Source organism: Balaenoptera physalus (assembly GCF_965194825.1).
Source record: "Balaenoptera physalus genome assembly, chromosome: 1".
Lineage (NCBI taxonomy): Eukaryota > Metazoa > Chordata > Mammalia > Artiodactyla > Balaenopteridae > Balaenoptera > Balaenoptera physalus.
Genome location: NC_138882.1, coordinates 177,777,717 through 177,916,606, shown reverse-complemented (window position 1 = coordinate 177,916,606; position 138,890 = coordinate 177,777,717). Strand labels below are relative to the sequence as shown.

General features: G+C 47.5%; 8 protein-coding genes across 21 annotated transcripts; 6 read left to right on the top strand and 2 right to left on the bottom strand.

The window, feature by feature from the left end:
* Positions 1-11,367: 11,367 nt before the first annotated feature.
* On the top strand, positions 11,368-12,258 carry LOC309655839 (protein BEX1). The gene has a single exon (XM_082451624.1). It carries the CDS (start codon positions 11,876-11,878, stop codon positions 12,221-12,223), a length of 348 nt encoding a protein of 115 aa, XP_082307750.1. The 5' UTR covers positions 11,368-11,875; the 3' UTR covers positions 12,224-12,258.
* A 12,591-nt stretch (positions 12,259-24,849) lies between these two features.
* Positions 24,850-35,515, top strand: LOC309658516 (elongation factor 1-alpha 1-like; the record flags this gene model as incomplete). Its single annotated transcript, XM_082457318.1, has 7 exons — positions 24,850-24,910; positions 25,237-25,369; positions 28,502-28,698; positions 28,793-28,992; positions 33,594-33,744; positions 33,815-34,050; positions 35,402-35,515. 7 exons carry the CDS (start codon positions 24,850-24,852, stop codon positions 35,513-35,515), a joined length of 1,092 nt encoding a protein of 363 aa, XP_082313444.1.
* Positions 35,516-38,740: 3,225 nt separating this feature from the next.
* RPL11 (ribosomal protein L11) lies at positions 38,741-43,024 on the top strand. 4 transcript variants are annotated; one of them, XM_082433023.1, is made up of 7 exons: positions 39,207-39,301; positions 39,417-39,522; positions 39,651-39,801; positions 40,827-40,933; positions 41,239-41,370; positions 42,400-42,510; positions 42,943-43,024. In XM_082433023.1, exons 1-7 carry the CDS (start codon positions 39,222-39,224, stop codon positions 42,970-42,972), a joined length of 717 nt encoding a protein of 238 aa, XP_082289149.1. In that variant the 5' UTR covers positions 39,207-39,221; the 3' UTR covers positions 42,973-43,024. The 4 variants fall into 4 exon arrangements, with proteins under 4 accessions (XP_082289150.1, XP_082289151.1, XP_082289148.1 ...); XM_082433025.1 differs by lacking the exons at positions 39,207-39,301; positions 39,417-39,522 and adding an exon at positions 38,742-38,893; XM_082433022.1 differs by having other exon boundaries at positions 38,900-39,301; positions 42,400-43,024.
* Positions 43,025-75,766: 32,742 nt separating this feature from the next.
* ELOA (elongin A) lies at positions 75,767-89,515 on the top strand. 3 transcript variants are annotated; one of them, XM_082432929.1, is made up of 11 exons: positions 75,767-76,203; positions 81,091-81,147; positions 81,933-82,039; positions 82,885-84,073; positions 84,459-84,573; positions 85,623-85,778; positions 85,877-85,974; positions 86,807-86,987; positions 87,240-87,351; positions 87,959-88,134; positions 89,118-89,515. In XM_082432929.1, the coding sequence occupies exons 1-11, from the start codon at positions 76,129-76,131 to the stop codon at positions 89,177-89,179; spliced, it is 2,328 nt and encodes a 775-aa protein (XP_082289055.1). In that variant the 5' UTR covers positions 75,767-76,128; the 3' UTR covers positions 89,180-89,515. The 3 variants fall into 3 exon arrangements, with proteins under 3 accessions (XP_082289055.1, XP_082289053.1, XP_082289054.1); XM_082432927.1 differs by having other exon boundaries at positions 76,011-76,203; positions 87,959-88,138; XM_082432928.1 differs by lacking the exon at positions 87,959-88,134 and having other exon boundaries at positions 76,011-76,203.
* Positions 89,516-99,808: 10,293 nt separating this feature from the next.
* On the top strand, positions 99,809-106,333 carry PITHD1 (PITH domain containing 1). Its single transcript, XM_082433103.1, has 6 exons — positions 99,809-100,118; positions 100,756-100,799; positions 101,166-101,243; positions 103,971-104,075; positions 104,741-104,849; positions 105,389-106,333. The coding sequence occupies exons 1-6, from the start codon at positions 99,921-99,923 to the stop codon at positions 105,488-105,490; spliced, it is 636 nt and encodes a 211-aa protein (XP_082289229.1). The 5' UTR covers positions 99,809-99,920; the 3' UTR covers positions 105,491-106,333.
* Positions 106,334-107,942: 1,609 nt separating this feature from the next.
* On the top strand, positions 107,943-112,926 carry LYPLA2 (lysophospholipase 2). Of its 4 annotated transcripts, none has more exons than XM_082433068.1 (10): positions 107,949-108,567; positions 110,034-110,137; positions 110,397-110,428; positions 110,556-110,621; positions 111,097-111,144; positions 111,236-111,306; positions 111,449-111,522; positions 111,600-111,701; positions 111,804-111,977; positions 112,068-112,926. In XM_082433068.1, exons 2-10 carry the CDS (start codon positions 110,060-110,062, stop codon positions 112,116-112,118), a joined length of 696 nt encoding a protein of 231 aa, XP_082289194.1. In that variant the 5' UTR covers positions 107,949-108,567; positions 110,034-110,059; the 3' UTR covers positions 112,119-112,926. The 4 variants fall into 4 exon arrangements, with proteins under 4 accessions (XP_082289196.1, XP_082289194.1, XP_082289195.1 ...); XM_082433067.1 differs by having other exon boundaries at positions 107,953-108,567; positions 109,981-110,137; XM_082433070.1 differs by lacking the exon at positions 110,397-110,428 and having other exon boundaries at positions 107,943-108,567; positions 109,981-110,137.
* Positions 112,927-112,985: 59 nt separating this feature from the next.
* GALE (UDP-galactose-4-epimerase) lies at positions 112,986-117,918 on the bottom strand. Of its 3 annotated transcripts, none has more exons than XM_082432947.1 (11): positions 117,500-117,918; positions 115,686-115,904; positions 115,417-115,532; positions 115,219-115,332; positions 114,809-114,985; positions 114,419-114,532; positions 114,257-114,323; positions 114,067-114,152; positions 113,880-113,957; positions 113,547-113,661; positions 112,986-113,375 (listed from the first exon to the last, which is right to left on the bottom strand). In XM_082432947.1, exons 2-11 carry the CDS (start codon positions 115,804-115,806, stop codon positions 113,317-113,319), a joined length of 1,047 nt encoding a protein of 348 aa, XP_082289073.1. In that variant the 5' UTR covers positions 115,807-115,904; positions 117,500-117,918; the 3' UTR covers positions 112,986-113,316. The 3 variants fall into 3 exon arrangements, with proteins under 3 accessions (XP_082289073.1, XP_082289072.1, XP_082289074.1); XM_082432946.1 differs by having other exon boundaries at positions 117,511-117,585; XM_082432948.1 differs by lacking the exon at positions 114,419-114,532 and having other exon boundaries at positions 117,500-117,601.
* A 1,257-nt stretch (positions 117,919-119,175) lies between these two features.
* Positions 119,176-136,451, bottom strand: HMGCL (3-hydroxy-3-methylglutaryl-CoA lyase). Of its 4 annotated transcripts, none has more exons than XM_082432977.1 (9): positions 136,313-136,451; positions 131,862-131,945; positions 129,934-130,041; positions 129,134-129,229; positions 126,344-126,492; positions 123,967-124,030; positions 122,329-122,517; positions 120,773-120,978; positions 119,176-119,849 (listed from the first exon to the last, which is right to left on the bottom strand). In XM_082432977.1, exons 1-8 carry the CDS (start codon positions 136,370-136,372, stop codon positions 120,817-120,819), a joined length of 912 nt encoding a protein of 303 aa, XP_082289103.1. In that variant the 5' UTR covers positions 136,373-136,451; the 3' UTR covers positions 119,176-119,849; positions 120,773-120,816. The 4 variants fall into 4 exon arrangements, with proteins under 4 accessions (XP_082289103.1, XP_082289101.1, XP_082289102.1 ...); XM_082432975.1 differs by having other exon boundaries at positions 120,853-120,978; XM_082432976.1 differs by having other exon boundaries at positions 120,853-120,978; positions 136,266-136,381.
* Between the last annotated feature and the right edge of the window lie 2,439 nt (positions 136,452-138,890).

Sequence of the window (138,890 nt, the reverse complement as noted above, 5' to 3'; positions counted from 1 at the left end):
AGCGGGGAGCAAAGCTGCTGGGGGATCTTGCCGTTGTGCATATGAATGTATATGTGGCAGGGAGGGAGAGTGTCTGAGAGTCTGTTTTCACACCTTGGTGACAGCCCTGGGGCATGAGTTGTTGACTGTGGCTGAGCAAGCTGGGATTGGTGAGGGGCCAGAAAGGCTTCTTGTCCCCCACATCCCTGGGCCGACTCCTAGTCACACTTCCCAACTCAGCTTAAAAGTCACCTCCTCTGGGAAGCCCTCCCGCATTGCTAAAACAGGGTCAGATCCCCATGTTACACACATGCAATGCTTCTCCTGCCAAGCACTCATCCTGTGTGTTAGTGTTTAACTCTTTGTATTTACTCAGTAAATGCAAATTTGCCTCTGACCCAATGGGGATTGGTAGTGGGCAGGTACCAAAAAACTCTAGACAAAAAATAGACATGTGGGGCAGATTGCAGAGAGACCCACTAGCCTTGAATACTCAGTGCCTCCTGAGGTCCAGGCTCTGAGTTTTACTGAGAGAATGGAGAGCGACGGCTAATCTTCCCGTGGGTTAACTGGAGTTATATCAAACCAGCTTCCACTGGGCCTGCTTAATATCCATCTTTCCACCCTATTCGCCAGCCTGTGAAGGTCCAGATAACTGTCTTGATTCCTGCTGTATCCTCAGCACTTAACACAAAACCTCACATGTGGTCCTGGCATTAGGTAAACACTTGTTGAACAAATGAGTGAGTGAATGAATGAGGGCCATGAGTCTGGGCACCGGCTGGGGAGGCCAGGTTTGTTGTGAGGGTGTGAGGGGAAGGGACCCAGGAAGGACTCACACAGGGTGGTGGCAGGGGGCCACCAGGTCACTTGTAGTCCCCTCTGCGATGACGTCTCCTGGAGTTTCACAGTGGGGGCTACATCCGGGGGCTCTGAGACAGCACCTCTGTGCTGGGCTGGCTTCCCTGAAAGGCAACTGGGAGAGAAAGCCTGGAGAAGGCAAGCAGTGTGTCCCCCTTCCTCCCCAAACCCCAACCCAGATGGCTGGTCCCCTCTTTGCCCAACCCCTCCTGGGGAAACCGAGGAGGCTAAGCAGCCCATCCCGGGGCAGCGGGCCAGGCCACCCCACCAGCACCTGGCCAGGTACTGCCCTTGAGGCTGTTACCTGCAGCCTCCCTGGGAACAGTGGTAACGGAAATAGAAAACTGCCCCCCAGCCCCCATTCCCACACCTGATCTGGAAGTAGGACTTAGGGATAGTGACAGCGGGGAGAAAGCGGCGGAGTCAGACAGATGCCACTGGTCATCTGCAAGAGGCACGTGAGCCTCAGCCCCCTCATCTGGAAAGGGGCATAATAATAGCCACCATTTCAGAGTTTGCTGTGAGGATTACATATTTTCCGGGGCATAGCTCGGTAGGTGACACCACTACCAATATAAACAGTGAGGAGTCACCCTCTCACAGTCTGCCCCTCACTAACATTAATACCTCATCTTTATGGAGCACTTCCTATGTGCCAGCTACACTCTTAGCACTTTGCCTGCATTAATCATTTAATCCTCATACAAGGTTGTGCCTGTTTTGTAATAAAGACAAGGAGTCTTAGGCACAGCAGGGCACACAGCTAGTAAGGAGTGGAGCTGGGATTTGAACCCAGACAGTCTGGCTCCACAGCAGGTGTCCCTAACCACTTTGCCACATACTTGTATTGTCTGGTCAGGAGCATTTTTCACATTGCTGTGTCATTAGGGGTGATAATCTTCTTAGCCTCGCTGCAGTTGGTTCAGCTCAGCATTTTCTGATCACTTATTGGTGCCAGGCCCCGTGCTGGGATAGAAAAAGAGGCCACAGAGAGCTCTCAGTTGGGTTGGAGACAGACACTTACACAAATACCCACGCTAGCAAGTGGTGGGTTCAGTGATAGTGCTTCTACAAGGCACAGAGGAGGGAAGGATATACCTTAGGACAGATTTGACTGAAAGCTGTCCTAAAAGAGAATGAATGTTTGTAACCTGAGCAGGGTCTTGAAGGATGAATAAGAGTTTGCCAGGCAAAGAAGTGGAAAGAACACTTCAGATAGAGAGAAGAGCATGTGCAAAGGCGGCATGAAACACCGTGGTAGGTTCAGAGCAGCAATCATTTAGTAAAACTGGAGCATAAAGAGGAGGGGGATGGTGTGTGGATGTTTCCAGGAATCAGGGTTTTTCACTCTATAGCTAATGGCAGCATTATAGGGCAATGTTGTAAAAGCCAGCTGTGTGGACTTGGGCAAGTTCCTTTACTTCTCTGAGCCTCTACTTTCTTTTCTGTAAATTGGGATACAATAAAAACTTCCTCATAGGACTATAGTGAGAGTGAAATGAAATAATATCTGTTAGGTGTCTAAAACAAAGTGCTCAGTAAATGTGAGTTGTTGTTATTGTTACAATTATTATGAATATATGTAAAACATTTACTTTAAAAAAAAAAAAAAAGCAACAAGCAAATCTCCTTTTTTCAGATGGACTCCCAGAAGTGAGGGAGGAATTTAACAGATCAGATAGCACATGTTGAATAAATGAAGTTGAATTATTTTTTTTATATAAGTTTATTTTATTTATTTATTTTTGACTGCATTGGGTCTTCATTGCTGTGCGCAGGCTTTCTCTAGTCGCCGCAAGCAGGGGCTACTCTTCGTTGGGGTGCGCGGGCTTCTCATTGCGGTGGCTTCTCTTGTTGCAGAGCACGGGCTCTAGGTGCACAGGCTTCAGTAGTTGTGGCACGCGAGCTCAGTAGTTGTGGCTCGCGGGCTCTAGAGCGCAGGCTCAGTAGTTGTGGCGCACAGGCTTAGTTGCTCCGAGGCATGTGGGATCTTCCCGGACCAGGGCTCAAATCCGTGTTCCCTGCATTGGCAGGTGGATTCTTAACCACTGCGCCACCAGGGAAGCCCCGAAGTTGAATTATTTACACAGAATTTTCCTCCCCCAAACTTAAAGGCAAAGTTCACAGTTTTGTTTTAAACCCCCAGGAGCATGTAAAACCAGGGAACATGGGAAGAAACCCAGTGTCTGCAATAACCCTGGAGTTTTGTTTCAAAGCATTTACTATAATCCATAGTAATGTATCGATCTGTGCAATTTATCTTTTTAACCTTTTCTTGAAGTATAATAAACACACACAAAAGCACACAAATCCTAAGTGTACGGTTCAATGCATTGTCACAAAATGAACACACCAGCATAGGGAATTCCTTGGCGGTCCAGTGGTTAGGACTCGGCGCTTTCACTGCCTGGGCTTGGGTTCAATCCCTGGTCCGGGAACTAAGATCCCACAAGCTGTGCAGCGCGGCCAAAAAAAGAAATTTAAAAAAATTAAAAAATGAACACACCAGCATAACCTGAGCCCAGATCAAGAAACAAAAATGAGGGACTTCCCTGGCAATCTAGTGGTTAAGACTCCACGCCTCCACTGAAGGGGGCACAGGTTCAATCCCTGATCTGGTAACTAGGATCCTGCATGTCGCGCTGAAAGAAACAAATATGACCAGCTTCCCCAGAAGCCCCCTTCTCACACCTCCCAGTCACCCCCTCTCCCACAGGTAGCTACTAGTGGGTAATTCTTTATTTATCCACATAGAAAGCATCTGTATCCCCTATGTATTATTTTCTTAGGGCTGCTGTCATAACAAAGTACCACAAACTTGGTGCTTTAAAACACCAGAAATTTCTTCTCTTGTAGTTCTGGAGGCCAGAAGTCCAAATGCAAGGTGTTTGCAGAGTCGGTTCCTTCTGAAGATTCTGTGGGAGACCCCATTCCATGACTTTCTCCTGGTGTCTGGGGGCTGCCAGCAAAATCCTTGGTGTCCCTGGGAAGGGTGACTGCCCTCCAGTCTCTGCTGCCTCCACAAGGCCTTTTCCTCTGTGTCTTTCTCAGTCCTGTTTTGTCTTTTACAAGGACATTCTCATTGGGTTTAGGGCCCTCCCTAGTCCAGTCTGATCTCACTCCATCCTTATCTTAATTACATCTGCAAAGACCCAAATAAGGTCACATTCTGAGGTTCCAGGTGGACATGAATTTTGGGGGAGACACTATTCAACCCACTACACCTTACAAGACTGCAAGCCCCAGGAGGGCAAGGGGTGTCACTCATGTTTGGGTGCCCAGAACCCAGCCCAGGGCCTGGCATATATGAGCTGCTCACGAAATACTGGCTGAATAGATGAATAAGCAGTACATCTTCACATCAGGGGCACCAGCACTGCACGACTGACACGCGGTGGGTGGTCAGTAATTGACTGATGAGCAAATGAGATTTGAACATGAGTTGAGAATGAATGCAGAGGGTAGAAATGATAATAGGTGCTGTTCATTGCGCACTTACTTTGTGCTCCCTGGTTTCTGTGTCTGCTTCCACGAAATCTCATTTTACATATAAGTAGAGGGACCGTATTTCCCCTTTACATGGGACAGTGCCAGTTTACATGTATTGTCCCAGCATAGTGAGTATTTCATTCTCACTCTCCCTTTTCATTCTCAGAAGTCAATAAAGTATGTGATCACCCTACAGATAAGGCAAGTGAGGCTTTCCAAAGTGCTGAAGGGAATAAATTCAGCACCTGATTTGCACACTCAGAGGCTCTAAAGCCCTTGCCCTCAACTGCTAGTAGCGGTGGGGTGTGGATTAGGAGAGGTTGCTTGGCAGAGATAAGCTGGTGTCATCCAATCAACTCAAGAGAGAGGTCACAGCGTGGACGGGCGTCCTCCTGGGACTACAAGGCCAGCTCCCTCACTGCTCCCATCCAGTGATCCGTGGGGAGAAGAGGTGCCTCGTGAGAAGGAAGGGAGAGCCCAGAGGATCCCTTTGGAGGACACGGACAAGACCTCAGAGAAGGAGGTTGAAAAGAGGGGCTTCCCCCTGGCCAGGCAACCCCTCAGGAGAAAGGTCTCTACGGGAGAAAGCCCCCCAGAGGACACTGTCCCCCTATTCCTGCTGCCCAAGGAAAAGATTCCTGCAGAAAAGACTGGAAAGCTTCTGAACGTTGGTAGGAGAAAGGGCTCACTCTGAACTCTGCATCTTCTTCCCCAAACTCCTCCTTCTCCAGACTCCCCATCTTGGTCCACAAATCCCCACCCACACAGACTGGCTACCTAATTGGCAGGGCCCAGTGCAAAATAAAAATGCAAGGCCCCTTGTTTAAAAAGTATTAATAACTTCAGGACTACGGCAGCAGGGTATTAAACCAGCACTGGGCCCTTCTGAGTATGGGGCTGTGCAGGTCACATGCCCGTAAAGCTGGCCCTGCAGCCACCTATCACCCAGGCTGGAAACCTGACTGTCATCCTTGGCTTCTCCCCCTCCCTCACCCCCACTTCAAGTCCTGTGGATTCAAGTTCACCAAACAGCTGCCCCTTCTCCATCCTAAATGCCATTCCTCTGATCCAGGCAGCACTTCTCACCTCTGGACAAGAGCATCCGTTCAAATAGCTTCCAGTCTCACCTGCTCTGGCCCATCCTCCCGAAGGAAAGCCACAGAAAGCTCCCCGAAGGCTAGTCTCACCCTAGCACCTCCCTGCCTAAAACCTTCAATGGCATCTACTATGAACTGAACTGTGTCCCCCCAGCCGCAAACTCATATGTTAAAACTCTAACCCCCAATGTGACTTATTTGGAAATAGGACCTTTAGGAGGTAACTAAGATTAAATGAGATCATAAGGTTGGGTTCCCCGATCCAATAGGATTGGTGTCCTTATAAGAAGAGACACCAGAGAGCTTGCCTCCACCCCGTCCCCAGCACAAGCACAGAGAAAAGGCCACGTGAGGCCCCAGGGAGAAGGTGGCCATCTGCAAGCCAAGAAGAGAGTCTCACCAGAAATCGGATCTGCTGCCACCTTGATCTTGGACCTCTGGCCTCCAGAGCTGTAAGAAAATACATTTCTATTGTTTAAGTTACTGAGTCTGCGGTATTTTGTTATGGCAGTCCGAGCTTATACAGCTCTCCTCTGCCTAAGCTCTGGTCATGGTCTTTGTGGCCCTGTGTGGTCGGGACCCGCCTCTCCAGACCATCTTCTTTCCTGTCTCTGGGGGTCCACAAGCTCTCTCTCCTCTGGGTCTTCCAACATGCTCTTCCTCTGCTTGAAACAGTCTTCTCCACCTCTTCATCTGGCCAAACGCTGCTCTACTTTCAGTCCAGCTTAGAAATGAAGCATCCCTGACCTCCCCCACCCGTGAACCGCCAGGTTGGGACCCTTCCTCCCTGCCCCTACAGACTTTCCACGCTCCCTCTCTTGTCAGTAAGATTTGTCACTCATGTCACTACATATTTGGGGCCTCTCTCACTTGCTAGTTCAGGAGCTCCCTGAGTACTGGGACTTATTCTGTTCAACCTTCTGTCTGAAACATCTGCTGGTCCCAGGGCTTTTTAACCCTGGTGGCTACTGCAGGAAGTTTGAGGCCAAAGAACGGGGCCGGAGAAGCAGCGCTGAGGGTGTAGGGAGAGAGTTTGGTTAATCTTTCACTCCCAGGGAGAATTTCAATTAGATATGCTTGGAATGGGTCATTCATTTATTCAGTCAACAAACATTCATTTATCTCCCAATTAGTGCTGGGCCCTGGGCCAGAAGCTAGGATGCTGCGGGGAAGGCACCTGGGTCCCCACCAGGAAACACACAGACACGAGTCATTACATTGATCTGCCGGGTGAATAGCGGGAAAGAGAGGATTCAGAGGTCAGACGATCCTAGATGCGAATGCAGGCTTCGTTCCTCATTAGCTGGTGACACTGGGCAATCCGTGCACCCCACCTTTTATATCTTGAAAGTGGCCCTGACATCCATCTGTTTGGATTAGCGATTCTCAAACTCCTTGGTCTCAGGAGCATTGTTAAGGACCCTACAGACATTTTGTTTATGTGGGTTATTTCTTTTCAGTATTTGCCATATTGAAAATTAAAATTGAGAAATGCTTAAAACACAGGAATACACAAACACACATTCCTTTTCCCATCAGAGCAATGGCACAGTCATGCCCCAGGACCTGTGCTCAAGCAGAAGAGCAAGAACCAAAGCCCCAGCCCCCAGGTCCAACTTTACGAGAAGCAGAGGCAAACCTTAAAAAAAAAATTAGTTTTTAAAACTGGCATTACAGATGGGCAATATGGCAGAACCAGTTGGAGAACTATGGAGATATTTCTCCTCCGGTGGATAAATAGCAGCTACCCCAAACCCCATGGGTGCCCTGAGCACCCTGGCAGCCTCAGCCCACCCCAGAGACCCTCCCACTATTGTAAATAATCCTAGAAAGAATACCCCTGTGATTATATTTCCTTTCAATAAATACCTAGAATTGAATTACTGAGTCAAAAGGATACACATTTTAAGGCTTTAGAGTCATATTCCCAAAATGCCCTGCAGAAAGTTTCCGTCAACTGAAATTCCCACCAAGCAAGTATGAGAGAACCCATCTCCCCACGTCTTTCTCCAGCGATGGTCTTTATACTTTTCCTGATGCTTGAAAACCCAGAAGGTAAAAAGTAGTATGCTGCTTTAATCTGCATTTCTTTGATTCTTAGAAATGTTGACTATTCTTTCTTGGTTTATTGCCTATTGACAGGGCCTCTTTTTATGGATTTCAAAGAAATTTTTATATTAAGATGACGCAGGGAATTCCCTGGCGGTCCAGTGGTTAGGACTCGGCACTTTTAGTCACAGGCCCGGGTTCCATCCCTGGTCGGGGAACTAAGATCCTGCAATTTTGCGGTGCAGCCAAAACAAAGATGATGCAACTGCAAAGTAAACTCTTGTTTCCAACCTGATTTGGGTACTGCGTCTTCCTCTCCTACCCCCTCTAACCTCCTCCATGGATCTAGGAGAGGAATCATTTTTACTGAACCCAGTAAGGCTTTTTACAGGAGAAATCTTGAGAAGATGGAAAATGAGAGATACTGAGGGATTCCAAGTGTTTCGCATTTTGGAAGATTTTCCTCTCCAATCTATCCCTCCGTGCTTCAAACTGGAAAGATTGCTGTGTTCTTTTGTAGCCAGAATAACTGAGTCATGATGGGGTGTGATCTTTCAGGCTTGCTACACTCTCTGGGCCAAATGGGTCCCCACCCAGGAGATCTCTTCACTTTTGAGCTGTGCTGACACAGGTAAGACCCAGCTTCTTGTCATCTCACCAAGCCCTGACTCACGGTGTCTCTGCTGCTCACCAGCTGTGTGTCATTGCAGGAGTCCCTTAACCTCTCTGTGCCTCAATGCCCGCTGAAATGAGAAAAACATTACCCACACATTAAAGTAATGTGTGTGTATGAGGCACTGGACACAATGCTTGGCATAGTGCAGGTGCTCAAGAAACATCTGTCAAATTAATAACTGACGGTTGTTTTCCTTTCAGTTTGTTCTTGTTGTTGGGGGGGGGAGTGTGTCCGTCCTTGTTTAGCTTTCTCTTTTTTTCTACTAAAAACAAACTCAGCTTTTCAGAAATATAATAAACCAAACCTCTGTGTTTTAACCTATGTGGGTTAGAAACCTTTGGTGACAAGGAACAGAAATTAACTGGAGTTTAATAGAAAAGAAAAAAAAGTGGGGAGAATCCATTACAAAGACTCAGGGGTGTCTCAGATTTCAAGAGCTTGAAATGGGGATTCTTCTCTCTGCTCCTCCCTGTAGGTCTGCTGTGTTCCTCTTTCTGTTTCTGTCTCTCTCTCTCCCTCAAGACTGGCTTTCTCTGCCACCGTGGCCACCAACAACTGCTTCTCCCAGTTAAAGTCTCAACTGCATAGAGATTCACTAACTGACCCTAAATCCCCAAACCAGGTTCTGACTCAAATCCCAGATCCCAGTCAGATGTTGTCTCTGGAGAAATAACACAGTCATTCACTGCTGGAGGGCAAATGAGTTCATCAGAACTGCTTTTTATAGGCAGGGAAAGACTGGGCCACCTAGGAGCTTGAGTTCTCCCAGAGACTGGGTGGAAATGACTAGAAATTGAATTCAGAGCTCACAGAATTGACCTCAGAAGGTCAGAGCTTGAAAGAGATTCCTATATTACCTAGTCTAACTTCTGCCCACATTAAAAAAATTTTTTTTTAATAAAGAAGGAATGAAGCCCAGAGGTATGTGGTTTGTCCGAGGCCCCCCAGCCAGTCAGAGACAGAGCTGGAACCAGAACTCAGGTCTCCTGGTACCATGGCTCAGGGTCAAGTTCTCAGTGAGGGAGGGGCTGTGACACTCCCCACTCTCTCAGGGAGCAAGCTGAGGCACAGAGCGGTCAGGTGGCGTGCCCAAGGTCCCCCAGCTGTGGCACCATCTGAGCCTGGGTCCAGTTCTTCCCATGAACCCCTGCGGAAGAGGGAAGGTGGGAGGAAGAACTGGAAAGGAAGATGGAAAAGGGGGGAGGGCAGGGAGAAGGATGGGGGAGGGGAACTGAAAGGCAGGGGAGAGGAGAGCGCCTCACCCTGGACAGGATCACCCTGAATGGGTTTGTCCCCCAGGAATTCTAGGCCCCTCCGTGCTGGTCATGGCTGTGAGTCCGTCACCTCAGTACTGCATCTTGTTCTTTCTCTCCATGACCTTGACCTTGCTCTTTCCGTCTTCTTGGTGAACCTGATGGATATTACCCCCAGATGAGGCCTTTCCTTCCCTTCCCTTCCCCTCCCTGCCATGTCCATCTTTCCCACCTGGGTGAAGGCTGGGCTCTGATGGGAAATAAAAGGTCAGAAGTAGAAAACCCAAATAGAGAACAAAAACTGGGACCCATGGGCTAAATTCAACGCTCAGAAGGTCTGGGTTTGGCCCAGATTACAATCTTGAGAAATTTGAAACACCTTAAAGAACCAGGTGTGACACCTGGAATAGATCCTGTATGTGGTCTTGTGACTTTTTATCCTTTCACCCTGTTCTCGAGGTTGTCTTCACAGGAAAGTAAATATTTCTCTATGCCCCAATTTCTATCAAATGTAAGAAAACAAAAGCCAATGAGAGGGGCTTCCCTGGTGGCGCAGTGGTTGAGAATCCGCCTGCCAATGCAGGGGACACGGGTTCGAGCCCTGGTCCAGGAAGATCCCACATGCCACGGAGCAACTAAGCCCGTGCGCCACAACTACTGAGCCTGAGCTCTAGAGCCCGTGAGCCACAACTACTGAGCCCACGTGCCGCAACTACGGAAGCCCACGCGCCTACAGCCCGTGCTCCACAACGAGAGAAGCCACTGCAATAAGAAGCCCCCGCACTGCAACGAAGAGTAGCTCCTGCTCTCTGCAACTAGAGGAAGCCTGCGCGCTGCAACGAACACCCAACACAGCCAAATATAAAAAAAAAAAAAAAAAAAAAAAGCCAATGAGAGATGGATGTTTCAAGAAAAATGGAAGTATCTTTGTGAACAAGAGCTCATTTCTATATGTTTAATTTTAAACAAACTGTCTGTGTTGCAGGAAGACAAATGATGCATTTCACCTGCCTGGTCCCAGGAGGCACTGAGTCTGCAACCTCTGCCTTGAATGGTTCTAGCAAGTGTTTCTCAGAGATGGGGCATTTTATTGGGCAACGCTCTCTCTATTGGGCGGGAAAATCCATGCATTGAAGATGTTCAGCATCCCTGCCTACCTCCAATGCCTAGAGAATATCAGTAGTGCCTCCCAAACCTCTTAGAGGGTCCTTGGTGTAGGTTTCGACCCAGAAGCTTCCTGGGGGCTGGGCCAGCACTTGGGTAGCCATTGCACCACCGGCCTGGGCCTGGCACAGGGTTGGTGCTCAGCAAGCTCTTGTCCCGTTCTGGTCAGTCCTTCACTGAGGACCTACTGTGTGCCAGCACCATCTAGGCACTTCATATTCATACAACTAATCCTTACAACATCCAACTGAAATCAGTATCATGAAGCCCATTTTAGAGGTAAAAATGCTGAGGCTCCGAGAGGGTAGCAAACGTGCCCAGGATCTCACAGCTGTGGAAGACCAGGACCAATAGAACCCAGCCCTCCTGACTCCAAGACCAGTTGTTTTGTACTTGTGTGATCAGGCCACCCAAGATGGCTGTGCTCTTGCTCTCTGTACATCCCTTGCTCCACCAGTCTCTGCTTCACCTACACCCTGTTCACATGCCTGACCTGCCCTCTTAATCATAGAGCCTCATCAGTAATTTCCTATGTACTTGCCCCCCATCCCAGCTAGTGATTGTTCTAATATTTAGATCAGAACCATCTCCACTATGATGGTTTGCTAAAGGGGTGTGCCCCTCTGCTGGTTTCCCTGGTAACTGATGAGCCAACCTGATCTCAACTCCCTCTATAACTGGTAGCCTTCCCCCTCCCATACCAAAGCTTGCTGCCACGTCTGCCACACATGGTGGGGCAGCGCTCCAGAACCTTGCTTCAGACACGTAAGACCCCCATCCCCATCCATTAAACCATTGATATCTCTGTCACTGACTCCAGGCTCTTTCTTCTGTCGTGAGGCTGGGAAAGCACAGGGCTTGCATCCTGCGGGGGGCAGCCCAGCAGTACTGCAACACAGCTGCCTCTCAGACCATGGGGGAAGCAGAATGCCAGCCCCTGGGGGCAGAGGTTTTGTTGCTCTCGTTCCCCAGTATGTAGAACAGTGCCTGGCACATAGTAGGTGTTTAATAATACTTGCTTTAAAAAATGAGTGAGAGGAACACACAAAGAAAGGAGAGCGTCGGGGCCCAAGCCGGTGCTTGGACAAGTGACACGGGGGGCAGGGGGAGGTCCCTGCTCCCGGTGGCCCTGAGGGAGTGCGGGCCGAGGTCGACCCCCAAGAGTAAGAGGCGCGGGGGCAGCAGGTCTGCGAGTCGAAGTGTCGCGGCAGCACACTTGCAGCAAGAATCGGGAGGAGCAGGAGACAGCGAGGATAGGCCCAGGAGCAACGGCGTCCAAAGAGGAACAAGCAGTAAAAAATCTCTACATGGAAAATGCCAACCAGGAGAATGAAAACAAGGATGAAAAGGGGCAGGATGCTAATAAAGGAGAGCCTTTCGCCCTCCCTTTGGAAGCTGGTGAATATTGTGTACCTAGAGGAAATAGTAGGAGGTTCCGTGTTAGGCAGCCCATCCTGCAGTATAGATGGGACATGACTCAGAGGCTTGAAGAGCCACAGGCAAGGATGAGAGAAGAGAATATGGAAAGGGTTGGGGAGGAGGTGAGGCAGTTGATGGAAAAGCTGAGGGAAAAGCAGCTGAGTCATAGTCTGCGGGCAGTTAGCACTGACCCCCCTCACCATGACCATCATGATGAGTTCTGCCTTATGCCTTGAATCCTGATGTTTTCCCTGAAGTTAGTAGAGAGACACACCTGCTTCCTAAACTTAACATGTTTGTGACGTACCTTTGTTGTAAACCTTTTGGTGTTACTTGTTTCTTATGGGTCTCCTATTACCAGCTTCTAATTGAATGTTGTGTTTCTGACCCAATCTGTAAGTTTCTGTCAGCAGGAGAGTTTTACCTATTGCATGGAGAGATGTTCTTTATACATTGTGACATTAATAAAGCAGTTTAAAAAAGCAAAAAAAAAAAAAAAATGAGTGAATACACTGATGAATGTGACATAGGTTATTACCATATCACAACTGCTAGTTTAGAGAGTCTGAACAACAGCTTTTAGAGCAGGAGAGAGATGCTTTCTGCCCAGGGACTCAGGGCAGCCTTCAGAAAGACTGACCAGTGGGCTGGACCTCGGAGGATGAGAATGGTTTCCACGCACCAGGCAGGGAGTGGTAGGAGAGGGCATTCTTGGCAAAGGGAAACATATTAGCAAAAGCCTGGAGGCTTGGAGAGAAGAAGACTTTCCTGAGGCCTCCTTGCAGCTTAGTTAGGTGGAGGAGCCAAGATTCAAGTCCAGAAAACTCAACTTCAGAACCCGTGCTCTTAACCACTACCCAGACTGCTTCCCATGCAATAAATAGCAAGGTCAGTCCGGGGCATTCAGGGAAGAATTGACAGGAATGAGGGATTGAATGACGATGGAGAGGAAGAAATCGAGAATGACTTCAGGTCCTCAGTTAAGTCACTCACTGAACAAGTAGTGAGCGTACATTCTGTGCCAAACTCCAGCTAGGAGTTAGAGAGTCAGGCACAAGTTAAGTCCCAGCTCTGCCCCCCAGCTCACGGTGACCAGGCCCAAGGGCGAGAGGGCAGCCGCGGGAAGCTGACTCCTGGCACAAGTCATTAAAAGGTATTTCCTGTCTTGCCTCTTCCTCCAGGTACACAGGTTTATTTGGCATCACAAACACCATAGCAACCATATGGGGGATCTTGTCTCCCATGGCTGTGGGGTTCTTAACCCTCCAGGGGAAGGACCTAGTTCAGGGGGCCAGGGATACCAGTTTTTCCCCCTGTACCAGGGATTCTGTCCCCATTCCCTGGGACCACCAAAATCAGCTTGTCAGACAGAGAGCTAATGGTATTCTCTCTTTCTCCGTTTTGCAAACCTGGCCTGAGATGGACATGCATTCCCCCCACCCCACCCCCAGGCAGAACTTCCTGTTCCCCCCCAGATTATGCCAGCTTCTGGCATTTCTGCTGCTGTTGGACCTAGAGAATCCCAGAATATCAGACCAAAGGCATTGAAAGTGCTTCTAGGCCTGAGAGCCTCAAATCCCTACCCTGGCGAACATGGCCCTGGGTCATGTGTGGACATGGGGCTTCTTCAGAGCAGGGGTCACAAACTCTTTTTTTTTTTTTTCTTAAATATTTATTTATTTATTTATGGCTGCATCGGGTTTTAGTTGCAGCATGTGGGATCTTTCGTCGTGGCGCACGGGCTTCTCTCTAGTCGTGGCGCGAGGGCTCAGTAGTTGTGGCGCACAGGCTTAGTTGCCCTGCAGCAACTAAGTTCCCTGACCTTAGTTCCCTGACCATGGATCGAACCCGTGTCCCCGGTATTGGAAGGCGGACTCTCAACCACTGGACCACCAGGGAAATCCCCACAAACTCTTGTGAACTGTGAAGTGGGCTGAGTGCAAAGGGGAAAAAACTGAAATGGTGCATATATGTATGGTTCTTCCCCCCATTTTTACGTGGATTCTAATGGGTAAGATACACAGTTCCTGACCTTCCTTTTTTACTTAATTAATCTTGAAAAGCATTTCCTTCCTTCCTTCCTTTCTTTTTCTTTCTTTCTTTCTTTCTTCCTTTCTTTCTTTCTTTTTCTTTCTTTCTTTCTTTCTTCCTTTCTTTCTTTTTCTCTTCCTTCCTTCCTTTTTCTTTCTTTCTTTCTTTCTTTTCTTTCTTTCTTTCACACCTGTAATAGTATTCTACTGTACAGATGAACCAAACTTTTAAAACAATCTAGAGAGATGCCCATGGGTGTCCTTAAATAGAAGAGTTGAGAAGCCCTAAAATTTTATCCACCTCCCTCTTTTTTACAAATGAGGAAACAGAAGTTCAGAGGGAGAGGACTATCATTTATTGAACATCCAATACATGCCAGGCATGTTCACATACGTGATCTGGGTTTATCCTCATGAGATATATATTAGTATCTCCATTTTATGGAGGAGGAAACAGAGGCTCAAAGAGGTTAAGACACTTGTCAAAGACCGCACAGCTAGTGAATGACAAAGCTGGAATTTAAACTCAGGTCTGTGTAACTCTACGCCCTTAGCCAATTTGTAGAAAAGCCAACTTGTGCTAAGAAGGATGAGGCTAGGGATTTGGCCAGCATTTTAGAGGGGGAGGCAGGGTGTAGTGGTGGCCATGGAGATTACTGAGAGCCCAGGAGTAGCTGGGTAAAAATTCAGGAGCAGTTTGTGGATTCCTCAATTCCACCTGGAGTTCTTTCAGCTCAAACCCCCATCCTCACCCCACACCCTGATCCTAAACCCAGGCGGCTTACTGTGGTCATAAATAGAATCCATTACTCCACACCTATGCTGTCCCCCCTGCTTCCTTTGGGGATTCCATTTATACCTTATACTTAAAGTAGCTTGAAGTTGTTCCAAGCTCACTGATGCTTTGTAATTATTTTTAAGTCTTTTTCTCTTAAATCTGTCTCATTTTGGATACTTTCTATTGCTATGTCTTTAAATTCACTAACCTTTTTATTGGCTGTATCTAGTCTGTTGTTAGTCCTATCCAGGGTATTTTTCACTTTAGATGTTGTGGTATTAATCTCTACAATTTTGATTTGGGTCTTTTAAAATACCCAAAAAGGGACTTCCCTGATGGCACAGTGGTTGGGACTCCGCACTCCCAATGCGGGGGGCCCGGGTTCGATCCCTGCTCGGCGAGCTGAATCCTGCATGCATGCCACGGCTGGGAGTTTGCATGCCACAACTAAGGAGCCCACGTGCCGCAACTAAGGAGGCTGCGAGCTGCAACTGAGGAGCCTGTCTGCTGCAGCTGGGGAGCCTGCCAGCCACAACTAAGGAGCCTGCCTGCCACAACTAAGACCCGGTGCAAACAAATAAATAAATAAGTAAATAAAAACTATTAAAAATAAAATAAAATACCCAAAAGAATTGAAAGCAGGATCTGGAAGAGATACTTGTACACCCATGTTCAAAACAGCATTAGTCACAATTGCTAAAACATAGAAGCAGCTCAAATGTCCATCAGTGGATGGACGGATAAGTAAAATGTGGTGTATACATACAATGGAATATTATTCAGCCTTAAAAAGGAAGGAAATTCTGACATACGCTACAACACAGATGAACCTTAAGGACATTATAACTAAAATAAGCCAGTCACAAAAAGACATACACTGTTTGATTCCACTTATATGAAATACTTAGAGCAGCCAAAATCATAAAGACAGAAATTGTGTGGTTGCCAGGGGCTGGGGGGAGGGGTAAATGAAAAGTTATTTTTTAATGGATACAGAGTTTCCGTTCTGTAAGATGAAAAGACTTACGGGAATGGATGGTGGTGATGGTTGCACAACAATGTAAATGTATTTAATACCACTCAATTGTATGCTTAAAAATGGTTAAGATGTTAAATTTTATGTATTTTTTAACCAAAAATTTTAAAAGACGTTAAAAATCTTCCATGTCTCTACTTACCATGTTTAACCTTTCTTCTACCTGCCTGAACACCTAGAATGTAGTTACAGTAACTCTTAATTCCCTTTTCTACTAATTCTATCATCTGTGTCATTTTGGAGTCTGTTTCTATTGATTGGGGTTTTTTTCTGCTCATTTTGGGTCTTATTTACTTGCTTATTTGCATGTCTGACAACTTATTGGATGCCAGACATCATAAATTTTACCTTTTTTGGTGCTGGATATATATATATATTTTAAATTTATTTATTTATTTATTTTTGGCTGTGTTGGGTCTTCGTTTCTGTGCGAGGGCTTTCTCCAGTTGCGGCAAGCGGGGGCCACTCTTCATCGCGGTGCGCGGGCCTCTCACTGTTGCGGCCTCTCCCGTTGTGGATCACAGGCTCCAGACGCGCAGGCTCAGTAGCTGTGACGCACCGGCTTAGTTGCTCCGCGGCATGTGGGATCTTCCCAGACCAGGGCTCGAACCCGTGTCCCCTGCATTGGCAGGCAGACTCCCAGCCACTGCGCCACCAGGGAAGTCCTGGTGCTGGATATTTTTGTATTCCTATAAATTTTCTTGAAATTTGTTCTGGGCCACAAGTTACTCGGAAATAGATTTATTCTTTCAAGGCCTGTTTTGAGGCTTTCTAAGGTGGGATTAAAGCAGCCTTTATTCTAGGGCTCATTTTGTGCCACTACTGAGTCAGTACACTTCTGAGTACTTTACCCAATCCCTCTTGAATTGTGAGGTTTTCCACTGTGGCTGGTGGGAATATGAAGTATTCCCGACGCTAGTGAATTCTGGTGATGGTTCTTTCCCCAGCCTCAGGTAGTTAAGTTTCTTTACACATCAGCTAATTCAGTTCCTCAGCTGAAGAGGGAACCCTCTGCAGATCCTGTCTGCAGCTCTCTCCTCTCTGGTGCTTGGCCCTGCTAACTTCCTTCCTTGGTTCCATCTCTACCCCAGGAGTCTGCCAGGCCCTCCCTGGGCTCCCCTCCCTCTGCTGCAGCTCAGAAACTCTCTCCAGGCAATAAGCTGGAGCCATCGTAAACTCACCTTATTGGTTTCCCCTTCTCAGGAATCACTGTCCTCCACTGCTCGTGGGCCATGTTAGAAAACCATTGTTTCATATATTTTTTTGTCCAGTTTTTTTAGTTGTTTCAGGTGAGGGAGTTTATCTGGTACCTGTTACTCTATCTTGGCCCACAGCAGAAGTGTTAATAGATTTTTAATGGACTAGTTTATAGTTTATTTTTAGGATCTACTAAGGAGAAGGGTCCTTGGACAAAGCAGCCTTTAAAATAGTCTCTAAGGATAATCACAGAAAGGCTTGGAGAACTACACAATTCATGAAAAGTAGAGGTCTGTTTTGTTTGTTTGCTTTTTAATTGAAGTATAGTTGTTTTACAATGTTGTGTTAGTTTCAGGTATACAGCAAAGTGATTCAGTCATATATATATGTGACTATAGAACAGTCATATTCTATAGTCATATATAAGCATATATATATATACTTTTTCAGATTCTTTTCCATTATAAGTTATTACAAGGTATTGAATATACTTCCCTGTGCTGTACAGTAGGTTCTTACTGCTTATCTATTCTATATATAGTAGTGTGTATCTGTTAATCCCAAACTCCTGATTCATCCCTCCCCTCCCCCTTTCCCCTTTGGTACAGAGGTCACTTTTTCGTATTAGGAGTCAGAGGCCAGAGTCCCTCCTGTTCAAGACAGCCTGCAGGCTGGCTTTCAGGGGAATTCAAACTGGTCCTTGCTCTCATACCTGACCCATCTGTCTACAAATGGTGGCATCAGCCCTCTCCCTCCACCCTCCTTGGTAGGCACCTGTGCGGTTACACCTACATCAAACTCCTCCCCAGAGCCACAGGAAACAGGATAATGGAACCTTGGCATCCCACCCTGGGAAGGGTAAGAATCTTTGCACTAAATATTAAATACATTGGGAGATGGAGCGGCCTCTCATAGCCACTGCCCCCCACACCCCCTCAAAAGAAAACTTAAACTTTTATTTTGAAATAATTATAAACTCAAAGGAAAGTGTAAAAACAGTGCATGGAGACTTGTGTATCCTCACCCAGATTCCCCCTGTGGTGACGTCTTACATAGCTGTAGTACAGTATCTTAGTTCCCTGACCAGAGATTGAACCCATGACCCCTGCAGTGGAAGCATGGAGTCCTAACCACGGGACCGCCAGGGAATTCCCTGTAGTACAGTACCTAAACTGGGAAAGTCACATGACTCCTGCTGCATTACTACTAACTGGTCCACAGATCTTGTTCAGTTTTCACCATCTTCTAAAAATTGCACTCATTCGTGTGTATGTGTGTGTAGTTCTACGTTATGCCCTGTAGAGGTTCCAGTAAGCACCATTACAGTCAAGTTGCAGAATAGTCCTGTCATCACAGCTGCTTTGTCCCGTGTCTTGTATTCCTAAACACTCCCACCCTATCCCACCTCCTCACCCCTGTCCCTGTCCCCCTGGCAACCACTGATCTGGTCTTCATCTCCATCGTTGTGTCGTGTTAAGAATGTTCTACAAATGGAATCACACAGTACGTAATCTTTTGGAATTGACTTTTTTTCACCAAGCATAATGCCCTTGAGGTCCATCCAGGTTGTTGCATGTTTCAATAGTTCATTCCTTGGTGTCGCGGAGTCATATTCCATGTCATGAATGCTCCAGAGTTTTCAGCCATGATTGCATTAAATACATTTTCGACACCTTTCTCTCTTCTCCTTCTGGGACCTCTATAATGTGAAGGTTAGTACGCTTGATGTTGTCCCAGATGTCCCTTAAACCGTTCTCATTTTTTAAAATTTGTTTTTCTTTTTGCTGTTCTGATTGGGTGATTTCCATTATTCTATCTTCCAGATCACTTATGCCTTCTTCTGTATGACCTGTTAGTCTGCTGTTAATTCCTTCTAGTGCGTTTTTCACTTCAGTTTTTGTATTCTTCAGTTCTGACTGGTTCTTTTTTTTTTTTCAACATTTATTTATTTATTTGGCTGCTCTGGGTCTTAGTTACAGCACACGGGATCTTCATTGCAGCATGCTGGATCTTTTAGTTGCAGCATGCAAACTCTTAGCTACAGCATGTGGGATCTAGTTCCCTGACCAGGGATCGAACCCGGGCTCCCTGCATTGGGAGCATGGAGCCTTAGCCACTGGACCACCAGGGAAGTCCCTGACTGGTTCTTCTTTATATTTTCTAGTTTGTTGTTAAAATTCTCACTGTGTTCATCTATTCTTTTCCCTAGTTCAGTTAACGTTCTTATTACTAATGCTTTGAGCCCTTTATCTGGCAAATTATTTATCTCTGTTTCATTAGTTGTTTTTGCAGCGTTTTTTTCTTGTTCTTTCATTTGAAACAAATTCTTCTGTTTCTATGAAGTTAGGTGAAACAGTTGCCTATCCTGATCCTGAAGGGTTGTCCTTGTGTGGGAATGTCCCTCTACAGTCCAGTGGCTTTGGTAGAAGAGCAGGATCTGATGTGAGCATGAGTCACATCTCCCCCCAGAGTACCCTGGCAGCTATCACCTTGGTAGGAGGTGGGGCTGGAGGTGGAGAGGCGAGAGCCAGAGCCGGGTGTGAACAGGGGCTGCTCTGCTCAGTAGACACCACCACCATATCGGGGTGCGGTCAAATCCCAAATTGCTGGAGCAGAAGCCCTGAGGGTCAGGCTCTAGCAGGTTCTGTTCCCTCTCCGGCATCAGCACCTTCTCCCCAGAGGGGAGCAGCGCTGGAGCAAGAGGGGCCGGAGCAGGTGCCTGGTGAGGGCCGGGATGCAGGCTGTGATGTTCCCAGCACACCTGTCAGAGTTCCAGACCACTCCCAATCTGCCATAGGATTTTTTTTAAAGAAAGGAAAAACATGAAGGAAATATGACAATTTAATAATGATAGTGTCTGGGTGGTTGTAGGATTATGAATAATTTGGTTTTCTTTCTGTATTTCTATAACCGCTATATTGACTATATATTGCTTTTTTATTGAAGTGTAGTTGGTTTACAATATTGCGTTAGTTTCAGGTATACAGAAAAGTGATTCAGTTATATGTATTTTTTCAAATTATTTTCCATTACAGGTTATTAGAAGATATTGGATATTGTTTCCCTGTTATACAGCAAATCCTTATTGCTTATCTATTTTATGTATAGTAGTTTATATCTGTTGATCCCATACTCCTAATTATCCCTTCCTCCCTCCCTTAAGTTTTCTCTTTGGTAACCACAAGTTTGATTTCCATGTCTATGAGTCTGTTTCTGTTTTGTATACAGATTCATTTGTATTATTTTTTAAATTCCACATATAAGTGATATCATATACTATTTTTGTTTCTCTCACTTGTGTACTGCTTTAATAATTAACAATTAATTAATTTAGTAATTAATTTTTTCAAACCCAAACTTTAGTGTTGAGGGAAAAAAAGACAGACTGTGAAAATGTGTGAAAGACTGAGCTTGGCCTCCCTGTTTTAAATCCTTTTCTGTACCTTCCTTCCTAGCTGCAGGGATGATGGAAAAACACTTTAGTTTGATTCTGGATAAAACTTGCCAATTCCACGAGCATTCACTGCAGACCTACGGTGTGCCAGGCCCTTTGCTAGGTCCTGGGGGATACAGAGATGACTGAGCCATGGTCCTTGCCCTGGAAGACCTCATAATGGAGTCTCCAGTATTGGCTCTTCTTAGAACTAGAAGCAGTTTTATCTGGAGGCTGAAGCCTTAGGCCAAACCAAAGTGTCCAAAGGTGGCATTAAAAGAATCAGCAAGTCAGTGGGAAAAGCCCTTTGGGAGAAGGAAAGGGAGAAGAAAGGGGGAGTAGTTGGTGATGTTTTAAAAGAGGAACCCCAGACCTCCCTGGTGGCGCAGTGGTTAAGAATCCACATGCCAATGCAGGGGACACAGATTCGAGTCCTGGTCCGGGAAGATCCCACATGCCGCGGAGCAACTAAGCCCGTGTGCCACAACTACTGAGCCTGCGCTCTACAGCCCGCAAGCCACAACTACTGAGCCCATGCGCCACAACTACTGAAGCCCACGTGCCTAGAGCCTGTGCTCTGCAACAAGAGAAGCCACCTCAATGAGAAACCCGCGCACCGCAGCAAAGAGTAGCCCCCGCTCACCGCAATGAAGATCCAATGCAGCCAAAAATAAAATGTAAATAAATAAATAAATTTATTAAAAAAAAAAAAAAGAGGAACCCGAAGCAGCAAATTGCTTGCTCTGGTCTGAATGCTTCCGATGTTGAAATCTGAATGCGTGATGTGATGGTATTAGGAGATCTGGCCTTTGGGGACTGCGCCCTTATAAAAGAGGCCTGAGAGAGCTCCCTTGCCCCCTCCACCATGTGAGGACACAACAAAAAGTCAGCCCCCCAGAAGAGGGCTCTCCCCCAACCATGCTGGCATCCTAACCTCAGACTTCCAGCCTCCAGAACCGTGAGAAATAAATTTCTATTGTTTTTAAGCCATGCAGTCTGTAGTGTTTTGTTATAGCAGCCTGAACTAAAACACTGCCGATGGTGGAGTTTCTGGGGTGATGATAGGCTGGTGCAGAGAAGGACCCTCAGGGACAATAAGTCACTACCAACCTCCCCTTGGCAAAAAGCCCAGTCCAGTGCTTTTAAAAACCCAGATACTGGAAAGCCCCTTAAGAGGTAAAATGAAATTTCTGACCCATTTGGGGAGGTGGTCAGCCAATAATCAGCATGTTAAAACCATTGATTAGAAAAAAAAAAAAAAAAAAAAAACAAACCATTGATTAGGAACTTACTGACATATTTCTACAGGCTAATGCCATACAACAAACAGGCATTCCTGCAGCAAAATCATCTTACAGCTCACATGATGTTCACAATAATCCTGTGAGGACGGCTATCACCATCCTTCCCTTACCAATGAGATAATGAGGGTCAGAGAGGTCAAGTGACCTGCCCAAGTTCACACAGCCATGAGGTGGTAGAGCTGTGGCTTGGGGCCTGGTCTTTGGATCCTAAAGCCAGTTTCCTTCCCAGCACTCCACAGATAGTCTCAGAAACATGAGCTGAAAGGCCAGAGATGGGTGAGAAATATAACTGTCCCTAGGAGATAGGGTAGGAGGTCCCCGGAAGAAAAGAACCAGATATAGAGAAGCCACTTTAGGCCTAACCCTTTTTTTCTTTTGATATTTATTTATTTATTTATTATTTGGCTGCGCCGGGTCTTAGTTGAGGCAGACGGAATCTTCATTGCCACATGCGGGATCTTCATTGTGGCGTGCGGGGTCTTTTAGTTATGGCATGTGGGCTCTTAGTTGCGGCGTACGGGATCTAGTTCCCTGACCAGAGATCGAACCCAGGCCCCCCCCACGTTGGGAGCATGGAGTCTTAACCACTGGACCACCAGGAAAGTCCCAGGCCTAACCCATTTTGTGATCTAAGCTTGGCCACAATGCTTGCCCTTGAACAGGTCTCAGTAATAATGATCTTAAGGGAACAGACAAGAGAGGTTAACAAGAGCAAAGATAATAAATCAGTTGTAAAGACTCCCAGTTCTGTTCCAATGGTAAAGATTAGCCTGAAGCACTGTCTTGAGCTGTTTGGCAGAATTTAAACCCCCTCAACCATGAGATCAACTGGAACCTAAGGAATGATGATGCTGACCTTTGCTGACCCTCAGGACTTCAACCAACTAAAGCTTGGACTCCGTCAACCTTTCCCCCAATTCTATGCTGCGTTCTTCTCTGCTCAAGCCCCCTCATGAATATGCATGTACTCTCAGCTTAAAACTTCCCCAGTTTTGGGCTTCCCTGGTAGCGCAGTGATTGAGAATCTGCCTGCCAATGCTCGAACATGGGTTCGAGCCCTGGTCTGGGAAGATCCCGCATGCCACGGAGCAACTGGGCCCGTGAGCCACAGCTACTGAGCCTGTGCGTCTGGAGCCTGTGCTCCGCAACAAGAGAGGCCGTGATAGTGAGAGGCCCACGCACTGCGATGAAGAGTGGCCCCCGCTTGCCGCAACGAGAGAAAGCCCTCGCACAGAAACAAAGACCCAACACAGCCAAAAATAAATATAAAAATAAATTAATTAATTTAAAAAAAAATGGTCCACATCAAAAAAAAAAAAAAAACTTCCCCAGTTTTGCTGCTCCAGGAGACACTGCCGTGGGAAAGATCCCTGGTGTTCTCCTTACTTGCTGCAAGTGATAAATCCGTCTCCCGTTCCTTGGCTTTGTTGTGTCTTTTGGCTCAACATCCACCAAGAGGTGAACCCAGTTTTTGGGTAACACTAGGGCCTCACTTTACCTTTTATGAACTTATGGGAGTTAACAGCCAAAAATTTCTGTTCACATAAGAAGATGCAAAATAATTAGTAAACAGCAAAGCTTAGATGAAGTTGAAATTAACTACATCATCCAACCACCCACTCACACATCATTTCTCTATCACCACCTGTATCCAAGAGGAAAGACCAGAATTGGTCATGTCATGGGCAAAGGGTTTAGTAACAGCCCCGTCAGTGTCCCCAGCTCCCCATCGCCCTGGTTGTAAGAATATTTTTCTCTGTGGTTTGTGGTTAGAGCGCCCCCATGTGTTTCTACTTTGCCTTAAGTCTTTTAAAGCAGGGGTCCCCAACCCACCCCCCCGCCCCGGGCCACGGACCGGTACCAGTCCACGGCCCGTTAGGAACAGGGCTGCATAGCAGGAGGTGAGCGGCGGGCATCTGTGGTTCCCCATCGCTCGCATTACTGCCTGAACCCCCCACCCCCAGAGTCAGTGGAAAAATTGTCTTCCACGAAATCGGTCCCTGGTGCCAAAAAGGCTGGGGACCGCTGTTTTAAAGGACCTACTGTATTAGCATCCTCTGGATTTATAGTGGGGGGAGGGGTGCCGTATCTCCTAGAATCACCACAACACTGAGAGGTAGTTGGAAACCTGGGCTCAGAGGGGCTGGAGGACCGTAGGAGGAGAGTGGTAAAGCCAGGGTTCTAATCCAGTTAGGTCAGCCTGTTCTTTCTGCCACCTTTCCCTGCATCACACTGGTCTCCGGGCACAGAGCCTGGTCCTCAGGAACTGATGTGTGGATGGTTCCAAACGCTGGCATCGTGCTGGCCTCACACTCCAGTCCAGTAGCTCTGACCCTCAACCCTGGGGGCAGCCCTTCCCTCAGGGGAGACAGACCCCTCCAGCTCATCTTCCCCTCCAGGTCCCACCCTCGATATTCACTTAGTGAGCCACTCCCGGAGGCTGGGAGCCCAGAGATGAACAAGGCTGTGGCTGCAGTCACGTCCCTTCCTCCCTTCATTCCTTCAGACATTAATTCGCTGAGAGGCAGAGCTGGCCTCTGGCTAAGATGCTGGGGTCAGACAACTTGTGTTCCAACCCTAGTTCTGCTACCTTCTCACCGGTGGTCCTGCTCCTGAGCCGCAGCGTCCTCACTTTTCAGAGAGAGTTCGTAGCAGCATAAAGGGGATGGTGCGCACAGGGCTCCGGGGCAGGGCCTGGAAGGCGGTAGGCAGCGAATCTGCATTTATTCAACAAACGCAGGGTTTGCAATGGGTCGGGCTCTGCGCTGGCTGGAGACAGGAATGAATCCGTTCGCTTCTTGAGGCCCAGGACGACCCAGGAGGCAGATCTGTATAAGCTAGAGCTCCCACCCTTTCCCATACACACGCCTGAACGCCCAGGGACAGCAAGTACAGGACCTCCTCTGGACCCCAGGTTCCTGCCTTCACCTCCCATCCTCAGGCCTGCCTTTGACCCTTGGGCCATCTCTCAGTGCCCAGCCTGGCATTGGGAGTGGTGGGGAGAGGGTGTCGTTCATCATCTCAAAGCCCAGAGGTGCCTCCTTTTGGTGGGCAGCGGGCTCACGCCCCTCCCCACCTGAAAGCATGACAGCCCACCCCCCCGACAGCTGGGCCCTGGGTTTCTCCCACGTGGTCCAGAGGACCAGTGGGAGCCAATGGGGATGTGGGGATGCAAGGGGCAGGCCTGGGATGTGGGCTGTAAAAGGGGGTGGGGCCGGGCACCCGGTGGGTCGGCTCTAGATGCCAAGAAGCACCAGGGGCTCCTCCCGACTCAGGAGGTAGACACGACCCCCTTGGAGCCGGGGCAGAGACCACAGCAGCCTCCCCAGGTGCGAGGTGTTGGGGAGGCGCCCTTCCCTTTCCTTCCTGGCCAACTGTTTTCCTCTCCTGTCTCAACCTCTGCTGGCCCAGTCCCAGGGAAGGTGAGCTAGGGGCAGGGGCCCTGAGCACACCTGTCCTTCTCTCTCCCAGCAGCTCCCAGCAGCTCCCAGCATGGGCAAGAGATTAACATCGTGGTCATCGGCCACGTGGACTCGGGCAAGTCCACCACAAATGAGCGTCTTACCTACAAATACGGGGGTGTCAATAAGAGGACCATCGAAAGGTTTGAGAAGGAGGCCTCCGAGCTGAGGTTGCTCTGCCTGAGTGCCCCCCGCCCCCTTTCCAGCCTTGGTTTCCCTGGGAGGGAGCCCTTGTGCTGGGGGAGGGCACAGCCCGCTCCCGCTGAGCACCTGCTGGGCTGGTAGCTGCTTTTCTTCATCATTCCAGGCAGGTGGTGTGGCTGCCATTTTCCAGGTGAGGAAATGAGGCTCGGGAGGGTTAAACAGCCCGCCTGAAGGTGGCACCAAGGTTTAAATTCAAGTGTGCCCCACTGTATCTCAGGCGGTAAAGCTGCATCCCCATTTAAAAGGGGGGAAAGGATTCATTTGCCGTGCGCCTATTATGGACGTTGAGGCAGACCCTGGAGATACAACGGCGAACATAACAAGCCTTGTCCCCCGGAACTCTTGGTCACACACCATTGTGCCACACGACCAGCTCAGTAACCGCGTGGGTGCTGTAGGAGCCCAGGGCAGGGATAATGAACACGGCCTGGGAGGCCCTGAAGGCTTCCCAGAGGAAGGGACCCCCTCTGAGTCTTGAGGGAATGAGGAGGGTATCCATGGGCCACGAGGAGACCAGAACAGCAGGTCAGAGCACCTCAGGTGGAGTGCGGTTGATGAAAGGGGGACACGGGCCTCGACAGCCCTGCTAAGGAGTCTAGCCACTGTCCCTGCAGCCACTAAAGGACTGCAAGCACGGGAATGACGGGGTCAGACAAGTCTTTTAGGAAGAGCACACTGGGGGCAGCAAAGGGACAACAGACCAAAGGGCCCAACACTGGGGGCTGGGAAGCCAGTCAGCAGGTTGTTGCAGCTGAACAGGTGACCAAGAATGCTGGCCTGGCTCAGGCAGCAGCAGCGGCATGGAGAGTAATGGATGGAGTCCAGGGGCGTGGAGGTGGGGGATCCACAGAACTTAGGGGTTAGCTCTAGGTAAGGGGGTGAGGGAAGAAGAGGAATTCCTGGCTTGAGAAAGTGGATGGTTGGTGAATACCAGAGGCAGAGCTGGTCTGGGTCTGAAAGAGTCTGCCCGAGATGTGTGACACTTGAGGTGTCCACGGGGCAGCTGTATATTGACGTCTGGAGCTCGGGAGGGAAGCCCAGGTTGGAGACTAGACCACGGGAGTAAGCAGGGCACATGCTGTGGGAAAGGGTGAGGGACAGAGCCCTGGGATGGGTGGAGAAAGAGAAGCCCATGCAGGAGAATGAGAACGGAGGGCCAGGGAGGTGGGTGGAAAACCCTGGAGAAAGTTAAAGAAGCATGTCAGCAAGATGGGAGGGGTCTGAGAACCAGCTGCTGCACAGGTATAAATAAGGAGGATTGAAAAAAGACAGTAATTAACAGGGCATAAATTTGTGCCATCGGCTACATAGATCCCGTTTTCCTACTCTTGGCTTCCAGAGGTGTCGTCAGTTGCTGTGGAGCCACTTATGGGGCAGGGGCCAGTCAGGAAAGCTTTAGAACCCTGAGAAAAGACGGGCTGGCCCAGAGCCAGTATGGTGGAGCATAACCGAGAAGTTCCTGGAGAAACAAATGACCAGATGTGGTGGTTCTCGAATTTTCGGGTCTTAGAAACCCTTTATACTCTTACAGGGACCCCAAAGAGTTTTTATGTCAATTAGACATATCTACATTTACCATATTCAAAATTAAAACTGAGTTTTTAAAATATTTAATTCATTTAAAAATAACAGTATGGGGACTCTCCTGGTGGTGCAATGGTTAGGAATCCACCTGCCAGTGCAGGGGACACAGGTTTGAGCCCTGGTCCGGGAAGATCCCACATGCCACGGAGCAACGAAGCCCATGTGCCACAACTACTGAGCCTGTGCTCTGGAGCCTGCGAGCCACAACTACTGAGCCCGTGTGCCACAGCTACTGAAGCCCACGCACCTAGAGCCCATGCTCCGCAACAAGAGAAGCCATCGCAATGAGAAGCCTGCGCATCGCAACGAAGAGTAGCCCCCGCTCGCCGCAACTAGAGAAAGCCCGCACGCAGCAACGAAGACCCAGCGCAGCCAAAAATAATAAATAAATAAATCTATTTAAAAAATAAATAACAGTAATAAACCCCTTACATATTAAATAAATATCATAGTTTTGTGTTTGAAAAATAACTATTTTTCAAAACAAAAAAATCTTAAGAGTGGTTGCATTGTTTTACATTTTTTGCAGGTATCATTAATGTCTGGCTTAATGGCAGACAGCTGGATTCTCTTATCAGCTTCTGCATAAATCTGTTGCAATTTCATATCATGTAGTCTCTAAAAAACACAGCTAGAGGACCTGGAACCACTCTTCGAGAACTGCTTATCTAATATATATTCTAAACTGTGGGAGACTTTATACAAGTTCCTAAGTCAGGACACCTGGGTTCTAGTCCTATCTCCTAACAAACTAATTCATTTTCTTGAAGAATCTACCTGGTCTCTGGATGCTCCTGATCTCCACTCTGCCTTCAGGGCCTAGCACAGCACTTAGAACTGAAATGAACAAATGTTCAGGGTCTCCCAGCTGGCAAGAGGTAGAGTACAGCCTAGACCAACATGGTAACCTGTATATGCTACAGAATTTTTAGTAGCCTCATTTTCACCAGTGCTGAAAGAAATTCAACTTACCCAGGATCCCAGGGGTAATTCTCAGTCACAGCTACCATTTAACACAGGGTAATGGTTAAGAGCATGAACTTTAGCGTCAGATGCCTTGGGTTCAAATCCTGCCTCTGCTGCTTATTACCTGTGTGATCTTGAGCTAGTCAGTTCATTTCTCTATTACGTCATCTGTAAAATGGAGATAATAAAACTTCACTGAATCACTGTGAGAATTCAATGAGATAATCCATGTTAAGTACTAAAAACAGCACCAGGTACATGGTCAGCATTACTTACATGTTTGCTGCTGTTACTTCAAGGCTCACTGTGGCCCTGGGTCACTCTGACTCTAAAACTTGCTCTGAAAGAAAAACTTAATTGTACTAGTAATACATTCTATTATTTTAAAAATTCAAAGGCATCTCCATACACTGCCCTGTTACTGTCTCCTCTGACTCTCAGCTTACTTGGGAACTTTCTTCTTGGTCGGTAGGCAGCTTTGGAAGGCAGAGTGACCCTGGGGTTTTCCCTCCCACTCCTAGCCCAGATGGGCAAAGGCTCCTTCAAGTACACCTGGGTGCTGGACAAGCTGAAGGCAGAGGGGGAGCATGGCACACCACTGACATCTCCCTGTGGAAGTTCCAGACCAAGACACACTACATCACCAACATCAATGTCCCGGGTCACAGGGACTTCATCAAGAACATGATCATGGGCACCTCGCAGGCACCACCAGGGGGTGCTGTCTGCTCTGCCATGGGGGCCCTGCTATGAGGATGGGCAGTGGTTATTCTAGGACAGGTCTGAGTTGGACCTTCCTCTCTGTCCCTCAGGCCAGCTGGACTGCGCTGTGCTGACCGTGGCAAGTGGTGTAGGCGAGTCTGAGTCTGGCGTCGTCAAGAACAGGCAGACCCGTGATTATGCACAGCAGGCCTGTACACTGGGCGTGAGGCAGCTCATGGTGGCGGTCAACAAGGTGGACATCACAGAGCCTGCTTACCGTAGGGCGCGCTTCGAGGAAACCAGCAAGGAGGTGAAGGCCTCTCTCAAGAAGATGGGTTAAAACACTAAGGCTGTTGTCTTTGTGCCCATCTGAGGCGGGCTTGGGGACAACATGACAGAACCCAGCACAAAGGTGAGGGCGGATGGGGGCAGGGCCAATTACATGAGACTTTCCAACTCAAATCTTTGGGCTTTTCCTAGAATATAATACCTAGGATTTAGAGTGTGCTTCTAGGTCAGTCACCGTGAGTGATCTCCATCCCCGTGGGATACATGATTTGATTCCCATTTTACAGAGGAACAAACAGAGGTAACTCAAGACTACGTGACTAGTAAGCATAGAGCTGCACTGTCCAATATGGTGGCCACTGATTATATGTGGCTATTTAAATTATTAAATCAAGTAAATGCAGTTCCTTAGTTGCATTAGCTACACTTCAAGTACCCAACAACCATATGGGTTACCATATTGGACAGTGCAGTTATGAAACACTTCTGTCATTGCAGAAAGTTCTGTTGGGTAGTGCTAGCAGAGTGTAGAATTCTAGCCCACGCTCACTGCGTCTAAGCTATCCTACCTCTCAAGATGGGTTAGGCAGTTATGGGAGTAATATAAATGTCTAAGATATAGTCACTGTGCCCGTGGAGCCCAGAATCTAGTAGGGTTTAACATTCCTAGATGAGTGTCACCCTACTAAGGAAGTCTAGCTCTAGCATCAGACCTGGGTTCAAGCCCCATTTCCATCCCTTGCCCACAGTAAAGGGACGAGTGAGGTATTAATGCTCTGGGACTTAGGACTCACTTCACGGGGTTGTGGGAATTACCTGGGAGACTCCACATGGGCATCTGTTCACACAAACAGTTGGCGCTCAAGCGCTAACTGCTACTACTTATTGCATTTGCCTAAAGCCTACCTTTTCTATAACTGACTTGAGGATTCTTAAGCTTTTTGCTCCCCATGTACATAGCTATCTTTTTCTGACTATAAAAGTAATGTCTAACTTTTTACAAGGAGCATTTCATGCAGATATGAAGCATAAACTGCAATCCCATGGCTTAACAGATAACCTAGTTTTCATGTAGTTCTTTCTCGACGTTCACAGCTGGACTCAAACTAAACATAATATTCTATAACACTTCTAATTTTTAAAATTTCCTTGCCATTTAAACATGTTCAGGGACTTCCCTGGTGGTCCAGTGGTTAAGACTCCACGCTCCCAATGAGGGGGCCCAGGTTTGATCCCTGGTCAGGGAACTAGATCCCACATGCTGCAGCTAAGAGCCCCCATGCTGCAACTAAAAGATTCTGTATGACAGCTAAATGTCCCACGTGCCGCAACTAAAAAAGAGCCCGCATGCCGCAACTAAAGATGCTGCATGTCACAATGAAGATCCCACATGCCACAACTAAGACCCGGCACAACTAAATAAATAGATAAATATTTTAAACATGTTCAATAGTTAATGGGTGTGTTTTGTATTGAACCTCAAAATACAGTATTTTGTTTAGCCATATCCATTATTAAATGAAAATGGTGATTAATGATAGAAGTAATTACTATGTGACAGATACCAGACTAAGCACTTCACACATACAGAACCCCATGAAGAAGGCATTTTATTCCCACGTGAATTAAGAAAACTGAGACACAGTTAAGGAATAGCCCAAGGTCGTGAACTTCTAAGAATACTGTTTCTAATTTTATTTAAAATTGCCATAAGCATTTTGGTAAATAAATCTTTGCACATGTCCTCAATAACTTAATTAGTGTAATCCCTAATGAAACAAAGGGTAGGCATTATTTTGGAGTCTTCTGACATATCCTGCCCAATTGCCCTTGAGAAAGATTAGAACTGCCATTGGCAATGTGTTCCTTTGGACGGTATTTGAACTTTTGCACATAGGGCACTGTGCTTGGTGCTGAGGGTACCACAGTGAATAAGAAGCAGCTCTGCTCACAGCACTCAGTCTTTTGTGTGTGTGTGTGTGTGTGTGTGTGTGTGTCGGGGGTGGGGAATAATATCATGTATGATGACAAGTGCTGAGAAAAATCTAAAAGGTAAAGGGACAAGGTAAGAGTGCGTTAGTGGTAAAAGGGGACTCATCTAAAATGACAAATATCTGAAGCTTTTGATGCCTGTTTCCCCATGCCGACATTTTTGTTTGGTTTTTTGTTTTTTGTTTTTGGCTGCGTTGGGTCTTAGTTGCCGCGCGCGGGCTTTTCTCTAGTTGTGGTGAGTGGGGGCTACTCTTCGTTGCGGTGCGCGGGCTTCTCATTGCAGTGGCTTCTCTTGTTGCAGAGCACAGGCTCTAGGCGCACGGACTTCAGTAGTTGCAGCACGCGGGCTCTAGGCATGCGAGCTTCAGTAGTTGTGGCACGTGGGCTCAGTAGTTGTGGCTTGCAGGCTCCAGAGCGCAGGCTCAGCAGTTGTGTTGCGTGGGCTTAGTTGCTCCACAGCACGTGGGATCTTCCCGGACCAGGGATCAAACCTGTGTCCCCTGTATTGGCAGGCGGATTCTTAACTACTGTGCCACCAAAGAAGTCCCACCCACATCCTGAGTTTTGTTACACATTTCAGCTAGTAAGATAAGGGAGTTTCACGCTCACGTCCTTTCGAGCATTTATTAGGCACCTACCATGTTCTAGATGCTAAAAGAACAAAGCATGCAGCCAGTGGACTAGATGGTAGACTTGGAGTTTAGACTCAGCTCTCAAATACCTGTGACATTGAACTCCTCAGTTTCCCCAGCTTTAAGATGGAGATGATGCCAACCTCAAAGGCTGTGCAGGTCTGTGAGTTGGCACAGAGCTAAGTGAGTTGCCAAGTTCATCAAATTAATTGAAGAGCTCATCCTCATTGAGAGGCTGGTGTTTGATAAGGAGTTGGCCTCATTATCAACTCCTGGTTTAGCCATCTGCCAGTCATCGGTCCTTTGGCAACCTACTTCTGACCCTCAATTATCCCCTCTGGAAAAAGAAGGAATACTTTTATTTTTTTTACAAGTCTGAATTATTTATACAAAATTGCTTATTAAATTTTTTCAAAGCCTCCTACCTCTCCCCTCTCCCCCATCCTCTATAAGAGTTGCGTGTTAATAGAAATGGTAGCCTTCTTCCTTGGGCCACTGATTTTTGAGTCCATGAGGCGAGATGTGTTCTGTGTGGCTTCTGTACTGCATAGCTTTGCTTCTCTTCCGTGGAAGAAAGTTTCCTTGACTGGAGCCTTCTTCCCCATCCATCAAAACCTTCCCTGATGCCCCTTCCTCACCCTTTCACCCATGGCAGTTGTTGCCTCTTCCCCTTCTGAGAGTCTCACTAAGAACTGAGAGTTCACAGAGCTTGCTGTGAGTGCCCTCAGGGCCAGGGCACCTACCCCTCTCTACAGTGCTGTGGTAGGGGCCGGTGTTTCCTTTGATACAGGTGGGATACTGAAGTTTCAAAGCCTAGACATTTGCTCAAGGACCTACGGCTGAAAGGAGGAACTTCATCAGGATTCCAATTGTCTGCCTGACCTATAAGGTCCAAGTGCTGATCAGCTCTTGGTCAGCCCACCTGGCCCTTAATATCAACCACCTTGATTCTTTCTGTATGTCCTCTGTGCTGGATTTCCAGTTAACTGATAAATCTTTGAAGGCAAAGATGATGTCTCTGATGAGCTTTGGGTAGGGTTTTTAGAGGAGTAAATACAACGTCTGCTTAAAAGGCCTGCACATGGGCTTCCCTGGTGGCGCAGTGGTTGAGAATCTGCCTGCCAATGCAGGGAACACGGGTTCGAGCCCTGGTCTGGGAAGATCCCACATGCCGCGGAGCGACTAGGCCCGTGAGCCACAATTGCTGAGCCTGTGCGCCTGGAGCCTGTGCTCCGCAACGAGAGGCCGCGATAGTGAGAGGCCCGTGCACCACGATGAAGAGTGGCCCCCACTTGCCGCAACTAGAGAAAGCCCTCACACAGAAACGAAGACCCAACACGGCCATAAATAAATAAATAAAAATTAAAAAAAAAAAAAAAGGCCTGCACACAATGCACCGTCATACTGAAAGTCATCTTCCCAGAAGGTCTTTTACTCAATAATGTGCCATTGCTTATAAGTCCGCTTCCTTGGTCTTCGCATGTTGTAGCACATTCTTTAGGGTACTTCGGTTGGGAAGCATCTCAGTCTTCAGAAGGTATGAGTGTTAGAGTATCTGAGTCTTGTTTTCGTTCTTATTATTAATGTTTACTTAACTTTGTTGAACATTAACATGTCCTTTCTCTTCTCTGGACCTCAGTTTCCCCATCTGTATAATGAGCAGATGGAATGAGATGTAAGGGCTATTCAGATTCTAGGAATCTCTGCTTCCTAAAACGTATGGGCTCAACTCAGGGGCAATGCCTGTGAGATCTGGAGTAATTGCCACCATTTAGTGGGCACATAGTATGTACCAAGTATTGTGCTTGGTGGACTGTGTGGTCTTTTGTGTCTTTACACTGGTCTGCCAGTAGGCAGTGATATTGCCGTTTCACAGATGAGGAAGCCCAGGCTCAGAATGCTTAAAGAAATTCCTTGAGGTCCCATGTTAAGTGCTGGCTGGTACCTGGGACAGGCTTTCTCAGGGCTGAGTAAGGTGCACATTTGGTGGCTTTTCCAGATGCCCTGGTTCCGAAGCTGGAAAATTATCAGGAAGGAAGGGAACGTGGTAGGCACGACGCTACTAGAAGCGCTGGACTCCATCATGCCGCCTGCCTGCCCTACAGACAAGCCCCTGCGGCTGTCCCTGCAGGATGTCTACAAGACTGGGGGTGAGCACATGCTGGGTGGGGGTACTTGGGGTTGAGGGCCCACTAGGGTCTGGTTTCTCTGTCCCTCCAGGTATTGGCACCGTGCCCGTGGGCCAAGTAGAAACTGGCATCCTCAAGCCGGGCATGGTGGTGATCTTTGCCCCCTGCAACATCACCGCCGAGGTCAAGTCTGTGGAGATGCACTGCAAGGCCCTGGCTGAGTCCCTGCCTGGTGACAACATGGGCTTCAATGTGAAGAACGTGTCCTTAAAGGACATCAGGCAGGGCAACGTGGCAGGGGACAGCAAGAATGACCCGCCCTTAGGGGTGGGAGCTTCCTCTCCCAGGTGAGAAAGTCCACATATGGGTGTCCTCCTGAAGTGGCCATACCGTCCTGAGAACAGGATGGGTCACTGGGTCATTCAGGAAGTGGTCACTGAGCACAGGCTCCATGCTGGGCTCTTGTCAGCAGTGTAGGTACAGCCAGACAGTCTGGGTTAGTACCCTGACTCTGCAGTGTACTTGCTGTTTGCCCTTGAACGAGACGATGCATTTTGCTGATCTGGTTAGTTTCCAGTAACCATGATCTTGATGCCTTAAAGCAGTAGTTCTCAAACCAAATGCGTTAGAAATCACTGGGGAAGTGTTTCAAAAATTCATATTCCTAGAATTCTCCCTAGTGGTTCTGATTCAGTAGGTTTGTGTGGAAACTGGGAATCTGTATGCTTGGACCTCTCAGGTGTTTCCTTGGCCCAGAGTCAGAATATGAAGCCCTTTCTTTTTTCTTTCAATTTGGCCACGCCACATGCCATGTGGGATCTTAGCTCCCTCTACAAACCCACGCCCCCTGCAGTGGAAGCGCGAGTCTTTACCACTGGACTGCCAGGGAAGTCCCATGAAACCCTTTCTTAATGCAATGTCTAGCACATTCTTCTTCTTTTTTAAAATTAATTTATTTATTTAGTTTTGGCTGTGCTGGGTCTTTGTTGCTGCAAGCGGGCTTTCTCTAGTTGCGGCGAGCGGGGGCTACTCTTCATTGCGGTGCATGGGCTTCTCATTGCAGTGGCTCCTCTCGTTGTGGAGCATGGGCTCTAGGCGCTTGGGCTCAGTGGTTGTGGGGCACGGGCTTAGCTGCTCCGAGGCATGTGGGATCTTCCCGGACCATGGATCGAACCTGTGTCCCCTGCATCGGCAGGCGGATTCTTAACCACTGCGCCACCAGGGAAGTCCCTAGCACATTCTTCTTTGTGCATGTGGAGGCTAGGACTACCTTGCAGTGATCCTGGGATTACTAAATGAGGTGATGTATAAAACAGCTGACCTGGGGTCACCTAACAAATTAAGTAGCTATTATTATAATCCATTTTTCTAAAAGGTGGGGGGAAGTAGTACACATAATAATATCTATCACTCATAGACATCATTTATACCCAGCTCTGCCACTTCCTCGCTATGAAATTTTGGGTTACACAGCCTCCCTGCTGTGAACATTAAACTGAAATGAATGAGATTTGCTTTGCACGGAACTTGGTATACCCTATAAACATTCAAATATTCACTATGATTTAAATTGTGTCCAAGGTAGCTGACCCCTTAGCTGGTTAGAGCCACCTCCTCTGAAGGATGCTTGGCTAATACCCTCCTCATCCCCCGTTCCCCCCCCCCCGCTTCCCCCCAGTTCCAGGTGATCATCTTCAACCATCCTGGCAGCATTGCAGCTGGCTACTCACCAGTTCTGGACTGCCACAGCGCCCATCACCTGCAAGTCTGCAGAGCTGAGAGAGAAGCTTGACCGGCACTCGGGCAAGAAGCTGGAAGACAACCCTAAAGCCCTGAAGTCTGGGGAGGCAGCATCACCCAGACGATTCTGAGCAAGCCCATGTGCATGGAGAGCTGCCCTGAGGACCCGCCCTTTGGTAAGGCCCAACAGCAACTGGCTACCGGGGCTGCTCCCTCCTCCTCCCAGCTCCAGGGAGCCAGTTGGCCAATGTGTCACACCTGAGCCGGGAAGCAGAACCTGGTCAGAGGATCTGAGTGCCAGGTTAGAAGGGCCCAGAAAGGGAAAGCAGCTTGCCTAGTGTCACACGGGAAGGCAGGGGCCACTTGAGAGCCTTGCTAACTCAAAGTGTGGTCCGTGCACCAGCAGCATGGGAATCCCCTGGGAGTTGGTTAGAAATGCAGAATCTCAGGCTCCATCCCGACCTGCTGAATTCAAATCTTCATTTTAACAAGATCTCCAGGTAACCGAGGTGCACATCAAAGTCTGAGAAGCACTGACCTAGAGAAGGTGGACAGTAAAGAGAGTAGTGGGGACTTTTTTTCCTTCCACTACTCTCTGGTGCAGTGGGTTTCAAACCTAGTGGATTACCAGCACTACTGATGGAGCCTATTGAACCCAAAGGCTCAGATTCCCCAATCTTAGACTCCCCAGTTATCTTAGGCGTGACTGGGCTTGAAGCACAAGAACTTTCTGAACTCAATACACAGGGAATGGCACTTCCTACTCTGCGCTAGGCTCTGTGCTAAATGTCAGGCTGCCAGGGTCACCAAAGCCGTGGAGAAAAAAGCAGCTACTTGAGGCAGAGTCACCAAGGTGACCATAAAAGCCGCCAAGAAGTGAGTGGTGATGGCTACTCAGGCCCCTCCAGGCCAGGGGCAGCCCAGGCAGAGCCACACCTGGGGTAAGAGTGGCTCAAGAAGTCTTGGACTTGCTCTTCTCTTGCCTGGGCTGTCCTAAACCTGCCCCTGCTAACTGGGTTTTCTTTTTGCTGATGAGTTTCAGGCATGGGGATAAAGCACAAGTCATTTTGCCTCTGCTTCTACTGACCTGGATGTCTCAAGCAAGGAGGAAGCAGAAGGGTGCTGGGTCTCATTCTGCCCCCCTGCCTTCCTCCTGGGGGCCTGACTGGTGCAAGAACCACAGAGCTGGGGTCACAGGGAGGAAAAGGCATAAAGGGGGAAGCTGGGGGCAGCTTTTGGCCCTGGCTTAGTTCATCAGTTCCTAGAACAGGACTGGACTCTGGTGTTAGACCCCCTGACTTAAATAGTGTCTATAAACGTTACTGAACCTCTGTGTGCCTTGTGTGCCCATCTATAAAATGGGAAAACAATAGTATTTGCCTCCACAGGGATGTTGAAGTTTGAGTGAGTTGGTACCTACTGGGCACGGCATATCAGTGTCAATTAGCTATTCCTCATTACCACCTGTGGGTATTGCTGTCAAGCGACTCGGCTGGAGAAAAATTGTAGTGGGAGGGAATGAGATGGGAGTTCTTGAGGATAAGCTTTTATGTATCTTCCTAGGTACATGTTTCCCTGAAATTATTTTCTCTACTTTGATGATTTCAGACTTACAGAGAAGTTGCAAGAAGTCCCACGTATCCTTCATCCAGATTCTCCACATCTTAAATTTACCACATTTGCTTTATCCTTTTCCCTCTAAATATACATTTTTTTCTGAACCATTTGATAATAAACTGCAGATATGCTGCCCCTTTCCTCCAAATACCGAATGTGTATTTCTTTTTTCTTTTTTTTATAGCAAGTAGTTTGAAAGTTTACTGAGTTTTAAAAAATTATTATTATTTATTTGGTTGCACCAGGTCTTAGTCGTGGCTCGCCAGCTCCTTACTTGCGGCAGGCAGGCTCCTTAGTTGTGGCATGCGAACTCTTAGGTGCGGCATGCCTGTGGGATCTAGTTCCCTGACCAGGGATCGAACCTGGGCCCCCTGCATTGGGAGCATGGAGTCTTATCCACTGCGCCACCAGGGAAGTCCCTGGATGTATATTTCTTAAACCTAAGGACAGTCTCTTATGTAACCAAGCTCACATAATCAGGTCAAGCATTAAATTACCATGCATACCTTTCTGAAGTCTACAGATTTTGTCAGTGGGTCCAATAATGTGCTTTATAGAAACAGAAAATGCAGAATCATGTGTTACATCCAGCTGTCACATCTCTGGAGTTTTGGAGCAGCCCCTCGCTTGGCTCTGCCCATCCTAGGGGTCTGCCTGAGGCCCCTGCTCTGGACTAGTGCTGGGTGCTTGGTAGACAAGGCTCAGAGGATGGGCCTTTTCTCTTTGCTTTCCTCCATCAGAAATGTCCTCCCAGAAGTGTCCTTTCGTCCCTAAGGATGATACAAGGAGAACCTGGGGGCTTCTACCTCCCCCACGGGGATGAGAGAAGGAATTATGGCTGTAGAAGAAAGCCCCTTCACTCCTTTTCCACCAAAGCCCTGTATGTTCTCCTTTCTCCATTTGTCTCTGTCAAAGAAACCCCCTGACTCATGGCCAGCTTCTGTCTGGGGTGTGGATCCTGGCACAGCACCCCCTTGGGTCCTGCTGATGAGGATTTAGCACAAACCAGGGAGGCCTGTTACTGTCTGAGGTTGGAGTACTTGTCTGTCAGAGACTAATCCGTAAGCCATCTTTGTGCCTGCATGATGACCCTCTCTTGATTATGTACCATGTCTAACACTTTTTGGGGGGAGGGGGTTGCTTGAATATAGTGGGTTTACAATCATAATAATAACCCACTATATTATTATTGTTATTATTATTATTATTATTATTATTACCTCTAATTTTCACAACAACCTCGAGTGATATAAGTACCCATTTTAAAGCTGAGGGAAACTGAGGCTGAAGGAGATATAATTAGTAACCTGCCCAAGATCTCATAGCTACTGAGCTAGCCAAGACAGGACCACATCTGCCTGTCTTCACAGCTCAGGACTCTTAAGCCAACACTCTGTTCTAACTACTATTTAAATATTTAAATGCCATTTGTTTACACTGTTACAGAGTAAAACTGTTACTTCATAATTTGCATAACTGACAGTGTATTCTGGCAGTCTCAACACGCAAGAACCACCCGTACCTGAGGCTGTGGGAGGGAACAGCGTCCCTGGGGACCGGAAATTCAAGGAAATGCCAGTTCAGGGAGCTTTAAAAACCGGCTTTTGGAAAAGCCCAAGCCCCAGTGGTCAGTCAGCGTCGCCTGCAGTTGACATCTGTGTCCACGAGGGGGAAGCCGACTCTACGCGGCTCCGGACGCGTCTCTCTTCCTCTCCCTCATCTCGCTGGTTAGCCTGGGAAAAGGGCCCGCCTCCTGGCCCATAAGGCCCTGGCTCAGAAGTCTCACTTTCTCTTCCTGTTTCCCGTCATGGCGGTGAGTAACCGAGGCCTGGGTTTGCTTCCCTTCATCCGCTTCCATCCACGGCCGGCGGAGCCTGCGGGGGTTACCTCGCCCGCAGCCCGAGGAGAACGGAGCCCGCAATGCCGGCCGTGCCGAAACTGGCAGAGCCATAGGAGCCGAGGGCGCGGAGCTGGACCCAGTCACCTTCCTCCCATCCTCCCAGGAGCAGGCTCGGGGCAGCCGCGGGAGGCCCAGAAGCACAGCCCGCAGGCTGCAGCGAGGGCCAGTGGAGCGATCGGAGGGGTGTCTGGGACGCGGGGTTCGGACCTGTTGCTGGGCCTCGGGTCTTGAAACTTGCCCGATGCTGGGGAGCCTCAGCCGGTTCCTCCTCGGGGCAGAGGCCAGGCTTCGGCCGCAGCCACTGTACGGCTTCCGAATGGGGTCGGGGAGCTGCCCAGCCACGTGCTGTTTACTCACCCCTCACCGGCCGTGTAACGGGGCGCCCTCCGTCACCTTACACTTTGAGCCCCTTGGGGTTCACCCTCATTGTCTGTAGCTTTTCCACTCGGTACCTGTCCTGTTTCTGTTCACCCGTTCCGTGCGTGGGGGAAGGAGAAACAAGACCCCGAGATGTCTTCCTCGGTGCCTCCCACACAAACATGGTGATAATTCTTGAACGTTTAGGGCTTTCGGGACTATTTGGGATGAGCGGAAATGCGCTGTGTATAAATATTAGGCTGGCAGCTCTGGCGGGGTTGTGTGTGTTGACGGCTGCGCTTCCCTGTTGCAGCAGGATCAAGGGGAGAAGGAGAACCCCATGCGGGAACTTCGCATCCGCAAGCTCTGCCTCAACATCTGCGTGGGGGAGAGTGGAGACAGGCTGACCCGGGCAGCCAAGGTGCTGGAGCAGCTCACAGGCCAGACCCCTGTGTTCTCCAAAGGTGAGTCGTGGCCGGCAGGGAGAGGGCTGGCGGCTGGAGATGTCCGGATGTTTCTAACCTCGCCTGCTGTCAAGCCTGTTTTGTACCCATTTTGAAGGTGACAGTTGATATCTCTTTAAAGCATTGCCTTCCTGAGCTTCCCAGGAAGTATCTCCCTTCCAACATAGGAGTGGTATTGGAATACCAGATTTCGTATGAGCCGAGATTAAGCTAAGACTAGCCCAAGTAGAGATTTTTGCAAGTAACGAGAGTATGAGGTAGCGTGGAAATGTTGGGAATGCAGAAAATGGTATTTGGCTTGATTAGCAGTTAGGGTTACATAGGCTACAATTAGAACAGGGCCGTGTCCCTAGACTAATCTAGTTCACATCCTGGCTCCATCACTTGCTAGTCTGTGACTTCGGCTTCTCTGGGCCTCAGCTTCCTTATTTGCATGCAGCGGATGGTAGTATTTGCATTACAAGATCGCGGGGGACAGAATACGTTATATGAAATGCCTTCTGCATACCAAGCACAGCGTAGGCATTACTGTTGTTACGTTTTTTGTTTTTAGAGATTCATTGCTTTGGGATAATGGAATATGGCAAGTCCTTGGAGTCTCAGCCTGCCTCTTACTACCAACTGATCTTGTGCAAGTTAACCTTTCACGGCTTCTGTAAAATGGGGATACAATAAGGTTTTAGCAAATATTAGCTATTATTAATAAACATTATTAGTAGAATGCATGGTCATTTTCCTTTAGCTTATACTGGTTGTGAACTTGCCCTTCCTGAGACTTTGACATTATGGCTCTGAGGTCTTAATTGCTCGAGTATGGCTGAGTGACTTGAAGCTGGAAAATCTGTTTCTGTGTTAGAATTGAATCTGATTAACTGATACAAGTTGACACTGATTAGAACACCACCACTTTAGAATGTGGATGGATACTTAATGTCTCTTTGGAGTCATAGAGATGATTTTCTGGGGAAGAGGGGAGTGCAGTGGGAGTATGACAACAGCTGACTCCTTGTTACCCCTCCCTGCAGCTAGATACACCGTCAGATCCTTTGGCATCAGAAGAAATGAAAAAATTGCTGTCCATTGCACAGTCCGTGGGGCCAAGGCAGAAGAAATCCTGGAGAAAGGTCTGAAGGTGAGGCTGATCCCTCCGTGGGATAATACTGAAGAGCACCAAGTTAGCACACAGTTACCGGGGTAGTAGTTACACTTAATGTTCCGTTTTCTGACTTTTGAACTTCTAAAGGGTTTTTCCCTTCCCTTCGAAAGTTAGTAGCTACATGAAATCCATAGCTGTGATTTGGTGCAGTGGGAAGATCAGATTTTGTTCCTGGCCAAATTACATTGAATTGTGTTTTGGGGGTCCTGAGTGTTGCAGGCTGAGCTAGTTATTGGGGGGTTGAGTTGACAGGGAGTGATTGCTGCGTTTTTTTTCCTCAGGTGCGAGAGTATGAGTTAAGAAAAAATAACTTCTCAGATACTGGAAACTTTGGCTTTGGGATCCAAGAACACATCGATCTGGGGATCAAATATGACCCAAGCATTGGTATCTACGGCCTGGACTTCTATGTGGTATGAATACTTAATTTTTTCTCCTCCTGGTCTGTGAGAGCGGAATCTGTTCCTCCTTTATTTCCTATGTGCTAGCTTGATGGTGACATGTTGGGTTGGGGCTTTGAGTGTCGTCTGTCTTCTCTCCCTTGGGAAGATACACCTCGTTTGTGGCAGGTGTGGGGATACAGCACTGTGAACTAGATGGGCAAGATCCGTGACGTTTCCGGTCTAGGATCTAGCAAGCACTGATGTTGCCCAAAGGTGGGCGAAGGAAACAGTTCCATCCAGCCACTGAATTGAAGATTTGAGAGAGGGTATTGGGGTTGCATTTGGCGTTTGGGTTGGCTGCACTGAGGCTGCTCTTTCCCTGCTTCTTCCCTTAGACTCTGGGAATGGGGTGGCTTCCCTCCAGAGGACATGGAAGCAGGTTTGACGAGGGGGCCGTTTGCTCAGGATGGGGTTTTTAATGTAGACGTGACCATCTGTGTCACTGTAATGTTTTGGTCCAACCATCAAAGTAAATAAGTGGCGAAACGCTGAAGTCCTGACTAGTATGAACCTGAAGGATGGCAGCGCTCCCGTCGCTAGATTTGAACATCAGACAGATGCTAGTGAGAGCTGGGTGCTCACGGGGGATGACAGACCTTTAAGAAGCACTTTTGAGCTGAAGCAGAGGAGAGAAATAGTTACTTCTTTGTGCTTCTTGAAATTTTAAGATTTCTACAATGCACATGTTGAAGTAAAATTCATTTGCTATTTATTAAAATAAAAGTGCTTTGAGGTGTGGGGGCAGCGGTGAATCCTTAGCTACCATTGGAAGTTAGGTAGGGGAGCGGGGAGGAGCTGCAAGTGCAGCCTCCAGAGCAGACCTGTAGTGTATAGGAAGGCGATGTGTCATCCAGGATGCAGGTCCCATCAGACACTGAGATCACGGGTCTCTTGGGCCACCAGGTAACTCTTGAAGCTCAGTCGATCCAGTGTGTGAGTCTTGTCCGTCTGCTCTTGACTCTGAGCTGGCTAGGTGACTGTTGGTTATTCCTGGGACAGGTGCTGGGTAGGCCAGGTTTCAGCATCGCAGACAAGAAGCGCAGGACAGGCTGCATTGGGGCCAAACACAGAATCAGCAAAGAGGAGGCCATGCGCTGGTTCCAGCAGAAGGTAAAGCTTGATCTGTCTAAGGTGAAGTGGTGGAATGTGGTGTTGGTGAATGGAGTTGGGATACGGGGATGCAAAGTCTAGCACCCTTTGGTGGGTAGCTCTTTTAAAGGTGGAACACTTGGGCAACTTGGAAAATGGGCTTCCAGGGTTGGTGGTTTAAAAGAACACCCAGAACCAGGCTTTCTCCCCAGCCCCATGAATGCAGATAGCTGGAAGGGGAGGAATACGGCTTTAATAGGAGCCCCTTTTCTCAGGGTATAGTGCAGTTGAGCATAGTGTAGCAATTGTTAAAGATGGCCAGCTTCCTGTTTAGGGATATGGGGTTCAAAGCCGAAGTTCACGTACCTGATTTGAATTCTTGAACGTTAGCCATTGCTGCAATCTTCACTGTTAACCGCCTGTTCTGAAAAAATAAAATCTGTTCTCTTTCAGTATGATGGGATCATCCTTCCTGGCAAATAAATTCCCGTTTCTATCCAAAAGGCTAATAAAAAGTTTTCAGTGAAATGTACAATTACTGTTGTGTGTTCTGTGAAAGGAGCCTGGCCATATTCAAGTCCTTGGACCTCAAGCCACTTAAAGCTTCGATGGGAGTAGCTGGTAACAACCCTGTCATCCCCGATTGGATGCCAGTGTTTCCTGGCAGATCCAAACCTGAGAGCTTCGCAGCACTGTCTGTGCTCACCACACCCTTGTTGACAGGCTGTGGTGCGGTGACCCTGTGGAAACTGACTGTAGAGGGGAGGGAATGGTTGGGGCTGGGTTTGAATTTAGAGCCTTGGTTAAAGTGGGGTGCAGGGCTCCCCTCTGTTCAGCGATTCTGCTCTTCACTAGAGGTTTTACCAGCAATGATGTCTGAAGGGATCAGAGGCTTTGGTGTGGTGCTTGGGGTTAAATATTGGACTGAGTTTTCCTTTAAAATGAGAATCTAGAGTTGATGAGACTATAAGTAGAGAAAGGGGGTGGTCTTTGAGACACATTGCATGGATTTGATTCCTCACCCTGCATTTTATTAGCTGTGTATAAATCTGCCTCAGCTTCCCCGTATGTATCGTGAAGGCAATAATGGTTATATCCCTCAGGGTTAAACGGTTTAATACTTGTAGAATGCTTAAACCTGTACCAGGCACATAGTGCTCAAAAGGGATTAATTTTGTGTTATCATCTGTGAGAAATGTTACTCTTATCCAGTTTGCTCCCCCTTTGGTGTGAAAGTGGAACGTGTCTTGCCTATACTTTACCAGGTCACTGAAGCAGTGACATTCAGAAGCCACCATTTCTCTACTGGACACAATACTTGGCCAGTGGTTCATAGTTTGAATTTTGAGCACAAGTTAACTCAATAATTTACTCACTTGTGACTAATGAGTTCAGTTGTCCCTGGGCCACCTTTTCATTGCTGTTAAATGGTTCTCTAATTTAATAGCTGCCTTCGTAGGTATTTTTAAACCTTGAAGTTATTTGGTATGCCCAACTTTTTATGAAGATACTACTTATTTTGTCTTCCTGATAAAGTCTTAGGCATCAGATCCAGATGCTTAAAGGGGAGAATCATGAAATGTGTTAGCATAAACTTTTTGTTTCACTTGAAACATCAGTGTGCATTCACTTCTCAGTCTTTTACTGTGGGCCACCACTTTGTAAATGGAGTAAAGACTTGTGAAGGAGCCCAGTTCTTGTGATTCAGCTTCTCTTTTATAGGCGGGGGCACCTCATTGTTTAACATCTGTAATTACACTAACAACTACAACTGGAATAAACATCTTTGAGAACAAAGTAACTCTTGGTGAATATATTAGCTAACTAGACTGGGTGCTAGCTGCTGTGGGAAGTCAGTATATTTTCCAGGGGTGGGAGTGTATGTATGCTAGCTTCATCTAAAAGCATTGCAGGAAAATGAAATGTAGAAAGTGAAAGTCCTTCTAATAGTATTGCCGTCCTTGTGCTCTTTACTGTTAGCCATTTGCCGTGTAGCTGTGTTTTTAAGTTTGTGGTACTATTTAGTTTTAACAGTGTAAACCTGCCCACCCTCCATTTGGTCCTGCTGTATTGTGTACTCAGTTGAGTTCACTTCCCATTTAAAAATTAAACTGCCCGGGCTTCTGGCCCAGAGGAAAAAAGGCCCTACGGAGTTTGGAGAGTAGCTGGATTTTACTCCTAGTTCTAGCAGTGGTATTTTAGGTGAGTGATGAGACATTTGGGAACTGGAACAGGTGAGGATGCTTCCTTAACCAGTTTAGAGCGGCAGTGCCAGGAAAGCTTACCCGCTCTCTGATTAGAAGCTTGGCTTCCAGACAAATGTCACACAGGGTCTGAAGCATTGATGTTTGGGTTGAGCTTGCTTGGGTCACTTGGGGGGTTGCTAGAACTCCTATAGGCCCCACCTCAGACCCGAATTCCGTTAACAAGATCTGTAGGTGATATGTATGCATACTAAAGAGTAGAAGCGCTGACCGCATCCTAAGGTCAAAACGGAGAGAGGGAAAGCATAACAGGGAGACTTCTTGAATAAGTTTAGTTTTATGAAGTTCCTGCTGTGTGGTTTTTCTCATTTCCTCAGCTGCCACCCATGAAAACTTAGGTAGATGTTAGGTGACTCTGCACCCACGCTACATGTGGTTGTCTTCAGAACAAGGTAGTGTCCCTGGCGGGCATCTGTCTGTATCCCAGTTTCAGGCCCGGGAACACTAGATGCTGCTTGGCTGAATGAATGTTGTAGTCCTGCAACTACCCTTTGGGGCAGAGTTCTCAAACGGGTAGTGTTGCCCCTCCCCGTCCTGGGGTATTTGGATATTTGTGGGGGTGGGCTTTTGGTTATCACAGTAACTAGGGCTGCTGTTGGCTACTGGAGGTCAAGGATACTGAACATTCCGCCATTCGGGATGATCACAAATGTGTGAAGTGCTATGGGGGTAGGTACAGGGTGGTTACTGATGACTTTAGCTACATGATGGGGGGAGCCAGCTATGCAAACGCTAGGAGGTCCCAGTCTGGTTGAGAAACAGCAGGGAGACCACGACCAGAGGGAGCGAGGGCTGGGGAGAACAGTCAGGTCAGGCCTGTCATTGGAGGCTCCAGCTGTTTTGGCAAGACAGACTTTAGGAAGGGGAACTAGGGCAGAAAGGGAGGGACCACGTGGGCTGTTGTTCCAGGGTGCTGGCATGTCATGTCATCCACATCGGATAGCTGAACGGACAGGAGAGATCAAAATCCAGCCAGGGAAGTGTAGTCACAGGAAATCGTGTACGTGCATATGTTACTGTTTTGAGATGTTAGGTAGAAAATGTGCCAGATAACTTCAGTCAGAAATTATTGCATGAGAATCACAAGACTAAAGACAGGTTCTCTATTGGAAATGCTAATTCACAAACATGGCTAATGTTACCTTCCGGCCTTTTTTTTTAAAAAAAAAACAAATTGAGAGGAAACTATAGCTATAATCTGTGCTTTTTTCCCCCTCTTAACATAAAGTGTTTTCATGTCATTACAGTGGCTTCATAACATGCCATCCTTTAGATGTATAGGCCATATACTACCTTAATCTATGCAGCCAGCACCAAATGTCAGGAATGTCAGTTCCGTAGAACTGCCCCAGTAGAAGCACTGTTGTCCTGTTTTCTTGGCCCTCTGTCCAGGGAGTGTGTGTAAGGTTCTTGTATCTTAAAGCTGTTGGATGGTGTTATATAATTTCTGCTCTGCTTCTGCCAGCATCGTGACCATAGGCAAGTAACAGCAAACTTCAGCCTCTCTGGCCCTCTACAGCAAAGCCTATTGGGTTTTGTGCTTTTGCCTCTTCCTCCAGCTTAACCACCCGCTAGTCCCAACCTGTTAAACTCCATGTGTACACTGAGGCGCTCTAGCCGACTGCTGAGTAAAGACAATGAGTAGGCTGCCAGAGGGGCCTGAGTCTTACAGCCTTAAGGCCCAGGCCGTCTAGGTGAGTGGTGAGGTCAGGGCCCAGAAACCACCCACAAATAGTTTAAACTGCCTGCCACTGGGAACCTAGCTGGTGTCTGGGGGTACAGTACCACTTTAAGAGCAGCTTGTTACGGAAACCAAGGTTGTGGTTGTCAGAGGGCAATCCAGCCTGAGGTACCCGGGGGCACCAGGAAGACTGAACTTGACTGTTCAAGGTACAGGTGCAGGAAAGCTTAGGAAACAAATGCAGATGGTTTGTGTTTTTACGTATCTGAACAAAAATAATGTGTGATTGTACCAATTAAGGACGTTGTGTAACATGATTTAGGATTATATTTATCACTATTGGTTTAATTTGTTTTGTAATAAATATATCAACAGTTACCTGGAATCTGAAAGTAGCTTTAAAGGGAAAGGCATTCGACAACCTAAGCAAAAGTGATGTTCTAGACTCCGCCGGTTACCCTGCTGAACACATTGCTTTGATAACATGACTTTTAACCCTTTTAATACTGTGGTGACTGCCTCTGGAAATGTTTTCCTATAGTGTATTTCTATTTTTTGCTTTTAAAGATTGGTTCTGCTTCCTGTATTGTTTTCTATGTGTACAATTTCTTATGGATCTATATGTAAAAAACGGGGTATAATTCTATGAGGAAATGAAATATGGTTTATACCATCTCTATTTTCAAAATTCCAAATTTCTTATTGTACTGCAAAATAACTGAAAACAACCAGTTAATTAAAAAGCACCTGTTGAAAAAAAAAAAAAAACACTGCTTCTGCGTAATCATTACACGGTATATCACAGTGGGTAAGAGCACAGAATTTGGAATTTAAGCATCTCAAATCCCTTGCAGGCCCCTGACAGATAGTGTAGGCTTGTTTTCTATGAAAGGTCCCACTAGCTGCCACTTCACCCGTTTTCCAACTCTAATTTTAGGAAATAGCTGTGCAATAGTTGTTACTCTGAGGGTGGTGGTCCAGGCAAACACCTGGGGGGCAGGGGTATGCTTTCCCAGATGTTGGTTGGGATTCTTTCCTGACATGCATATTATCTCATTTAGTTTTCATAACTATGAGGTGTTACGATGATGAGGACATAGAGACCGGCTGTCTTTTTGTACAGTTTTATATAGCTCTTGTTGTAATAAGGTTAAACCTTTTTATAGCTTCTGTTGTAATAAGGTTAAACCACACATCTGCCCCTTGAAATATACTTCCATTAAATTTTCCTTGAAATTAGGTTGACAGGCCCACAAAATGCTAGCCTACATTCTCCAAGTCCCCAAGAGGGCTGACAATCATAGAAATGGAGTTGGTCTTTACTTTTCAAAGACTGGGTCTACAGGGACAAACACCCAAGTAACTGCTGAGTTATAATTAAAGGAAGAAAGTTCTTGAGAATGGGAGATGTGTGCATTTTGTAGCTCATGTTCTGTAACCTCGGGCACAAGGCTGTGTCTCACTGTGCGCTCCCAGTGTCTGACCTCCGAGACCAGCTTGTTGCTCAGATAGGGCACAACCAGCAACACTGCCCGTTACTACCTGGGTGAGGCTGCAGGCAAGTCAGCCAACCTCCCTGGGCCTAAGGTCTTGTGTAAAATAGGTCAACACCTACCTTTCAGGGTTATTTTCAAGAGTTAAAGGTAGTATATGTAAATCACATAGTAGGAGCTGTTATCAGTATGTAAATACTACATATTTATTGAATATATATTCTTTGTGGTCTGTGGTAGGCTTAAACGTAAGAGGTTTTATTCTGAGACTTGAGTGCTTCTCTTTCCTGGGAAAGGAAAGAAGAGGATGAGGGTTATTCACTGTAAAGGCGCTGAGTAAGCTCAGATTCAGGGGGTTGTTTTCAGAAAACTGGGCCTTGAGAATGACAGTAACTTGGAGAGGAACCAGGCACAGCTTCCTCTTCTCTCATTTCAGCATTTCTCTCCTTATTCATTCAACAAATACTTGAGTGCTTACCTCCCTGAAGCATGGCATTGAACCGGACAGATACAGTCCTTGCTGCTAAAGTGGACGAAAAGTACATGTTCCTCCTTCCCCCACTTCTCAGGTAGAAGAAAAATCCAGTGTCCTTTTTAACGTTATAAAGAACAAAATAGGGCTCCTCCCCAGTATTACAGTACAGTGATATTAACTATGCTTTTCCAGATCATCCCTCAGCACCACCCAAAAAATGGACGGTTGGGATTTGCTCCTTCCCAGGGCATTCCAACCCCCCTCTTCCCCCTCCCCCAGTGTTGAAAAGCACTGCATGAGTTGGGTCCTGGGGGCGGGTTTGAGTTCACAGAGCTCAGTTAAGCGTGGTCTAGGGCCACCTGCATCAGTCAGCTGTTAAAAATGCTGATTCCTGAACTCCACTCAGAGACTTGAACTTTGTGGGGCTTAGCAATTCGCATTTTATAGCACTGAAAGTTAAGAGATTCGTTGTTCTCTCAACAATAGCTTTCAGAGTTTTTTGACCACAGCACCCCGCCACACAAACACACACACAAATTTTATATCACCACTTATTAAATACTTACATATATACTCACCTCTGAAAAATATTTCATGAAACAATACCCTTACTACAGGCAATGCGTTCTCATTTTATAGTCTGTTCTGTTATTTTATTTTTTTTCCTGATGCTGGTTCTAACCCATTAAATCTGCAGTTTGAAAAATCCTGCTTTCCAGGGTAGTCAGTTGTGTTTCAATCACAAAGTCAGAACTTCTGAGCTAGAAGAGCCCTCAGAGGTGATCTGATCCAGCAGTCCCTAAGTCCTAATCCTTGCCCAGCACTGGACTGGTTACAGGAGAATCACCTGAGACATATGTTTAAAATACAGATTCCAGCCCCAACCCCAAAGAGCTTCGAGGAGAAGTAGGAATCCTTTTTGTAACAGCCTTCCTAGATGACTTGTGTGCACAGCCACGTTTGAAAGTTCTAGGATGCAACCCTTAACGCTGTGAAGGCCCTCTAGAATGGCAGAGGATTTGAATTTGCCTGTCTGTATATAGCGGGCGGAGTTTCTCAATTTGTAAACCACCTCTAGTTTATTTCTGAAGTACTGTTATTTACCAGATGTTTTTCTTTAAAAGTCATAAAAGAACCTGTCACTGAATTTACAGGTTTGACATGTTTATTATATTACTTTATATATTTTTAGTTGGCCGTGCCATGTAGCTTGCAGGATCTTAGTTCCCCGACCAGGGATTGAACCCAGGGCCACGGCAGTGAAAGCGCTGAGTCCTAACCACTGGACCACCAGGGAATTCCCCTACTTTTAGTATATTGTACTCCAGTAAATATACTAAATAGATATGTAACTATCTAAAAAAATGTGTCCTACTTAAGTCATTTATTCTGTAAAGTTTTTGAGTGCCTACTATATGCCCGGCACTGTTTAAAGTTCTTAGGCTATATCAGCAAACACAAACAAAGATTTCTGGGAATTCCCTGGCGGTCCAGTGGTTAGGACTCCGTGTTTCCACTGCAGGGGGCATGGGTTCGATCCCTGGTCGGGGAACTAAGATCCCTCATGCCGCATGGCGTGGCCAAAAAAACAAAAGATTTCTGCCTTCGTAGAGCTTAAATTCTAGTGGAAGGAGATGGATAATAAACAAGACACAAGTAAATTATAAAGTATGTCATGAAATGATGTGCACTGTGGAGAAAAGGAAAAGTAGGGTGGGGAAAGGGGGATGGGGAAGGTGGTCAGGGTAGGCCTCATTGAGAAAGTGAGGTTTGAGAGGACTTGAAGGAGGTAAGAGTTGGCCAAATGGATCTGTGAGGCAGAGTTTTCCAGAGAGGGAGCAGCTAGAGCAAAGCCCTCCACCGGAGGGGTATGTAGCACAGAGACCAGGAGAGCCAGGCAGAGTAGGAGGGGATGAGGTCAGAGAGGTAAGCGGGTGAGGAAGCTGCCTGGGTAGGGCTTCGTAAGCCGTTATAAAGACTCTGGCCTTCACTGTGAGTAAAACGGATCACTCTGCAGAGTTAGAGCCGAGGTATCACATGATCTGACTTCTATTTTAAAGCTAACTCTGCTGTTTGAGACTGGAATATGGGGGAATGGGTAGAAGCAGGAAGGCCTGTTAGAAAGTATTGCAATAATCCAATCATGTTGGGTCTGACATGGTGGCAGTATTGGAGGTGGTGAGAAATGGTCAGATAATAGGTTTAGAAGGTAAACCAGCAGGATTGCTTTGAATAAATGGATGAGCGATGTGAGAGAAAGAGAAATCAAGAATGATTAAAATTTCTGGCCTAAGCAACAGAAAATACAGTTGCCATTAATTTCGATAGGGAAGGCTGTGTTTGGAGCAGATTCGACAGGAAACTAGGAATTCCATTCTGAACATGATTAAGATGTCTATTAATCATCCAAGAGGAGATGTGGAATAGGCAGCCCAGAGGCTGGAGTTGGGGCTGCACATGTGTGTTTGGGGGTCTTCAGCATCAGGATATCCATATTTAAAGTCTTGAGACTGGATGAAGTCATAAAGGAGTGGGTGTGGTGAAAAGACGACCCAGGACTGAACCTTGGGGTACTTCAGCATTAAGAGGTCTGGGAAAAGAAGAGGAATTGACAAAGGAGACTCAGAAGGAAGGACTAGTAAAGTAGGAGGGAAAACAGAAGAGTCTGGTGTCCTGGAAGCCAAGTGAGAACACGTGCGGGAGGAGGGTGTGATGAACTCAGGGAAGTGCTGCCGGTGGGTCAAGTAAAGTGAACACTGAGAACTGACCATTAGATTTCTCAACATGGAGGCACTAGTGACTTTGACTGGAGAGGTGCTGGTAGGGTGGTAGAGGTGACAGCCTGAGCAGAGTGACTGGAGACAGCTGGTATAGACAGCTCTTAGGAGGAGTTTTGCTGTCAAGGGAAGCAAAGATGGGTGAAATAGCTTTTTCTGGTGATTGGAAAAGTCCAGTAGGAAAAAAAAAATTGATGTGGGAGAGGGGAGATGTGCTGTAGCAATACCTTTGAATAAGCGAGAGGGGTTACTTTAAGCACACAAGTGGAGGGATTCAGTTTGGGTAGAACTGTGGCTGGTAAGTCAAGAGGCTGAGTATGTGGGTGTAGATGTTGGTAGGAGGTGGATGTGGGATGGAGATGCGTGGACATTCTCTTCTGATTGAGCTTCCATTTTCTCAGTGAAGCAGCAGAGTAAGGATGGGGGGAGAGGTGTTAGGCCTTAGAGAAGGAGTGAAAGAATCATCTGGGAGAGTCCCGCACCAGATATGGAGGAACACTCCTGAAGGGCAGGACCCTCTCAGTGGAGCACCGATGGGTGAAGAAACAAGTTGAGAGCTAATGGGCCATGTTCAAGATCACACAGCTGGTTAAAGGCAGAGCCAAGCCCAACCCAGATGGCCTGGTTTCCTGGCCTGGTACTTGATAGATCCACAAGGAACTAATCTTTTCCATGATAGAATCTTTGCTCTTCCTGGTAGCGTCTCAACCTGCGGGTCTGTCCTGATACAGAGTGCTGTCATGCGAAAAGCTTCCTCTCACCTCTGCTCTTGCTTTCTGGCTTCTGTCTTGGCTGTCTTCCAGCCCTGCTCTGTATCTTTGTCTTACAGATCAGTGATGATCAAACCTAAGAGCGCATTAGGATCTCCTGGAAGACTTGTAAAAACCAGCTTGCTGGGACCCCACCCTCAGAGTTTCTGATTCATTAGATCTGGGGTGGTGTCTGAGAATTTGCATTTCTAACAAGTTCCCAGTTGATACTGAGGCTACTCATTCAAGAACCATTCTTTGAGAACCACTGAACTAGGCTTTATACTTCTCTGTAACTCATTCATTCAGCAAATTCATATTGTGGGCCTGCAGTGTATTGGGATCTGGGGGATACAGCAATGAAAGACAGTCTCTGTCCCCGAGGAACTCCCAGTTTAGTGGAGGAGACAAGTGAATAAATCAACAATATGCTTCCACAGCTTTTTTTCCCTCAGCTTTATTGAGGTACAATTGACAAGTAAAATTATATATATTTAAAGTATACAATGTGATGATATATGTATACATGTGAAATTATTACTACAGTCAAGTTAACTAACACACTTATCACCTCACATAGTTATCTGTGTGTGTGTGTGTGTGTGTGTGTGTGTGTGAGAACACTTGAGTATACTTCTCTAACTTTATTCGTTCCAGTACTGCTTTTATTATTATTTTTTTGCCATATCCAGGTACCACCTGTATTATTGCCTAATGTTTATTTTAAAGGGACTCAATTGTTAAATTTATATCTGTTTATATCCTACTATAAATGGAACATCAGTATCAGTAGCTGGTTAGATTCTGTTGCCTGCTAAAGGCTCTGGGCCTGAGGCTTGCTCTATTCGAGAATAAGTAGCAGTAGTCAGAGAGGAGCTAAAGAGAACTAACTATAGTAATTATCTGCTCCTGAGCGCCTACCCTGAGCAGGTAATGAGTTAATGTTATTAACTCTCTCGATCCTTGGAACGGCCCCATTTATACTCTTATCTGTACAGTACAGATGAAGAAGCTGGGGCACAGAGAAGTCAATGGCTATTATGTAGCATAGCAGGGAGTGAGCCCAGGCAGTCTGGCTCCAGGGGCCGTGCTCTTCACCACCACCTGATCACCACCACCGCACTGAAACTTCCTGCTTGTAGTCAGAGATTAAAAGAGAAATGGAAAGGGGATACCTTTCTCACTTTGCGATTCAATATTATTTAATATTGTGTCCATGTACCCACCCCATACTTTAGGATACAGCAGGTTAGAAAACCGATGGATGGTGTGCCAGAGGTTTGCTCAGGCTGTTCTGTGATTATATGTGTGTGTGTGTGTGTGTGTGTGTGTGTGTGTGTTGCAGCGGGGGAGGGGGTGGCGGGGGTGGCGGAGGTTGATGACAAAAAACTCACTTGATTTAAATGTCGGTGTCGTGAGTGAACCAGGCAAAGAAAAGGGTTGAGGAAAGTCATTTCAGACAAGGCAATAGTGATCACTAAGGTATGGAAGCGGGAAGAAGGATGTTAAGTTGTGTCTGGAGCCGAGAGCAGTGTTGGGGGCATGGCAGGAAGGCTTTGGGAAGCCGCTGGCTGTAATGGGGAGGACACGAGCTCTGGAGCCACAGAGACCAGGGATGGAATCCCAGTCCTGGCTCTTAATGACCTTCCGATCTTGGTGAGTTCCTTAATTTCTCTGAATTCAGTTTCTTTGATAAGTAGGGATAGATATTCCTATGTGACTTGGTTATTATGAAGAGTGAAAATAATGTAAGTGAAGTTATTATGACACAGATGGTCAAATGATTATCAGTTTCCTTTGTGTTTAGAAAGCTCCTCCTAGCAGCAGGGTACCAGGGGCGTCAAGACTGGGCAGAGGCAGAAGCACCAGGAACATTTTGCCATACTCCTGATGTAAGATGATGTGACCTGAAATGAGGCAGTTGGAGAGGGGGTGGCAAGTAGAGATAGCTGAGTGGCGTCTGGTGTTTGTGAATTTTAGTCAGAGTTATAGCTGTTTGCAAGCAAACCTGGAAGTCTGTAGCAAATTTTAATTTGTAATTTTGCTGGGACATCCTAAGAGGTATCTGTTATGAAAATCATTTGCTAGTGAGGGTGATGGAGGTGAAGAGAAAATGATGTGCTCTAAAGAAAATGGTTTCAGAGACACAAACCCATGGGGGATAAAGAGTGGAAGTCAGATTCGGCAGCCTTGAATCCATGATGTGAGGTGGCCCCTGTATAGGCAGAATACTGTGTACTCCGCAGCAAAGAGGAAATGCCATTTGTTTCCATCATTTTCATCCACAGTAAAAATTAATCATCCAAGGAGAAGGAAGAGGTCAGGCAAAAGTTGACAAGATTATTTAATAGCTCTATAAAGCACCATAGTCCTGGATTTATGTGATCAGTGGGTATCTAAGGGTCTTTTTTTTCCCCCCAGTTATACCTTATATCATATTTTGGGGGCAATTATATGGAAGTATAAATTTGGGGAAGTCTCAAAAGTCTCCTATCCTTCCAGAATATCAAGCGTTCTCTGTAGAACTGATGGGCTTTGGTCTATAATTTTCAAGGCTATACTTTTCTCATGTTTTCAAAGATGGCAACGACAAATGAAGTCAGTGAGTGCAAGTTCTGAAAAGCGATTACAGGCCATGGAGCTTAGTTTGAGATATGTTAATCCAGTATCCTGGTCCAGGCTTTCAAAGTATATGCCACTGACCAGAGCATATCTGGAGGGCTGTGGTCAGTTTGGAGGTTTTGACATATCAAAGTAAGGTCCAAGGAGGGCCTCCAGGAGTTAAGTGTAAAAGATGTCTAGACTGTTTGAGATTTCTTGTACAAATACATCTCCTTCATCCAAGCTAGAAGCATATAATTGTCCAGACTGGTGGGTTCGGCCTAGACTGACTCCCACTGAGCCATAACAGCTATTAGAGATGAAAAAAGGGCTTTAAATTCAGACCGGCCTTGTACTGTTGAACTTGAGCTTGTACATTAACCTCTCTGAGCTTCCGTTTTCTTATTTGCAAAATAGAGATAATGCTATTATGCAAGATTATTGAGAATTAAGTGAGATGATACCAGGGACTTCCCTGGTGGTGCAGTGGTTAAGAATCCGCCTTCCAATGCAGGGGATGCAGGTTCAATCCCTGGTCAGGCAACGAGGTCCCACATGCATGCCGCAACTAAGAGTTCGCATGCCACAACTAAGGAGCCCTCAAGCCGCAACTAAAGAGCACACATGCCGCAACTAAGAAGCCCATTGGCCGCAACTAAGGAGCCGGCGAGCTGCAACTAAGGAGCACACATGTCGCAACTAAGGAGCCCACCTGCCGCAACTAAGACCTGGCACAACCAAAATAAATAATAAAAAAATAAAAATTTAAAAAAAAATAGATGAGATCATACCATATAGTAGGTCCATGACAAGCACTGGCTTCGACATTCTTACAGGAAACTTCTAAAAAGCCTTTGTTTAGAAGAATAGAATAGAATAGAATAGGTAACATCTATCTAGTTTCTCATCTAATAAATATCAAAAACTAGTCAGGTACTGTTTAAGCTCTGGGTATACTTACTCTCATGGAGATTACATTTAGTAAACAAACATATATAACATCAAGCATTGATTAAGTGGTATGAAAGTTAACTGGGTAGAAGATGATGGAGGATGTAAATAAAAAGAGTGGTTAGGGCAGGCTACACTTGAACAGACCTGAAGTGAGGGAGGCAGCCTTGTTGTGAGTATCTAGGAAGGCGCTAATTCTAGACAGAGGGAACCTTGACATGAGAAAGGACCTGGCCACTTTGAGAAACTGCAAGGAGGCCAGTGTGACTGGAACACAACAAGGGAGTGGGAGAATGGAAAGAAAAGAGGCTGGAGAGGTGCAGAGCAGACCACTTAAGGCCTCAAAGGCCATGGTAATAAAGAGTTTGGGTTTATTATGTGATGGGAAGGTGTTGAGGGGGGTTGGAAAGGAAATTGAGGTGGTCTGATGTAGGTTCCTCCCCTCATGCCCTGTGACATTTCATCAACCTTTTTTTTTTTTCAGAGATTCATAACATTTTATTGCTGGAATGGCCCCTAGAAATTACATGCTCCAGGGTTCACAGATTTAAATACCTATAGTGGCTGGGAGTAACAGAGTTGGTTGAAACTGGCATGGTGGTGGACCCTTCCCCTTTCTCAGAGGAGGTGGGGATGGGGAATCTCAATTGTGCCAATTCATCAACCTTTTTAAAAAATTTTTTTGTTTTGTAATGATTTAAGACTTACAAAAAATAGATGTCACATACACACAAATGAGTACAAGTGAAATGGAGAAGATAGGTAGATTGTATCAATATTAGTATCCTGGTTGTGATATTATGCTATAATTTTGTAAAATATTACCATTGGGAGAAACTGGATGAAGTGTACAAGGGATCTCCATTATTTTTTACAACTGCATGTGAATCTACAATTATCTCAATAAAATTTTCAATTAAAAAAATGATGTTAACATCTTGTATAACCATAGCACAATGATATCAAAACTAAGAACTTAAAGGACTTCCCTGGCAGTCCACTTGTTAAGACTCAGCGCTTCCAAGGCAGGGGTCACGGGTTTGATCCCTGGTCGTGGAACTAAGATCCCATGCGGTGCGGCTAAAAAAAAGAACTAAGAGGTTAATATTGAGAGAATACTACAGACTTTATTTGGATTTCACCAGTTTTTCTATTCCAGGATCCAATCTAGATGCCACATTGCATTAAGTTATCTATCCTTAGTCTCGTCTAGTCCGTGGCAGTTCTTAGTCTTTCCTTGTCTTTCATGACCCTGATACTTTTGAAGAGTACCGGTCAGTCACTTTGTAGAATGTCCCTCACTTTGGGTCTGTCTGCTGTTTTCTCATGATTAGATTGAGGTTGGTGCATTTTGGGGAGGAATACTACGGAGGTGATGTGCCCTCCTCAGTGCATTGCTCTTAGCGGGTATATGATATTGATATTTTACTAAAGAGGTAGAAGAAGAAAGGATCTGAGCTAAGTAACTTTGGAAAATAGTGTTTGATTGGAAACTGTAAGGCTAAAGACAAAAAGAACGGTACACAAACACTGTATTCTAGTTGGTAAATTTGTTCATCACACTGGGGAGGGGAAGAGAGAGGAGGAGGAATGTGAGTTAGCAATCCTGAAATTACTTGATGTTTATTCTAGGATTGAACAATAAGTAAATATATTGTAGATAATGAGAATCAGGTTTCTCAGTGTTGAAAAAGAAGTGACCAGAAGAATTACCAGTAAGCAAAGGGGAAGTGCTAGAATGAACCCTGTGGTGCTGGATTGAAGTTGCTGGTATTGGTTGGAACTCGAAAGAGATAAATGTGTGTAGGTACATGAGTTAGTATAAACACATATTTTCTAGCTCTTTCTGCTGAGAATGTCTAGAAAAAGTGACACCTCAGTAACACCACCGTAACCAAGCAATCAAGATTAACATCACCAGTAGTAAGACATACTGACATCGTGATGTATGTTTTAAAAGATTAGTTGTGAGGAGAGAAGGCTGTAGGGTCAAGGATTGGATGTCGAGGCACTTGCAATGAGAGGGCTTGGACTAGGTTGGTAGTGGTGAAGACATGGTGAGCAGGGTGCGATTCTGGATTTTTGAAGATTGGTTTGACAGGATCTGTTGATGGACTGCATTGGATACGGGGCCTGAGAGAGAATGGCATCAAGATTGCCACCTAGGTTCTTGGCTTGAAGAGCTGGGTCAATGGCTGTGCTAGTTCCCAGTGGGCAAAGACTGCAAATGGAGCAGGTTCAGAGAGAGAAAATCAAGAGTTTGGTTTTAAACACATTACATCTGCAATGCCTTTTAGCCATCTAAATGGAGAAGTCACAGAAGCAGTTGGATAAGTGGGGGAAATTGATATAAACTTGGGAGTTAGCAGGATACAGGATGAATCAGTTTATGCATTGTGTGTAGCAAAGTGCTTCTCAAACTTTAGCGGGTTTACAAGTCTCCTAGAGAGTTTATTAAATAAAATACGTATTCCTGGGCCTCCCAGGGATGCAGGTTTAGTAGATCTGCGGTAGAGCTGAGCATGCGCATTTCTAACGGTGTAGCAGGTGATGCTGATGCTGCCGGTCTTCCAAGTGTACTTTGAGTAGAACTTGATGCTGCCCTTTCCCCCATGTATTTGATTTTTTCCTTCCTCTTTCTAAGAAGGCAAAATATCATACTCTGGAGGACAAGTGTCTAAAAGTCATATGCCTCAAGTAATCATTATTATTTATTTAAACAGATTGCCTGAGTCTCATTTAGTTTATCATGCCTAAAATCACAGCATGAGTGAATGGCAGAGTCAGAATTTGAACCCAAATCTCCTGAATGGTTTGCATTATGCCCTACTGCCATATGCAGGCTGTGTAACCTTAGACCAGTCTTTCAGCTCTCCATCAGTTTCCTGCCTGTCTCAAAAAAGATAATATATGTGGGCTTCCCTGGTGGCGCAGTGGTTAAGAATCCGCCTGCCAATGCAGGGGACACGGGTTCGAGCCCTGGTCTGGGAAGATCCCACATGCCGCGGAGCAACTAAGCCCGTGCGCCACAACTACTGAGCCTGTGCTCTAGGGCCTGCGAGCCACAACTACTGAGCCCACGTGCCACAACTACTGAAGCCCGCGCACCTAGAGCCCGTGCTCTGCAACAAGAGAAGCCACTGCAACGAGAAGCCCGCACACCACAATGAAGAGTAGCCCCCGCTCACTGCAACTAGAGAAAGCCCGCGTGCAGCAACGAAGACCCAAAGCAGACAAAAATAAATAAATAAAATAATAATAAAAAAAAAAAGATAATATATGTGAAAGTGTCGTGCAAAGTCCAACATAGTTTGTCTATCCTCGTGAGGCGTTTCCATCATCATCATTTCAGATGTGGTCAAGTGTTTGTCAATGTGCCTAACATTTCTGATCTGGGAGTAGTAAGAACTCTCTCAGCTCTAATTGTGGATTGAGCCTCTGTGGAGAGAATGTGTGGTGTATAATGAATTCCTCTGTGCCCTAGAATACGTTCCTTTGGTCTTTGTTTTACAAATTGCCCCCATGGTGATCAAAACCATCAAGGCTTTCCAAAACAGATGATCATGCCTATCAGTTGAGCACACATAATCTGTGTGTGTTGTGGGGGGGGTGCCGGGGGGAGGGGATTAGAGGAGGTGAAGAGGAGAACATTTATTGACAGCATCCCCTTGGTTCCAGGCTCTTTACATATTTGAGATAATCTTTGTAGTTGCCCTATGAATTATATAATATTCCCATTTTACAGATAAGGAGAGAGAGAGGCTCAGAGTCACTACCAGGAGGTGGTGGAGCTTGATTTCTAACCCTTTTCCTTCTGACTCAAAGCAGCAATTCACAGTGTGCTCCTGTTGCCTCATGAGAGTGAACCATAGATACTTGGATGTAGTTTTATATACTTCTACCTAAGAGCTTCAAGTGTAAGGCCGTAGACAGGATGAGCCCCATAGAAAGGCATGAAACCTTAAAAAAACAAAAAAACAAAAAAAAAACTGGGGGGGCTTCCCTGGTGGCGCAGTGGTTAAGAATCTGCCTGCTAATGCAGGGGACACGGGTTCGCGCCCTGGTCTGGGAAGATCCTACATGCCGTGGAGCAATTAGGCCCATGAGCCACAACTACTGAGCCTGCGCGTCTGGAGCCTGTGCTCCGCAACAAGAGAGGCCGCGATAGTGAGAGGCCCGTGCACCGCGATGAAGAGTGACCCCCGCTTGCCACAACTAGAGAAAGCCCTCGCACAGAAACGAAGACCCAGCATAGCAATCAATCAATCAATCAATCAATAAATCTTAAAAAAAAAAAAACTGGGGAAAACAAGACAAACTTGTGGGCACCCTCCTTGGGACTTCTGGGAGTAAAATTCCCTGTCAGGAACTGCTGCCACTTTTCTTCTGTTTCTATCTGCTCCAGGCTTCCACCCTTCACCCAAGTCAGCTAAACTGCCATTCGTTCATTCATTTAACAAACATTGATTGAAACACCAGCTTGTGCTGGTCCCAGGAGTAAGACAGACATGGTTCCTATCTTCATGGAGCTAAAGGCAGTGTTGAAGCAAGGGGGCAGGGAGAGTATTAAAGAATGGAGAAAAGCAATATATATATACTTTTAAAAATAAATTTATTTATTTTATTTTTGGCTGTGTTGGGTCTTCGTTGCTGCGCGCGGGCTTTCTCTAGTTGCGGTGAGCGGGGGCTACTCTTTATTGCGACGCGTGGGCTTCTCATTGCAGTAGCTTCTCTTGTTGCGGAGCGTGGGCTCTAGGCGCGTGGGCTTCAGTAGTTGTGGCACGCAGGCTCAGTAGTTGTGGCTCACAGGCTCTAGAGCGCAGGCTCAGTAGTTGTGGCACACGGGCTTAGTTGCTCTGCGGCATGTGGGATCTTCCCGGACCAGGGATAGAACCTGTGTCCCCTGCATTAGCGGGTGGATTCTTAACCACTGCGCCACCAGGGAAGCCCAAGCAATATATATTAAACATAGAATTACCATTTGATCTGGCAGTTCCACTTCTGGGTATACACACAAAAGATTGGAAAGCAGGGCAACTGATATTTATACACCAATGTCCATAGCAGCATTATTCACAATAGCCAAAAGGTGGAAGCAACTCAGATGTCCATAAATGGATGAATGGATAAACAAAATATGGTACATCCAAACAGTGGAATATTATTCAGCCATAAAAAGGAGTGAAATTCTGACACATGCAACAATGTGGAGGAACCTTGAGGACCTTATGCTTAGTGAAATAAGCCAGACACAAAAGGACAAATATTGTATGATTTCCACTTATATGAGGTACCTGGAGTAGTCGAATTCACAGAGACAGAAAGAACAGTAGTGACCAGGGGCTGGGGAGAGAGGAAAATGAGGAGTTATTGTTTAATGGGTATTGAGTTTCAGTTTGAGATGATGAAAAGTTCTAGAGATGGTCAGTGGTACTGGTTGCATGACAACGAGTGTACTTAATGCCACTGAACCATACACTTTAAAATGGTTAGAATGGTAAATTTTATGTTATGTTTATTTTACCACAATAAAAAAAGTAACACATTTTGGACTTTGTCTTGAAGAAAATGAAATGAAAAATTATGAAAATAGATTCATCTTATATTTAACCAAAATAAGGTAATACAAATAGTTCTATGATGGCCATGATGTTAAGTGCTACAGAGAAGTGCTCCTTGGAGTTGGGAGAGAAGAGAGCAGGTGAACCTGCTCTGGTTGGTGGGGTTTGGGAACTGGGCAGGGCTTCCTCAAGAGAATGGCATTTAAACCAAGCCCTGAAAGAGTCAGCTTGGTGAAAGGGGGGTGGGTGTGTGTGGAGGACAGAACACTGCAGACAGAAGGGACAGCAGGGGGAAGACCAGGAGCAGCAAAGGCCCTTGCTTCAGTCGAGGAAGAACAAGCCTGTGTGTGGAGCAGAGGAGGAGGCAGAGTGGGGCGGGAAGGTCGGGCTTGCGGGGCCTTGCGGAGGATTTCAGGCTCCTCGAAAAGCAAATGGAAGCCACCCTTAAGCAAGGGATTTTTATTTTTAATTTGCAAGCCTATTGGTTTCGTTGAGATGAAGTAGAAAGGGAAGGAAATTAAAGTTTATTGAGGGATTGCTCAGTGCCAACTAGCTCCTTAGCATTCAGCTGTCTCTAAGCATAACACTTGGCACAGACAAGATGCTCAGTAATGATCCAAATGGTGGATGTTCCAGATGAGGCTCAGGGAGGTGAAGCCATTTGACTCAAGGCAGTACGGCCTGTGGGATCCTGGCCTCTGTGCTTTAAAGGGTCCTTCCCTGGACGCCCTGGAGCTGTGTGCCTCCCCACATGACCCAGGAACTGTGCCAACCTAGAGCCCATACCCCCTTCCAGACCAACCACAAGTACAGAAAACCCACATTTCCTTGCTCAAATGGCCCCAGCTGTCTTCTAGAGCCTCCTTCCTGGGTCCCTCCTCCCGAGAACCCTGGTGTATGTTGGGGTGGCCAAGGGGCAGCTGTTGGTGGGAGGGCCACTTAGGACTTGTGACTGGCGTGGCCCAGCAGGTAAACACGAGGCTTCCTGGTTCAGGGTAGAGCCTGGGCGGTTCGCTAGTTTCCTGTTGCTGCTGTTAAAAATTATCACAAATGTATCTTCTTACATTTCTAGAGGCCAGAAGTCAGAAACGGGTCTCAGTGAGCTATAATCCAGGTGTCAGCAGGGCTACACTCCTTTCTTGAGGCTTTAGAGGAGAATCCGTTGACTTGCCTTTTCCAACTTCTAGAGCCCACCCATGTTTCTGGGCTGGTGGCGCCCTCCGTCCGTCTTCAAAGCCAGCAATCCCATCACTCCAAACTCTGCTTCTGTCGTCACATCTTCTCTGACTCTGACTCTTCTCTCCCTTTCACTTCTAAGGATCCTTGTGATTATGATGGGCCCACCAGGATAATCCAGGATAGTCTCCCCATCTGGAGGAGAGGTTGGGTGATTAGCAGTCTTAATTCCCCTTTGCCACGTAAGGTACCACATTCACAGGCTCCAGGGATTAGGCTGTGGACATTTTGGGAAAGAGGGGCATTATTCTACCTACCACTGGTGGGAAGAGAAGCAGGTAGGTTGAGCTAGTTTTCCTTGTTCCACCATATTCTCAAGAACTCTAAGAATCTGAAATTCAAACCTAGACTTCCAGGTCATTATGAAGGTATGTTTATCAAAGTAGGAAAATAGAATAGAAACTGTATTTAAATGGTTTATTAGTTTATTTGATAACTTTTAGATATTGAGACATGTGGTATGTGGGCCTCCATTCGCACTCCTGCCAATGGCCCTACAAATATTAGGGGTAGACCTAACCCAAAGTCACATAACAAGCAAATGTCCAAATTAGAACACAAATTAGAACAAATCCTCTGTTATTTCCATCACACAGGGCACTTCTTCAAAGAGAAGTAAGGCTACCACTGTCTTACTCAGTTTTGATGCTATGTAATCTATCTATCTGCCTCCCTGGTGGTTATAAAGCTGTCTATTTTTGAACCTCCTATCCAGAGCCTAGCTCCCTGAAGCGGAAGCTTCTGAAGCTGTAAACCTCCTCTAACTAGTTTCCAATCTGCTCATAACTTGCTCATACCATACATTGTCCTAGGTGGATACCTCTTACACAGATCCCCCTCTTGGTCATTCAAGTTCTCTCATTTATGGATTCACCAAACAATTAATTAGTGCCTCCACTGGGGATACAGAGATGGTTTAGTCACTATCCCTGCCCTCATGGAATTCACAGTCTAGTAAGGGTGCCAGACAATGAAATGCACAATGATAACCCTAGGTACAGAGATGGGTGCATTGCTAATCCGGGCAGATCTGGGGGTGGGGTTTGGTAGAGGCTTTTCAGAGGAAGTGGTTCTCAAGCTGAGTCTCAACTAGGCCAGGAGGCTGAGGGCTAGATTTTTGGGTTGAGAGACTGGCATGTTTATAGGCCCTGAAGCTACAGTGGGGCAAGTTTGGGGAATCCCAAATCAGTAAGGATTAGTAGAACAAGGAGTGGGAGGTGGGAGGAGGCAGAACTAAGGCTTAAAATGCGAAGAGCCCCAGACTGACCCTGCTAGACCACAGGCTTCATGAGGGCCCTCATGTTACTCTTCGCTTAGCCTCCGTGCTGGCGAGGTGTCTGGTACACAGCAGGTGCTCAATAAATATCTGCTGAAAGACTGAATGATGTGGAGTTCCTGAACACCATACAAAGGATCCCTGGAGGCAGCATTTCTCAGCCCGGCTGCACATTAGAATCACCTGGGGGAGCTTTAAAAACTAAAAATCTGGTCCCTACCCTAAACCATTTCTCTTACTAACTTATTAGCTCCTTGAGGGCAAGGGTTGTATCTCATTTCTCTTGAAATTACTCAGTGCCCAGCAAGTGCGTGGCTCACAGTAGGGTTCAATATATTGTCTGGAGGAGGAGGGGAAACAAAATGTAAAAGGGCCACCGTAGATGCTTTCTCTGAATCTCTGGATCTGGGGACTTGGTGCATTGGGATCACCTTTAAGATTCCCTGGGTGATTCCAGCGTGCAGCCAGGGCTGAGATCAGGCCCGCAGGCCCCACACCATGGAAATGTCCTACCCAGATCAGATTGGCGGGTCAGATACGCTCTGAATTGACAGCTCTGCGGGAAATGAGGGGGGCTGGGTACAGAGGTGGTGGTGTTGACGGTTTAGTGATCCAGGCGAGAGAGAATGAGAGCCCCAACTAAGGCGATGTGGCAAGCAAATGGATTTTGAGAGAGTTAGGAAGACACAGTCAATAGGATCTGATGGCTGGGGTGGACAGGTGAGAATCTAAGATGCTCCTGACTTCAGGTTTGGAAAACTTAGGTGAGTAATGGGGCTGTTTCCTGGAATCTGACATATTGTGCAGACGCAGGTTTAGGAAGCGTTTCGTGGCCCTGTAATCCTCTGTAAACAGCCGTCTACTCTTTTGCTGGCCTTCTGACTGTTAAGCCCCAGAGTTTCCCTAATCTTTTCCATCTTGCCTCCGGCCCTCCCTGAGTAGTTCCAGCTCCTTTCTTTCCTTCTTTACCACCTTCACTATCCACTTGAGGGCGGGATGGGGGTGGTGGGCACTTCTTCCACAAAATCTGGCTGATGGCACGTCTCTTTAGTTCCTCTCCTCCCTGCTGCCCCCAAAACACACTCTGGGCCTGTGTTCTTCAAAAAAAAAAATCAAAGTGGGGGCATGGTATAGGAATAGGGGGCAGCAGGGAGAAGGTTTCCCTTACTGTTATCAAAGTAACACTCTTCAGAACATTCGGAGAATACTGGGGGAAAAATTTTAATCATTTATATCATGCCCACATAAATCCAGTCACTGCCATCATTTTGGTGTGTTTTCTGCCCCCCTCCTCTTTTTCAACTAGACATAGATTATTTTGTTATGTTCTTTTTACAGTTGTAATCATACTGGTGAAACAGAACTGATTTATAAAAATAACGAAGCAGCTTAAGGGGGACAGCTTGAGAGTGGTGCATAGATAGCAATAGAAAAAATATACCCAGTGGAGGCAAGGGTGTGGAAAACAGGCCCGTGGTAGGGTGTTGGTGGGAATGTGCATTAGTAGAGCCTCTGTGGAGGGCAACTTAATATCTATCAAAATCTCATACGTGCATGACCTGTACCCCATAATTCTACTTAGAATTATCCTATAGAGGATATGTTCAAGTGCACAAATTTAGGTGAAAGAGAATGTTTGCTGCCTCAATTTTTTTTTTTTTTCTTTTGGACCTGCACCCCTGAATAAGCTCTGGGCTCTCCCAACCTTGGCCTCTTAGCAGGTGTGGGGAGAACATCAGTTTAAAAAAAAAAAAAAGTAAGGAAAAACGGGAGACACATGTTTATAGGGAGATAAGTTAAACAAATTGTAGTGTGTCCATAGAAATGGGAGACCATGCTGATCTGGATAAGTGGAGTGGAATACTTTGCAGGATGGTATGTGGTATCCCATTTCGGTATTAAAGGCTAACACAAAATGTCTTGGAAGGGAGCCACTGAACTGTATACTGGCGAGGCCCAAGATCTGGGAGGTGGGGACTTGTTCTGTGGATGCTCCAGAGGCCTGTCAGCATTGCCCTGAGAGTCAGGCTCTCCAATGAGATGACTGGGTTCAAATCCCTGTTCTGCCTCTTACTGCCTGTGTGAACTTTGACAGGTCATTAACCTTTTGTGCCTTCGTTTTCTCATGAGTAAAACGGAGATAATAATCATTCCTATCTCATAGGGTTGAAGTGAGAATTACATTTTTAGTTCATGTACGACCCTTAAAAGTGCTTAAGTATATGAATGTGCTTAATCAATATTAGCCAAATCAGAGATCCCTGAGTTTGCATTCCAGCTTTGCCACACTTTGGGCAAATTTCTTAACTTCTCTGATCCCTGGTTTCCTGCAGAGTTGTAAGGATCTGGGTTAATGGTGTGTAAAATATCTTGCTGAAGAAATTGTCTCCCGCTGTAGTTCCTGGCCCTGTTGCAGAGGTGGTAATACCAGTTTCTGGATCTTATCCCTGGGAGTGGATCTCATTCAGTCTTCAGTTGAGGGGGAGCACACTTCAGGGCTAGAGGTAATGGAAGTCAGTGCAGCAGCCCCAGTGCCAGAGGGTGGAAGAGTGGGGGGACGTGGTGGAAGGAGGGGTTCAGCTGCTGCTCAGCTCCAGCCACATGTAGACTGGCCAAGAACTGCTAGATCTTAACTGTTTTTCGAGAGAAGTTGTGAAATCGCCTGATTTTTAACTCTTGGCAATTAGCTCAATTTTGTAAACACTTTGAGGGCAAACAAAACATGGCAGCAGGCCATATTTAACCCACGAGCTGCCAGTTTGCTGTCTCTGCTCTAGCCTTTCTATTCATGGATTAGCAAAAGATTTAACAAGTGCCTGCTGTACCTGTGCTCCTCAGCTCCTGATCATGTTTACCGTTCTGCAACCTCAGGTCTGCTGGCCCAGTATTGCTATTGGGTACTAATTCAGTCTGGTGGGTATTTCATTGTGGTTTTAATTTGCATTTCCCTGATTACTAGGGAGATTGAACATCCTTTCATGTATCTATAGAAGTATTTTCTTCCTCAGTAGAATTTTTGTTTCAAGTCTTTGGATCGTGCTCTAGTTGCTGATAGTTTTAGGGCTTCCCTAATGGAATTTTTCTTTTGAATAACATCACACCCACTAGACTGGACTCCTTACAGCTTTGGTGCTATCTGCACATCTTAGGGGGCCCAGCACCAAGCACAGTGCCTGCTACACAGTAGGAAGCTCAGTAAATATTTGAACGAATCAAGTCCTGTTTCAAGAGTACGATATTTCTTTATTTTGCAGTTCTCGGCACAAGTAGTATTGATTTAGCTATCGGCTTATTCGACAAGCACAACTCCCCCACTTTGATGAGAAGACAGACTGAGAGAGATTTGCCTGTGTCTTGCCCCGTTAAAAGCAGGAAGTAAAAAGAGGAACTGGCTTGCCTTAAGGGAACAGTGATTCTTGTAGGTGATTAGGGAAGTGTTTACTGAAAGAGGTACTGGAGCTTGAGAGAGGGAGAGATTGGAACTCTGATAGCCAACTGCTTAGAAATTATCCTGACGTGAGGCTGCAGATGACACGCCTGAGGTATGAGTGCCCCCTTGATAGTGTGTGCACATCATATTAATACGTGGAATTGAATGTGCCCTTTTCCCCGTGATACAGAGGGTCCTCCCTCCTTCATTGGTCAATTGCGAAGTGAAGCCTCTTTTGTGTTGAAGTGGGAAGAGCATTGTTTTCACAGCCATAGACCTGAATTCCAGTCCCAGTGGTTCCCATTACCTCACCAAGCCTCAGTTTCTTTTTCTATAAAGTGGGGACAGTAATAAAAAAGGCTGTCCTTTAAATGAGAAAATATTTAAAACATCCATTTCTCCTAACAATACTAAGTCTTCCATTTGATTTTTGTTGTTTTTACCATAACTAGTCTGCCTTCCTACTAGGTCAGAGGGATCTCTCATCTGGTCGGGAGGGGTCTAACCCATGTTTGTCTCTGAATCAATCTGCCTGTCTTAGGCAACTCTGTTCCCAGGAGCGGTCTTCCTATGGATTTGCCGATCAAGCCTGGTCTTTGTGGTGGCAGTTTCTCTGATTCTTGGTTACACAGCGGCTATCCTAGAGAGTAAGTTCCTTGAGGGCTGCAGGGAGGTCACGCGGTTTGAACAGTGTGGTTCTGCACGGCTGGTTTTGCATCTGTGCTCAGATTACCAGCTTTTTGTTTTCAAGGTAGAAAAATACGCCAGCCTCACAACCCCTTCAGTCAACATCCACTGGAATTATTTGTGGATGTATTTATTGGTTTGGGGTATCTTGACGAAGACTGGGTGGGGGGTACACTGTAAGCATTTCCTTTTTCCTCATCTCCCCTTCCTTTACCCTCCACTCAAGCCATACTTCCATTTCCTCCAGCACTGCAGACTCTCTCAGACCTGCAGTCCCTTTTGTTGCCTCACGTGGAGTGTCCTTCCACTCACTTTTCACCTGGCAAATTCCTTCCTTCTCAGCCTTCAAGATCTAGGTCAACTTATTCCTCTCTGAAGCTTCCTTTGGCCCTCTAGGCAGGTTGAGGCCTCCCTTCTTTATAGATCTCCATTTACTCACTCACTTGATTAGCTACAGATTAATTGAGGGGCTACTGTGTGCCAGGCAGAGGCTACGGAGATTCATTTTAAAAAGAGTCTTTGCCCTAAAGGAGTGCATAGTCTAGGTGGAGAGACAGACCCAAACATGCAGACAGACATGCTAACTGCTTTAGGGAAGCACTGAGGGGGAGCACCTCACCTGCATCTGGGGACAGGTGACAGGGAAGGTTCCTGAAGGTGGGGACACCTGAGTCCTAAGAATGTGTGGGTATCCAGGTGGAAGGACTGGCTTGGGCAAAGATACAGAGTAGAGAAATAATGTGGTGTGTGCAGGACAGCGGCAAGCCGTTGGTTGTGTTGGAACGTAGGCAAGGGCTAGAAAACTTAGGACTTTGTAGGTTGAACCATATGAAATTGTCATTTTTGTAGGTCAAAACAAAAATAGTCAGATATGGGCTTCCCTGGTGGCGCAGTGGTTGAGAATCTGCCTGCCAATGCAGGGGACACGGGTTCGAGCCCTGGTCTGGGAAGATCCCACATGCCGCGGAGCAACTGGGCCCGTGAGCCATAATTACTGAGCCTGCGCGTCTGGAGCCTGTGCTCCGCAACAAGAGAGGCCGCTATGGTGAGAGGCCTGCGCACCGCGATGAAGAGTGGCCCCCACTTGCCACAACTGGAGAAAGCCCTCGCACAGAAACGAAGACCCAACACAGCCATAAGTAAATAAATAAATAAATAAATAAATAAAAATTTAACTTAAAAAAAAAAAAATAGTCAGATATCATCAGTTTCATATGGTTCAAGCTAATATGTTCTCCTAAGGGTTTTGGATCTTATCTTAGTGTTTCCCACACTTCTGTCATTCTTGAACCACCTTCATGATTTTCACTACTGAGTATCCACTTAATTTTGATGTGAAGAGACTCACTCTTTATTTTTAACTTAAATAAATTTATTTTAAAAGGAAATTTTATGTCCAAATGGAAAAAAATCATTATTACTCAACATAAAAAGAAGTTAATTGTAAAAAGAAACTCAGTGAAAATAAAACTCTTGCTAGATAGATCCTGTTGCCTGCCTTGCTCTGCCTAAAAATGTCCCCTTCCACAAATAAAAGGAGTCTAAGCAATTGTTAGAGAAGTGTGCAGAGAGAGAGAGTTTGAGAGAGCAAACATGTTTTAAGAGCCCAGGAGGGTTCATGGCAGTAGGAATTTCGAGGAGAAGATGGAATCAAGAAATGTTTGAGAATGAAAATCACCAGGATTAATTCAGTGTCACAGGAGAGAAAAGAGGAATCAAGAATGACTTTCAGGTTTCAAGCCTGGAGGAATGCGGGTAGATGACGGCGCCAGCTATAGATGTGGGGAACAGTGATTCAGGAAGGGAGGATGGTGAGGTCAAGTGTGCACATCTCGCATTTGAGATGCCCAACAAACAGCCAGGATGAGGGTTCGGAGCAGAACTACTGAGCACAGGCAGTCCTTGAGGCTGAGGGTGTGAGCCTCTAATAGACCAGCTATGGGGGCAGCCGTTTTGGTGTGAGTGCTTCCTTGCATTTCCTCTCAGGCTAAAAACCGATCTTTGCCCTCCGCTGTGAAGGAGTAGATGGAAGTCCTGGGGCAGCAGTGTTCTCAATCATCTCGGTCTCAGCAGCTCCTAGCTCACTAGAGGAAAGGAGGTTTAAGGAGAAGATGGCAAGTTCCACTCTGAACCTGCTGAGCCATAGGGCCATGGGGGACATCGAGGAGGGATATCCATCCAGATAGATTCTGCTCTCCATCCAGGCAATCTAAAGTTTGGGACTAGACCTATAGATTTGGGAATCACCAGCCTGTAGATGGTGGTAGATGCCATGAGAATAGATGAGAATGCACAAAGACAATGTAGTATCATAATAGTAGCGGGCCCAGGACTAAACTCAGAGGAACTACAGCATTTAAGGGGAGAGAAGTGGTGGGAAAGGAGACCATGAAGGAGACAGAAAAGGAACAATCGGAAACTTTCAAAGTTAATCAGGAGAGGAAGTGTCATGGAAGCCAACAAATGGAGTTTCCCAGCGAGGAGAAATCACCAGTGTCAGATACAGCAGAGAGATCCACCACAGTAAGCACACCTTCAGATAGTGCAGTTGGGATTTTACTGGTGACCTTGAAAAGTTATTTTCAGTAGAGTGGTGAGAATAGAAACCAACATTCATATTGATTGAGGCAATGAGCAAGCATAGATAGCAAACGTAGACTGTTCTTTGCAGGGGCATATAACATACCTTTGTTATTTGTTCATGCAATAAGTATCTATTGACTGCCTACTGTGTGCCAGGCACTATCCTAGGTGGTGGTGAATAAAGCAGTGAACAAAAAATGGAATTTATATTCTAGGGATGGAGAGACAGACACTATATGAAATACAGTTGACCCTTGAACATCATGGGTGTGAAATGCATGGGTCCACTTACAGACGGATTTTTTTCCCATACATATATATACTACTATGTTTACTATGCAAGGTTGGTTGAATACACAGATGGGGAAACCACGGATACAGAGGGCTGACTGTCAAGTTATACGGGGATTCTCGAGGGGTGTCGGCGCCCCTAACCCCCCAGTGTTGTTCAAGGATCAGCTGTATATCAGGTGATGATAAGTGCTTTGAAGAAAAATACAGTGACAGAGGTGTGTGGGTGTGTGTGCATATGTGCACTACTTCATATAAGGTGATTAGGTCAAGTCTCTCTGATCAGATAACTGTTATAAGGGATTGTTGAGTTTGTTTTAAAGCACAGTATCAAATTAATTGTAGTCTTTAATTCTTGATACCCGATCTACAGTGTTAAAATAATTAGTTTATAGGTTTTACCACTCCCCTACCTGGGATCCATAAAACTTCACAATAAAATACAAAGTCCTTACCACGGTCTCTAAAACCCTCCATAATCTGCCCCCTGCCTTCCTCACCAATTCATCTGGTACTGCCCTTCCCCTTTCTCAGTCCACTCCAGCACCAAAGCTGGAGTGAGTGAATGAAGGAATGAAGGAATGAATGAATGAAGTGTGTCAGTTGGATGGTGTCTTCCCAAGTGGCCTCTCTGGCAAGGGGAAACAAGGCAGCTTAAGGTCAAAGAGCTTGAGCTTTGGTGCTGGACAAACCTGGCTTTGACTCCTGGCTGTGCTGCTTACAAGTTCTGTGACTTTAGGTAGGTCACAAATCCTCAGTTTCCTCATCTGTGAAATGGAGATTATGTGATATCTATATTGCAAGATTGTTTTTAGGTACAGTTGATAGTTAATGCAAATTGCTTAGCATAATGTGTGGCACATTGTAAGTGCCAAGAATTGGTGGTAGTGTTACCACCATTGTTATTGTTATCATTGCTTTGATACATCAGGCCTCCTCAGCTAACAGGTGAGGACGCAGGCCTCGCCAGCGTCAAGCAATGAGTCAGGGAACTAGGAGAGGTGACCAGCACCCAGGTGTTCAGTTATGGAGTGCAAGCCAGTGTGGGCTTCCGAGCTGAGCAGACCTTGGTTCATGTTTTGGGTTTGTCATTTACCACGTTTGAGCTAGTTGCTTTACCTCTCTGAGCCTTGGGCTCTCCATCCTTAAAATGCCTCATGAGATTGTTGGAAGGTGGAGAAATAACATATAAAGGTAACACAGAGCTGGGCCACCTATAAGGCACTCAACAAGCAGCAGTTCTTCCCACCTCAGTGGTGGTGCTGCCTTCTTAATCTTCTCTACTTAACCCAGTGGTTGGTTGGTTGGTTTTCCCAAAGAGATAAGGGAGACACGGACCCCTTTGAGAATTTGTAACCTGTGAACACCCAAACTCAGAGGGTTCCTAAACCTTTGCTGATAGTGGGGGTGAAAATTTAATAGATCCAGACTTAATCCAATCAATCAATCTCTCCTTCTTCTCCCTCCGTCCTCTCTGTTCTTTCTCTTTACTGTCCGGCCCTATGTGTGCCAGGCAAGCTGCTTTTATTTAGCTCACACTTTTTCTAACAACTTACCTCTAAGGGCATTCTCAGCACAGACCACAACCACACTCTCAGTTTCTGGAGCTGAGGGCATGGTGTCCCTTAAGTTTCCAAAGCATCAATTTCCTTATCTGTAAAATGGATGGTGAGGATTAATGAAGATAACATTGTTGGTTGATAGCACTTTGCCAGGTATGTTCACACGTAATCTCATTAAATCCAAACAATAATTCTGTGAGGTAGACCTTTCATTCAACTCAGTCAATATTGAGTGCCTACTATGTTCTAGGTAGTTTTAGCCACAGTGATGCCTCATGGAGCTCACAGAGGGGAAGAGACTATAAAAACATGAACCACTAAATAAAGCAGTTTCAAATTGTAATAGATGTTATAACAAAAATGAAACAAGGTAAAGAGCTAAGGGACCCGGTGGTTAGGTTACTACCTGGATACAATTTATATAAATTCATAGTATAAAAGTATCAAAGTATATCATTGATACTTCTTTATTTTTATAGTAGCCCCCACCCCCACCCCCGTCCCCGCCCCGGCCCCATAAATACAGATTCTCAGTGGACTGCTTTCCATGGGCATTACAGAATGCTTCAGTCTGCCCTCTTAAGACAAAGGGCCTCAGGAGGTTTCTAGGTCTGATATCCCTAACTAGTTAGTAGAGAGTTTAACTGAACTTCAAGGCAAGTCTATGAAAGGTGTGGACTTTGAATCTCAGACACCATTCCTTGGAGCTGGCAGTCTCTGCTTGCATTACCACATTTGAGGAGGGCAAATCCAGCCTGTGAAACTCAGAAAGATGCCGTCCCTAAGTAAAATAACCACCAACTGAACATGTTTGAAGTATGTGAAACAAAGATGAATGTAGTCAATTCAGAAAAATGAGCCCACTGGGGAAGAGAACAGTGGCTACAGCTGCGCAGAACAAAGCTGCCCAGATGGTTTTACATTCTCCTTTACAGCAGAACATAATATTCTCTTTACCAAGGCAATGAATTTTCTCTAATAACTTGTTCTTTAAAAAAAAAAAAACCTCTGTATGTCAGTTACTTAATATAACATATTAATAAACCTCACAAGAAATCTATAAAGAAATAATTTCAGCCAGTTTAAGTAACTTGACCACAGCCAACATTGGTAGAGGTGGGGATTGGAGCTCAGGTTGTCACTGAGCTCCAATCCTGTGTCCTTTACATCCACCACCCAACAAACCTCAGATGCTGCCCACTTGGTTAGAGAGAGGAGTGGCAGAGCCCAGGCCAGGAGAGGTCCAAGGGGGAAGCCCTTCACCCACCAGTATTCCTCACCCAGCACACTGTCCAGCCCACAGAATCCCACTTGACCATTCCATGAAAGGCAAGGGCCCCTTTCTGCTATCAAAGACAAAGTGGTTGGTTTTTTGTTTTGTTTTGTTTTGTTTTTGTTTGGCTTTCCCCCCTCTTGTCTTTCAGTGTTTTAAATGACTCTAGTGCCAACCAGCCTGGGATTGCTCTTTTCCAAAATTAAAATGCCTTTAAGTTGTTTTCATTATAAAAGTGGAACATATTTGTTGCAAAAAGTGTGCATAGCAGAAGAGAGCGAGCCTCCCTGCCCATTTTTGTCTCCCAGGATAGCCTTAAACATGCCTTCTGACATGCCTTCTGAACATGTTTTGTTGTTGTTTTAAAAGATGGGTCCTTTAAGTCCTCTCACAAGGGGCTGTATAGTGCTAACCCCCTCAGGTTTTCAGATGACACTCTGGGCTGGCCTTATGTTGAATAATAATTAGTTCAGTTTTCAAGAAACCTTCATGGAATGTCACCTGTGTGCTAGGTGTTGCTGATCCAAGGTGGACAAAACAGCCTCTGACTTTAGGGAACTCATTCTGTTGTTGAAAATCCTTGCATAAACCAAGGATTAGATAGATGGTAATCCCCCAGTGAACATATACAGAGTATCACTTTCAGAACTGGTTAAAAACTTTCTTTTTAATCAGAATGACACATATAACATAATTAACTGATCTGAGATGTAGACAAATATTCAAGTGTAAGAGTTCTTTACTTTGCAGGTAACCCTGCCTCAGGCTGGCATAAATGGGGTAGGGATGGGGTGCATACCCCCCAGCAGCAAACATTGTTTCTTTTCATTCCAGTTGTTGAGATCTCCCTGGGTAACGTGCACAAAGTGTTCCATGTGTCCTAAGTATATGCCAGGTCAGTTAGTCAGCAATTCTGCGTCAGGAATGGGCCCATTTTTCCATTACACCAGTGTTACATTTTCAAAATGGAAGGCATTGAAAATGTAAACTTAAAAGCATTTGCTGTGCAGGAGAGGGAGATTCTAGGGCCAGGACTAGAATCCAAGTCTCCTCACACCAGTTTGATGTGTTTTCCATTACACCCCATGATTGAGTCTTAGAGCACTGAATGGGTGATTATTAATCTTTATGGACTTTTTATCCAATGCTGATTATATGGACTGCATTGTGCTGGGCAACAGAGATTTAAAGTTGGACAGGTCAGGGAATTCCCTGGCAGTCCAGTGGTTAAGGCTCAGCGCTTTCACTGCGGGGGCCTGGGTTCGATCTCTGGTCAGGGAACTAAGATTCCACAAGCCACACGGTGCAGCCAAAAAGTAAAATAAATTTGGACAGGTCAGTCACTGTACTTGATAAATAAACAGCTCAGTGAGAAGACAGAAGAATAAATTGACAATTTACACCCTGAAAAGTGTTAGTTGCAGAGGAAAGGGCACCAAGCAGAGGGGGTGGGAACACGGGGTGGGGGGGAGGGGGCTTCTCAATTTACTGAGTGAATGAAAGCTCATTTGAAGAAACAATTTATATTGTTTCTTTTACCTTTCCCAGAGCGAGACCTGAAGAGCCACTGGGCTTTCCCACATTGGGTGAGAGGTCAGGCTCAGTACACTGCCAAATTGTTGATGGTGATCAGATTAGTGTGTAATCCGATATGATCTAATCAAACAAGATGTAATCAATGCTGGTGTTTTAAACCAATTTTCAACTGTTCAGTAGCTTTTTTTTTTTTAGTAGTAATAATACTTTATTAATAGTAAAATTTAGTGCTTCTAGGATGAGGGTAAGGGCTCTCAAGGATGGTATCATGGGCTTGTCTGATTGAGGCCCTACTGATTTAGAGGAACCAGCCATTCATTCATTTATTCATTCATTCATTCAAGAAGTATTTATTTGGTACCTCTGTACCAGACACTGTTTTTGGCGGAAAGTGAGACACGGGCTATTACCTCTTGTAGCTAAACTGTTTGACTTTTGACAAATCACTTTCACTCTCTGGGTCTCAAATCCTTGACCTGTTCAGAGATGTGCGGTCACAGTGGACCTGGACTGTTTAGATTCACATTCCAGCTTCACTTCTTTCCTGTTACATGACCACATGCAAGTTAATTTAGTCTCCCTGAGCTTCAGTTTCCTCATCTGTATCATGGGGATAATATACCTCGTTTCATTGGGTTGTACTGAGAGTGAAACTTAGCTCAACCACTGGGCTTAGTACCCCCAATCAAGGGTGGTCACTAGCGTTAATCCCTGATTTCCTGAGCCGCAAACCCACCCTGCAACCACACACAGGTGTTATTTGGGGCGTGGCTCAGAGCGCAAGGGGGAGGGCTAAGATTTATAAAGGCAGGGTCCGGCGCCGTGATCTCATCCTGCCTTGGCTGGACACCGGAGTGGTTTTCCAGGCCGTGGCTCCGCACTACGAGGACCAGAAGCGAGGCTGCCCAGCGGCGACCAGTGCGGAGCCCACGCCCCCGGACCAAGCTGCTCCAGCTCCCGGCGCACGCGGCTCCGGGAGGGCGCAGAGGACCGGACCCCCGACAACCACAGGCCGTGGGGGCGGGGCCTGCAGCCGGCCGGCCTCCCCCCCCCCGCCCCCCCACGCCCCGCGGCCCCTCCACCCCACTTCGCCGAGGCCCGGAAGGGACCAGTCGCGCTTCCGTCTCCGCCGGGGAGGCACGGAGGGCGGAGCTGCAGCCAGAGGACGCGACGCGAGCCCAGTTCCGGCGAGGAGGCCGCGCCAGTGACAGCGATGGCGGCGGAGTCGGCGCTCCAAGTTGTGGAGAAGCTGCAGGCGCGCCTGGCCGCGAACCCGGACCCGAAGAAGGTGAGCGAGCGGGAAGCGTGGAGCGGGGCGGGCGTTGGACGCGGCGCGGCCCCGTAACGGTCGCGGGCCCGGGCGCGGCTCCTTCCCGAGCGGCCGGGGCCGTGGGGGCTCGGACCCGGAGCGCGGCCCCGCCGGTCTGCGGCCTGCGGTCGGGAAGTTAGTGGCCCATGGCCGCTGCCCACGCGGTGGGACCCCGCACGGCGAGCGGCGCGCCTCGGCGGGCCCGGCCTCCCTGCCTCCCGGGCCGGGTGCCCGCGGTGTCCGCCCGGAGCCCGCGTGCCGGCGGGGCTCCCGGAGCCCTCCCCCGGCGTCCCGGGCCAGCTGTTTCCTGTCGGGAGAGCTCGCCCAGAGTTAACTCCTGCCCGCTCCATTCCTCGCCCTGCGAAATGTTTCTGATTTCTTAGAGTCTTTTGATGTTTGTTGGGAGAAGGAGGTGGTTCTGCCTGTGCTTGATGGAGTCTAGGCTCGGTGTGTGGTCCTGCGTCTTTAAGACGTTTTTATTGCTTTGGCTTGATTATTAGAGCGTGGACCTTTTCGCTTTCTCAGTAAATCTCTTTCAAAACAAAATAAACCTTACGTCACCCTAACTAAAAACTTAGGTTGTAAATGGAAAGGAAAGAAAAAAAATAAGGCTTAGAAGTTGCAGCTAGATTTCCTTCTGGCCTTGATAGAAAGGTAAGAGCTACCGTTTCTGGCTGCTGCGAGTGATGGGCAACCATTTTTAATTGCACTCAGCTAGTTTTTTCCCCCCTTAACTGTTTTCTTAAGTTAAATGCATTCTTCTCTCTCTGCGACTTTTCTTCCATCCAGCTTCTTGGTGTCTGGGAGAGTGTCCCGTGGATGTTAGAATTTTTTTTTTTTAATTGAAATACATTGATGAAAACACTCAAGGTGTTTGACATTCTCTGTCAGCATTATAGCTGGAGTGTACAGTGTGTAAGAAGAGTTGGATCTCTGAACCCCAGAGTGGCTTTTGAAGAGGAAATAATCCAGGGAGGCAGTGGAAATAAAGTGGTGAGGAGATTTGAGTTCTAATTCATTTGCCAGCCATGGACATTAGGGATGTTCCTTGCTAAGCCAGTTTCCTCACCTGCTTCTTCCCAGGACAGAACCAAAAGGCAGAAGAGCTCAGTAGATGTTAATCTCCACTCTTTACAATTTTTCTTGAAGAGCCCCTTTCTCTTCACCTGTTCTTGGCCTGTCATAGGTGAGGTTTTTTTCCCTCCGTTTCTAAAGGCTGCTCAACGCATCTCACTATCAGACCACTGTTTAACTCTTCTCGTGCATACCTAGCTCAAAGATCCATTTCTTCAGGACGACATTTTAGCTTTAAGTCTGTGAAAACTGAAATGCTTTCACTTGTTTTGTGTTATATTTTCTATAATGGCTTCAGTACCTAGTGGACAGACATATTTACAAGTTTCTTTTTACAATAACCCTTTGTGGGCATCTAATAAATGGTCATTATTTCCGAGTACTAGCTTGTTTTCCCAAACACTGTAGGTTTGTGACTGATTTTTTTTAAAACCCTAGAGCAGTATGATGTAAATCGCCCCCATCTCCCCAATTTGGTCTTCCATCGGGTTAAAAAAAATGCACCGTGTAGTGTCTACATTTTCCCACTAGAATTTAAATTTTGAAGTAGCTTTTCCAGTAGTTGATGTGCATGAAATTTAAAATTAAGAAAAGGTTGGTTTGACTTCACATCCTCCTTGAACTATTAGTGATTGTGAGTATCTGGGCTTTCTCTTCCCAGATAGAAACTCACCCTGAGCTTCTGACTTTGCATTATGAAGATCATTTTTGCAAAGGGCACAATAGTTGGCATTTACAAATGAGCTAATGCAGAGGGAAAACTGCAAGCTGGCACACTGGCCTCTCAACCTTCTGTTAACCCAACAAGCTCCCACAGGTTGTTCTTGAAATTGTAAGATGATTATATAGCAGTACTGAACTTACAACTAAATCTTGATTTCAAACCATTATTAGCCAAAGGGTTGATTCCACATCTATATTCATAGATTTCCTCGTATTAAACATAGGTGTTTAACTGTAACTCTCTTTTCACTTTAAGCTCATCTGTGATCTAGGCTTACTTGGGGAAAAAGGTATCAGGCAAACCAGGGTCACTTGGTTCCTACTATTTAAGTGGAAGCAATTTTCATGGCTGGTAAAGTTACCTGTCCTGTGTTACAGTTTGAACGTGGAAACTACGAAGAACACCGTTTGAAGGCAAGTGGAGAACGAGGGGTCAACATTATGAATATCTTTAGCTCTTTGTGTTGAAGTAGTGTGCAGAGGACAACTGAGATTCCTAAGCATGGACTGTGCAAATGTTTGACATTTCTCAATGACTTGTTATCAGTTCTTGCAAACTACACCTGGTTTGATAACGGCAAGTTTCCACCTACCTGAGGATACCCAAAGTGCTTTATCTTTTTAATGCTTTGTTCTTTTTTTTTTTTTTTAATAGCTACTTTATTTATTTATTTATTTATTTTTGGCTGTGTTGGGTCTTCGGTTCGTGCGAGGGCTTTCTCTAGTTGCGGCAAGCGGGGGCCACTCTTCATCGCGGTGCGGGGACCGCTCTTCATCGCGGTGCGCGGGCCTTTCACTATCGCGGCCCCTCCCGTTGCGGGGCACAGGCTCCAGACGCGCAGGCTCAGTAGTTGTGGCTCACGGGCCCAGCTGCTCCGTGGCATGTGGGATCTTCCCAGACCAGGGCTCGAACCCGTGTCCCCTGCATTAGCAGGCAGATTCTCAACCACTGCGCCACCAGGGAAGCCCCTTTGTTCTTTTTTGAACCTCATTGAAAATAGAGGGGCTCTGAAGCCCTTTTTCTCTTATGTTGGGCTAAATTGGTTTGAATATCTCTAGGGTTTTAGTTTAGAAAGGCAGCATTTACACTTCCAATTAGTGCTGGGCTTTGAGATGAACACACCTTCAACGACTTCTGGCCCCATTCTTATATGTGGCCTTTGTAGAGGTCCTGGGACTCTGTCCTGGTGGTGACCTTTCCTCTGTGGACTCTAAACTGTCTGACAACGTAACACTAAGGAGGGGTTCTTCTGCTTTGTGTCGAGTGTGCTAAGAGGCACATGAACTACTGCTCCATTTACTTTTCCGGTCTTCTAAGGACAGTGTCTTTATGTTGGATATTTCTCCTGGCTTTGTAGTACATGCTGTGGTAAACACACTTGACCTACTCGCTTGTTAGGCAAGTTACCTAACCTCACTGAGCTCAGTTTTAATATCTGTAAAATGGGGAACATAATATCCATTTTATAGAGTTGGTTAATGAGGATGAAATGAGGTAACACATGTAAGGACTTAGCATAGTAGCCAGTGCACAGTAAATAGTATATAAATGCCTTCCAGGGAATGGCATTAGAGGAGACAACCTGTCTTTAATCTTTTCAATGATTCTAAATTTTCCTTTAAGAAAAGGAATTGGCATTCATCTTTGCACCCATAGCTTTGATGACAAGAAATACACATATACTTTGTCCTGAGTTGGATGGTGGTGGTGATCGAATTCGAAGTGGAGGATAATTTTCACTCAACTATGAAGGTGAAACTCCTTAGATACACCACTTGGCTTCTCATATGTTCCCAGTCAAAACAAGATTACCACATGTGATCCAGTTGCTCTGCCTAGCAACCAGGTTCGGTAATTACTGAAGTAGAATGACCAGAAAAACATACTTGCTACTCCACCTAGTAGCAATATAGCATACTAATTGTAGCCTGGGCTACACATAGAAAAAGAACAGATCTTGTTATCAGATATTTAAATATAAAGGTAGTCACAGTTAATCTATTTTGAACTACTTGTACTTTTCAGCACTCCTCGAATGGTAGGTATATTTATATATACATAAATATTTCCTAGAGAATGGCATAGCAGTCATGACTTTGGTTAGAAGTGGAGCAAGGAGGAATTGGCTGGGGAATATCTGGTAGAGGATCAAGGGTAGCCGTTTAAAGAATGGTCAGTTGATTAATGAAATGATTAATAAGAAGCATTTATTGAGCTTGTATAGCATTCCAGGCACTGTGGCTAAAGACTGCACATGGTTTGTCTCTCTGAATCCTCACAGCTTGTGAAGTACAGACAGGATCCAGTTCCTGTTTTGCAGATGAAGTAACTGAGGTTCAGAGAGGTTAGTGACTTGCACAAGATCACCCCACAAGGAAGTGGCAGGGCCAAACTGAAGCCTGTCTCTGACTCTGGAACTCTGTCGTAACAGCTCTGCTATCTGATTTTGAGCTAGCTCAAGAGGATACAGAAAGGAAATGTGACCAAACCCAGATTGCTTCTCTAATCTACCCAGACATTTTGTGTTCACCATTTGCAATGGCAAAGCTCTGATTCTAGCAACTTGAAATTGGTCTTGGTTTCCCACTTACATCGAAAAAACCCAGTTCTGTTAAACACACTTTTTCTGGAAACATGATACCCTTTTTCTGTAGAGACCTCTTCTCCTTTTTACTTTCCTCTATGCCGGGTGCATGAGTAATTTCCTAAAATTGGCTCCTTTCTCAGAAAGTCTCTCTCAAAACTGGGCAGAAAGATAGTTGTTGATTACTTTTCCTAGAGCTGATAGGTTTGATTCTCTTCTCTAAGTTTTATTTCCCCTTGGTGTAGCATAGTGGCTGAAAGCACACAATCTAAAGCCGCAGATCTGAGTGAATCCTGCCCTACTTGCATCCTGGGGCAAGTACCTTAACTTTTTCGAGTCTGTTTTCACACTTGTAAAATAAGGATAACAATCATGCTGTATACTACAGAACAGTGTAAGTACTTAACCATTGGATATTATTCTTATTTGTTCCAGTGAATGATTATGATTTTATAGAAATTAATGTTCATTTTATTCTCTGCAGCTATTGAAATATTTGAAGAAACTCTCCACCTTGCCTATTACAGTAGACATTCTTGCGGTAAGAACTGTGTAATTTTAGATGTTATATAGCTATGTCCCCTCCCCTTCCCGACCAGAGAGATTGTACAGTAAGAGCATGGGCTTTAGAAGTGAAAGAAACCAGACACAAGGCCACATATTGTATGGTTTTGTTTATATGAAATGTCCAGAATAGGCAAATCCATAGAGAGAAAGTTAGATTAGTGATTGCCAGGGGTGGGGGGAATTGGGAGGAACAGGGTTTCTTTTTAGGGTGATGAAAATGTTCTGGAATTAGTGGCGATGGTTGTGTAGTATTGTGAGTATTCTGGAAACCACTGAACTGTACACTTTAAAACGGTTAAAATAGTGAATTTTATCTCAGTTTTTTTTTCTAAAAATTAAAAGAACATTGGCATTTAGTCCTGGATTCAAATCCAAGTTTGTGACTTTAGGCTGTTCCTTCGTTGTAAAATGGGGCAGGTCCTAACCTCATAGAGTTATCAAATAAGTATTAATTCAGACACTGTATGCAGTGCTCTTAGCTCAGTGCCTAACACCTGCTATGATCACTCTTGTTATTATTGCTAAAGTTCTAGAAGTATTTTAATTTAGTGTTTTCCTCTTCTGAATCTGGTGCGCTTTGCTACTGTGTGTCTTATTAGAGTTTTGGGGCACAGATACAAAGTAAGTTTGTACTGAGACTTGCAAGGTATGTTTTTGGAAGGAAGTATTGGTTTGTTGAAAAGTAGGAGGTCTTATTTCTTTAGAAAATTGTGAGCCTAGTTCTACAACCCTCTAACAATTCCTTTGTCAACTTTGTAGGAGACCGGGGTTGGGAAAACGGTAAATAGCTTGCGAAAACATGAGCATGTCGGAAGCTTTGCCAAGGACCTAGTGGCCCAGTGGAAGAAGCTGGTTCCTGTGGAACGGTAAGAAAAGTTCCTCAGTTCTGCCTCAATTATAAGCAATAATCCATGATCATTATAGAATACTAGAAAACATTTAAAAATAGAAATAAGAATAAAAATTTCTTAATTCTACCATCCAAAGATAAGCATTATTGACGTTTTGGAATGTTTCTAACCTGTTCCTTTTTTTTTTAATTTTTATTTATTTATTTATTTATTTTTGGCTGTGTTGGGTCTTCGTTTCTGTGCGAGGGCTTTCTCTGGTTGCGGCGAGCGGGGGCCACTCTTCATCGCGGTGCACGGGCCTCTCACTGTCGCGGCCTCTCTTGTTGCGGCGCACAAGCTCCAGACGTGCAGGCTCAGTAGTTGTGGCTCACGGGCCTAGTTGCTCTGTGGCATGTGGGATCTTCCCAGACCAGGGCTCGAACCCGTGTCCCCTGCATTGGTAGGCAGATTCTCAACCACTGCGCCACCAGGGAAGCCCTCTAACCTGTTCTTAAAAGGCATTTTTATATAGTTGTGAATAAACTGATGTAAATTACAGCCCTTTTTTAATGTAACAAGTTAAATATTTCGCTGTGTTGAAAAGCTTTTAAAGTATTTTCACATCCACAAGATGTTTGATCTTCTCTGTGTCCTGTAGTTAAACTCATCATTTTCCATTTATTGAATATTTCAGCTTTCCCAGTTTTAAAACTTAGCTGAGTGTCTTTGAGCAGAACCCATTTACCTTCTTCCCAAGACCTTGTTTCTAACTCTGTAAACTCTTCATCTCTTTCGTGAGTTCAGGTCCTGTGACGTTGTCCTCTGAACAAGGATTACCCTGAGATTTATATCTGCTGCATCTTCTTTTTCTTTTATTTTAGAAATACTGAGCCTGATGAACAGGACTTTGAGAAGAGCAATTCTCGAAAGCGCCCCAGGGATGCCCTTAAGGAGGAGGAGGAGGTAGAGGGGGACTACCCAGAAAGCTGGAAAGCCTCCGGTAGCCAGTCGTTTAGTCCTGATAACAGACAGAAAAAACACAGAAAACTCTCAGAGCTTGAGCGCCCTCACAAAGTATCTCACAGTCATGAGAGGAGAGACGAGAGAAAGAGGTACCACAGAGTTTCTCCAGTTTACTCTTCAGACCACGAATCTTCCGATTACGGCCATGTTCAGTCCCCACTGTCATCCGCCAGCCCTCATCAGATGTCTGTGGACCATTACAGATCCCTGGAGGAGGACCACGAGCCCTTTGTTTCACACCAGAAGCCTGGCAAAGGCCACAGTAATGCCTTTCAGGACAGACTGGGGGTCAGTGAAGAACGACACCTGGGTGAAGCCCAAGGGAAAGAGGTCGTGAGTCAGAGCAAGGAGCACAGATCTTCCCATAAAGAAAAACGTCCGGTGAATGCCAAAGGAGATGAGAAGTCTTCTTTGAGCAGAGAAAAATCACACAAGGCCATCTCCAAAGAGGAAAACCGGCGGAGGCCACCCTCAGGGGACAGTACAAAGGAGAAACCGCCCTCTAGTGGTGTCAAGAAAGAGAAGGAAAAAGAGGGCAGCACCAAGAAGGTTTTACCCCCCTTGGAGGTGGCATCAGACAACCACCTTAAAAAGCCAAAATATAGAGACCCAGAGAAAACAAAATCAGACAAAAACAAGCAGAGTCTAGAAAGCTTAGACATAGGCAAGAGGGCAGGAGACCTGTTGCCCAAGGCAAAAGAGAAGGTTTCTAACAACCTAAAGACTCAAGAAGGAAAAGTAAAACCTTCTCATTCAGATAGAAAGTCAGTGGGCTCCTTTCTTAAAGCTGAGGAGGCAGATATGGATGATGAATTCGAGCAGCCCACCATGTCTTTTGAGTCATACCTCAGCTATGACCAGCCCCGGAAGAAAAAGAAAAAGATTGTGAAAACTTCAACCACGACTCCTGGAGAAAAAGGATTTAAAAAACATGATTCAAAAAGCACTAGTAAAAACTTGGACTCAGTTCAGAAATTACCTAAGGTCAATGAAAACAAGTCAGAGAAGCTTCCGCCAGCTGGATCCCATTCAGCCAAGCTGAAAAAGGTAACCCCTGTGGCCCCTTCCCAGCCAGAGCACCTGGGCCTGCAGAGCTCCCGGGACGACCCCACCGCTGTTTGTCTGGGCTGGCTTTCCCGTGGCCCGTTGAATGTCAGTTTGAAGTAATTTCCTCCCGGCCTCTCTGGCCACCTCTCTCTGGCCACCAGGGTCAGCAGAACCCAAGAAAAGTATTTTCTGAGGCATCCCATTGTGCTGGGCCCATCTCTCCGTATCTCCTGACTTAGGTGGTGTCGGGCACGGCTGCCGCGCCTCCTTCAGGCTGGATATGCCTGTGAAGTTATCTGCCACGTCAGCACTGCTGGGCATCGACTGTGGGAAAGAGCTGTGCTTGTAGAAAGAGGCTCTCCAGTCACTGGTCTCTTCTCTGCAGGTCCCCAGCGATGTGCTGCCAGTGTTACCAGACCTTCCATTACCTGTGATACAGGCCAATTACCGCCCACTTCCTTCCCTTGAATTGATGTCTGCCTTCCAACCAAAGCGAAAAGGTAATTTTCTTTGTCTCTTTTTCTTTTTTTAATGGAGAAAATGATTTTAAAAATTCATTCATGATCTGTCATCAGATTTTGGTGCATTTCCTAAGAGCACAGGTTCTGGAGTTTGATGGCTTGGGTTTGAATCCCAGCTCTGGCTTCTACTACAAGTTACATGAACTTGGGTAACAACTTAATTTCCTTGGACTTCAGTTTCATATTCTGTAAATGGGAGTAATAATGGTATCTGCCTATGAGGTGGATTGAAAGTGATAATGCTGGTAAAGCTCTGAGCTCTGGGTTTTTACACATAGTGTTTGCTAAATCTTAGCTGCTGCTATTACCAGCAGCCTTTTACTCTGTACATTCCATAGGGGCTTAAAAAAAAGGCTAGTTTAGGGACTTCCCTGGTGGTGCAGTGGTTAAGAATCTGCCTGCCAATGCAGGGGTCACAGGTTCGATCCCTGGTTCGGGAAGATCCCACGTGCCGCGGAGCAGCTAAGCCCGTGTGCCACAACTACTGAAGCCCATGTGCCTAGAGCCCATGCTCCGCAACACGAGAAGCCACTGCAATGAGAAGCCCGTGCACCACAACGAAGAGTAGCCCCCGCTTGCTGCAACTAGAGAAAGCCCGCGTGCAGCAACAAAGGCCCAAACGCAGCCAATAAATAAATAAATAAATAAAGGCTAGTTTTAATAGCAAAAGAATTAGATGCTACATAGGTGTCCCTTAGCAAGAGACTAACAGATGGATCACGGTTCATCCACATAGTGGCATCTTATGCAGCCGTTTAAAAAAAAAAAGTAGAAAATCTATGTACTGATGTGATTTCTAAAATGTAAATGACAGAATGGTTATAGTATGTTATTGATTGGTTAAAAAGGAATAAAATAAATATTAGTTTATATTTGCATAGACTCTCTGGAAGGACACAAGAAACTGGTAGCATTGGTTGCCTTTGAGAAAGGAAACTGGGAGGCTGGGGAATGGGGTGGAAGGAGAGTTTTCACTGTATTGCTCAGTGCCTTTTATCACTTATACTCCTGTTTTTCTTGCCCTACAGCACTCTCCTCACCCCAGGAAGAGGAAGAAGCTGGATTTACCGGACGAAGAATGAATTCCAAGATGCAGGTCTATTCTGGTTCCAAGTGTGCCTATCTCCCCAAAATGATGACCTTGCACGAGCAGTGCATCCGGGTGCTTAAAAACAACATTGACTGTAAGTCACATGCTTCTCTTTCGCTCTTCACGTTGTGGCACTGGGACACCGGGTGACTTGGCCGCTACTCAGTGCGTTTCCCCTTTGATTCTCTGCAGCAATCTTTGAAGTGGGAGGCGTCCCATATTCTGTTCTTGAACCTGTTTTGGAGAGATGTACACCTGATCAGTTATATCGCATAGAGGAATACAATCATGTGAGTATCCTGTTTGAATGGGAAGAGGGCAGTGTGCTGGCTTGCGTCTCCAGAAGCAGCTTTGCCTCCGAATCTGCCACGGTGATGGGCAGGTGGTGGTCGGATCACTGTTCTGGGTTTGTCTGTGGGCCTTTAAACAGGCAGGTTTTTAGCACCTGCTCCTGGCATCTTAAGTAGGCCTCTTGGGCTAGAATCAAGATGGGATTGAAAGGTGGGAGAGGGGGACCATTTCCCACACCTCCCTTGAGCTTGCCTAGTTACAGAGGTCAAGGGAGAATTCTAGCAGCACAGCCCTTGGGATCCAGGGCAGGGACAGAGCTATGTGTTGACACTCAGGTGTCTGGTGAATATAATTGGCTGGGTGTCTCCTAGAGACAAACAGATCTATCCCCAAATCCTCCTAATGCTGGAGATGCTCATCTGATTGCATTAGCTGTCTCTAATTCAAAGGATCTATGACATATCCTTCTTAAGTGGCCCCTGGCCATTGCAGTTCAGTGTAGTGATGGGAAATGCCTGGATTTGACTTCATCCCAGTTCCTACCCTGCACTGATTTTCTAAAGGAAAAGACTGATCTTAAACTAATTTTTGTATTGCCTTCTCTCCTAGCCCCACAACCCCCAAAAGCAGCTAGTATAGTGCCTCACACTTAACATTTTTTAATTCAGTGATTTGGGTTTCTTTCCTAGAACTGTGGTATTTTAATATACTACTGCTACTACTAAGAGGACCAAAATATCATTAGGAAGCTGGTCCCCCTGGGTGATTAAGGATGGAAGAGAGATGTGTAAGAGTACTTGCATGTAAATGATGTCCTGGTTCTGATTTTAGGTATTAATTGAAGATACAGATCAATTATGGAAAGTTCATTGTCACCGAGACTTTAAGGATGAAAGGCCAGAAGAGTATGAGTCGTGGCGGGAGATGTACCTGCGGCTTCAGGATGCCCGAGAGCAGCGGCTGCGAGTCCTCACAAAGAATATCCGATCTGCGCACGCCAATAAGCCCAAAGGTAAGGGGGCAGCGTGGGTCTGGCAGAATAGTGAGCCCTGTGCTCTGGTCAACAGCAGGGCCGTGGTGGGCTCAGCTAAGGTATCACCTCTGGCCCCCAAATCTCTCCTGCATTTGCAGAAGAGGGCAAAGGGTGAGGTGTTTCTTCTGCCACTGTGCATGCTACCCTACAGAGGGGTTTCCAGGGTTGATAATCCCCTACCTTTAGCACCTCAGCTCAAGAAGGCGGGTATTAATCTCCATTTCTCCACAGGCCGACAAGCAAAAATGGCCTTTGTCAACTCTGTGGCCAAGCCGCCTCGTGATGTTCGAAGGAGGCAGGAGAAGTTTGGAACAGGAGGAGCAGCTGTGCCTGAGAAAATCAGGTAAGATCTCTGCTCCTCTGTGGTTTCTGCCTGCTCAGGGAGAGAGAGAGCCCAAGAGCTTATCTTTCAGCCCTGAGAGGCAGCCCAGGGGCAAGAAGCGATTGATTTTGGGGGTGAAAGCGTGGCAGTGCAGAGTGGGTTCTGCAGGCTGACCTTGACCATCTGGGCACTTGACCTCACTGAGCCTCAGCGTCCTTGACTGCACTGTGGGCCGGATAATGATTCCTGCCCCTAGGTGGGGTCGGGGGTGGGGGGGGGTGGTCAAGATTAAATGGAGAACAGGGCCTGGCTTCTGGGACACATCCCCTAAGGCTTTTTTCCCTTTCCCCATTTAAACAAAAAACATATTACTGTGATGACTAAATTATCTAAGTACGTTAGCATTGTCAAAATACAGATTTACACCTAAACAGTGAAAAGTTAGTCGAGATTATCATTCATTCTGAAGGCCTACCACAGTCACTTCCGAGCCATCACCAGAATCTAGGGTACTAGGTCCGCTGGTCAGAGCCGCAGAACTGAGTCCTCAGACCAGCCAGCTTCAGGCTGTTGGTGCCGAGGGCAGATTTCTCCTGCTCTTGGCTAGCAGCTTTGCTCTGTGTCCCAGGATCAAGCCAGCGCCGTACCTCTCAGGAAGCAGCCGCTTGGGCAGTGGCGGCAGCAACAGCTTTAACGCCAGCCCCGAGGAGCCGGCCTACGACGGCCCGAGTACCAGCAGTGCCCACTCGGCACCCGTGGTCAGCAGCGCTGTTTCCTGTGATCCTAGGAAACCGACTGTGAAGAGTAGGTAACTTGGAGCTCCTGCTCAGATATTTCAAAACTAGTATTTGAACCCCTCTAATGTTATTACTGCTGCATCACACTTTGTGTGTTAGATGTAGCGTATGTGATGCCTTGCACACAGCTGATCTAAATGTCAGGGCCTCCTTCCCCTGCTTTGTTCGTAGTGCATATTTTCGTGTGTCATTTAAATTATGATCATAGTGAATATTCATTTTGGTACTCTGCTTTTTTTTTTCTTTTATTTTTTTCAACCTAAATGTAAACCTGTTTCTCCAGGCAATAACATGGAGTTTCCAACTGTTATTATTAACAGCTAAATAATTTTATTGAAGTTTTATAACCTTATAACCCCACCTTCCAAGTATTTTTTTATATGTAGTTGGGTCTATTTCATATTTTACTAACTTAACTACTGTAGACTATCCCCAATATTCTACAGCGGTGTCCTAACTTAAGAAAAGCATTATTCTGTATTTACTTCAGGGCCCACAGGAAGGTGGGAGTCCTGACTTGCACTTTGGCTCGGTTCAGGTTAACCAGGCTAGAGGGCAGGCTAGTCGTTCTTAGGTGGTATGTGCATTTAGCTCATCTCAGACCTGTTGCTACACTGGACAGACAGGTATGGGAGGGGGTGCTTTCGGCTGGTTTGGCTATTGGTGAGGCAGAGTTAAATTATGGCTCAGAATGGCCGTTAGAGTCTGGCAAGGCTTGAACTCCAGTTCTGCCGCTTCCCGTACAGGGTCCAGCCTGAGTCTTGGTGAAGTTGTGAGAATTAGAGGGAATGATTGTCAGGGGCCTGGCAGGTGCTGGGGAAGTGTTACCTTTGGGCTGCTGCTTTTCTATGGGGTTGGCAGATAACTGCTGCTTGTATCCATTTGTCTGGCTGTGTAGAGCCAAGAGTAACAAGGCTTTGTTTGATTGTAAACCACTGGTGTCCACACTGCCATGGATCTGAAACAACTGCCTTATTTCTCTTTTCACAGAAATTGCCCCAATGATGGCCAAGACGATTAAAGCTTTCAAGAACAGATTCTCCCGACGATAAACTGAGGACTTACCTTGGAAATGAAATTTGCGGAGAGGAATACGAGGACAGTGGGGCTTGGGGAATGGAACTTCCAGAGGAGACCAGGATCTTTCGCTTCGTGGAGGCTTTTGGTCTCCGAGTCCTGCACAGTCGGCAGGCGTCGTGCCTGTGCCTGTGTCCGCAGCTGCCGCCTCCCTGCCTGGCGAGCACTTCCGAGTTCTGAAGAAGATGTGAAGCCTCACGCTCACTGAGGATTTTAAGGTCAATTGTACCTTTGTTGTTAATTACCTTCTTTGTAAACTATAAGACATAGTTTTAATTAATAAATATTGCCCCCAGATTGTATTTATATTACCCCCAGGTTTCTTTTTGTTTTTTGGGTTTTTTTTTGTTTTTTTCCGGTCCTCTACCACACACTTAGCCTTTTATTTTTAGGGTTCTTAGTTAGACAAAAGCCTATTGAAAGCCTTTCCCCTGTCCCAGTTCATCTCTCCTGAGTAGACTTTGGCCCAGAGAGAGGACTGGGTGTCCCCAGAGCCTGTGTGGCACGTGCTGCACATAGAGCGAGGAATGGGTCCTGGGCTGCCTGTCCTGGAGGGGGAGCCCTGGCGTGGTGACAGGAAGTGTTCAGGTCGGACCCTCCCCCCACCCCCCCCGCCCCACCTCTGAGACCCTCAGTTGCTTTGAGGTCCAGTGCAGGTGCATCTCTTTCCTATTCATTCAGGGAATTATTTATTAAGGGAAGTTCTAGAGTCTTTCCCCCCATCCTTTTTGCCAGGTCCCACTGTTTTTGAGGCTCACTAGAGAGCACAGAACTCCAGTATTTTTACAATTTCCAGTTTCTAATTCAAAACTTTAGGGTTTTTTTCCTCCCCTATTTTTCCTTCTCCCCACTGGCATGGGGCAAGACACAAACACATGGCAGGGCTTTCTGTAGGCCCCCAAATACAACTTTAGAGTTTTAAAAGCCAGCACTGTAATCTCTTAGTCCCTGTGAATTGCTACTAGAAGTGAATGGTTTTAAAAGGTAATGCTGTGTTGGAAATTGGTTTTGTTTTTGCCTTTCTTTAAAAGGTAAGATCATGTGATTGAAAGAGCACAACAATTTGCTATGTTTTGTAGAGAACTTAGCAGCTTGAAACTCTCTCTACTTTTTGAATCTTTAAACCAGAATTTGGAGGTAAGGGCCAGTTTAAGGAAAGGGTCTGAGCTGTAGCATCAGGATGGGGGAGCTACAAGGGCATCCACCAGTCTTGGGAAGGGAGGATCTCACTTTCGAGTTGACATAGGGGGAAAAAATCAGAGCTTGGAGGACAGTGTCAGTGTCCTTCTTGGCTGTTGAAGGGCACTAATCTAGTAGGAACCCACTTGGTTGTGACCCAGATAGAAGGAGATACTATAAATTTGAGAAGCCCATCCTTAAGAAACCTGAGAAGCAGATTGAGGGCGTGGTTAGTGTGATAGCCCATGGAGCTTGGCAGTTAACCAGTCCCTTTGACAAGCTCACTCAAAGCCCAGAATATGGAGCCCACTGTTTTTAACCATCCTGGAGACCTCAGTTAGGCTAACTCTGAAGATTGCAGAGCGACGCAGCAAGAAGTCTGTGCAGCAGAAGCACTGTTCAGTGTGTGTTGCTATGCAGGGTACCTGAGGGACACAAGTATTGCTGTGTTTTAATTTGCTGTATTTTTGAATTGGGTAAAGCATTCTTTCTCTTGATTGTTTGTATTACCATTCCACCAGTCCCCCAGCCTGCTCCCCCAAGGTGGTATTAGAAAGCCTCTTATCTAAAACCAAATGAGCATCTGGGTCAGGTGCCAGACACCTGTTGCCTAGAATAGCTTCCTCTAGGTGTCCACGCCTTGAATTTGTCTCTTACCTGTGTGTTCAAGTCTTTACCATTGAAACCAGTTTTTCATATTTGATACAGTTGTGTATGATTTAATTTCCTTTATTAGGAGTCTTTGGGCAGGGAGGGAAGAAAAGACACATCCCAACATCACTATCCATCTTTGGATCACCCCTGTTTGCATAGAGCCAGATCTTTCCCTCTCCCCCCTCCAAGACTGTCTGCATCGGGGATGTGACCTGGTGAGAAGAGGGAAGAGGAAAAACTCAGTTTCTAAACTACTGCCTCTCCTGGGTTATTGAAATGCCTGCAGAGCAGACACAGGATGATGTTGAACCTTTGGTCTCATTTGTGAAAACTTGTGCAATTTTTTTTTTCTGTGCTACACTACATACAAATCACTGAATTGCAAATTAACCCCTTTGTGATCCTTGGTGTAATGAGCAGTTTCTTTGGGGCTTTTTCTTTCTTTCCGGGAAGTGGGAGGGAAAGGAGCAAGGTATTACCTTGCTCTTCATTTGTATTTTGGTCCCAAAATGTAAATACAATTTTCTATGTTACTTTTTTGTGGTAACTACCAAGATGAATATTTTAATTAGATAAGTTATATGAAAAGGAAGGAAAATTCCATGTCTAAATTAAAAAAACAAAACAAAACACCATATACTGTTGTCTTTCTTCCTTTCTCCCTTATCGTGTCAGAGAATGGAAGTCGGTCACAATGTCTGGTTTCTGGGCTGTGAGGCAGAGATCTTAATCCCTGGGCTGGGCCATGAAGGATGCTGGATTTCTGTCTGTACTGTAGCACAGCAGGTCTGGGAAAAGGAGACTCAAAAGGGAGGAAACCCTATGAGCAAAGCAAGGAAACTCAGATAAAAATGAGCACTTGGTGGGGACCATGCACTGTCCCTTACTGCACTTGGAACCCTGGGACTGACCTGTTACCCCGTTTTACAGTTAGAAGCTGAGGCTCTGAGGGGTGAAATGACAGCCAAAGCCATTAAGCTAGTAAGTGGCAAAGGAAAGGATTTCAAACCCAGATTCTCTGACTGCAAAGTGTGTGCCACTCTACCTCTCAGTCACTTCCAGCGGGTGTGGAGGACCCAGATAGGTCTCCTCAGTCTTACACTGGCTTCCTAATGAGAGCACAGCGAGCACACAGGCAGAAAGGTCGTGGCAGCAAGGGCTTAATAAGAACCTGCTGTGCTGGCCCTGGCTGAGCTGTGAGAGTTTCAGCATTCGTGGGTGGAGCCAAGGGCTTGGTTTCAGCCCCTACATACATCAAGAGCCTTGGTTCTCACATCAAACCTCAACATCTCACGGCAACACGGTTTTATGATCTCTTCTCTCCTAAAGAGGGTATTCTTGGTGTATGGTCTGGACTTATTTTTCCCAATTCTTTACTGGATCTAATTCTCACTGTTACAAATTACTAGGCGTTGAAGTTAATGATGGAATGTGGTATCCGATGGATGATTTTACCCGCTGTCTATAAGTTAGCCCTTTGTCCATTATTCATTAATTCAACATTTGCTGAGCCAGGGACCTGTATTAGACCCTGGGATACAGAGTAACATGCAGTCAAGTCTGGCGCTCATGGTCAGGTAAGAGTAACTGAGCTCACTGGTTACATACCTACCATGTTCCAGGAACCACGGTCTCATATACATACATATCTCGATTATCACAATGGTACTATAAGGTAGGTTGTCACGGCCCCCATTTAAAAACTGAGAAAGCTGAAGCACAGGGAAATTAAGAACTTGCCCAAGGTCACACAGTGGTGACCAGTGGTGCTGTGTGCTGTTGGTCTGACTTCCAAGCACATGTTCTCAGTCACATTTCCCATCTCACACGCAAACACATACCCAATGTTAGGCTTCTGGAACGAAGCCAACCTCCAATGCAGAAAGATGCCCAGGCCAAGACCCTAATCATTTCTAGGAATGACTTCGCTGTGCTTCGTGTAACTGATGTCCAGAAGAATCCTCTTCCTGGCTCATCCCCTTAACAGATGCCCCTCTCACAGGGTTTCTCCACTAAGGTTCCACATCCACTTGAGTGTCTCCCTGGTGATTTGGCTAACCTGGTTATTTGGTGAAATAGGCAGTTTGTCCTCACAGGCCCCCAGATTTCTCTTTCTGTGATGCCTACTGTCTCAACTCTTTTCAGAAACTTCTGAGGAAAGTTCAAGCCATCAAAGTTTTATATACCTATACCCATGTTTTGCAAGCAGAGAATCTCTGGGGTTGGGGCCCCAGAATGTGCATTAAAAAAAAAAAAAAAAAAGAATCCAAGCAATTCTTCTTATAATGCACATTAAAGTTCGAGAGCTGCTCCAGAGAATTTTCCACAAACGGTGTAAAAGCTTTTCACAGCTGGCCTGTGTGTCAGGGCTGGGAAGCCTGCATATTCAGTCACACGGCAAATACTGTGCTGTCCCCACTCTGTGTCACTGCATAGGACAGACATGGCCTCTGCCTTCATGGAGCTTTCATCTAGTAGGGGAGACAGTAATCAAATAACTACACAAGTCATTGTTTTCTTTTGGTTTTTTTGGCCACGCCACGTGGCTTGTGGGATCCCAGTTCCCCAACTAGGAATCGAACCCGGCCCCTCAGCAGTGAAAGCACGGAGTTCCAACCACTGGACTGCCAGGGAATTCCCAGAATCATTGTTTACGTATTTCTGGCCCCACTGCAGAAATCTGAATTGGTCAGAGGTAGGATCTGGAAGTAGGTACTTTTTTTATAGGCCTCCCCCAATGAGTTTGATGAGCAGCCTGGTTTGGGAATGCCTCGTGCAGTGGGAAAACAGTGCATGAGCTTTGGGATAAGAGATTCAGGTTCAAATCCTGGCTCCACCACTCTTCAGCTTTGTGACACCTCTCTGAGCCTCAGTTTCCTCATCTATGAAATGGGAATAATGACACCTCACAGGAATTCTTGTAAGGATTCAATGAGAGAAGTGGAGCTCAATAAATTTTACTGTCCTTCCTTCATTCCCTCTAAATGCAGAATGAAAGGCAAAGTTTTGTTTTCTCTTGACAGGGATTAAAGCTTTAGGATCACAAGATAAGGACTATTCTGAGGTCAGTGAGTCCTTCCTGATAATTGAAATCTTAGCCCCTGCTGCCCCAGATAGGATTAGTTCAGCTTTTCTGTTTTTGGACTCCTATCTATTTCAGGTCCCTTAAACCATAGCCCCTAACAACCACCAAAAAGGCAGACACTACCTAATTTCTTGGTATCTCAGGGGCCACAAATACCAGAAGTTTGGTGTAAGACAGTGGGAAGTGGTGGGAACAGAAGGAAAAAGGGCTATTTACACAGCTCCACCTGATTGTTTGCAGGCAGAAGGCAGGGCCCAGTGTTGCCACGTCATCGCGTTTTAAAGAAAAGACCGAAATCTAGACTTCTATGTAAAATTTCCCAGTATTTAAAACCCAGAAAATCTATATAAAGTGGATAATTTTCCAGAAAAGTACAACTTACCAAAATTGACCCGTATAGAAATGGCAAATTTAAACAGACTAATTACCATAGAAAAAATAGAGAAAGTAGTTGTAGAGCTTGCCCTATAAAAAAGCTCCAGGCCTAAGATTTCATAGGAGAATTCTTTCAACCTTAAAGATTAGATAATACCAGTGCCACTTACACTATTCCAAAGCAAAGAAAGAGAAGAGGTTAAGGAACCCTGGACTTGGTTATGGTGTAGCAACAACTCCCAAATCTCAGTGGCTCAACACAACGAAGATTTGTTTCTCACTCACACTACATGTCCGTTGAGGGTCTGTTGGAGCTCTGCTTTATGTCATCCTCACGCAGGGACCCAGGCTGAGGGAGGCCTTCTAAGATTTTCAAGGCAAGTTAAGAATACTGCACTGGACCCTAAGCTACATCCAGAGGTGACATCCATCATTTCCATCATATTTCATTGGCTGCACCTAAATTCAAGGGGACAGGGAAGTACAATCCATCCATGCACCTTGATGCAGAGAACTGGAAATATTTGCTAACTCCAAAGGCAATCACAGTAGCCTGGACTCTCAGGTACTCCACAAGGCCACCCAGCTTTGAATTCCACACTTCCAAGCTTCAGCAGGTCACTTAACCTCTCTGTGTCTCAATGTTTTCCTCCCCAAATGAGGAAAATACACCAACCTTGTGGAGCTATCATATAATGATTTAATGAGTTAAAACATGTAAAGTGCTTAAAATCGTGCCTGGAACATAAAACGAGCTCAAGACATGTCAGCCAGGATGTCAGTGATGAATTAGGTGAAGTACCCAACATGGAATGGGCATTTAGTAAAGGATTTTTGTTATAACTGAAGCTCTGAGGAAAATGACTTGTCCAATGTAACCTAGCTGGTACATGCAGCATAACATGGCGGTTAAGAGCCTGAGCTCTGGGGTCTCAGCTTTGCACCAGAGTAAGTACTTAATAAATGTTAATTAATATTTGGAGGTGGTTCAGTGTGGTTAGCCTCAGCACAGCCTCTGGAGGCCCCACTGCCTGGGTTCAAATCCTGGTTCCGCTACTAACCAGCTGTGTGTCCATGGGCAAGTTACCTAGCTTCTCTGTGCCCCAGTTTTCTCACCTATAAAATAAAAATAATAGGACACCTATAATTACGAAGATTAAAAAACAATATAAGTAAAGCTCTTGGGACAGTGCATGGCACATTATTAGTGCCATATGGTTATTAGCTATTATTAGTACAATACTCTCGGTTTGCCACAAGGAAGCATTCGAAAGTGACAGAAAAATAGTTCATTTCTCCCAGCTTAATTGAGACAGGAGAGAAGGGAAGGTGGATACAAATTCAGCAGTCCTTTTGCTACAGAAATGTTTGCAGATGAACCTGGGAGTAGGAGAAAGAAAAAATCGGAAGCTTTTCCTACCTGCCCCAGGGTAGTCTTAGAAGTCGGTGAGAATTCCCATTTGTCCTCAGACATCCCTGCAACACAGGAGTGCAAGAGAAGAGGCAGACAGAGTAAGGAGAGGCAAAAGGCATTATCTGCAAATCAGAGCCAGGCTACCTTGCAAGAGCTGGTTTCTTCCAAATCCAACCCCCTTAGCAATTGCAATTTCCCACTGAACCAGACGGGGGTGCTGAGCTGAAAGCCTGGTTAACAATAAGTAATGGACACTATCTACCCTTTTCCAACCCACCAGATGTTGTTCCAAACCTTTCTCATACATTATTCATATCACCCTCATAATAAAACCCTACAGAGTAGGTACTCTTATTATTCCCATTTTATATATGACAAATCTGAGGCTTAGAGAGGCTAAGTGACTTGCCCAGCAGGCCATACTCAATATTTGCGGGATTGAGGCAAGAGTACAAATAAATGGTGGTGTACTTAAAAAGTTATAAATGGAGCTAACGAACAGTTAAATAAAATACAGCCTAGGCAATTCCCTGGTGGTCCAGTGGTTAGGACTCTGTGCTTTCACTGCTGTGGGCCTGGGTTTGATCCCTGGTGGGGGAACTAAGATCCTGTAAGCCGCACAGCCTGGCCAAAAACAAACAAACAAAAAATACAGCTTATTCTGCTACCTTGACAAATGAACCTTCGCAGTGACCTGGAGGCCACCTTCAGATATCTGAGCCTTTGGAGCTGTGCACTAGAAGGTGGTGGAATGGGAGAGAACAGGGCCATAGCCCCACCCCTCTTCTCTTACCCTAAAATGTGTCCCTGCAAGGGGCCTTGTGCACAGGCGTGCAGGTGTCTTAACCTGTATGCTCACATTCTGTTCTAGGGTCTCTAAATTGAAAAGGTCTGCCAGGTATCCAGCACAGTGAATGACAAAAGAGCCACAGCATTACATTTCAGAATACTAGGGACCAAAAGAAGATCTTAAAAGCTTCCAGAAATGGAATGAGGGAAACCCACACAAAGAATCAGGCATCAGAATGGCACTGTATTTCTCAAAGCTAGAAAACAACAGAGCAATAGCTTCAAAATTCTGAGAGATTCTATCCTCATCCAAATTACCAATTAAATATAAGAGAAATTTAAAGACATTTTCAGTGGTTACTTAGTGTGGTAGCCACCTCCAAGGGGGCCTCTAATGATTTCTACCTCTTGGTATTCACACCCTTATGTTGTTCCCTCTCACACTGAATATGGCTGACCTATGGAACCGTGGAATATTTTAGAATCAACAATATGTGATTTCTACGGCTAGGCCATAAAAGACACTGTGGTTTCTACTTTGCTCTCTCTTTGATCACTTGCGCTGGCGAAAGCCAGCCACCATGTCACTAGGACACTCAAGCAGTCCTACGGAGCAGTCTATATGGTGAGGCCTCGTGCCAACGGCCTGCACCAACTTGCCAGCCATACGAGAGCACCATCTTGGAACTGGATTGTCCAGCTCCGTCAAGCCTTCAGAAGACTTGAGGTCTGTGAGAGAGCCAAGACAGAACCCCCCAGCCCCCCAGCAAAGCCGCTCCCAAACTCTTGACTTGCAGAAATTGTGAGATGAATGCCGACTGTTGTTTTAAGCGGTTAAATTTGGGAGTAATTTGTTACACAACAAAAGATAACCAGTATGGGTCTATTGGGGGCGGAAGAGCAGGGAGCCACAGTATTTTGTAGTTCTTCCAATTAAAAGGTGAAGTCTATCTCTCCACCCTTGAATTTGGATTTGGCCAATGAAACTTGTTTTGGCTGACGGGACATTCACAAAGATGATAGAGGTTGATGGTTAACAGGTGCTTGTGCAATTGGGTCTTCCCTCCTGTGCTCCTGGAACTCAGCAACTGCAACAACGTGTCTGAGTTCCAGTAGTCTGCTGGAGACTTGTGGCCATCACCTCAGCAGACCGTCCACATCAACAAGACTTGTGAGTGAGGCTATTCCTAACTAATCAGCCCACCCAACTTGCCCAGAAAAGAACTGACCAGGTGATCTACAGAAGCATGAGAAATAATCAATGCTGTTGTTTAAATATTTTAAGTTTCGGGGTGATTGCCTTAGCAAACGTCGACCCTCTCCGAGTCCCGCCCTCTTCTCCTTATACATGGTATAAGCTAATCGATACAACATATTTACTTGATGTATACCTTTTTGTTTCAGGAAAACAAACTAGGCTCAAAACCTAGTTATTTCCCAAACTTATCTGATCTTGGGCAAGTTAATTTACCTCTTTCAGCCTCAATTTTCCTCACCTTCAAATTGGGGATAATATTGGGTAACACTCCCTATCTCTTAAAGATCATGTGACAAATAACTGAGATGAACTACATGAACTACATAATGTGCTTAGCACCATGTCTGGCACACACTGCTCGATAAATCACTAAAGGATGACAATGATGCAAATGATAGGAAAGAAGCCAAAAGTGAGTAGAAGGCCTGGGTTAGTCCTGCAGTGGGATACAGTCTTCCCAAAGAAAGGCTACTGAGTGTATCATTCTATTAAACAAATATTTGCTAAGTGTTTAGTTTAGCACGTGCCAGGCCCTTTCCCTGAAACTGTAATGTGAAAGCAGGAATAAGTCATAACATTGAGCTATCTGAACCAGAACCAAGCTTGCCTGCTTCACAAAGAATTGAACTAGGACATCAAAATATTTCTGAATGGAACTTGAGCAGATGTTTATTTTGGTTTCCAGCCCCGAGTCTGGTCTGGATACTTCAGAGCCAGAGTGAAGGGTAGGGGCTATCCAAAGTATCTCTTAACTCTCTCAACTTCCTATCTCTCCCCGTCTCCACCAAGAAGTAAGAATGCATACTACCCCGAAACCAGAATCATTTCAACTCTAAATAGTGGCTTTCCACTCTTGATCTCAACCCAAAAGATGAAAAACATTTTAAATTGCACCTGAGTATACAAGAAGCTGAAACAAAAGTTCCGTAGTGGAGACTAAAATGTGTAATACATTCTGAATTTTCTATTTTATTCTATTTAATTTTTTAATGCTGGTCACAATCCTCTAAATGGATTTTAAGACATATCAATGGGTCACAACCAGCCGTTTGAAAAAACTGCTCTGAAACATCACATGGGGAGGGGACTTAAAGGTCATCTAGTCCAATCCTTTTATTTTACAGGGGGTAAACTGAGACTCAGAGAGGTTAAATCACTTGCCCAAGGCCACAAAGCTAGTAAGTGGCAGTGCTTGGATTTCAACCAAGATCTGACTCAACTATTGAATTCTTACCATGTGTCAGCCACTATGCTGAGTTTTTGAAGAGCATTATTTCATTTAATACTCACTGAGATCCTATGAAACAGATATTACCATTCCCACTTTACAGACGAGGAACAAAAAGTCTCAGGATGGGGAACATGACTTATTCAGTGTGTCACACAGTCAATAACAGACCCAGGACTTGTCTCCAGATTCAGCTGTCCATAAAGCCTGTGGTCTCGACCACTAAGCCCACTGTGAAGAAAGTGGTTATGAACGTGGGTTTGTGAGCTCTAAGCGCCTAAGCGTGCACATGTGCGGCAGTGATAACGTTGTGCTCCCTACTCTTCAGGGCCTTATCACAGCGCCACCAGCTCCCAAAAAACGTTGGTGGTAAACGAAAAGAAAACAGACTTTAGCCTAAGGAGGAGGAGGATTCGAAACCCAGCCCCACCATTTACTCGGAACACCAGCTTGATCTCTGCTTTTCAGTTTCCACATCTGTGAAGCTGGGACTGCAATAGCAACCGTCTCCGGGACTGAAAGAGTCAACCTTAATTTCCCGGCCCCTGGAAGCGCCTTAGCAAACGTCGACCCTCTCCGAGCCCCGCCCTCTTCTCCTCACGCGCTTGCGCCGCACAGGGGCGCCTTTTACGACACGGCGGTCGCGGCGCGCTTGGCGGCCGGAGCGAAACAAGCGAGTCGCGGGCGGCGGCGGCGGCGGCAGGGCACGGGAACGCGCGGGAGGCGGCGTCGCCATGTCGCATGGCCACAGTCACGGCGGGGGCGGCTGTCGCTGCGCCGCCGAACGTGAGGAGCCGCCCGAGCAGCGCGGCCTGGCCTACGGCCTGTACCTGCGCATCGACTTGGAGCGGCTGCAGTGTCTCAACGAGAGCCGCGAGGGCAGCGGCCGCGGCGTCTTCAAGCCGTGGGAGGAGCGGACCGACCGCTCCAAGGTGGGCCTTCCGGGGCCTGGGCGGGCGGGTGGGGACCCGCGCGGGGCCTCAGGCCGCCCGTCTGCTCTGTCAGCCTCATCTTTGAAGTTAAAAATAACCACGGCCCGATTGCCAAGCACTTTCCCGTGCCCGTCTCTTGCCAGCCCTGTGAGAGGCGAACACAGTTGAATCTCCTCGTTTTGTAGGTAGAGGAGCTGAGGCCCAGAGACGGGAAGGGGCTCTTTGCTTTACACGGCCAACGTTCAGTTCCAGGGCTGCGGGGGGTAGTGAGGGAGGATGACCCATCAGGGCGTTTTCCCTACCGTTTGACCACTGGTCCCAGTGGCTGCCTGATTTCACTTATCACCTGATGAAGACCGAAGACCAGCCTCGGGAGATGAAGCACATTATCCTATCTAGAGTATTTACCATTGTGGGGCGTAGAGCCATTTGAAAGCTGTGGACCGCATAGGCACAGATCTCTGCACACAATTTCAGGAGGCTAGTCGGTCCTGGAAGTTAATAAGTGCTGGAAAACTGAGGGCGGTTGACTATCTGCATTGCACTCCAGCTGTAAAGCAGGGTGGAAGATGCCTAAAATCGTAGGCGCTCAGCAAATATTTGTTGCTTTCTCCTCTCTCCTCCCTCTCCCCTCCAGTTTGTTGAAAGTGATGCAGATGAAGAGCTTCTGTTTAATATTCCGTAAGTATTTCTTTGGTGCTTGCCTCAGGCTAAAGAGGCTGTACCCAGTTGCCTTATCAGGATTCATTCCATGGTTGTGTCAAGAGGACACCTCTGTTTCTGGAAATGGGGTAAATTACTGAGGTGGGTGTGAGTAGCTTTCTTGGTGCAAAAAAGATGTATTTGTTAAAAGATAACTGAGAAGTCAAGGTAAATTTTTTAGAACCAAAGAATGCCAGAGGCAGACAGGATCTTAGAAATTATCTAGCACAAGTCTGACACATGAGTAAACTGAAGCCCAGTAAGGGGAAGGGCCTTGCCCAGGGTCACACAGCTCAGCAGAGATTGAACCCCAGGTTGACAACCCTCTTTTTTGCATTCTGGCAGATTTACAGGCAATGTCAAGCTCAAAGGTATCATTATAATGGGAGAAGATGATGACTCACACCCCTCTGAGATGAGACTGTAAGTGGCAAGGGTCTAGGCCCTCAAGAAGCTCCTATCCCTTTTTCTCTTTTCTCTGGTAGCACTTTATTCCAGAATAGTCTAACTTTTTCTTTTTACTGGGTTAAATATCCCCTCCCTCTCTTAAAAAAAAGCCTCATGTTTGTTCTGCATCGGAATACACTTATCTCTTCCTGAATTAACGGCATTTTTAGATTAAGTATCTTTAGGGCCACCAGCTTGTCTCTCTTCAAAGTATTTGCTGTGGCACCATTCAGAGAGCATCCTATAAATGCCAACTGTTGATGACTTTGCAGTTTTCGTAATAACCCAGCTGCAGATCTCAAATGATCTTTATGGAGTCTACCCTTGGGGTTAGCTTCAACATCTTCCCTTGCTGTTTCAGACAATTACAATCTTTCTGTGTGTTTTGTTGAGATGGAAGCACTCCATCTGAGTTTACACGGCCTTTAGTTAGCAAAGTTCTATATACCTCTTGTAACATGGAATCTGTTGATACTAGAGCTAGTACTCCCTTTCTGACAAGTTGCCTTATTCCAGCGTAGCCTTTCTAGAAGGAGGGGACACTGCTTTCTGAGGGCTGGAGAAGCAAATATGAGAAGAACTTTACATAAAAAGTTCTTCTGAAAAATTGATCAATTTAAATGAGAGATTTAAGAAATGGACACTATTTGAATGTTAGAAACATGAATTTGAAAGCAAATCCACATATTTAATCATTGTAAGGAAACAAAGTATGTTTGAGTTGATTCTTTCTGGGACTTGTTTACTTGCGAGATGGATTGACTGGACAAGACTAGACATCCGTGTTGCGTTGTAGTGAAGAGGGGGCTCTGGGGTAAATACTCGGGTTCAAATTCTGCCTGTACCGCTTGCTAGCTGCATGACTTTGGGCGTTACTTCTCTATATCCCAACGTTTTCATATGTAAAATGGCAATAACAGTCGGAACCTCTTAAGATTGTGGAAAGAAATGAGCTATAACATGTAAAGAGCTTAGAATAAATCTGGAACGTAGGATGTGTCCCGTTTTGTTTGTTTGTTTTTTGGTTTTGCCGGGGGGTTTGGCTGCGCTGCGCAGCTTGTGGAATCTTAGTTCCCCGAACAGGGATTGAACCTGGGCCCTCAACAGTGAAAGAGCCGAGTCCTAACCACTGGACCGCAAGGGAATTCCATAGTATGTGCCTGGTTTTGGAAAGGCAGGTGCAAATACTTACAGAGCCCTCAGTTCTAAGCACTTTGCACTTTATCAAATCTAAGATGTCATTGATTATAAAATGCACCATTATTTTATGTACCATTGATAAAGAAAAAAGCAGTATCTGTTCAACTATGACATGTCACTGATACATTCAGAAAAGTTAACTTGAGACCTTAAATCAGTGAAATTTGAACACAAACTAGGTGTTAGATGATATTAAAGAATTATTGCTAATGGCTAAGTTGTTCATTGTAAAATGGTATCATATTTTTTTTTACGAAGACCTTACTTTGTAGAGATATATACGGACATATTTATGAATGAAATGATACGTTTGAGATTGCTTCAGAATATCAAGCACAAACAAAATGGGGTTGATAGGCAGAATTGGCATGATCTTGATTATTGAAGCTCAGTAATAAGTATATGGAGATTCATTATATTTTTCTCTTTACTCTTATGTATGTTTGAAATTTTCCATAGTAAAATTTTTTAACAAGTGTGTCTCTTAGAATTGATTCAATTTAATATCCACATCAACTGTATGGGATATGTACTATCACTATCCCCATTTTACAGATGATGAACTAAGAGACAGATTAAATCACTTGCCCAAAATTACACAGCTGGTCAGTGACAGAACCAGGCTTTAAACCTAGGAAGTCTGGCTCCAGAGACACTGCTTTTAATCACAGTGCTATACTGCCTCTCATAATGCTGCTTATAAATGTTCACTATTATTATTATTATTCTGTGCATCATTCTTAGAAACATTTTGAAGCAAACATTTGCTTTCCTGTGTTACCTGCATTTTGCTGCAGCTAATATCTAGGCCCCTCCCATGGGGGTGTGGTAATAAGACACTCTAGAGATTGGAGGTGTGTGTGGCCCAGTCCTTTAGAATTTGTGAGTTACAGAGGAGACTGCTGTTTCTAAGATATGTCTTTGAAAATTTGTTTCTTCACTAGTAGTTTTACTTAACTTTCCAAAGCCCATTGTGAGTTGGCGGCCTTTTGTGCTTTATTCAAAAATGGAAATCCCCAAGTTGTATTTTTTTAAGACTTGTAAGATGACTCTGTATACCATAGGGTAATTTTGAACACAGAAAAATGCTTGAGCATTGGGTTACCTGATCTTATCTCTTAACTGTGTTTAAGATGTTTCTGCCAAAGTATTTTTTCCCCATGAGTAAGCTGTTTTATTTAACATCCCCAGCTTGGTCTGAATGTGCTGAGTTGCTTATTTTCTCCATGCATTTGCTGCATGTGACCCAGTTTGAGCTATCGCTCTGTGTATTGCTTCTCATGCGCTCTTAACCCACTCAGAGATGCCATTGGCTTATGTTGCAGTTCTCAGCTCTTGTTGGATTAAAGATGTTTGTGTATAAATGCCAGTAAAATGCCATTTCCAAAATTTGATCTCCTGTTGATAGAACCGAGGGCAGTTGAGGAGTCAGTAGGAAGTTCTGAGAACCTGAAAAATGTGATAATGCACATTTCTTGATTTTTCTCCCCTTTCCTTTCTCAGGTACAAGAACATTCCACAGATGAGCTTTGATGATACAGACAGGGAGCCAGATCAGACTTTTAGTCTGAACCGGGATCTTACAGGAGAACTAGAGTATGCTACAAAGTAAGCACTGGGCCTCTCTTCCACTCTTTGGCTTCTGAGAATGGCAGGCGCTCCCTCATTTGCAGTGAGCATCTGTGCATTAGCATTTAGTGGGCTTGCAATTGTTTTTGGCCCATCTCCTGCTTCCTTAGCATCAGAAACAAGTTAAAACAGTGGAGAGGCCTGATCCTAGGCTTGGTCAAATTTTGGCAGAGGTTCAGGGCAAGCCACAGACTTGTTAACCTGGAAGCAATTGACAGATTTGAATGAGCTCCTAGTATGGTCTTAGGAAAGATGTTTTCAGAATTCCTCTTTGCATAGTGGGCTTACAGCAGCCAAGTTACATGTGACCACCTTACCTCTCTCATTTTCCTACTGAGCTTGCTTTCAGATCCCTGCGTGGTCGCACAGCATTTCTCATTCCTGTTCCTTGCGGGCAGGGGCAGTGTTGATTCATTTTTCTGTCCCTATTGCCTTGGACAAGATCTGGCAGATGTTCAGTAAATATTCACGTATTCATTGCTTGCCCAAAGGAGAAGGATGAGACGTAAGACCCCAAGATTGTTCTCTGACATTTGCCTGGGTTTTACCACAAGATGGAGCTGGAATTGACTTTTTTGACATGGTAGTGAGCTTCTCACTGAACTCTTATTGTTGTCTTCTCTCTCTACTCCTTCATCCTCTAGAATTTCTCGTTTTTCAAATGTCTATCATCTCTCAATTCATATTTCAAAAAACTTTGGAGCCGATACCACAAAGGTCTTTTATATTGGCCTGAGAGGAGAATGGACTGAGGTAAGATGGGGTTGGAAGTATTATTGCCCCTCTAATATGTGTACATATGTTTGTATATCTGCATGCTGTGGTAGTAGGAGCTTGAAGGACAGGAAAAAGAGCAAGTGAGACATTGGTTTCTCCCAGTCTAGTTTTTCTTGGTTTCATCACTGTAAACTGTCCGTCTCATTTGACAGGCTATAGGAATTTTAAGGGGGTTGAAATAATACAGTTGATATCAGTGCAGTTTTTCACCTTAAAATTCTTTCCTTCATTTAACATTGTTGGTAACCTTTCTTGTTCTGGGCACCAGAGATAGGGTGATAAACAAGATAGACAAGGTCTTCTTCTCATGGTGCCTCCATTATAGTGGAGGAATGACTCTTCTAAGTGATGGGGTGAATCATTGATTCGCTCTTACCCAGGCCTTCTCAGGATAAAAAGTATCAGAACGGGGAAGAGATTAGATGATGACTTCTAGAAATGAACCTGAATAAGGACCACTCCGTTGTGTGGTCTGGGCAATGGCCAGCTGACCCAGCCTCTCAATTTTCTTGCAGCTTCGCCGACATGAGGTGACCATCTGCAATTATGAAGCATCGGCCAACCCAGCTGACCACAGGGTCCATCAGGTTACCCCACAGACACACTTTATTTCCTAAGGGCTGGCCAAGGCTCCCACAGAGGCGTTGTGTCAGTGAAGATGTACGACATACTGTTGGGAAAGACACAGAGAGATGGGGCTCCAGAGAGAGTTGGCTGCCACAGCCTCTGCCAAGCTTTGTCTTTGGGGCTTGCTGCAGAAACCTGACCTACGGAAGACACCACACCCCCGGGAAGGGTCGTGTGGGTGCCGAGGGACAATCGTGGTTCTCTGGGGCCCTGCAGAAGTTGGGTCTTGGGGTGGTCAGCACCTGGCAGTCATGGATAATGCCTGCCTTCCCAGTTAATGTGGCCATGGGATCCCAAGTGTCTTGTTGCTTTGTGGCAGGATTTTTGTGTGACTTGTTTTTTTTTAAATGGAGACTCTTCCTGGGCTGCAGTAAACTTTCTGAAGCCTCAGCATTGTGTTCGTGTTAACCATCAGGAGGGTCTCCAACTAGAAATACTTGTCCCTGCTTGCTCCTTCTCCCTGTCATCTTTCAACATTCTTGTCAAGTTGCCCAGCTTGGAGTTGTCTGTCGTGCACTAGTGTCCCATGGTTATAGTTAGAAGAACAAGAATCTCCTGATAATGCTTAATAGCTTGAGAAGAAGTTCTTTTTTCCTGCTAACCAGGTAAGCAGTCTGAGGAGAGCATGGCCATCGTTTCTGTGTTTGTGGGTATCCTGGTCGGGGTAAGATTGGGACTTAGATAAGATTCCTCTTGGGACATCCTTAATATTTATTAGCTTCTAACTAGTGTTGTAAGCCCAGTGGCAGAATTTGGAGATCTCAGTTCTTCTGTTCATGGCTTTTTATTCACTGTGACTAATAAGCTTCCTAATAAATCCTTGCCAGACTTAATGTTTGTATATTCTTTTGAGTTCTTGGTAGTACTTATGAAACCTTTACTGAGAACTGTATGAAACTTTGAAATCTGTTGTTGTTGTTTTGGACTAGGTAGATGATAAGTGCCACAATTAAATCGACAGTAGATCAGTATCTCCAGGAAAGGTCAGGTTTAATTCTGTACAGTAGGCTAAAAATGCTCCTACACCCACCCACCCACATTCTGTAAAGAAGAAGGTGAGGTTAAAAACCTTATATTCCATTTCTCAGGTAAGGAATTAAGTTGTGAGGTGATGTTTACAAAAACAAGGGAGAACAGATTCTGGAGCTCCTCGGAAGAAATGATGGTGAGGAAAGTGAAGTGAGCAGCATGTAAGGTCTGAAGGTAGACCCAAGAATTTGGACTTAAGTTTTGAAAGTCAGTACGGCAATTGGACAGAATTTAAGTATCCTAAAAGAGGGGATTTGAAGTGGTCACTATTCTCTCCTTTGCAGAAAATAGAAACACTTGATAATGGAAATTAGTGTTGAATTTAATCCTCTTGAGAGAATGCCTCTGAGGGATTGGCCCACACCGTTGCTAGCCTGTTTCTCCAGCTTATCCTGGGGAAAGCTTGCCACCACCAAGCCTTGCCCGAGCCTCAGAATTTCTAAAAATGCAGCCTGAAATCAACCAGAATGCAAATACAATTCTCGATGCACTAAGGGTCCTACTCACTCCTCCGCCACATCCTCTTTATTTCATTTGGGTCATTTGGAGATAAAGAAGGGCTATGTTTTAATTTGGAGTAGCGGGAAAATAAAGTTAGAAGTGTTAGAGCAGACTAACCACTAATCCCACTAGCACTAATCACAGGTAGCCTCTGAGACAAGGCCTCTGAATTTGAGCTTCACTCTGAAGAATTTGCTCAAAGTGCCACAGTGTCTTAGGTGATTGGGGTGCAGGAGGAATTGTTTATTCTTCCACAAGCAGACCCAGCAGGGATTCTGGGAGTGGGAGCAACTGTGTTGTCCACATCCATTCACCCCCTTTCCACCCCTGGATCCTTGGCCTGCTGTGGTCCTCTGGACCCAAAGTTTTCCTGCTCTGTGACCTGCTGAGCACTTAAGACCAAACTGCCTCTTAACCTGGGAAAAAGTGCTTTGTTGAGCTTCCAGATATACTGTTTTCTTTCAGTTCAAAAAAAACCAGTGTACATTAAGCTGGGCAAACGAGTCCGAAGCTGCTGAGGGATGACTCATTTCCTGTGTGCAGATGCCCACAGGTTCTGTCAGGGACATGGTCCTGCAACCCAGTTTGCCTCCCCTTCCGGCCTTTATGTGGACCCTGAGCCCCATTCCACTTTACCGATGCCACAAGGAGCAAAGGGTGACTCGGTGACCAAATGAAACCCTCTTTGTTAACAACTGGAGAGCGCTGATGGCGGTATTTTGTGCACTGTCTGTGTGGTATTGCTTGCTGTGCGCAGAGCTAAGACAACACTTCCGATTCCTGACCAGTTGTCTCGGACACTGCTGATGCCAGTGTTCTTTTCTCCCAGGGTCCTTTTTAGAGTCATTATGTCCTCACACTGTGATTTTACACCGTATAGAGCATTTCCACACGGCCTCATTTGAGCCTAACAGCAAAGCTGTGAAGTAAGCTGGGTGGTTATTGTCACCGTTTTTCAGCTCAGGAAGCAGGTGCAGAGGCAGCATTACAGTGTAATCCTGAGGTTGCTGTTTACTTCCCTCCCCTGAGCCTCAGTTTCCTCATCTTTAAAATAAGATTGGAAGACTAGATGGTCTCAAAGTGTCTTTTCAGCTGAGTGTATGACTTTATCCATGACCCTGGCACAGGACGTGAGGGCCAGTGGTGGATACCCAAGACCGTAATGGATGGGAAGGTGGGAAACTCTGCTAGTGTGAGGAATGCCTCTCCTTCAGGACAGGTTTCCTCCAGGAGGCGCACGGGTGGTGGTAGCAAGTGGGAGCCACGGACGCACTGTCTAGATGCGGCCGGAGATTCCGTGGCTTGGTTATGGGGAGTGGCCCCACCGTACCCAACATGGCAGCTCCTATCTGAAGAAACCCCGACGCCCACTTCCGGGTTCCGTACCGCTGGCCAGGCTACTTCCGGCAGCGCGATGGCTGGGTTCCCGGGACTCGAACGGAAGTTCCGGCGGGGGCGGTAGAGGGGGAAGAGTGAGTGTCTGTGCGGGAGAGAGAGGAGAATCGCCCGAGAGGTCTCGAAACCCCCAGGAGTGGAGGTACCGTGGTCCGGGGCCAGCAGGCCCGGGGAGGGCACTGGCGGGGCATCGGCCCACCGCGAGGGTCCTGGCGAGTGGGGAGGGGCAACCGCAGTTGTGAGGGATGGGGGTGGGGAGTGAGGTGCGAGGAGGCGCTGGCCGGTCTGGGGGACTTTGGGGGTAGAGAGGGAGAGGAAGGTGGGGTCCCGGTGTGATGAGAGGGACTTCAGGGTCGGAAGTGGAGGATCCCATTGTGGGGCGGGGGCTCTCCAGGGTCAAAGGTAGAACGCCCCTTTGTGGGCAGAAGCGGGTCCGGCGTCAGGATAGAAATTGTCACTGTGGGGAGGGCGACCCTCGGTCAGAACAGAAGTTCCCATTGTGGGGAGTGGGAGACCATGGGTCAGAGTGGGAGTTTTTACTGTGGCGAGGAAGACCCCAGGTCAGGGGGGAAGGCACCACTCTGAGAGGAGGGGCCTGGGGTGAGGGGTGGAAGTCGCTCGGTGGGGAAGGAAGGGAATCTCAGCTTAGGACAAAAGGTGCATTCCTGTGTGGGAAGAGGAACCCCAGGGTCAGAGGTGAGGGATCCCACTGTGCGGAGGGGCGCTCGGGGGAGAGGGGAGGGGGAAGCCAGTTGGTGGGGTGGGAGGGGTGGGCGCTGCTCGGAAGGGTCGGCACTTAGGGGCGGGTAGCAGAAGCTGCCGGGGAGTTTGGAGGATGCTAAGGACGGGAGGAGCCAGCCAGCTTGACATTCTTTTGTGTGTTTGGGAGTCCCAGAGAGAGCATGGTCGAGCTGAGGGACCTATTTGGAGTCAGTGGGCAGCCGCAGGTGGCCTCATACAAGGGGGCGGGGGGCACTGTTTAGGAAGTGGGTGGTGGATCGGAGTTTGTGTGCCTTCTGGGGACATGGGCAGCTCCCAGGGGCTCTGAGAAGGGCTGAGCCAGAAGGCTGACGGGGGCTGGATGGGAGGGAAGTTGGAGAAAATGTGTATGGGGTTGAGGGTAGGGGCTGGAAGCATATTTCCCGGCAGTTTTCCTTCCCTTCATTTCCCAGTAGGGCCGGGAGTTGTGGGGAGGAGGGGACACAAGGGCTCTAGAGAAGGGGGATGATTGGAGAGCAGGGAGAGGAGGCAGTTACCTGCCAACGAGTGTTAGGTGGGGAGAAGGCAGCAGGGGATGCCCTGGCTCCCCTGCCCCACGGCCCCAAAGCCCTGCCTCTGCCCACCTCCAGCAACCTCAGGCTGTGTGGGGGCCAGAAGCAGGGCCACTAGGATGGCTGCCCCTGCTTTTCAGCCCTGGAGTGAAGGCAAACTTCCTGCCCACTTGATCGGGCCCAGGACTTCTTGCCTGGCTTTTCTTTGTGCCCAGGATAGAACCTGGGGTGGAGGGCTGATGGCCCGGGTTGGCCCTGGGTTTGAGGCTCTGCTCCTGTGTCAGGATTCTCTCCCCTTCCTGGCCTTGCTCTTGACCGCTGCCCCGAATGTGCACAGGCCCCAGCCGTGGAGCCCTGCAGTGTATGTGTGGTAACACCATGTCTGTGCCCCTGCTCACCGATGCTGCCACTGTGTCTGGAGCTGAGCGGGAAACAGCTGCGGTAAGGGTCTTCTGCTACCCACGCAGCCCCCAGGGGGCCGGGTGGGGAACTGGCTGGAGGGGGCGTGGGGAAAACAGAGGTGGCAGTGAGAAGAGGGCGAGCAGCCTGCAGCCGGGAGGCAGGGGCTTAATCGCCTGACTGCCACCTCAGTTCCCCTCCAGGTCCTTGGGGGTGAGGGAGGGGTGGCCAGAAGTTGGACAGAGCGAGAGTGATAGCAGGACGGTGACTGCCCTCTTCCCCATCTCTGATCCTTTTCCAGGTTATTTTTTTACATGGCCTTGGAGACACAGGGTGAGTGAGCTGGGGAGGGGGTGTTCCTGGGGAAGTGGGGGAGGGCCCAGTGGGCAGGACTGGAGAGGCCTGCGCCCTCCCTTCCTCCCTCTCCACATTGGTGCCTTTTTTCTCTTCCCTCCTACAGGCACAGCTGGGCTGACGCCCTCTCCACTATCCGGCTCCCTCACGTCAAGTACATCTGTCCCCATGCGTGAGTGCCACCCCAGCAAGGGAAGGGCTGAGGATGGGGGGTGGTCCTGTGGTCCCAGGCCTGTTCTCTCCTGCCGGCTGCATCCTGGGGCCTGGGGCCCAGAGCAGTCACAAGTGCCATTTTCAGCCTTCATCATTCCTGTGGAACCCTCAGGAATAGGGTCCAGCCTCAGCCCCAAGGCCTCCTAGACCTGAGACTCCTAGAACCAGGACCCCCTGTACCCCTTCCCCAAGTACTCACCGACTGAGCTGGAACCCCGTCACACCGAGTGCTGGGCTGTGCTTCTCCATCGCTACTGCTGATGCCCCAACCACAGCCTCCAGCCCCACGTGGCAGGTTGCCTGGCAACACCTTAAACACAGGCCCTGCCTGCTGGGAGGGTTCCCCAGGGGTTGCCCTGCCCCCACCTGGGCTCTCTGCTGTGGCTTCCTCATCCCTCCTGAGCATGACGGCCCTTCTTGCTGTCCCTCCCCAGGCCTCGGATCCCTGTGACACTCAACATGAAGATGGTGATGCCCTCCTGGTGAGTTTGGGGAGGGGGAATAGGAGCTTGAGGGAGCTGCCTGGGGCCAGCCCAGGTCTCCCAGTAGCTGCCAATGCCTCTGCTTCTCCAGGTTTGACCTGATGGGGCTGAGTCCAGATGCCCCAGAGGACGAGGCTGGCATTAAGAAGGCAGCAGAGAACAGTAAGGCCCCAGCCCCTCCTCGGCATCCTCCCTCTCCCCCTCTGCCCGCCCAGGAAAGTGCCTGGCAATACCTCTGTTTGGCTCCCTTCCTTGGGTCCCTCTGGCAGCTTTCCCTCCACCCAGTCATGCCCCCTCCCCCCAGTCAAGGCCTTGATTGAGCATGAGATGAAGAATGGGATCCCTGCCAATCGGATCGTCCTGGGAGGCTTTTCACAGGTGAGGGGAGAGAGAGGCGGGTGGGTGGTGGGAGCTGAGCTGTGCCCTCATGACCCCTCATTCTCTCCTTCCTCCAGGGTGGAGCCCTGTCCCTCTACACAGCCCTCACCTGCCCCCACCCTCTGGCTGGCATTGTGGCATTGAGCTGTTGGCTGCCTCTGCACCGGGCCTTCCCCCAGGTGAGTGTCTCCACGACCCCGGCTCCTGCCCTCTGTCTCCTTGAGGCTGGGGGATTGTGCCCAAGCACTGGCTTTGCTCTCTGAGTCCCGTCTGGCCCACAGGCAGCCAACGGCAGTGCCAAGGACCTGACCATCCTTCAGTGTCACGGGGAGCTGGACCCCATGGTTCCCGTACGGTTTGGGGCCCTGACAGCTGAGAAGCTCCGGTCTGTTGTTACACCCGCCAGGGTCCAGTTCAAGACTTATCCCGGTGTCATGCACAGCTCCTGTCCTCAGGTCAGTGCTGAGGGGCTGCTTCCCACTCCCGCCCTTCTCCTTCCTCCCTCCGGCCAGGAGCCTCTCACAATACCCCCCCCTCCCCCCCAGGAGATGGCAGCTGTGAAGGAGTTTCTTGAGAAGCTGCTGCCTCCTGTGTAACTACAGTTCCTGGCCCCCAGCGCGGTCCCCCAGCTCATGGGGGATTTGGCACGCGCGGCACCATCTTGGATCTGAGCCGGTCGAGCCCCTTTCTCACCCTCCTGGACCCTTCCTCTTCCCACAGGCCTCTGGGGCAGGCAGGCCAAGGCCTGGCCGGGCCTCCCTTCCTGGCTTCAGCCACCTGGCTGTCTGCCGCACGGGGTGGGCTGCTTTCTTATCCCATTTCCCTGAAGGGGGGGCCCCCCTGGCAGCAGTATTGGAGGGGCTGTAGGCAGCGGGAGAAAGGGGCCCAGCCGCTGACCCACTCACTCAGGACCTCACTCACTAGCCCCACTTTGGGCCCCTCCTGTGACCTCAGGGTTTGGCCCCTGGGGCCCTCCCAGGCCCCACCTCCCACCCTCTCCCGCCAGCTGATTCTGCCCAGATAATCGTGTCTCTCCTGCCTCCACTCCAGCTGCTTCTCAATCATGAATGTGTCCGTGGCCCGGGCCCCCTTGCTGCTGTGGGCTCCCTGCGCCTGCGCAGGAGTGTGGGTGACGGGGCGGAGTCCTTCGAGGGGGCCCCCCTCAGCCATTCTGACTTGGGGGCTGGGCCCTGCCTCCCCATTACCCTCCGCCCCCGCGGGCCTGGAGCCTGCAGGGCTGGACTGAGGCTCAAGGTCTCCCCCAGCTGCCTCACCCCACGTTGTCCCCACTCTAGGGCCGGGGGGAGGTGGGGAGGAGTCATGTCTCGTCTTCTGTCTCCATGTAGTTTTGGGTGTTTTTCTTGTTGTGTCTGGATTCCGATAAAATTAAAGAAATTGCTTCAACTCTTAGGCCTGGATGATTCTATCCAAGGGGTAGAGTGTGATCATGTGCAAGAATCTGCTCCAGTGTAAGAAAACTTTATTTTAAATACTTGGGGAAGCTCCTTCGTAGCAGTATAAATTAGTCCCTGGGAGGGAGGGCGTTCTGTGTGTCTCAGGGCCCTGCTTCGCCCCACTTGCTCTTTCTTGGTGGTCCTCCTGGGTTCCTGGACCCTGTGGAATAGAGACCCCTGATACCTGGTCAGTGGTGCCCTTGGCCTCATGCCTGGTGGGCTGAGTGGGCACAGTTGGGGTCTGAGGTAGGGGAGGCTCTGAGGCCCCTGGGTTCCTGCCAGAGGCTGGAGAGCAGGCAGTTGTTTCTCTTCCTTTCCTGGTCCCTGGTAGGTGAGGGTCTCAGGCCTGCGCGCCAAAGCCTGAAGGATTCTGCTTCTGCCAGCGCCATAGATCTTCGCCTGTGATGGGGCAAGGTCTGTGCTCAGGGTCCACACTGGAGTGCAGGGCCCGCACCACCTCGGACAGCCTGGAGTGGGCAGGCCCAGACCCCTGGCGCCCTTTTCCTAGCCCCTGACTCTCTCCCAGGGGCCAGGCCAGCACCCAGGGTCAGGGGTTGGGCTAGCACTCACACATCCTGTCCAGCCCTAAGGCTGCTGACCAGCCCAGCTCCTTGAGGGCCAGGCTGGGGTTGGCATAACAGGCAGCCACATCGCCTTCCCGCCGGGCCACCACCTTGTACGGGATCTGCAAGAGAGCGGACGGTTGTAGCTTAGCTGAGCTGGCCCTGGCCTTACCCGCCAAGTTGCTGACCAGGCCCTCAAGAAATGGAGGTGCAGAGCAGGGTCTCGCTCTCAGGCATCAAGTCCTAAGGCAGGCTTGAGGAGACAGGGCGGTGCTGGGATGCCCGTCACGTAGGTTAGTGGGAGGGGCTGGGGGTGGGTCAGGGTGGGCTGCCAGCCTACCTTCTTCCCCGAGGCCTTCTCCATGGCCATGACCATCTGTAACACCGAATAGCCCGTGCCTGTGCCCAGGTTGTAGATCTGTCCGGAGAGGAGAACAGGGACTGTGCCGGGGGCTGGACTTACTACCCCTCTGGGCCCTATTGGTCCAGGCCTCCGTCTCCTTCCCCTCCCTCCCTTCTCCTCCTACCCGGCAGCCACACTGCTCCTTCAGCTTCCTCAAAGCCGCGATGTGGCCTTTGGCCAGATCCACGACGTGGATGTAATCCCGGACGCCTGCAGAGGAGGAGGTGGTTGGGTGTTGGGTTCAGTACAGTCTCTGCCCCGCCTCAGTCTCCCTCCCGGCTCCCACTCCTGGCTCCTCCTGGTCCTGGGCTCACCTGTGCCATCCTCTGTGTCATAGTCATTGCCAAAGACATTCAGTGCCTCCCGTCGTCCAATCGCCACCTGGGGTGGAGGTCAGGTTAGGTTTTCCCAGGACCTTGGCACCAGCTGTAGCCCTCAAGCCTAGGGCCACCCCCTTCCTTTCCCTTCTCCTTTACCTGGGAGACATAGGGCATGAGGTTATTGGGGATGCCCTGGGGATCCTCGCCGATGCAGCCCGAGGCGTGGGCGCCTATGGGGTTGAAATATCGCAGCAGCACTGCATTCCAGGCCTGTGGGACGCAGGTCAGACGATGGGAGTTGGGGGTGCAGGCTGTGTGTCCCAGCTGAATCCAGAGCCCACCCTGCCGGTTCTCTATCCCTAGAAAGGAGCAGGGTGTCGGGCCCTCCCTGCAAGTGCTGTGTGACCTTGTGCAAGTCACTGCTGCTTCCTGAACCCCAGCCTCCTCCTCGGTGGAGGCTGATCCGGATCCCGTCCTCAGGCTTGCGGGCGTGGGCCGTGAGGGGTCCGTGAGCGGAGCCACGGCTGAGTCAAAGGGGGCCCTCACCTTGTCCGCCTGGCACAGGTCCCGGATCATTTCCTCGATGAAGAACTTGGACTTGCCGTAGGGGTTGGTACAGCCACCTGTGGGGTGAGCCTCATCCAGGGGCAGGTACCGGGGGTTCCCATACACGGTGGCCGAGCTGCTGAACACCAGGTTCTTCACCCCGTGGGCCCTCATGACCTGCCCAGGGAGGGGAGGCGTCAGTGGCCTCTGCCTCACACGTTATTCCCGCCCCCTTACACCTCCCAGGTGGGTGGGGCTGAGCTATGGGCGCCCATGTACAGAAGGGGAGACTGAGGCTGAGAGGCAAAGACCTGTCGAAGATGACACAGCTTGGGCTCTGCCACTGTGTTTGGCAGTGCGTACCCGGCTAGGGGCCCTCACAGTGTCTGTGTCCTCGCCTCATGCCTCACCTCCAGAAGCTGGATGGTTCCTGTCAGGTTAACTCTGTAATAATCCAGAGGCTTCTGCACCGACTCGCCCACAGCCTTGAGCCCAGCAAAGTGGATGACCGCTGTGAAGCTGTGCTGCAGGGTTGCAAAGCTGGGGTCAGAGGTTGCTTACAGGCCTGGCCCTTGGCTATGCCCCCTGTCTGCCTGCCAAGCACCCACCTTCTTAAAAAGACGCTGTAGGGCTGCCTGGTCCAAGATGTCCATCTCCTCAAACTCCACAGAGTGGCCTGTCAGCTCCTGAACCCGCCGCAAGCTCTCAGGCATGGAACCCCCTCCTGGTTGGGCACATAGAGGCCATCAAAGTCAGAGGAGATGGGGTGCTGGGTTCCCAAGGGACTGGCCAGACACACATCTCTTGGAGGTGGGGGTAGAACGCAGGGTTTCCCTTCCATACCCCTGGGAGCACCAGCCCCCCTCCACCTGCTCACCACGAATGGCGTTATGGAAGTTGTCGACGACCACGGGCGCATAGCCCGCCTCCAGCAGCTCCAGCACGGTGTGGCTGCCGATGTAGCCAGCCCCACCCGTTACCAGCACCTTCTCTGCCATCGCGCCTGGCCCAGGACAGAGACTCAGAGGTGGCCAAGGCTGCCTGCTCAGGGCCTCCTTTGATCTGGACTCTGGCGTCAGGGAGGCAGTGGTGCGTCCTAGGTAATAGGGTGGGTCTGGAGTCAGCCCTGGTCCAAGACTGGATACCATCACTTTCTGGCCTTAGGCCTTGGAGACCACTTCTCTCTTGGCCTTAGTTTCCAACTCTATACCATGGAGTTTATAACTGTACAACTATCACGTGGTAGTGTGAGGGTCAGATGAGGTGATTTTAAAGGCCTGCCACATGGTACAGGTGGGGAGATGACTGAGGCACAAGCGCCATAACTGACCGGGGGTTGGGAAGATGGAACCCTAGGCTCCACGCTGCCTTCCCCGAGGTGTCTGGGGACTGGACAGTTCTGGACAGAAGGAAACAAGGCAGCAGCATTGGGACTCCAAGAGCCCAGGAAGGGGTTCTGTCTGCTCAGACTCAGACCTTCCCAGTCCCTCTGCCATCACTAGGTATAAACTGGCTCCTTGGTTCAGTGACTAATACCTCCTGGGGTAAGCAGCCCCCTGACTCCCTCCCACAAAGGTCAACTGGGAGGAGGCAGGAAATATAGCAGATGGCCTCAAGGTGGGGTCTTTTGCCAGGCAGGCTGAGCCCAGCTCTGGGGTTACAGCACTGCACTCCTGGAGTGGGCCCCACCCCAGGTCAGCCAGGCTGGTTCCGCCTGTGCGGATGCCACTCCCCGCTTGGAGCTAAGGATCTCGCCTAATTCTAGGGGGCACTGAACAGGGTAGTGTAGACGTGGCCTTGGCTCCAGGCTCCACTGCCAGGTGTGCACCACCGCCCTGAACAAACTCTACGGGCAGAGACGGTGGAGCGGAGGAGGGGGGCGGGGGAGGAAACTCAGACACTGAGGTCTTTCATTCCGGGCGGCCTGGCCCGCAGCCGCCTTCCTCCGAGCTGCGTCAATCCTCTTCTGGGCTCATCCAGCTCCGACCCACCTGACTGAACGCCCGCTGCGTGCCAGGCTCTGTATTGGGCACTTTTGCATTATTTTCCTGAATTCCCCCAACATCCTGATGAGGCAGGTGTTACTACTGGCACTTTACAAAAAAGGATACTAAGGTCAGAGAGGTGAAGTAATTGCCTTAAATCACAAAGCTAGTGCTGGCCGGGCTAGAATCTGGATCTCCAGGCTCAAAGTCCCGCCCCTCGCCCCAAGCAGTTCGCCCCCTGCCCCCACTGTTTCCCGCTGGACTCTGCTCCTGACGCTGAAGCCGCCCCCGACCCCGTCCCACCGAGCTCCACGCACTGTGCGGGCCCCCGGAAAGTGGCGGCGGAGGAGCCATGGGAGGCAGGAAGGCTGGTGAGGCCGGCCTTCCTCCGACTCGCAGAGTGGCCTCGGTCAGCTGTCGCCTCCTCTGTTTTCCCAGTCCGTAAAATGGAGGGGAGGGGGCCCAGGGCCGTGAGCTATCAATTGCACTTGAGCCTCAGGCTGGGATTCGGGCGGTGCCTCGGCCGGGAATGAATGAACCCTGGCCACCCCAGCCAAGGCAGCGGGAGCTGCGAGCAGCGAGGGTGGGTCCGCCCTGGCGGGACTCTGCCCAGAACGCAGCCCAGACCCCCGAGACTCTCCCTCGCGCCCGGTGGACCACCCGGCCCCTCGCAAACCCGCCCAGGCCCCCCATTCGCCTCCCGAACCTGCTCCGCACCACGGAACCCGCGCTGCCTCGAACGGCGCCGCCTCCCGAGCTCCGCGCCCAGTCCCTTTAAGAACCGACGGCCCGCCCTGGCCCCGCCTCCTCCACGCCCCCAAGAGACGTGTCAGCGGAGAGACCGCAGTACGGGGCGCCGGGAGGACCACGGAAGCTGCGTCTTCAGGACGCCTGCGCGGCACATCCCGCAGAGGGAGGTACCGACCCGTGCCTGGGCGGTGGGCAGAGGAGGGCACGGCCCGCAGCCGGGCCCGCGAACCCAGGCGCCAGCGCTTGTCACGACCACGGGAAACGGGCGCCGCGCCCCGGGAGATGGGGCTTCTCAGGGGCGCCCGGCAGCCGTCCCGCGGCGGGAGCCACAGCCAGGCGCGGGGCCGAAAACCGCGGCTCCACGCTCGCCCGCAGGTTTTTCACTGTTTTCGTAGCTGCCAAACCCTTTCTTTTTAGTAACCCTGGCATGAAGCAGATGGCTGCCTGGAACAGAGGCAAGAGGGACGGCGCCGAAGGACGGGAACGGGTAGGGGTCGCCCAGAGGCTGCCGTTCTGTAAAGTCTAGTTCAAAAACCCGCCAAAAGGGAACTTCCCTGTCGGTCCTGTGGGTAACACTCCGCGCTTCCAATGCAGGGGGCCCGGCGTTCGATCCCTGGTCGGGGAACTAGATCCCGCATGCATGCTGCAACTAAGAAGTCCGATGCCGCACCTAAAGATCCCGAACGCAGCAACGAAGACCCGGCATAGATAGATTAGATTAGATAGATAGATAAGATAGATGAGATAGATACTTAAAAAAAAAAATACCGCTAAGGGAGCCCTGAAACTAAAACAGGAATTACAGTGCCAATTGCGGTCAGCCTGGAACGGTTTGCACCCTGCCTACCATAATAGTACGTTAGAAAATGGTGTTCTGATTTTGTTTAAAATAAAGGGAGGGGGCTTCCCTGGTGGCGCAGTGGTTAAGAATCCGCCTGCCAATGCAGGGGACACGGGTTCGAGCCCTGGGCCGGGAAGACCCCACATGCCGCAGAGCAACTAAGCCCGTGAGCCACAACTACTGAGCCTGCGCGACTGGAGCCTGTGCTCTGCAACAAGAGAGGCCGCGATAGTGAGAGGCCCGCGCACCGCGATGAAGAGTGGCCCCCGCTCTCCGCAACTGGAGAAAGCCCTCGCACAGAAACGAAGACCCAACACAGCCAAAAATAAATAAATAAATAAATTTATAAAATAAAGGGAGGGTTAAGGAATGATGTGTATAAAGGCATGACATACTGAATGATGAAACCCGAGCAAAGGAAGAAATGCACACGTGTGTGCCACAGCCTGAGTGCCCTGGGCCTGCCCGAGTCCAGCAAGGACGCTGACAGGAAGGAGAGGCTGAGGTCCTGAGAGCTGAGTGCGCCCAGAGCTGCACCTGCCCAGGCCCAGAGGACTTTGTGCAACAGCCCAGGTCACAGAGCCACGAGCCTCAGAAACAACCTCCCCAGGGTGCTCTGGTCAGCGCTGTCATTACCACCGACCTCCCCAATTCTCAAGAGGGGAAAGAGGGAGAAAATTCAGAGATTAATAAACTGAAGTCTATGTTTTCCTCTAAGAGGAAATGTTGTAAAGATGCTTTATTCCCTCTCCCCTATGTACACACATCTGCACAACAGAACACTGGAATGGTTATGTCATTAAACCTTTAATTACGTAAGCTGTTTTCAACAATCATGTTCAAAGTGGAGATTTTCCAGAGGTGCTGGAGTTGGCAGGTGGCCACCACAGCTCAGCCCTCACCCCTTCACCAAATGCCCTCTGCCAGCTGAGGAAAAAACTCCTCCCTGCCCCTTTGCCCTACAAAGTCAGCGAGCGATGGCCCCAAGGATATGGCAGCATCAAGCTGTGTAGAGTGGCCAACTGGCAGGTTTCACCCAGAGATGAGACTTGAGGATCAACCCAAGTCAGAGAATTGGGTTCCCAAGTGCCCTCAGGCATCCAACTCCTGGGCCTTTGGGTCCATGGTGAAGGGAGACCTCCAGCTGCCCAAGCCTCTCACTCATCCTCAGGTCAGGCAGGGAGGGCCTGAGGCCGGGCAACTCCAGTCCACCTCCTTTCCGCCAGGAGAGACCTAGGTGCAGAGCTGGCAGTGAGGTGCCTACTCCTGTTGATTTCATTCCCATTTCCACATGCCCATCTGTGAGTCATCCACAAATGTCCCTATTCCCACACAGTCCCCAGGGCTTCGGGGGGCAAGGGGCTCACAGTTTACAGGTAGCCTGAGCCACTTTGGAGCTGGTTCTTCTGTTCAAGGCTTGACAGATAAAGGCCCCAGCTTCCAGGAGCTTCTGGAGGTTCACACCCTTTGAGAAACAAGTTAGAGGATGCAGTAAGTCACGACATGCCCTCAACACCCAGGGAAACATCAGACTGGACAGAAAACCGTGTGAGGGTGAAGACAACCAGGCTCTCGTTCCTCTGACGACGGGATACCCGCTGCCTGTGAGGTGGTGTCCTCGTGGCATGTGGGGTTCCCCTATGACTGCCCTCAATGTGTGAAATGGTTTGTAGCGCCGCCACCAGGGGAGGGAGCTCAGTAGTCCTGTGTGGTTCTCCAACTCCAGGGTCTAGCACAGGCCTGGCCCACAGTGGTCAGACACTGAATACTGAAGTAAGGACCGTGAGGCAGAGAGAAACAGGAGTAAAAACACCAACTAAAAGGGCCACACTGAAAACCTTGATAACAATAGCTCCTATTTACTGATGCGTACTATCTGCTTAGCTCTGGGCCAAGCATTCCACATTTTCTTATGCTCATAATAACTCTGTGAGATAGGTGCTGTTATTATTCCCATTTCTTAGGCCCAGAGCGGTGAAGTAATCTGTCAGGTCACACAGCCTGTGAGTGACAGGACTAGGTTTTAAACCCAGTTCTGTCTAATCCAAAAGCACAGATGCTACACTGCTTCCAACCCACACTGAGGGCCCTTACTGACTCTGGCAGAGCCCTGCAGGGCTAATTCTACTGCCCTCATTTTTCAGAGAACAAAACAAAGGTACAGAGGAAACTGACTCGTTTCAGGTCATGGCTTTACTCTTTCAGGGCTCTTTCCCTACACCCCGGTGTCTCCTCAGACTGAACCGTCAGACTCACACTGAGGGCCTGCCTTCTCGTGGCCTCCATCTGCCACGCTCTGTTATCCCAAAACATAAGACAGAACGGCCCTAATCTCTTGGCACCCTTCTCTTAACTGCACCAGCACCACCACAAAAACCCTGAACAAACCCAGCAGCTTCTGTCCTCCGGCTTCAGGCAGAGCTCTGGTCAGTTCAGGGCTGTCGCCACCAGGAGGCAGGTGGCATTACCGTGTGAACGCCCAAGCCGGCCAGCATGTAGACCAGGTCCTCGGTGGCCAAGTTTCCCGATGCTCCGTGTGCATAGGGACAGCCTCCAAGTCCCGCCACAGAAGAGTCCACGACGCTCACTCCCATCTGCAAACAAGGATGGTGAAACACGGCTGTCACTGTGGGGACCAGAGCCTACAAAGCCGGTTCTTGTAAACCTACCATCTGCTGCCTGAAATTCTTTGGCTTATGATTCTGTCGATGTGAAAATCCCACTGAAAGAAACTGTTCCTCTTTTTAGTTCCTAAAACAGTGTGAGTCTTTTATGCTACACTGTTTCCTCTGCCAGGAATATCTATCCTCCTTCCTTTCATGGGTGACTCCTCACCTTCTCCTTCTCAGCCTAAAAGCCACCTCCTCAGAGGGGCCCTTCCCGATCACCGACCTAAACTAACCCTCTCCCACTGTTGAGGTTTCAGACCCCTGTTGCTTCCTGTGTTCACTCACCCACTCCCGCTCCCTCACCCCACGTCAAGCCTCTAACCCCACGGGGGCCTATCCCATTTCCCTAGGTCAGTCGCTCCCACTTTCCTAAGATGACTGTTTCACTTTCTCCTCTCTCCTTAAACCTCAACTCTGAGAAAACAGACCCAGAAGGTAATAGAATCATCTGGCTTAAAGACATGAGCCTCAAGGAGGTAATGTGAGAACTAAAAAGAGGGGAAAAAATAAGGTGGCCCAGGATTGCTCTAGCTAACCTAAAGACAACCGGCTAGACTTAGACTATCACTACAGCAAGGCAGCCTGTGGTCAGACACTCGGAATTTTCCGTCTAAGGGGCTGCTGGGCCATGGGACCCTCATTCTGGACCAGCCCGCAAGAAGCAAGCCTCAAAAGAAACCCAATCTGAGGTCTGAGTCCAATCTTTGGGGAACAGCATTAAAGGTTCTCCCTCTGCATGACCTCTGCCTCCCTCCCTCCCTCCCTCCCTCCTTCCTGCCTGCTCTCGCTACATACAGGCACATGCACTTGCACTCACAGCCCTGTGTGCCAGGGTGGGGCCAGGGCACCTGAGTCCTCCCTGACCCCACCTTAGTCTTAAAATGCAGTGCTGCCTGGTCACCCTTCTGCTTCCCTTTTTCAACTGCTTAACTTCTTCGTGTCCTTCAGGCCTCCCCTGGTGAATCCTCCCTGACCTCCCCAGCTGGGACTGGGGCCTTCCCGAGCCCCATGCTTCTTCCCTGCGTGGCATCTGTCACAATGCATTAGGATTATCACCTGATTCTCGACTGTCTCTCCTAACAGACAGATGCAGGCACTTTCAGGGCAGGGTCACATGTTTGTGTCCGCCATGGCCAGCCTGCGGCCTGGCACACAGGTGTGGGCCTTCAGCACAGTGAACGCTTGCTGAAAGAATAAATGAAACATAGCTGTCCTGCCACCATACCCTTTGGGAGAATGGACATGTGCCTCTATTCTGGGACATGCTCTGATTACCTGCAGGGCCATCAAGGTGTTGGCCAGGGCCTGGCCATAGGTGTCATGGCAGTGGACAGCCAGGGCAGCCACTGGCACCTCATGCATGACAGCGGACAGCATATCCTTCATGGTCCCGGGAGTGCCCACGCCAATGGTGTCCCCCAGAGAGATCTCATAGCAGCCCACTGAGTACATCTTCTTGGCGACCTGGGGAAACAAGCAGGCGCTTGGAGGATCCCCGATTCCTCAAGCCAGGGGTCCTTGGCCTACACAGAACACCTCCACGTCTGAGACACTAAATTCCTATCAGACCACAGACTCCTTACAACTTCATGAGTGGGAATGATAATCCTCCTTCTACTCATCAGGAGACTGGGACGTAAGGAGCAGAGCTGGCCACTGGGTGCAGGCCCTGGGGCCCCAACCCCTGTGCTTTCCTCCCGCGCGTGTCTCAAACTCCATCCACTCCTTCACTTACCACCTTCACACACTGTGTCAGACCCAAGGACCAGAATCAGTAGAATTGATTCCTTTCGCATAGCTCTATCCTTGGTAGGAAGATGTGTGAAACATGGGTCTGAGGTGCTAGTTATATATTTTTAAGGGAAGTACCTAACTACTAAAATTTTTAGAAGCGCACCTGTCCACCCCTAAAATCACTGCAGAACCAGAGAGTATACGCCCCACCCGGGGAGGTGCTGCTGCACACTGTTCCGCTGGAGAAGCGGGAGGGAGGGGGAGGTGGGGTCAGGGACGTGGTGGTGCTCAACGGCGGTCTGCTGGATAAAGAAACCGGTGCGCCCCCTCCGCGGCCGCCCATGTGGGCAGAGAGACCAGGAGCCATGGCAGCCAGCGGGCGGCAGAGGGTGGAGCCAAAGGGGCAGGCTTGGGAGTGACGCGACGCTGGACGTGACCACTTCTGCTGCTCACTAGCTACGGGGCCTTGGCCACGGACCTAACCTCCCTGAGCTTCAATTTCTGCTTCTGAAAAACAATGACGAGCCTTTGCAGGGATACAGGCAGGACTGGCGGCCACAGGAGGCTGAGATTCTGGACGAGAGCAGCCACTCCCAATAAGCAGTTGCTACTGTCACCAATGCTCACTTCTGGGTGCTGCCTGGTGTGTGGGAAGAGCAAGAGGGCTTTAGAGCTAAGCAGATGGGGGTTGAGACCTGGTTTCACCATTTGCAACCTGCATGGCAAGTTAGTCTCAGTTTCCTCAACTGTAAAATGGAATAACAATAACACCAAATTTGCTGGGGGGCTTTGAGGACAAAATGACATAAGTTCTTGGGTTGGTCATTTCCCGCCCTGTGTTCTTCTCAGAGGATGTCAATGGCCTCTCCAGTCACTACAAGGAACCCCTCTGCAGAGGATTCTCACCTCACATCACCGGTCCACTGACCAGACTGGAAACTGAGTCAGGGGCTTTCACCCTGGGGTAGAGGGCAGGGGCTTCAGAGACCCCATGCCAGGCCAGGAGGTGGCCCTCCAGGGGTGAGTGCAGGGCTGTGCTCTCAGAGGGGCTTAATGAAGGAGCTGGGCAAACAAATGAAATCCGTGACCCACCATGAAAGTGTGGGGAGAGCAACCTATGCACTCAGGGGCAGGCACGGGAGCCAACCCTCAGGAAATCCCGCCCCCCCCCACACGCACCTCAGCTACTTTGGCCGGGGAGATCTTCCCTTCGTAAGGGCAGCCAAGCACGCAGGAGACGTACCTGTGGGAAAACAGGGAGGACTGGTGTCAATGCCCCCGGGCTCTCTGGCCAGCAGCGCTGGGGCAGGGTGGCTGCTTGACACACGTCCCTGGTTAGCCTGCATCCAAACCTGCAGCCGGGCAGGAGGCCAAGGGCTGGGTGGAAGGCTAATGCAATGCTGCTGAGCCGGACGAAGGCAGCGCTGCTCAGTGCCAGGAGGGGCCAGCGCAGCGCCACAGCAGGGAAGGGAAGAAACTAACAGGCCTGTAGTTCAGGAAGCAGGCGACACACAGAGAGGCAGCCAGAGATCAACCAAGGAGGAGGAGAAGCTGAAGAGGGCAATATGGGCAGCCAGCTGAGCCGCACAGAGTGGGGCCACGCTCGGGAGAGGACCAAGGACGGATGAAACCAAAGCGGGAACAAAAAAGCTGGGCCAGCCAAGGGCCAAGGGATCGGCTGCTCCGGTTGAGTGGCCAGAGGGTTCCAACACTCATTTATTCAACTGATATATAACGAGCTGCCCACAGCGTGCCAGGCACTGGGGAAGCGCAGTGAGCAAGACTGAAAAGATCCCCACCGCCACGGAGCTTAAGGTTTCAAGTTAGGGAGACAGCCGGTAAAAAAGTGATCTAATAAGGGAAGGAGAAAATCTCAAAAAGTGATGTGCTATGAAGGAAAGACAAGGGAAGTGTGACAGGAGCAACCAGAGGAGGCCAACAACAGTAGGATGGCTCAGGAAGACCTCTGTGAGGACGCGAAGCTGGAGCTGAGATGGGGGAGAGCCGTGCTCCAGGCAGAGAGAAGAACCAGCGTAGAGTCCCTGAGACCGAAGAGTAGGTGTGTTCAAGACACAGAACAAAGGACAAAACAGCTGAGGTATGGGCAGCAAGGGGCAAAGAAGTACAACATGAGGTTGGAGAGGAGGCCACCGGCCTGATCATGGGGTCTTGCGAGTTACGGTGAGAAGTCCGGATCTTGTGTGTAGCCAGCTTCTATGTCCACCCACCCCATTCAGGCTGAGGCTCCATTAAAACCTTTTAGAGTCTTACAAAGTACTCTGCATATTATGAGGCATAATAAATGTCTGCTGGATAAATAAATTTCAGACTCAAACATCTCAGTGTATTTTTCCATCTTAATCCTTCTTCTTACTCTCCAATCACTGCTGAGCACAGAAAAGCTAAAGAAATACTGAGGAAAGAGCACAGGCTTGGGAGTCAGGAAGACCTGACATGCCCTTGCTTCCCCATCCATCTATCCGCCCGTCGGTTCCTGAGCACCTACTATGTGCTAGGCCCAGAGCTGGGAGAGGGAGTACAGCAGGGACTGAGGTGGGCTCTGCCCTCACGGAGAGCACAGTCTAGTGGGGGATGGGAGGCAGAGGGGAATTTAACAAGCAGGTAAGTGCTTTGTTAGAGGATGTTCAGGGGACTCTGGGAGCCCAGAGGAGGGACACCAACTCCGCCTAAGGGAAGAGAAAGCTTCTTGGAGAAACTGGCATCCATGAGAGGACCTGAAGATGAGCAGGAATTAGCCCTGACAAGTAGGATGTAGAAGAGTGTTCTGAGTCTACAGAAAGCATGTGCAAAGGCCCAGAGGCAGGAGAGAACTGGGCCATGTGACAAATGGAAAGAAATTCCAGTTGGCTGGAATGCAGTGTGCTGAGGAAGCAGGGCCAGAAGAGGGACGTGAGCAACGAGGCTGCAGAGAGTGACAGGGGCTGAAAAACGCAGGGGCTTGTAAACCATGTTGAAAAGTCTGGAGTTGGTGAGTCACTGACAGGTTTTTAACCAGGGAGTGATGTGATCAGATGTGCACTTCTGAAACAGCGTTCCGGCTGCAGTTCGTTGTGTGACCTCACAGCAGACTCTTCATCCTTCCCGAGCCGTAGTTTTGTCATCTGGAAGTGGGGACAGAGGCCTCCTTGCTGGGCGACTGTGAGGCTACAATTAGATAATACATGGACAACGCCTGGCACTGCTGCTATTAAAGATGTGATGTCGGAGACATCTTAGAGGCTGAGGGGATTCCTCAGGGCGGTGTGAAGAGTTGGTGGTGGAGCCAGGATTAAACTGACCTCCACAAACCCTGCTTAGTGTCTGTCCTGCTAGATTCCTCTGGTGAACTGCCCCAAAAATCAGGTTTGGGGAAAGCACTTGCCAGGATTTCTTCTGACCAAATTTACTTGGGAAAAGATGTCTGGGTGTGGAGCTTGGGCTGCCTGCACCCAGGATAAGGAGTCTGTGAGGGATGGTCGCTGGAGTTAGAGCCTGGCCCTACCCAGAATGGCACTGAGGAAATAGAGAGAGGCAGCAGCAATGTGGTCAGACTCACCCCCGCACAGGGATACTGGCCGCCCGAGCTGCCTTCAGGATTTCGTCAAACCGCCGCACGCTCTCATCTATGGAGCAGTTGATGTTCCTCTTGCTGAAGAGCTCGGAGGCAGCTCCAAAGACAGCCACTTCCTTGGCTCCGGCAGCAACCTGCCAACAGCCAGGTGAATTCCTTTCAGCACTTTTCTCTTCAAGGAACACCCACACAGAGTGGCAAAAACCTTTGTCTAATGGTGAGTTTTATGATATATGAATATTATAAGTTGAATTGTGTCCTTCCCAAAGAGACATGTTGAAATGCTGACCCCCAGTACCTCAGAACGTGACCTTGTTTGGCAATAGGGTCATTGTAGGTGTAATTAGTTAAGATGAAGTCATATTAGTCCCTCTTCCCTTATACGATTGTGCCCATGTGAAGACAGACACAGAGGAAAGGCCAGCGAAGGTGGAGGCAGATACTGGAGAAACGCACCTACAAGCGGAGGAACACTGAGGATTGCCAATCATCACCAGAAACTAGGAGAGAGGTGTGGAAAGATTCTCCCTCAGAGCCCTCAGAGGAACCAACCTGGACTTCCCTGGTGGCGCAGTGGTTAAGAATCCAGCTGCCAATGCAGGGGACACAGGTTCGAGCCCTGGTCCGGGAAGATCCCACATGCCACGGAGCAACTAAGCCCGTGAGCCACAACCACTGAGCATGCGCTCTAGAGCCCACGAGCCACAACTACTGAGCCCACACACCTAGAGCCCACGAGCCACAACTACTGAGCCCGTGCGCCACAACCACTGAGCCCACGTGCCTACAGCCCATGGTCTGCAACAAGAGAAGCCACCGCAATGAGAAGCCCGTGCACCGCAACAGAGAGTAGCCCCTGCTTGCAGCAACTAGAGAAAGCCCACGCGCAGCAACAAAGACCCAACGTAACCAAAAATAAATACATAAATAAATTTAAAAAAAATAAAAGAAGAAGAAGGAACCAACCCTACTGACACCTTGATTTAGGACTTCTAGCCTCCAGAACTGTGAGAGAATACATTTCTATTGTTTTAAGCCACCTAGTTTTTTCATATTTTATAATGGCAGCCCTAGGAAATTAATACAGTGAATTATATCTCAATAAAAAAGAAGCCTTGGCCTCCCCCAAGGACCAACACTGCTGCTGCCGTCGCCACCCTGGAAGTCACTCTTTTTTTTTTTCAAGTCGTAAATTTTTTAATTCTAGAAAAGAGACATCCCATTCACACATCACAGGTGGGAAAGTAAACTAATAGACCATTCTGCAGAAAAAACTGACAATACTTAACAATTTCATTTCAAAAGTACATATCTTAGAGAAATTCAATTTACAAATGCAAACAAGGAGGCATAAACAAAGGTGTTCACTACATCACTGTTATAATGAATAGAGGGGAAAAAATCTAAAAATCTACCAATAGGGAGATACGTAAATAATGGAGCCACTACATTGCTAGTTCAGCGGATACACTATGGAACTCAATTACAAAAGCAAGTTTTCATTATATTCTACTCCCTCTTGAAACCTCACCAAGGATTTTTTTAATGCATTCTTTTTTTTTTAAATTTATTTTATTTATTTATTTATTTTTGTCTGCATTGGGTCTTTGTTGCTGCGCACGGGCTTTCTCTAGTTGCGGCGAGCGGGGGCTACTCTTCGTTGCGGTGCGCGGGTTTCTCATTGCGGTGGCTTCTCTTGTTGTGGAGCACGGGCTCTAGGCACGCGGGCTTCAGTAGTTGTGGCACATGGGCTCAGTAGTTGCAGCTCGCGGGATCTAGAGTGCAGGTTCAGTAGCTGTGGCACACAGGCTTAGTTGCTCCACGGCATGTGGGATCTTCCCGGACCAGGGATCAAACTCGTGTCCCCTCTCTACTTGGTGACTGAACACAAATGTCTTTTATTTTAGGTGTCGAATAAAGCACTGATTTTGTGGAATTTGTGCTAAAATCACTGGCAAGACTTTTTTCTTCAAAACAATCTAGTAAGATTTCCAGTATATTCCTGCCTTGCTCCATATTAATGTCAGGTGCCCTGGAAGGTCGGCAAAATCTTCTACTATAGTCATTTTTGAGATGATCCAGCCCCCACGCGGCCATGTTCCGGCCCGGCTCAGCCCACGCAGGGGTTGGGGGCGGAAGTCCACACAGGCCGCAGCTCCAGGCAGCCCAGCGAGGATGGAGTCACCCGAGGAGCAGCCAGGCGGAAACCCAGTAGCACCTTAAGCGAAAGACGGCGGGAGATGGCGGGAACTAGGGAGCCGCGACCCAGCCTGGAAGTCACTCTTAAAAGAAGCTTTTTGCCTAAATTCGGAATCAACATCTCCAATGACGTTCTCATGTAAAATTATAAGAAAGTTGACAGATATTAGCAACTACCTTTAACTCTTGTGAGGAGCTCGATCACCTTTCTTTAAAGAGGACATGGGCAATAACAACAAGAGCTAACGTTCATTAAGCACTCATCTTCTACCAGGCTCTTACTAAGCAACTCATGTGCATCCTATCTTCTGAAATCCTCACAATGTTAGGTACCATCATTAACCTTATTTTATAGGCAGAACCTGAGGCTCAAAGACGTTTAGCAGCTTGTCAAGATCAGAGAGCTGCGAGTGGCAGGGCCAGGACTGCCCCCAGGTCTGTCTGACGGTGCCCATCACAGCTGGAGACAAGTCATTCAAACAGACATCTTGGGACAGGGACTGAGCCCAGGGACAAGACAGAGGCCAATGCCATCAATCTCATGTCAGGGGCCCCCACCAAAAACAAGTCTCTTACCGCTGCCTGGAAGCCTTTGAAATTTGGGGTCAGCACTGGGTAGCTGATGCCAGGAAATTTCTGGATGCCCTTCATGACTTCAGCATGGTCAGCCATCTGAGAGCCAAAGGAGACACTGCCAAGTCACCACCAAGGGCAGGCAGAGAGTTCAGGTAGAGAAAACCGTTTTAGCACAAAATCTCTGTTCTCCAGGACCCTTGGAGGATGAGTCCTTTTGTAGAGCTGAGTCTCCCCAATGCTTTTACTATCTGTTTGACTGCTGATGAGCGAGCATGGGTGAGATCCCCAGTTTCTCCATATGGCTAACACTGTCAACTCTACATAAGGAGTAAGAGCAGCAATGGTACTTGTAGCCATTTGCTGAGAATGTGCTCCGAGCCCGGCACCGTGCTCAGCTGTCATCTAACTCAGTTGGAACAGGACCTTTCTTCCCACTTGACTATCTCTGTGAAGCAGGAGTCGCCAGTCTTTCCCCTTCACAAACGCAGAAGCCACACCTCTAGACAGGCCTAGAGATTCTAGACTTCTTAGAGCCAGAAGAGACCTGAGAGGTCCTCTTGAAGCTGGTGAGGGGAAGGCCTCACCAAGCTCACCACGAAAGTCGGGGCAGAGCCAAGACTGAATCCAAGCCACCTGCCTCCCGGGGCATGCTCTTTTGCTGCACATGCTACTATGAAGCACAGAGAGCTCTCAAAGCCAGAGACCTGGAAACCTACGTTCCTGACTTCTACTGACTTCCAGGGCAAGTGCAAAACTTTATATCCCTCTCATCTGAGACATGCCTGAGGGCTGGGGCTCACCTGGGGAACCCATTTGGGAGACACAAAGCTGGTGGCTTCTATAACAGGGAGTCCTGCTTCGGAAAGCATGTCTATCAGTTTGATTTTCATTGGAGTAGGTATAATATTCTGTAATGCAGAGAAAAACCAGAAAAGACAGGTTGGCAAAGTCAGTAATAAAATGGTCTCAGAATGCAGTCTGTTAGTTCAAAGCTTTTACTACAGCAAGCACTTCATTATCTTAACTTTCAAACACTAACATGAATTCACATGTAATCCTGGCCAACAGGTGCAGAACAAGGCTTGTCTTCGAGTTCTACAGATAGCATTTTGCAGTGGAAGCAGTTTCTCACTTGAAAATGAGTTAATACTGACATGGAAACAATATTTTCCTGTCATACAGGCTTTTAAACTAAATTTTTATTACTTTATGACCCCACCATAAACAAATTGCCATGGCCTAAAAGGGCAGAGATGACTAACCTTCTGGGTCCTATGAATGTGGCCTCCAAAGGGTCACACTCTCCCCCTTCCGTCTCTCAGCTGGCACAGGATCTCACCCTCACATGATCAGCCTACTGCTTCTCTCTTTCCCTCCCTCACCATGTCTAGCTGCTCACCAGACTCTGTGGACTCCTATCTCCAAATCTACCATCATTATCCCATGTATGTTACGGCATGGTCACAGTCACTCTACCAATTCATCCCACACAGGAATCCTTCTAAAGCACAGTCTCCATTATCTCACTCTCCTGCTCAAAAGCCTTCCATGGCTCCCTAGTACTTACAGGATTAGGTCAAAAATCCTAAAAACTCCAAGTCCTTCTCGCCAGGCCCTTCCACCCCCAATTTCTCTCCCACTGCTTTAATTTAATCTATTCCACAAGTAATTTTTGAGAGCCTTCTATGTTCCAAGGATTGTGCTAGGAGCTACAGATACAGCGGTGAGCAGAACAGACATGATCCTGTCCTCAGAGAGCTTACAGCTTATTGCTTCCAACCAACACTCACTATTAAAGGTAGGCTGATCATGCTTTTAAAAAAATTTTTTTTAAAGAGGTTTTCTTATTGAAATAAAATAATTAATACATGATTATTTCAGAAAAACATGGCAAAAACAAAAGAAAACCACCCTTAAAACCTCCCAGAGATAACACTCTCAATACCCTGATAGGTAACTTTCTAGATCTGTGCAGTCCAGTACATTAGACATAAGCCATACGTGGATATTTAAATTTAAATTAATTAAAATTACATTAAAAAATTCAATTCCCCAGCCACACTAGTCACATTTCAAGTGCTCAACAGCCCCAAGTGTCTAGTGGCTACCGTCTGGGACAGCTCAAGCCTAGAACACTTGTGTCTTCACAGGAAGTTCTATTGGACAGCACTGTTCTATGATCCTTTTCTAGGCAGATGCTCCCACACATATATAAACTTTTTTGTTTCTTACACAAAAGTATAAGATTAAATATATAAATAGACACTATCTTATAATCTGATTACATCTTAATATACTCCTATATTATTAACGGCTTCACAATATTCCATTTTATGAAGTCATTAATGTATTTGAGTTATCTTTCCCCTACTGAACATTTAGGTCGTTTCCAACTGTTCTGCTGTTACAACAGGGTTTTAAGGAACATCCGCAAGGCTAAGTCTTTGCATGTGACTTTCATGACTTCCTTTGGACAAATCCCCTTACGTGCAATTGCTGGATCAAAGGCACGCCCTCACCTTCCCTCTGCACTCCTGCAGCGCTTACCATCCACCCCACCCCCCCACAGGGCCTTAAGGTGGACCTGGGGTCACAACACTTGTGCCTGAACTGTCACAGGTGCCTGCCTGGCCTCCCCGACCCGGCCCTAAGTTGGGTATAGTTCTGCACCCACCACATGGAACGCTCAATGCCTGCAAAAACTTTTTTGGTTGATTTCCATCCTTACCTTTTCATTTTGTAGTCCGTCTCGGGGACCAACTTCCACAATTTTCACTCGCTTTGGGAAAGTACCCACAGATGAGGTGCTAACCTTTGGTTTAAAAGAGGAAACAAAAAGTAACAGGAGGAAATTGTCACAATTCTCCAGGGGGGCAAATCTGAAAGAATGTATCCATCTTCACTAATACTGAGACAAGAAGCAGTATTTCTCACCCTTTAATTCACATTTGCTCTGTTTCAGAATCAAGAACAAAAAAAAAATTTCACTTAGAAACAGGAATAGAGTAAGACAGCAGTCCCCAACCTTGTTGGCACCAGGGACTGGTTTCGTGGAAGACAATTTTTCCATGGACTGTGTGTGGGGGGAGGGGATGGTTTCGGGACGATTCAAGCACATTACATTGATTGTGCATTTTATTTCTATTATCATTACATTGTAATATATGATGAAATAATTATGCAACTCAACTTAATGCAGAATCAGTGGGATCCCTGAGCTTGTTTTCCTGCAACTAGATGGTCCCATCTGGGGGTGATGGGAGACAGTGACACTTGAAGTGTGTTGCTTATGTCCAGTCTACTCCGTAAGATGCAGCTTGTCACTTGCCACTCACTGATAGGGTTTTGATATGAGTCTGCAAGCAACCGATTTATTATGGTCTCTGTGCAGTCAAACCTCTCTGCTAATGATAATCTGTATTTGCAGCCGCTCCCCAGCGCTAGCATCACCGCCTCAGCTCCACCTCAGATCATCAGGCATTAGATTCTCACAAGGAGCAAGCAACCTAGATCCTCGCATGTGCAGTTCACAGTAGGGTTTGCCCTCCTATGAGAATCTTAATGCCGCCGCTGATCTGACAGGAGGCGGAGCTCAGGCGGTAATGGGAGTGATTGGGAGCCACAGATGAAGCTTCGCTCACTTGCCCACCGCTCACCCCCTGCTGTGCGGCCCGGTTCCTAACAGGCCACAGACCGATGCTGGTCCATGGCCTGGGGGTTGGGGACCTCTGGAGTAAGTGATTCATGCTCCCAGTACAGGGCCATTTCCAACTCTCCTTTAGTCCAGACCCATTTCCAACTGCCTGACAGTTGAGCATTTAGGTTTTCATATTTTAAATTATTTTTTAAAAATATTTATTTATTTAGTTGGTTTTGCTGGGTCTTAGTTGTGGCTCGCCGGCTCCTTAGATGCGGCATGTGGGCTCCTTAGTTGTGGCTCGCAGGCTCCTTAGCTGCAGCATGCATGTGGGATCTAGTTCCCTGACCAAGGATCGAACCCGGGCCCCCTGCATTGGGAGCGCGGAGTCTTAACCACTGCGCCACCAGGGAAGCCCCCCTAGGTTGTTTTTTTAAACAAACCTATTTGCGCTCTCACAGATGTCCCCAAACAGAACTTTAATTTCTCCTAAAGCCCAGTCTGACTTGAGTCTTCCTATCTCAGTAAGAAGCATCCCATACACCCTGTTGCCTAAGCCAGAAACCTGACTCATTCCTTCCCCACTCACCGTGGCCTATAAGATTCTTATCACCTGACTCCTGCCAATCTCCGTGAACTCATTACTGGTTCCTTCTGTTCTGCACCCACCCCTCAGATGGGTCGCTATACTCCAGACCCACCAGCCTTTCTCCCACAGCAGGGCCTCAGGGCTTACAGTTCCTCTGCCCAGGATGCTCTTCACCTGGCCCTTCCCACATCTGGCTCCCTCTCATCTTTCAGTCATAGATAGGCCCCTCTGACTACCCTTTGTAAAGTTGCCCATCCCCGCACCCTCATTATTTTCTATTTCAGGACTATAATTACTTCCTCGAGAGCACTGCAAATAATGCCTGCTCAATGATTCCTCCAGTAGAATGTATGCTCTATGAGCGACTTTGTCGTAACCTCCACTTCCTCTCACGTTTGACATTGTGCTTGGCACAAAGGAGGCACTCATTAAATAGTTACTAAAACAACAAATAAATGCATGAAGAGCATACCTGCCCCAGAGGAGGGCAATTACTGAGTGTGGTGAGAAGTAGTCTTGGACTTTGTGGGGCTGTGGGGATGGACGGGGCTCTGTTCTCTTATAATCATAGGCTGGGTGATGACAAGGAGAGTGAGTCTGAGAGGAGATAAAACCTTCAGCAGTTGAAGACATTAAAAAAAAGGCCCCGAGTCTCCTCTGTATAAAGTCTGTCCTATATAAAGTCCTCTATAGGAAATCTCCCCCTCCCCACCACCACCGACTAATACAAGGTTTTTCTCCCCTCTTTCCTCTATTCTTCTTAGTACTACTTAATACTGTTTAAATTAATTACATTTTACCAGATTTGCTCTGGATAAACATATTGCAATGGGGTAAGGGGTACTGGGAATCTGACAAGGATCCCAAATTCCTGCAACCCTTAAGGAAGGAAATATTCCCAGCTATGAATCAGCTGGAACTTAAACAACTCACCTGAATTGGCCTTGGTTTTAGCCAGCAAAGCTTCCTAGAGACTAAGGTGATGAGCCACTGAACTTCAGGAAGTCAACAGGCTAGGTTAGAAGGTCCCTGCAAGTTGAATCTCCCTCCAAAAGGGATGTTCAGCCTCTGCTGGTACATTACCCTAAAAGGATCGCACTGGAATGTAAGCTCCATGAGGCAGGGACTTTGTTTTATTCATTGTTATGTTTCCAAGGCCCTGCTACCTAACATGGGCTCGATAAATAACCGGTGAATGTTGTTGAAAGAATGTAAAACCTGTTTCCAAGTTCCTTTTATGAGAACAGAATAAACTCAATTCTACTTCCTTCCCCATAACAACTCTTCATGTACTAACAACAAAACAAGCATTTACTATTATTGAAGCATTTACTATTTGCCAGGCACTTAGAAGAGCCTTTTACATATTAACCCATATCATCCTCTCAACAACATTAGGTAGGAACTATTATAATCCCCATTTTACGGTGAGAAATCTGAAGTCCAAGGAGATTAAGTAATTTTCCCAAGGTCACATGGTTAGCTGGTCACTGAGCTCATATCTGAACTCAGCAGTGTGGATCTAGAGCCTATGCTCTTAACACCTAGGCCATGTTGCCTCTGTCACCCTTCGGTCCCCCCCGCCCCGGTCTTCTCTAGCCTTGGTTAAACACCCAGTTCATTCCCTCTGTAAAGTTCTGCATGGAAATAATCCCCTCTAACCACACAAATCCTGGGCCACAGCCTCCTGAGCTATGGTACCTATATCAACAGCTAAAACTGACTAAAGCCCAGTGTTAACTTCCAGACATCAGCACCTCATTTAGTCCCTACACGACAGGAACTATCACTATTCCAATTCCATAGAAGAGGAAACAGCCTCAGAAAGACCCCAAATCACACAGGTAGGAAGTGAGGAAGTTTGGATTTAACCGTCTGGTTCCGACATCAAGTCTGTGCAAGTTACCCCATGGAGGGAGGGCCTACTACCAGTATTTCATTACACCAGGAATTTTTTCAAATCACATTTACATCCACCATCTCATTTAATATTCTTAACTTTTCAAGTTGGACTTACTGGATTTATCTGCAATGAGCAATCGGTGGGGGAAGGTGGTCTAGTAGACACTGAAGTGGTTTTCTGAGAGGGGCCCCTACTGCCAAGAGTGTAATTTTTACCAGTTTAAACTCTTCCTAAACTCTAAGGCAACAACTGAGCAATCACTTCCTAAGAGCTAGAACAATGTTAAATGCTTTACTTACGTTTTCCTTAATCTCCAAACCAACCTTGAGGTAATGTTTTTTCATGTCATAGATCAAGAAAACCGGGGTTTAGAGACCTGTCACTCAACCGAAAAAGTGGCTTCAGAACCACTGGGACATCTCAGCTCGAGCTTTTCCCAACACAATGTACTCAACCCTTTATACAATTAGGTCTCCTACACTTTCCTTCCACTCACTGAGCATGGGCGAGAGGTGGAAACACCAGGATCAAACTGGCCCAAAGTACAATTCCAAGGGAATCACAACTGGCCGCACGCGATCCAAGTCCTGCTCGGCACGCTGGGATAGCTCGCCAAGCATCCCCAAACGCAACAAGAGCTGGAAATGGAGACGAACGGAGGGAGATGACCTGGCTTTCTCCACTCGAACTGGCAGGGTAATCATGATTTTCCTTAACGAGGGACTTGAAGAAGTCTGAAGCTCAATTAGAGGGAGACAGATGCCAGGGTCACCAGAAAGAGCCTTGGCCAGGGAATTAGGACGCCTGGGATGGCGACCCAGGTCTCCACGACCCGGGCGAGTCGCTCCGCATCTCTGGGCCTCCGTTTCCCCATGCCCCTCAAGGGATTTGGACGGGTCAGAGAGGGTCCAAGATACCAAAGCCCTCCCAACCCTGGCCTGATGAGCTCTCCGGCTTCGCCTCTCAGAGAGCAGCCGCTATAGGCCACGTCCCCGACCCTGACCATCACGGTGCCTTCAGGAGCGCCCCTGGGCGGGCCGGGGCACTTACAGCCCGGAGGGACGCCGAGCCCACCAGTCTCCGCAGGAACGCCTTCTTCACTGTCGCCATCTTGGCCCAGCTTCGCCGGCGGCAACCCAGCGGAGCCCCACGTGACCACCGACAGCCAGGTGGGCAGGGCCCCGCCTGTGGGGCGGGGCCTCTGGAGCGCCGTAGCGACGCCCTACGCTGGCTCCGTACCCAGTCCGTCTACGTTTTTATTTCTTCTGGGCAGTGTTTCCTTAGCCGTTGTTTATGCGCGCCCTTCGTGTGCCAGGCGAAGTGAGGCGCTAGGACTATAAAGATGAACAAAAATTAACCAAAGTCTCTAACTTAATGAGTTTGTAGTCTGGGAGGTGTGGGAAGACAGATACTAACAGTCACACGAATAGTTGTAGAATTACCTTCCGCATTAATAAGATGAAGCATTACTATTTGCCACGCGCTGTTCTGAGTTATTTGCATGTATTAACTCATTCATCACGATCTTCAGGACTTAAATGCAGGCAGTCGACTCCGGAGAGAGAAGCATCCTTTGATTGAAGAATGAGTAAAATTTACCCAGGTAAAGAGGATACAAGAAAAGCTTTCCAGACAGAGCATAGCATATGCAGAGGCCCCGAGGCAAAGAAATTGAATGCTCAGAGCAGTGGTTTTCAAAATGTGTGTTGTACCTCATTGGTAATAATATCAATTTAGTGGGTACTTTTTCAAAGAAATAGAATAGAAAATATCAGAGTGCATTGTATAAGTAGTAAAGCTAAGTACTGTACTGCTTTACAAAACTTTTGTTTGTTAATGCATAACAAACTAGGTTGCACTATAAAATAAAATCCTTTCTGTAGGCTGCAATTAGAAATGTTTGAAAACATTGTTTTAGAAAGATGAAAAGAAGGCCACAATGACTGGAGAGCCGGCAGGGAGTTAGAAGGAGTCTTCCTACTAAGATGGGAGAGATTGGCAGGGACTGTACCATAGGGCTTTGGAGAACACGTTAATAACAGCTATCTTAATAGCAATGCTTTTGAAGGATTTTAAGCAGGAAGATACGATCAAATTTGCATTTTGTAAGTAGTCACTGTGGCTACTGGGTGGGTGGATATCCAGCTAGTAAGTGCACTGACTGGCATTCTCAGGAGAGGCAGAGAAGGCACTGTCCCTGTTTTCAAGGGACTCAGATTTTAGCTAGGGAGAGAACAAGACATGATAAGTGTTTTGTTATGCTTCCACAGCACCAAAAATTTTCTCCATCATAACAGAGCACTACTGACAGAATCCTCAAGCCTGCAGCTAGAGGGCTGAACTTGACCCCAAAATACTAGCATGACATTTAAAATAAATATGACATTTGAGACTTGTACACTGAAAAGTACAAACCATTGCTGAAATTAAAGACGACATCAGTAAATGAAAAGATATCCGTGTTCATGAATTGGAAGATTTAATGTTGTTAGGATGTTAATACTACCCAAAAGTGGTCCACAGATTCACTGCAATCCCTATTTAAATCCCAGTGATGGTTTTGGCAGAAATAGAAAAAAAAAAATCCTACATTTCATAAGGAATCTCAAGGACCTTGAATAGCCAACATGTTCTTTAAAAAAAGAACCAAGTTGGAGCACTCACACTTCCTGATTTCAAAACTTACTATGTTAATTAAAATGGTGTGGTACTGGCATAAAGGGGGACATATAGACCAATGGAAGAGAATAGAAAATCCAGAAATTAGCCCTTGCATATATGATCAAATAATTTTCAATAAGAATGCCAAGACCATTCAATGGGGAAAGAATAGTCTTTTCAACAAATGGTGCTGGGAAAATTGGATATCCACGTGCAAAAGAATGAAGTTGGATCCTTACCTGATGCCACATACAAAAGTTAACTCAAAATGGATCAAAGACTTTAACTGGTTGTTCACTGTGGTGCCCACAAGCCAGGTACATGGCTGGCACTAAGTAAATATTTACTGTAAGAGTAATACTAGCAAAGGTATGAGAGTCGGCCTAGGGTCACCTGCAGTTGGAATCTTATTTTAATTCAAGATGTGAGAAAAAGAACAACTGAAAAACTCTAAGTAAGTATAATGAAGGCCAAAATAAAAGGTAGAAAATTAAATGATATAGGGAAAAATGTTACAATAGAGAGGGAATCATCCAATTAAAAAAAAAAGAAAACTGGCTTTTTGAGACTAATAAAATTGACAACATTGTATAAGCACATTGATCACACAAAAAAGCCATGAATAAAACAAGAGGACAGAATTAAAGACACTGCACTGTTTAATATACAAATTTATGGACAATAAATCTGAAAACTTTGTTGAAATGGATTTCCTGGAATATTATAACTTTAAAAAGTGGTTTGAAAATAAAAGAATCTCCCCACATCCACTAGGATGGCTATAGTCAAAAAGACAGAAAATAAGTGTTGGTGAGGATGTGGAGAAATTGGAATCTTTATACATGACTATATAAATGGTGAATATAAATGGTGCAGCTGCTGTGGAAAACAGTTTGGTGATTCCTCAAAAAGCTAAACTTAAAATTACCATAAGATCCAGCAATTCCACTCCTAGGTATATACCCAA

Excerpts from the sequence above, each read along its gene's own strand:
- HMGCL (XM_082432975.1), bottom strand. The coding sequence starts at position 136,372 with ATGGCGACAGTGAAGAAGGCGTTCCTGCGGAGACTGGTGGGCTCGGCG. Across the intron at positions 130,042-131,861 it reads ACGGACTACAAAATGAAAAG|AATATTATACCTACTCCAAT; the intron begins GTAAGGATGGAA and ends TCTGCATTACAG. Across the intron at positions 119,850-120,852 it reads CCGGCTTGGGCGTTCACACG|GGTGTGAACCTCCAGAAGCT; the intron begins GTAATGCCACCT and ends TGTTTCTCAAAG.
- LYPLA2 (XM_082433067.1), top strand. The coding sequence starts at position 110,024 with ATGTGCACAGGCCCCAGCCGTGGAGCCCTGCAGTGTATGTGTGGTAAC. Across the intron at positions 111,702-111,803 it reads TGCACCGGGCCTTCCCCCAG|GCAGCCAACGGCAGTGCCAA; the intron begins GTGAGTGTCTCC and ends TCTGGCCCACAG. Across the intron at positions 111,978-112,067 it reads TGCACAGCTCCTGTCCTCAG|GAGATGGCAGCTGTGAAGGA; the intron begins GTCAGTGCTGAG and ends CCTCCCCCCCAG.
- GALE (XM_082432947.1), bottom strand. The coding sequence starts at position 115,806 with ATGGCAGAGAAGGTGCTGGTAACGGGTGGGGCTGGCTACATCGGCAGC. Across the intron at positions 115,533-115,685 it reads CTTCCATAACGCCATTCGTG|GAGGGGGTTCCATGCCTGAG; the intron begins GTGAGCAGGTGG and ends GTGCCCAACCAG. Across the intron at positions 114,324-114,418 it reads TCATGCCCTATGTCTCCCAG|GTGGCGATTGGACGACGGGA; the intron begins GTAAAGGAGAAG and ends CCTCCACCCCAG.
- PITHD1 (XM_082433103.1), top strand. The coding sequence starts at position 99,921 with ATGTCGCATGGCCACAGTCACGGCGGGGGCGGCTGTCGCTGCGCCGCC. Across the intron at positions 100,119-100,755 it reads AGCGGACCGACCGCTCCAAG|TTTGTTGAAAGTGATGCAGA; the intron begins GTGGGCCTTCCG and ends TCTCCCCTCCAG. Across the intron at positions 100,800-101,165 it reads GAGCTTCTGTTTAATATTCC|ATTTACAGGCAATGTCAAGC; the intron begins GTAAGTATTTCT and ends GCATTCTGGCAG.
- RPL11 (XM_082433022.1), top strand. The coding sequence starts at position 39,222 with ATGCTGGGGAGCCTCAGCCGGTTCCTCCTCGGGGCAGAGGCCAGGCTT. Across the intron at positions 39,302-39,416 it reads CTGTACGGCTTCCGAATGGG|CTTTTCCACTCGGTACCTGT; the intron begins GTCGGGGAGCTG and ends CATTGTCTGTAG. Across the intron at positions 41,371-42,399 it reads ACGGCCTGGACTTCTATGTG|GTGCTGGGTAGGCCAGGTTT; the intron begins GTATGAATACTT and ends TTCCTGGGACAG.
- LOC309655839 (XM_082451624.1), top strand. The coding sequence starts at position 11,876 with ATGGAAAATGCCAACCAGGAGAATGAAAACAAGGATGAAAAGGGGCAG.
- ELOA (XM_082432929.1), top strand. The coding sequence starts at position 76,129 with ATGGCGGCGGAGTCGGCGCTCCAAGTTGTGGAGAAGCTGCAGGCGCGC. Across the intron at positions 86,988-87,239 it reads GCACGCCAATAAGCCCAAAG|GCCGACAAGCAAAAATGGCC; the intron begins GTAAGGGGGCAG and ends ATTTCTCCACAG. Across the intron at positions 87,352-87,958 it reads GCTGTGCCTGAGAAAATCAG|GATCAAGCCAGCGCCGTACC; the intron begins GTAAGATCTCTG and ends TCTGTGTCCCAG.